The sequence below is a fragment of the Diadema antillarum genome, unplaced genomic scaffold (assembly GCF_040938485.1).
Source record: "Diadema antillarum isolate AM-2024a unplaced genomic scaffold, OU_Dant_1.0 seq00001849_RagTag, whole genome shotgun sequence".
NCBI classification, from domain to species: Eukaryota; Metazoa; Echinodermata; class Echinoidea; order Diadematoida; family Diadematidae; genus Diadema; species Diadema antillarum.
In genome coordinates this window covers 1839-133301 of record NW_027272521.1, presented here as the reverse complement: position 1 = coordinate 133301, position 131463 = coordinate 1839, and the positions used below count along the sequence as shown (strand labels likewise).

Here is a 131463-nt window from a genome sequence, read left to right as displayed (position 1 = left end):
GACTTACAATCTTATGTATGAACCACTCACAATTTGACATAATGAGCATCTCCCCACCCCCCCCCCCCCTTGTATATGGAACATAACATGCCCATGCACAATGTCTCTCATCTTATGACATTCCTCGGAGCTGTGCAAGGCCCATTAATCACTGTTTCCCTCAGCCCCCCCCCCCAAATGGTGTGACGAGCATCAGTGTTCAAATATGACTGGTCCAACCCAGCGGCTATGTGAACTTTGTCCCGCGAGAAATCACGTCACATACTCATTGAAATTTGAGCGTTGTGCCGGGGCCCTGAATACATCGTGCAATTAGAGTGGCTTGCGCTTTACGAGTTCTGTGCCACTTTACGAATTTACACTTGTATGAGTTCTGCCATCGTCGTCATCGTCAGAGGCCGCTGGATACTGGTAGTTGCCATGCATCTACACCTGCCTTGTCAAGGCATATCTTATTTGATGAAGAAGATGCGTAAGAATGAATAGAAAACCAGCTCCCAGTTGTAGCATGCCATTGATTTGCAAATATATTGCTCACAGTGATATTAATTTTCTTTCTTTCTTTTTGTTTGTATGTTTTGTTTTTGTTTTGATTTTAAGTGTACTGGTGAGATGTAAGTTTGTCAGCTCATATACTGTGGTCAGTAAATTGAAAAGTGTGTAGATGAAGCCAGTAGAGTATAACCATGAAGCTACATTCACCATGGTATAACCAGCTTCAACTTAACACACTGCATCCAGATTTCTTTCTTTCTCATTTTCATTTTGCCTTAAATTACTGACAGGTGCTAATTGATTTCCAAAGTGTAGAAGACAAGGGAAATCTTGTGTGATTTTTGTTATTTTTGTTCCTACAACAACTGCTTAGCATGATGGTGTATAATTTTATAGGGGGATGTCTCATGTTTTGACTTCTGTGTGTCATCATGACACTCTTACATACAAGTGAAAACTTTTGAACGAGGCCAATTTCAGTGAACTCAGCTTGTCTTTAATATCACTGATGAGAGCATTTCTAAGCACATTACAGTGCCTCAGTGAAAAAAAAGGTATTCACATAGTACATAGTTATTTTTGTGCTTGCACAGTAGAGCTCAAAGTTTACGGACATCTCCACACTGCAAAATATTAGACATTATACAGTAGCTTTCCATCCAAATCATGCCATGATTGATAGTCCGAAGCAAATTTCTGGTTGACGTCATAAAACTCAACCCAAGTTTGCAAGGATAGAGTGAGAATTTGATGCTATTTGATGGCGGGGTCTGTATGTGCAGACTAATTTGTCATGATATGAAGGTTGAAACAAACAATAATAATAACAATGCACTGAATTGATACTGATGATTATTGGTAATGAATAGGCACAAAGAATATCAAGACTATCAATTAACATGACATGGATATGAATGAAGTAATGATTTGTGATATCAGTAGATACCTCTTTCAAGAAATCTTGAATAAATTGTGGGCATTTTGGCAGTACATTCGGTTCCATTCAGTTAAAATATGCAGCTTGAATTATATGAAGGTTTCATGTAATGAAATGTTACATGTCTTGAATATTGGCTGGATTTTTTTTTTTCAAAATGTGATTGTCATTGGTAGTTTTCACATTTGCCTTTTTTTTTTGTGTGTGTGTGTGGAAGAGAGCATGAGGCATTCCACCAAAAGTGTCAATTACTGACTGTAATAAAGGTGTATGTCTGTTTTCTGTGTTTGTCATTTTGCCGCTGATTTAGATTCTGCTAGGATTGGAAGCTCAGGCCACATTTTACTTCAATCACTGATTTCACGTTATTGTCCTAGTAAACTGCAATAACAGAAATTGTGCCAATTTTGCCTCTTTTTTTTTTTGGGGGGGGGGTGCAATCCTTGATCTCAATATCTGCTCCTTTTTCCACCCCTTTCCCCTTTAAGCATCAATGTTTTCTCATCCACACAGAGGTAGAAATATACTGCTACCAAAAAAAAGACCTGCTCCTTGTGTTGTCTGAATAAATATTATGTGACATTTTACCCAGCATTCTTCCCATTATGTGTTGAAAGTATTCCCCACCAGTTTCTCCTACTATTTTGTTGTTCTATGCACACTCTGCACTGACCAAATGAGATTCCCATTCTATGGTAAGTGAAGCAGAAATTGGAAACTCTCAGTCACCATGGCAACAGGGCAAGGGAGGAAATGGGATACCGCTGTTGATATGTGACAAAAATGAGGAATAAATCTGTGCATATGACCACATCAGAACACTGCTGGATATCTGTTTATTGGATTTGTAAATTGATGTTCCCATTACATTGATAGAAAGAAGGGACTCCCTAAACAAGCCTGTTCTCATACCAACACCAATTTGGTGGCACAGCTCTCTTCTTAGGGTATAGGACATGGAAGCAATCTTCGTGTTGATTAAAGAGAGCGTAGACATCTTGTAAATGTTTTGCATTTCTTTGTGAAACATTTAACCTTTTTTTTTTAATGACATTTATAGTAGAAGCAGAAATTATTTTGTATGTGGATTTATCAACGAGCATATGATAAGGAATTGATGCACTTCTGCTAGATGCTAGTGATTGTTTTATCAAGAAAATACTGATTCTTCTCATGTAAGAGAAACAAATATATAATGTAGAACATGATGATTATGAAATAATGTCGTGATAAGAAACATCATTGTACATAAGATGGATATATATATGAGCCAATAAAAAGTTATCAACTCAAACACTGAACCTGTCATTGAGTGATTGAATGTGATTTATTCAGTTGCAGCTTGCTTAATGTTATGAAATGAAAATGTGATATGCCACTTTTAAAAATCTGGACACAGTAAAAGCATGATACTTACCAGAAACAAATTTCTAATATTACTGTAATGCTGGTCTCGAGGGAAAGACTTCTTTGGACATTTGCATAACATCAAAATTTATTATGGTTTATACTTAAATATTGTGATGAATGATTAATTGCAAAACAAGAATTTTTTTTTGCTTCATTAATGTGACAGAACATACCTCTAAAATTATGTATGAATCACTCATACATGTGTGAGAGTTGCATACATAATACACACATAAATATAAAATGAATATACATTATTATGTATATGTATATTCATATATTTGCCTATCACCAGGTATATGTAAGTATGTATGTATGTGTGTGTATTTATGTGTGTGTGTGTGTGTGTGTGCATGCAATATGTAAGTCACATTCTTCATACATCTTTTTTGTGCAAGACATATTGTACAGTATGGAAATACTCTACAGTGCACTGGAAATGTAATTTGCACAAAATATTGAAACATAAGTACTTCAGGGCAAATCACTGACAATAGAAAAAAAAATGTTATGTCGAATCAACAGAGTATTGGTGACAGAGACTCCAACTCTCCTGTTTTCGACGGGAGATCTCCCGCCGAAAGCCCATATTTGCAAAATCTCCCGTTCTCCCATTTGAGATTTGATTTCTCCCGCCCTGGCTCTGTGTCTCCCGGTGGAAAGGATTTCTTACTTATTGCTATCGTATGTTGAAAAAATAAGCCTTAGATAGCACCAGAGAACATCTAGAACCCTAGGAACTTCGCGCTTTGCACACATCAACTTGGAATCTTGCGTTTGCTAGGGGTTTCGGGCGGGAGAATCTCCAGATCAGAAGGTGCTTGGGGTTGGAGTCTCTGTGGTGATGTGACATCATCTCATCAGATTTACAAGCAAATGATTATGATTGTAACTTACATTTCTCCTTGCACAAACATGCAGACACACATCTACACACAGACACACACACACACACACACACACACACACACACACACACACACACACACAGCACACACACAGAAGCAAACAAGTAGGCAAAAATTCAGAATTCCATTACTTCTATTTATTGTGTTGAAATCATACAATCTTATCATATTTTCTTTTTTATTATCATTATTGTAGAACTACTTTTTCAAAGAAACTCAAAGTAAACATGGGGTGTTGTTTGACCCCCTCAAAAATGGCCATTTACGATTATAAGGCATGTCTTATTTGCCTATTACAATATACTTGACCCTGTAGGAGGCCATAAAACAGAAAGCAAGCAACCTCTGATTAGAAGTAACCTGGTATCCCTGTACATTCACTGTTCCCTGTAGGGAGCTTTACAGTATACAAAATGATTTAATGGGAGCCATACATCTGTATCGAGCATAGACTGTGTTGTAAAGCATCTTACAGCATGAAGAAATAAACATGGAGTGTGATCTTGTCGTGACATGAACTAACAGGAACAGCTTCAAATGTATCGGGGCAATAAAGAAAGATGGGTAGATGAAATATATTTATGTTTCTGTATACTGTATATGAGCAGGTTGTTTGCCAAGTCAGAAATGGTATGCCAGGTCATTGATCATTGACCAGAGCAGAAATCTATGATGGTGGATTTTACTTGAGCACAAAGTTCAAGTGAATGGCAATTGCACTCGCATCCCAGTTGATGAACAATTGCAGTCAAATATTCTTTCATATACTTTTTTATCATAGTTCATCAAATGCATGTGTACACTTTAAAAAAAAAAAAAAAAAAAAAAAAAAAAACATTTCCCAGACTTCCATCCCCTCAAGGGCCCCTGTGTAAATTTAATGTCACGGGGACATTATTTTGTCCTCGCAAAATTATGAACTTTACATTCACTGATCTGTCTTACAGCTTGCGACATGGTAAACCAGCCATATACATCAGAGATACAAACAACATACGAACTACAGACACCTGCTGTATACAGTTCTAAAGAACAGAGAAGCCTTTCACATATGAGAATCATGAAAATGCAAATCATGAGAGAGATTCTATATGATTAATGCATATACCAATATATACATTACCACCAGATCTAACTTGTTGTTACATTACAGTTATACATTAAAACCATTTTTTTTTCTGTAAAACCGGGTCAAATGAAAAAGTAAGAAAGCAGCATTTTCGGATACTTTCCAAAATTAGGCCCATGACACACATGTTTCAAACCCATACCTAAACCTTATCCAGACTCATAACCCAAATCCTCTTTCCTGATTTTCACCCAAACTTTCTAGACCACTAGGCAGTTGAGAATCTTCACAGAACCGACTTGTATATCACAGTGATAACAGTGGTAATACCCAAAAAATGACAAGGATGATGAGAATTATCATGGGATTAAATTAACATTAATCTGTTTCAACGTTTATTTTGTAAAGCATTGTGTAAGGTAAAGCAAAACTAACAGATATCGCTTCTTATATCGACAGAAAAAATAGATAACAAAAGAGGTCTGAAAGTATCTGGACTCAACTTTCTCGCGCTGGTAACGCAATAGCAAGTGGTAACCATCATACCGGCCTTTCTCTGCTGAGGGTGGGTGGTTTATGGGAGGCATCAGACATTGTTAGCAATAAAGGCATATTGCTTCTTTCGAGGACGTCATTTAGCGGCTGAAACAATAAAAAATCATAAATCGTCATGCCATGCGGGCATGGCAGATTGGCACATCTGGCTCAGCGAAACAGTCGAGGTAATATCACATATTAATCATCTCCTTTCCGATTATTAAATTCTCCCTCTATCACTAATGCGATTCCAATAGAGTAGCAATGTGGCTGGCACTGGGGGAGTTAATCAGCCCCAGAAACCATTAGAAAATGTCACGATATATACAGCTGTATTTGTACAATATTGGAGGATGGTGTGTGAGGGAGGAGAAAAGCCGTCATAACAACAGTCTGATCCAACTGAACATTGGTGATCAGCGAACAAAAAGTCACATTTTCTGGACCCGCAAAGTAGCATTGTTGTTATAGGACAAATTTCCTGCTCAAATCTGTCAAAATTGCATCCAATTTAACGACGCGATCATTCGATTTCAAGGGAATTTGAATGATCACCGAGACCAACAGCCAAAGAGCTAACTAGTTCATTCAAACTTATCATGATGCGATTTGATGATTTTCTGACAAACGTATAATTAGCGCGTTCAAATAGAAAATAAATGTAAAATGCATTTAAATTAGCACCAGCACTGCTTCGATAAATGTTAAGGAATTCAAATTGATGAATACGTGAGCAGTGTGCTTCGTTCCTACTTCTGTGTAATTGGTACTCTTCATCTCTTTGAATAAATTATGTAAACTTTATGTAGCTTGAAATGGGACCGTTGTCTGATATTGAGACTTCTCATTCCTGTGCCAAACAGCCATCAAGCAACAGCTCATACAACGCCACTGTCGCCAATGAAGTTGCAATGAAAACATCTCGACAGAATAATTTCATTAATTTAAAAGATTATGGTTAAAATAAACTTTGACCAAAGAAACTTTGACAATAGAATTGCACGATTTAAATTAGTGAAAAAGGTGAATGCGGTGACTTGAGATATGCAGTAGGAATTGCATAGAACTATAACAAATTTTTTAATGATAATTTAACTCAAGCGTTCACAGTTCGAAAACATGTGTCTGTAAATTAATCTGAAATTGGTACTTGGGATGAAATTGAACGTCTCTCCGGCTGGCGCAAAATTATAATTTCCCATCATTGTACTTTAACTGAGTTTCTCTCTCCATATTGAATGAAATAGGATTTAAAAAGAGTGATGTGAAATAAAATTGAATGCGCAAAGAATGAAAATTAATCATGAGAGCAAAGAGCTGACGAAAATCATTCGAACTTTAACTCCTATTCATGAATTTGAAGGCGACTTTGATGAAATTGGGCTGGAAAACCCATATCGGCATCTTATTATCATCATCAGTATCAATGTGTTATCATGGTTATTGCGCTCATTATTGATCCAAACCGGCAAGAGATGGAAAATATGTATACAGGAATAAACAGACTCGATGAGCAAAAGATTAGACATCATAATTTCATGCATTGTAAGCATACAAGCTCTTGTCTCACTACAAAGGTATAAGGGATGAATTAAGCATACATGAGTACAAAGATATTAGTATAGATACATAGAGAGACAGACAGACAGACAGACAAATAGATACATACATACATACATACATACACTTACATACGTAAAGACGGAGGGGGAGTTTCTCTCTTGGAAGTTCAATGTACACACTCTTAGGGTGTTTGATAGGCCGTCTGTTTTTCATCCTATCTATATTCGTCTTGTTTTGTCTGGCTATGCATTGTGTATGTTTCAAAGGCGTTGACCTATAAAATGGACGCTATGAACAATGGGCGTTAAGACGTAGACCATCCCTCCCACTGCTTGACAATGAAGAATGAACTCCACGTGACAAAGGAAAATCGATAAAGAGGGTCATTTGCTCTTTTGACCGTATAATCTGCCTTTCCTATACATCTCACTTATCCAGCATCGATCGTTGACCACATGCAGGAAGCGGATCATTATAGTCGCTCAGATTTGGAATAGTCTGGACAACAATTGGTTAACAGAAGTAGAAGCTCGAGAAGTAAGAAAAAGGTCTGCTTATTATAAATTGAGGTAATTATTCCATTAAGTTTGTAAAGGAATCAAACTTACCCGATCTTTCACATTGCAGCAGCAGGGAGGTGTGAGATGGATCTCCTATATCTCCCTGCTATAGCACGAAAAATATGTCGAAAACTTGCTATTAATTCTTGCTTCTTTTGTTCGTTGTCTCTTAGACAATGATTGTTTGAGCCCATGCTCGTGTAATGGTGGACATGACCAAATAAAACGATCTGATACGAATCATCACTCATTTATTTGTATATTCCATACCTCGTTTTGTTATCGCACCTCTGGCATCGCTACAGGAATTCACAGATCCACACAAAAAATAATTGTGACTCCGGTTTCTGTTCGGAAATTGAGTTCGAAGAAAAATTGGGGAAATCAAGGTTTTGTACCCTATTGAGAAAAAAAACACAACAAACTAAAGTCCATACATCCTCAGAATTCTCGATGGACATTTGGAGAGGACAGTTGTGGGACGTGATTATTATAATCTTTGATAGTTAGTAAAGATCATACCCCCCTACACTTTTTTCAGTAGTATCTATTCACTTCCATTCGAACAATATGAAAAAAAGAACAGTCAATTTGGTATTACTTTACTTCATAAACGAAGAGAAAAAAAAGTTTCTTTAGTATGTAGCATTTCCGCACGTGGAAATTAAAAAAAAGTAATGACTGAAAACACACATTTCAATTTTTGATTGAAAAAAAAAATGAAAATAGAACAGCGAAATTACCAACATAAAAATGGAAGTAGGCCTATTTATATATAAAACTACCACACCCATCACCCAAACAATTCCCTCGCAACCTTTCCTTACAATTTCTACTTTTTACAACTAGCCTACAGCAAAACATTTCATACTTACATCTCCCCTCACACACGCACACGTACACACACGCACACATGATACACACGCATGTGAACCACAAAACACAAGCATTTGGTCTACCGGATCAAGAGTTCTGTTATTTTGACAGTGCCTCCACATTGTGAATGACCCCACTTGGCATTTTATCTCGGAGAGGTAACATTCGACGGAAATGTTTTTTTTTATGTAATCATCGTAAAAAAATGATAACATACAAATATCATATCGCGTAACAACTACATTCGTATAACCCCCTCCCCTTCCCTCCCCCCCCCCCCCAAGTATAACAGTATGAAGTATCTGCGGAATCGAGGGAGGAATTACCTGCCATCGGGACTGATTTGGTGAAATAGGTGGAGATGAAATTGGATCCACTGGGTTGTCCTACATCACGGCAAAGCTCTGAACCCACCCAGATTTGTTCGTCGTGCATTCCCACGTCACTACTCCTTCTGCGTCGCCAGTTTGGCATCTCATCTCTTTTTCTCTCTCTCCTACTCTCTCTCCCTCTCTCTCCCTCTCTCTCCTCTGATCCTCTCGAGAAACAAGGCCCTCTTGTATCCATGGCAACCAGAGTTTACAAACATTTCGCAGGAGCGTAGGTTTGACCTGCTCGGGTCATACTGTCGCTTCGTATGGGCGATCAGAATGTCACGTGATCAAAGGAAGGCGTTTCGAGTTTCTCCCATGCAGCCAATGATGACAATTTGGATCTGTATATAGGGAGTTTGTTTGTTTGTTTGCTTCATTTCCATCTGAGAAGATGTCTGGATAGCCCATATTCAGCTGCAATATAGCTGGTCTTCCATGGGGTCCAGTTAGATGTTAGAGGCGGGACCACTTCACCGGGTTAAAAACCCTGCTCTTTGCGATGAATAAAGAGAAGCGGAATCTTTTACGTGCAATGAGTTGTGACTCTCACACACGGGACCTCCATCTTATGTCCTTTCCGAGGAACATATCGAGTGTTTTGTCTCGTACTAGAGTTGGTATAAACAGGGAGGTGAGAAAAAAAAAAAAGGTTTAGTCTCGCCTCCTTGGTATAAAGAAACAAAGATTGTATTTGAAATGGAAAAAGAAAGAAAGAAAGAATGCTGACTCAAATCTAAAAAATGAAAACTGAAAAACTGAAATCGGGGGGTTACGGTCAAATGGATTGCGTACTGTATTTTTAAAACGAAGGTCTATACGGTTCAAATCCTGTCGCGACATTCGTATTCTTTGGCAAGATATTTTGTCTATTAAGTATGATTGATTATACGGTATAGATGTGCATCTGGGAGGGAACTCGACATTAGCGTAACGTAAAATGGCAACAATGCAGGTTGGAGTGTTACCCCATCCCGGGGAGATGGAGTGTTTCCCCAGGAAGAGGGACTGCCGGTTTCATTCTAGTGACTGGGGACTGTGAATAATACTGTGGAAAAGCATTACATGTATATACCCATGAAAATGAATTTCCATTGCTAATGATACTCAGTACAAAGATTCGTAACGTTGCATGATGCACCATAGTGTACACAACTATTCTTATCCCACACATTGTTTGATGCCAGGCACGTCTTTAGTATAGTAGGTTGGCTCAGTCAAAACTGTACTTTAAAGAAGCTATATAGTGTAATCTAAATTATCACTCTGCTCAACCATCACAAAATAGTTGTTTCCTGCATTTAAGCGTCCACCATAACAGCCCTGGTATAGCGAATGAAGACTTTGAAATAGCGGGGACAGTTCTAAAAGGAAACGCGTAATTGTTGTGACGTCGAGAACTCAGCGTCCCCCTGCTTGCCGGGTCCAATGGAACAAGCTCGACTTTTTTTTTTTTTCGTTTCATCAAAATACGTCTATAGTACGAATTATTACGATATGCCATGTTATAGGTCCTACTTTGATGACAAGTTAGTCCTTCTAATTGACATCTAGTCAGTTTTATTCGTTGTTATCAAGATATTCAACACAGTAAATAATCTTATAATAATGTTGGCGTTACTACCACAATTGCTACCCCCGGAGGAAAAAAAAAACACTGCAGTTTGCACGAAGGACATCTACAAGAAAACGCCTCTTACATGAAACCTTCGTTACATTATGACATGCAAACAGGACAAAGAACACTGCCCTTTTTTCCCTCCACTTTTTCAAACTAAAAACGAAAGGAAATTGGTGAGTGCGCGCATTGTCCACCAATATCCTTTGCTTTGAATGCCGCCGGATGTCGGTTTAACGAGCCTATACAGTGTGCGCATGCGCGCGTCCGCCACTCTTGGCCTCTGGATGCTCCAATACTTTTTTCTACTTGTTCAAAAACGCTCTTTCAAATCCCTCGCTCATCCCGGCTGGTAACACGGCGTTATCCACCGCGAAGGGCGTCAGATGATATAGATGCTTATCGCGCTGGCAAACGAGGAACTTGGAAATGTGAAATCCAGGCGAATGAAATAGATACCTACTTGTGTGGTTATCGGCGAATTAATGGCAACATCGAGGGCGATAATGTCGTGCCTTTTGCGGAGATGTAACAGTTCTGGAATCTAGAGTTTCTATGTTTCTTTTCCTCTCTCCTTCGTCTGCGTTGGAGAAGCTTCGTTTCTGCTTGGAGGGTTATGAGAGAGAGAGAATTAATTCGGAATATCAGTCGTCTGCGGTCTTTATCATCCACTGGTAAGCTGGTTTGTTATTATCGTTGTTCTTCAGCTTTTCTTTGAGGTGTTGTTGTGGTGGTTGTTGTAATATTGTTCTTTTAAGTTTCCGTGCGTTTTTTCGGCTCTGTAATGGGAATTAGGAGTGATTCGTTATATCGGGACATCAACGAGGCATAATTATGATCCCATCTCCTATACTTGCTCTCCACAAAGCGTGACTACACGAAAGACTTGACAACGTAATCATGAGATGTACTGTAGTCACAGTGCGTTCTAATTATTTAACCACCCCCTCCCCTCAGGAAAAATGGATTAAAAGATAAAGACTTATTTACTTTTCGATTGATAGTAACACATTTACAAATTATGGAGTATAGTATATTCAATTCAAATAAGAGACATTATCAGTTTGGGGAACGTTTGACGGGCCACTCATCTGCTGCATTGGATGGTGTATACTTGTGGCGGCCTCATGCATGTATTTATAAGCTGGTTTGAACTGATGAACAAACAGGCACGGGACATGATCACTATTGTCTTCGGAGCTACTTTTTCCTGTTCCGTTGTGTACACACTCAAGTCCAATAAGATAAATGTGACACTGGAATACGGAATGTGTTATTTCTTATTTCCATGGTGAAAACAAGTTAAACGGTGATTCTCCTCTGTGTATACGTGTGTGATGTGTTTTATGTGGTGTGTGTAAATGTGTGAACGTACACTTTTAAACTGAGATGTGTCCTTTTATAGCTGGCTTGGGCTGTTCACAAAGTTGCACATTGATTATTTTTGTTCTGTTCTGTCATCAATCCAATTGCATCAAAATGCCTCATAACATAATAATACAGAATCACACCGATGTAATACTGGTATAATATCATACTACATAATTAACCCTAAACCCATCGAGTTTGCTCTACATGAGTCTAATGTGTGAGTAATTTGCTCTATGTACCTTTTTTATCCGTTCTCCATAACTCATTTTCCTCGTTCCTCTTCTCTTTCTCTTTCATCTTCTTCGTTTTCTTTTTTTTATTCTATCATAATAGTATTGTCATTCTTCTTTTTTCTTTGTTCCTTTTTCCTTTTCTTCCATCATATAAATTCCTCCTCCGCTCACTCTTCTTGTCCCCACGTCTTCTTCCAATCCCCATATGTGATTCCTGCCCGTATCTTCACCGTAACATTCTCCCCATACTCCCATCCTGACAACTCGCCATGGCATGTTGCTCAGAGAGCCTCATACCGTTCTCCTAACACATGTCCATGTCATCATCCGTTAATGTCGTAACCAGATAACACGTTCATGCACGCATTACATTGTGTGACGCCATGAGTATAGTTTGTCAAGCCGCACGACCGAGGGCGTACAGTAGATCTGCGAGAAAACTAACTTCCACATCACAGAGAAGCATTTTGCTTTCGGTTGCCCACCACGCAATCAAAATGGCGCCATGTTCCATCTAACAATGTCTAAAATGCACCCAAGAACTAAGGACCAGTTACTTGAGAGGACACGATAAATGCATGTTTATTGTCCTTTGTATATAATACGCGGAGCCACGTACAGACCGTCGTATGTTTTCATTATATGCGTATAATAAGTGTGTGTGTGTGTGTGTGTGTGTGTGTGTGTGCGTGTGCGTGTGCGTGTGCGTGTGCGTACGTGTGTGTGTGTGTCAAATATCAGGTTTTAATTTTTGTTACTAATAGATGTCATAATATTTGTATGTAACATTACCCGAAACATATTATGTCGAAAAAAAAACAATGGAATGTTCTATTTTCCATGTTTAAATGAAGAAGAATAAAGATTAGGGGGTGTATGTTAGTGTGTGTGTGTGTGTGTGAGTGTGTGTGTGTGTGTGTGTGATGCAAATTATAATATTACCCTTTTCGTTGTATTGTGGCCACTGTAAGTTAAATGAGAAATGAGCTTACATAAAGTTTCTCAATTTTCTGAAATATCCTGCATCTTAAATATACCTATCTTTCCCGTCCCCATTGGTGCCAATTTTGCTTGAGTGCAACATAATACTTGTCTGATCCAATTAATTTGTACCGACTGCTTATAATCTGTAGGCCTATATACTCAAAATAGCTAATCACTGATTACTAAAGATTATGAAAAGTATTTTGTCATCAGTAAAAGTTAATGCCTTGCTTCTCAACATCTTATTTTTATCCAAGACCCACTATGGCTTCTACAAATATTTTTGAGGCCCAGCTATAATAGATCGAGTACAAATCTTTTTTTATCTTGATAATTTTTGGTCGTCGATTGAGAGTATTATAACATCATGGTGTGTAGTGATGATGTGTTATGGCTATATTATTATTTAACCATGTTCATCCAGACAATCTGTTGGTAATTAGTGCGCTTTTGTGGTTCTTATTTCAGTGTAATATTGTATGTTTGTCTGCTTGTTTACAGTCGGTAGAGTCAAGAGCATGATACGAGAAAATACCATTAGGCAGGCGTAGAAAACTCGCTTTGGTTGATTACTGGTGTCTCTGCATATTGTGCAGCGATGAGGACGTGTCTGATACAGTCAAGCTATGCGTTCACCCCATTTTGCTTACCATAGCTCATTTCGGACTGATACCGATAAATGAACCTGCACTCAGCCTTCTGCACTGGATTAGCACTAATCATCATTGCTGACGGCGTGTAGGACTGAATAACATGTCGATGATATTTGCAAGTTATTGGACCTGCGAGGTTTAAGTGGCCTCAACGTGCCCGTGTGAGACCAATTCCTCTCGCGCGATTGTTGATTGCTATAGATGCTAATGTTTACTGCAGAAATGACAGATCAGGCGCCAACATCATTCTTGTACGGTGTTTACTGTCGGAAGTGATACAATGTCAATGAATGCTGCATCAGTAGTGTCAGTATAATGGTGTGTGAAAAAGGTGTGCGTGTCCTCCTTTGTGGGTCCCCTACATTTCAAGCAAATCCCCGAAGCTCCCCCACCCCATTTTTTTAAAACCCCGGAAGTGGCACCCGAAATGTCCGTTTTGCCTTTGTTTCTGCTTGTTCGGTTTTTGCTTGTCAGCTGAGTAAACCCGGAAATGGCACCTGATAAACCCCCCCCCCCCACTTTTAAAAACGCAGCGCGGGCCCTGGTATGCAATAGTCAAACCTGCCTTAGCGGGCACCTTTCTAGAGCCCCCCCCCCCCCCCCCCCTTCGAGAAAACGAATGTTAAAGACCCCCTCTACTAGAGTGGTCACCTGTCTCTAACGATCACTTCTGTTTTTGCTCCCTTGGGTAGTATATATCATACACATTTGACTGTAGTTCACAATCATTGAGATTGTGACGGTTGGCCTTGCGCCTTGTATATACAATAGATTGCGTTTTAATGCATTAAAATAATGTTGAGTTGTGTCTACCACGATCTATTGTTAAGCAGCAGTCTGAAACCCATAACAAGTCTATATTCTCTTGGATGTGCCATATAATGGACCGTAATGATAACTTCAAAATAATGTGTATTTACGTTATGTTTAGTTCCTTTAAAGAAGAAATCCACCCCAAAATAGATAAACTTCAAAAGAAAGAGAAAAATATTCCCTACAGAATGATACAAAATGACAAAAATCAGTTAAGAAATAAGGAAGATATGATATTTTGAAATTTCACTTTTTTTCGGAAAACATTTCTTGGCCATTCCTTATGAACATTCAAATGAAAATTGAATGAAAATTCGAAAAAAAAAAACACGAATTTTTAGCTAATACAAGCAAACACATGCTCTCGTAACAAAATATATAAAAGTCAAAATTTTGTTCTTTTTATTTTGAGTGGTTTTAAGACAAGTTTTATATTTATACAGCTGAAATATGAGATTTTTGTCATTTCTGTATTATATATGAAATGAATAAGAAATTGTGAGAGCGTGACATCATCAACTTGCTGATTTAGATATTTATACGGCCTGGATGAGAATTGCTTTCCGAAAAAAAAAAAGAAATTTCAAAATTTCATATCTTTCTTATTTCTTATCCGATCTTCATTTTTCTATCGTTATGTATAGGGAATATTTTTCTCTTTTTTGATTTTTTTTTTAAATTTCCTCTTTAAATAACTATAGAAGACAATATGACGATAGAATATGTATTCAAACGTGAAAAGAAAAAAATAGAAAAGTAGCAGATCACTTCCATTTTTTCACTCATAAATCGCCTTCACCGTTCTTATTTCATTCAAAGAATAGTTCAGAATATGTATTTTATAAATAAATAAATATATATATATATATATATATATATATATTCTTCTTTTTTTTTCTTTTTTCTTTTTGCAGGAGGGGGGAATATAAACATCAAAAGTGAAATTTCAGGATTTACATGGGAGAGATCGAGGGAGTATATCTACTGCGACAAAGCTTAAGATTTTCTCTTATTTGTTACCGCTTGATGGCAAACATCCTCGCTTTTTATTAGATAGTTTATCTTTGTGCCGTTGACACAACTTTATCGCGTTACGCAATGCATTACACAAAAGGTATAGATTCTGAGATTTATATGCGTTCATTCTCAAGAGTATTCTCGTGTTGAATCTCGACGTTCCTTCCCCTGTGTTTTTTTTTTTCCATTGCTCCAACTAAAGCAAGCTCCACGTGCCTGTCCAACTGGCTCACTTGCAGTCGATGACATCACCAGTCGATGATATCATATCATGACCCTGTTTTATGAAGAGTTATAATTGATTATGATATAGTTGATTTCTGTCATAAATCTATGGCAGCCTGTGTGGTGAGGAAATTCAAAATCGATTATAAAATCTATTGATAAAACGGGGCCATTAATATGTCATATTGTACGATCTCGTATATAAATAGGTGAAAAAGGTTATATGAGAAGGAGGAGGGAAAAAAGAGAAGAAAAAGATAAAGGGGAGAAGAAGGTGAAGAAGACAGAAATAAGGATAGAAAGAAAGACAGAAAAGATAAGATAGAACGACAGTGATGTTAAACGTAGAAGTAATATAGACCTACAGTATAATAGAAAGTAGGAGTAAAGATTTCCCGCCCATTTTTGTTAACTCTTTCAATTTCATTAATTTGTAACTTTTCTTGCTCCTGAGAAGCTTACCTCGTTCAAATCCTAGCTGTTAATTCGCAAAATTATCATTCATAATTATTCGTCCTTTTATATTTCAATCGAATTTAAGAATTAAGCATTAAATTCCGTCAACTGTCAGTGAAATTCGTCTCTGCCGTTGTAAAGATATTATGAGGATCAAAGTCGTCGAATTTTAAACAAATCTATCATTATGTTAATTGATATGCCTCTATATGGAGGGTAAACCAGCGAGTAAATAAATGATCGCATCTTATATGCTATGAGTAGACCTATATAGCACTGTGAGTATATATACCTGGTAGTCCATCATTTTACGTATATTGTCTACTTTATTCGAGTTTTTTTTTTTTTTAACTGACTGTCAGTTTATCATGATACTACAACTATTACGATGTCTTCTTACACAGAACTTTTATTACTGCCGTTTTAATACCTCAACTATACTGGTTCATCATAGCTTCAGTTGTGGTGCTGCTACATCAGTGCTAACTATAATATTTTATCATTGATCACTGCTTATGCTATAAAGTAGTTTTTTCCCTGTCAATTAATGTTTATCGAATAACATCAAGCAAAAACAATGACAGGAATCATAACAAAGAGCTATAACATTGTGCCCTAAAACTGCAAATATTAAAGTATTTAAAGTTCAAGTTAACTTTTCCCCATCTCAACATGATAGTGAATGATAAGTGAATGTTCTAACCTTGACTTACAGAATAGTGTACATGCCTAAAATTCAATGAATCAGAATTACGGGAGCTGTATTACATTGCTGATTATTGATAGATTTTCACTTATCTTAACAAAACTGTGGTGTTTAGCAATTACTATGTAAATGAGAAGAAGCAATGACATCATCTTTTCAAGTCCCCCATCCGGTTGCACGCACACACACAATTTCGTATTTTGATAAAGAATGAAAAAAAAAAAGTGAAATCACTTTCCAAACTCTCTCTCTGTCACTCTTCACCTTTCTTTTTCTTCAACTTTATCCAATGTCTATACATTTTTAAAGATATTCATCAGATTACCTATCTCTTGTTTATCTGCTTTTTTTCGATACCCAATTCGACTTGAACATGCAGTGGCCTTTATAAAAGACAGTTTTGAAAGGAAAATATGACTAAAAACTCTGGACGATCCATCACATTCTTCCATAAACAGCAAAAATGGGCGTGGCGACAGGGGTTCAAAACCGGACTTCCAATGTTACAGGAAGCAACTGGAAGAGTCTAATGGTAATAATGGACTTGGGTCGTCACAATAAAATTGAGTGGTCCCCTTGGGCACAACTTTCTTGATTTCTTTGTGACTAGAAGGTTTAGAATTTAAATGCCTTCTTGTTAACCATGTTTCAACAAGCAAACTAGTGTCTTAATACACTTCTTCCAAATATCGAGGGCACTCGGGACTTCCCGAAATAATGTACAAATTTGTTGATATATGGGGGGAAAAAGAAGAGAAAAAAATCCATCTGTTGTATTAGTAAGTCGAAAGTGGTGTGATATGGCAATCGCTTGAGAGTACATTATCTTTTGTGTAGTGCGTAAGAAATATAGTTCCGTGCAAGCGCCTGTGTATTCATATCAACACAACCTTAGATTCTTGCTCTTGAAATAAGTGCGCGCTGTGTGTGTGAAATTCGGCTGGCCCGACTGAGGATCTACCCTGTGCTGTGTAGTAGGAAAACGCCTTGGAAATATATCATAGGATTCGTAACTGTGTTGGCTTTTTGGAAATTTAGTTGCAGGAATACACTGCAAAACTATTTTAGACCAAGGTAAGTTCATAAGATTGCTTGCATTTGGTTTAGGATGCTTTGGTATTTGAGTTACACTCTTCGGGTGTGTGCATTCTGCTGTTGTACAGACCTCCATCGGAGCAAAGGTGTTCAACGGCCAAGTAAGTCGCCGAACCTAGCGGCAGACATAACGGTATGGCTTCGCGTGTGTCACACTGCACGGTTTACTCTGTGTGACTGCAGTTTACTCCAGTCACAGCTTGCAGCTCGGGCTGCAGCGGCGAAGCTAAATTCAAGCCTTTATCAAGGCTAACATTTCGTTTTAATATTAGACGCCGCTTCAACACGGGAGGACGAAGACACTGTTCATCATAATCAGCATTCGCCCGAGCCAAATAACCATTTTCGGTTGAGCCAAATCGTAGCTCGGTTGACATCATTCGATGATACAGATGGAGAATCACAATTGAACGTTGCGTTAGAATCAATTTCAGTGTTCGCCCATTTCATGCCATCATGCCCATCCCCCATCACAGAATCGACTGTACCCCTTAGTCGTAGACTTAGTAAAGTAACTTGTATTAGTTTTAGTTGTACTGTTTGTAGCTGTAGATATTCTAGATGACGATGACCCAGGGTCTGGGTTTATACTCTTGCAGATGTGTATTAAACGTTTCATACAATGATGATGATGATGTGATTTCATAACCCTACCTACACAGTCTATCGTATCAAAGTTTGTTAACCCTTAATTTTGCCGTTTATTTTTAAGTAGGGCCCATGCTAAATACTAAAATAGTATACAGGAATATGTTTTGATCCCTTTAATTGCCGAAAGAGAACATAACGATTTGTGTATATAAATTTGTGGAATATATTTGAATGTGAAGAATGCAAAAACTGGTTGTTTTAAGAAGAATCTTTTTTAGATCATCTCTAGAATAAGATGTTGGACCTAGAAATTGTGTAAAATTGATTATTTAATTAATGAATAGATCATCTATTCGTGATTGAACTCCTGACCTCTCTACTACTAGTGTAGGATATTGATCTGTTGACATATCTGGTCTAATAAATGTTGATGCAATTCCTTCAGCTCATTATTTTGATTTTTACTGTTGTGATACTGCTACAAAAGTGACATTTTCCAATGCCCTTTGAGATGCGTGACTTGACAGTGCGTCTTGAATGGGGATGATGGGACCCCCTCCCCTCGCTGCCCCACCAAAGGAGTAGACAGAGCTCCACATACCCACAATGCACTCCTAATGTGTAGCTAAAAAGTCCTATCCCATCTCACCCAGTGCTCACATGCAAAATTCTGTATCAGGAAGATTAAGAAAACGAAAAATGAAATTCAGCTCTGCAATCTTTGTAGGAATTGTCATAATGGGTCACAGTCTTCTATCTATTGTGAAAAATAATTGTTGAAGTGTGTGCTACATTGTTTGTAATTTTTGAAGGACATTGTGGAAAGTACACTTCTATATTTAAGCAAGCCTGAGCAAGGTATTGCAGTACATACTCATAGAGTGGGAATGATATTAAAGTTTTAAAACACCGACAGAGCTTACAAGTTCTGTAGTTCCACTTTTTAACATTAATTTGTGGATTCACACAATTATACACCTGTCTATGGAGTGAAAGACCAATTATATGTACATTTATGTGTACCACTATCATGCATGGTGGGGGTGATAGGGAGCTGTGTAATAAGCAACATAACGCTTCATGCTGGGTATTTGACAAGTCAAGCCAGCCGTGGTATTGCCATGACAAGACATTGAGGAGGAGTGAACGTGATTGCTCGAAGGAGATTAGGCATTGTTAGGAGCAGCAGGGGTAGTTCAAATGTATTATTACAGAAATTGCCATATGCCTGTAGTTTACAATCATCTTCTACGAAAAAGCAGATGCTGCTCAAGTGCCAAAAGTGCAGACAGGCTTTAACATAAAGAAAGAAACAGCTACAGTAGTATACAGCTGATGATGTGTTCTCTACTTTTGGTTCAAAGGTATAAAATGTACAGAATAGTACATTGTAGGTTTAGCAGTCATTGGCATGTATTATCAAAAACAATAGATTAGGATTTTTTTCTTTGTAGTTTAATTTGCTTCTGTGATCTTGTTTGTAGACAGTGAACTGCTGATCATCGAGTTAAAACCTGAATGCCTTCAGTCATTTTTTTCAGTATTTCATATTTTTCACATATTACAAATTTATATCATTATTGTCATATTGCCAGTAAAAATTGTAGGTCAAGATTTGTAGTACAGTCATATTTGAGGGGATCAATTATCAGTTATATTTTTAAAGTTCATTATACAGGGAGTGATTTTTACTGGTCATGGACCGTCAGACCAGTGCCAGTGTGCAGCGTTGCATTATACATGAATGATAGCACATTGGGCCAAAAGTACAGTGTATTTTGTTGGGTTGTAAAATGTGCACATACACAAAATAAAGTATGATGTCTCTCAGTCTCTGAAGTGAGCCTGTGAGCGAAGTATTTAGCCTCTCATGCACAAATTAAATTCAGTGTTTCAGTCAAAATGCAGCACTGATCTAAAAGATTTGTTGCCATTTAACAAGCGCAATGGCCTATAGATATGAATGATTCAATGGAGCTTGTTTACTCTGTAAACACAAACGCTTCAGAAGTTAGATATGTAGACCATGGTCTACCATTGTAGTCCCATTTTCAGTATGATTTCAGAGAAGTTGTAATCAGATATGCATGATACACAGTCCAAACTAAACTTGTTCGGTGCCAAATGCATAGTAATGCAAAGCACCCTATGTAAACCTTGTACTTGAGAAGTTCATTGAAATATAGACCTACATGTACAAATGTGTCCTTGTCAATTAGTGTCCCTAATTGGCCTTAAAATCATCAGGTAAATTGGTCCAAAGTCTCATGCTGTCTTGTGGAATGGCTGATGCTCAGCAGTGCTTATGCTGTTCTGGTTCTAAAGTGTGTCATTTTCATTGTTTGTTTTGGAGATACAGTGTACCATACCATACAAGCCATCTGGACTTATCACACCAGAGAGCACACAGTAAATGAACCTTTGCCTTCATGATACACTGTATAGCGCAATGGCGGAGAAAGCCTTGGTGTAACTCTAGTCTCAAGTTATGTGTGTACACACTTCTGACTAACTTGGAGGTATTTTCTCTCTGACTGGCCCATTATCATGATAGCATCCACACAGCAAACAAATCAGAGGAAATGCAGGATAAGTCATACCAGTCTTGTTGATACAGCCGTCTTGGGTTGAAAGGAAAAAAAATATCTTCAAGAAGAAAAGAGATAGAAAATGAAAGACTCTTGACAGTGATAGAGTGGAGGGAGTTTGAGTCATGGCTTTGCAAAGTTGATAATGTCTCTCTTCATTTGCTGTTACCCTCCTTTGATAAACTGTTCACTAAGTACATTGTACAATGTGTCAACCCTACAGACATTAATAACAACTCAGAATTTTAGAGAACACCTGAATATCAAGTGGTCATGAGTTCTATACACCTGTAGACTGTGTGTACAAGTGTACTTAAGTCATGGGTTTTTAATAGCTTTGTCTCACTATTTTTCATGGTTCTTTGAAATATTTTCTCAAAATTATGAAAGGGATTGATCAGAGATTTTTTTTTCATGTATCACTTTACTAGCCCAATATTACTACATCAAACCTTCTTCATGGTTCATCTACAGAATTGTACCTCATACATGCACATGTACACATTGTGCACTTGAACATTGTTCAAGATACAATGTACTCAAAAAAGAAATATAATGCAAATTGATAAAAGCATAGCTGCCTCATTCTCCTAACTCTGGTGAAGGGACTCATGTGGTCTTATACTAATGTACACAATACAGATTGTATGCACAGTGAGGGAGTGAGTGAGATGGTCTTTGGAGAAATACCTCCTCATTGTGTATTGCAAATGTAGTCGCCAGACCATCGCTTCTCTTCTTAACAGTGTAGGAAATTGTCATTAAGCCTGGAGGCATTTGCAGAGAATTACAATTATTGTTCGCACAGATACAGATTGTGCAGCGGGTAGAGGAAATCAGTCATTTAGGGAGGGGGGCTTCGGCAGTCCAGGTAGTGCAAATGATTGGGCCCAGTGGTTTGTGAATGTTTCTCGTTAGGAAGTCGGGTTGTTTGCTTTCACTAATGCGCTGAAAAAAAAATGATATCAAGATATCTTTGCTGTATATTTTCGCTGAACACCATTCACTTTGATTAGTAACAAGTTTATCCACTTGTATAGTGTACATTGTATACTAGCACGCACTTGTACAGTGTACATACACACAATTTGTAAACATGTATTGTATCTGTACACATACATATGTCATTTGATATTTGTACATTTTGTGTAGGTAGGTTTTTTTTTTGGAGGGGGGGGGGGAAGGGGTGGGGTGTGAATGTATGCAAGCACATGTTACCATGTACTGTGTGAAGAAGAAACATCTGCTACTGTACACTTACTGTACCTAACACTTACCGGTATTCACAGAGACTGCACTATTGTCGTGTCCATACCAGTTTAGAGACTGTGGATTACAATTAATGTGAAATTGCATGCAGACTTGGTTGATACATTGTATTGTTAACATTGCTTCAAGTGGAAGAGTGCATAGTGTGAGTTTTTAAAGAAATTATAAATGTGATTTCAAGGTGCAGTTGGCGGTAGTTGGCTGGAACTATGTGTATTTTAAAATTTAAAATTCTAAATTCTAATGTTTTGTGTACAAATATTTGATAAAGAACATGTATGAGAAATGGAATTTGTTTCATGTTCACAAATGTCAGAGAATTAACTACTTCCTTTTATAATTGTATTGAATGGTATTTTCATTCTTGGCAGGTTTTTGACACATAGAGTTTCTCTACTTTGCTGTTCATTACATTGCAGGAGCCAGTAGACATAGGCCGTGAGCCATGTCCGTGGAAATGGAAAACAACGGTGTGAAGTGGGACACCAACAATGAAGAGAGCAGCTTGGATGATGGAGGAGCCAAGCTGTTCGAACGCTCCCGAATCAAAGCTCTAGCAGGTGAGATAGGACAGAAACTCTTTTCCCCCTTACCGTCTTCACATGAATCTTCAGAAGAAAAAGTTGTGCCAAAGCTGTAAAGGATGTACAGTGGCTGTGCTGTAAAAGTGTAAATTTTCATGGTGTGGAAATTTTCACTTGTTTCACATGATGGGAAAGTAATGAAAGTAGTGCAAAAATAAAACCACACAAATTTTATTGCTTGTTATTCAGTATGCAGTACTACAAGTTTATATTATTGTGATCCTGTGGAATCAAACAAAAATGAAATTTATCTTACCTTGCCAAGTGCGGAAATTAATCATAAAAAAAAAAACACCCCAAAACCCAACTTTTTAACTAAGTATTGCATCTTCCTGTCTGATGCATTATCTATTGTAATTGTTTAATATTTTACAGACCAAGACCATTCTAGAACAATGATTAAGCAGTTGGATTAATGACATTGTAGCAATACAGATTCATTTCATGAAGAAGCAAGCTTAAAATTTCAAATGTGGGTACTTTCAATTAGGAGAGTGTGTTTTAGAGATAGCTTGTCGTAGAATTCAAGAAATGGTGTGGTTTTGATAGCTTCTCAGAGACAAATAATTGTAAAGCAATGGCATTAAAGCACTTTGTTACAATATCAAGACACATTTCTGTGATGAGAGTGTGATTTGTAGTCATTCACAATAAGCATGAAAGATTGCAAAGCTTTGATACAATGTAGCAAGTTTCTTTAATGCAATTACAAGTTGTACTTCTTCCTTATCACTCCAGATGAACGTGAAATGGTGCAGAAGAAAACATTCACAAAATGGGTGAATTCACATTTACAAAGAGTCGGATGTCGAATCGTGGATCTATATACGGATTTATACGATGGACGTATGCTCATCAAGCTGCTAGAAGTTTTGTCGGGAGAGAAACTGGTGAGTACTTGAAAGCCATCGCAAAATGGTCTGCGATGTCAGCCAAAATATTTAAATTGTTAAATTGCAAAGTTTGGTTTTTTTTTTTTTTTTATTATTCCACTGATGCTTTTCCATCCCATAGAGGCAGACTTTTAGTGACAGTCCGGAGGATATCAGCAGAATAACAGCAAAAATCATTGCTCATGGATTCACTTGTCTTTTTTTTCAATTCATTTTGTAAATTATTTGGTGTCTGGTAACAATGTATATTGTATTAATTAAGACACCGATGTCCTCAAACGTCTGACTTGATTAGATCTGATGCATTCCAGGGTTATGATAGTTAAATACAATTGGAGACATTGAAGGGGAGAAAGAGAGAGAGAAATAGAATGAAAAGGATTATGATGTCATCCTGCTGGAATGAATTTTTGTTAACCTTTAGGAATTACGATTTGTAGGACCCTAATTATAAACATCAAATGCTTCAGATATCTAAATTGTATTTTTGACAGTTGACATACTTTCTACATGTGTATCAAGATTATCGTAAACCTGTTGCTTGGGTTTAGTGAAAAGCACTGAGGAAATTTAAGCTTTCTTCATCTTCAAAAGAGTAGGCTAATTTTTCATAAGGGATGCTGCTAGCCTGTGCAAAAAGCTGTACAGTATGGGTAATACCCACAGTACACTACACGTTAAAATCTGTGATCATATAGTGGCACAGCAGATGGACCTATTATTACACACACAGTGATTGCTGTGGTGGTGTGTATTGCTCAATGCTCTCCCTCTCCCATTCTCCCTCGCAAAAGGGTGTGTCATCCAGGTTGTATTCTGTGTGGCATGATGCTCGTTTGTGCATACTCAGTACACAGGCAGACTGGTGTGCTCCCTGCTGGATGCTGGCTGTTTATGTATGCCCATACACTACTCTATACACACACACACACTGCTGGGGAATGTGTGACCTCGTCCTCTCCCCATCACTTTGTGTATTTATGGTACACTTGTGAGGCAGTGACATCATTGCTAGACAGTGTGCTGTACAACTCGAAAAATGTATTCATATCATATCTCTGGGTGCACTTGTAGGTTTCCATCACACATGAAATATAATGTAGGTCATCATTTTGTGTCAAATGTACAGTGTATGCTTACACAATAGATTGAGGGAATGTGGGATGATATACCAGGGTATATGATAAACATAATTTGAAGACGTGGATGTACAGGGTTTTAGGTAAAACATTGCTTACTTGGTACTCTGTACAGTACATGACTTTTACAATGTAAATCATTGCATAACACGTGTATACATGTATGTAAGGTATTTGTGTGCAATTTATGTTTTGCAGTGCAAACGCATTCTAAAGATTTTCAAGTTCAGCAATTTTAGCTTAGAACATAAAATACTAGGATTAGGCCTACACATACACATGAGATGTGTTTGATGTCACTCAAATATTTATTGCCCGTGTCAAATTTTGTCAATTTGAGAAATTCCAGGGATTTATAAGATATTTCATTATTGTGCTATCGTGTTTTGTGTAATCTCAGAAATATAGAGGTTTTTGTAAGGTGTCTATTACAGTGATTGTATTTGCATAGATCTATTTCAAACACACCAAGCATTCAAGTGTTTGGATATTGTTTTCTGGGGGTGTAGGAAGGCAACACAAAATATAGATTGTAACAAGGGAACAATAAAGCTCATAGGCCTTAAATTACAATTCACATTGTTCGTGAATTGTAGATTGCATTAAAGGTCCTGTATGCATGGTGGGGATGTTCTGGTGATATAAAGCAGGGCCCATACCAATGTAATGTAATGGTTTAGTATCAGGACTATCAATGCATTCTGTGGAAAAGTTTAGGAGGTATGGTCTGTGTAGGCCTACAAGTGTATATGGTAGTACACATTGTATGACAAATCAATGTACATGTACAACTTTATAGTAAATTACGAGAAACCTACTTTACCAATGCAGACATGCCTACATGTACGTTGTAGCTCAATGGCATTTAACACAGATCTTTGTATATTTACAATGTATTTAAAAAGCCCACAGTACCCAGCATTGGGCCACCAATATGCGAGTTTCATCACATATTATTAAATGGGTTAGTCAAATACCGGTTAGTGATTGGCTAAACACAGTCACGTGATGGAGGCACATTGGTTATGTTCGCCCATGGGCAGAACATTTTTGTAATGTTCTCCCATGGGAAAACATTTTCACGTAACAAATGACAAACGATACCAAACGATTAAACAATCATATTTTTCACACAATCGATAGGATAAATTTGCCTATTCCATACAATGTGAAAAAGCAGATTTGACTAACCCATATAATATAACAGATGATGACTTTTGTTGTCGGGAACATGTACCAAACATTCCACCCTCAGGGTTTGAAATGCTATTTCGGGAGGCTATAAGTCCCTCGACTTCGTCTCAGGACTTATAACCTCCCTCAATAGCATTTCAAACCCTTTGGGTGGAACATTCAGTATGTTCCCTCCCCCGCCAGTCATCATCTATATATTGTTGACTGCAGACATTGTGTACCATATGGGGGCTTTATTATCCTCCCAAGTGGAGTCCATGTACAGTACTGTGTTTCCCGCCAAGAAATCACAATGGAGATTGATCATAGTGTTTGTGTTCAAAGTCTGAGTCAAGTGTGCTGCTGCAGTTAATAAAAGTTGCATTTATATTGTACATTGCTCATGCACATTTGTTACCCTGTAAGTGGTTCAGTACACTGATAATGCACTTCGTACTCTATACAGTTGTAGGCCTCTGGGGTGTATGTATTACTAGTATTATGACAGATGTACATTATTACAGGGCTTCTTCTTTACAAGTGCATTATGTACATTGTATGTATAAAGCTTGAATGCAAAAACAACATTTTCTATGCTTTTTTGTGGCTTTTTTTTTTAGAAAAGTGATCTCATAGAGAATTTTTTTTCACCGATACTACACTCGTTACATAACAAGAAATATTTTGAAGATCTATACAATGTAAGTTATATATATTGTGAAGATATTAGAATTGATATATATTTTGGTTATTTTCTTTGTTTTTCAGCAACCGTAATTTCAAATATCTCAAGTTGATAAGAATGGATATTATCTTAATCGGTTTTGACATTAAAATTTTCATGAATTTGTTGGTTTGTCAAACTTCTGCTATTCAATTTATTGTGTCTTTAAAGATGACAATCATTCTGCACATACAGCAGTCTTGCCAACTGTTTCTACTTCATTTGAGTATTCATTTTTTCCGAGGAAAGAAAAAGCTTTATCAATATGTACATTTGTATTACTCTTTAATGACCATCTGTTGGTAGAATAGTGGTGGAGATTGATGAAATTCCTATCTTTGCAAATGTTAATCCTATTTCCCCCTATTTTTAGAAGCTGTAGAGATGGGAGGTACAAATTTGTATACACATGTCAACAGTAAACTCCTGTAAAGCATCAATATTCAGTGACTCGTGTAATCAAACAGATAATAGGCAGTGATTATTGAGAGTCACAAGCGAGAATACTAAATGTTGAAATTCAAAGTCGGTCGACTGAATACACATAAAGCCTATTGTATATTTGTACATGTTAACCTGCTGAGGACGGACTGATTTTGCTAAAACACGCGTTTCCTACAGATACAAATTGTACCTACCCGAGTATACTCGGGACTCGTCCTCAACTCAACGGGTTGACATTGTATGTTTGAAGGTTGTAGAAATATGTTCCAGCCACGCCTGCTCTGTTATGTACAAACAATGTACATGTACAGTGTACAGTACATGGATTTAAATTCATCAGGGCTCAACAGTAACTTTGTCTCTGGTAGCCTGTTCAGGCCACTAAAATCATTGAATTTGAAATGTTAATGGCCCAAAACAGAAGTACTAAGGTGCTACATGTAAATAAAAGAAAATGTGTAGCAATCTACACGTATTGTACATTGTATTTTGAATCTTGGTTATGCGATCGGTCCATCAAAAGATATGCTTTTTGAAAATTTTGAGGCCAGATATCAATTTTTAAGTTGGTCTTGGGCCACTATCAATATTGAGCCCTGTCACGTAGCACAGTGTCTTTGAAACAATGTCATACATGTACCACTCCTTAAAATTAGAAGAGCTACACTGTACAATGTACGGTACTGTATGTACATTTTAATACCAAAGGGGCACTATAACAGGGAAATTGCTTCTTGCATTCAAAGCGAAGGCAACTTTTAATACTATGAAGACTCATTTAATACTAGGTAGACTCATTCCAGATGACATTTTCATTCACAAGTGAACCTTCAAGGGCCAGACAAGAGAATTGATCCCATCCGCATATGTACAGCAGAGATTACCAAACACAGCCCGCCCACACAGTTCCACTTGGTTTCGTTGAGCCAAGAAAAGAACCCAGTCGAGATGTGCACCTCTTGTATTTGCTCACTGCGGAGTGAGTCATCCCAGGCAGGCTCACTGAAACGTGGCGAGAACACAGCATGTGGATGGGCAGTGTGGGAGTGGAGGAGTTGTGTCACATACATTGTACTGTACGACCCACCGACTGACAGTGGAAAGATAGCGCACAGTTGTACATATATGTACATTGTATGAAGCAGTCGAGAGAATGAAAGCAATTTTCCCACTCATATGTCCGGTGGCTTCACACCGCTGTAAGTGAAGAGAAAGGGCAAAGATAGTCCGAGACCCAGGCAAAAAAAAAAGTGATGGGGGGGGGGGGGGAACAAAAGTAGGGAGGTAGAAAAAGAGATATCTCTGATTGTCTGGTCTCCGCTTCCCATTTTATCAACCCTGGGAGGAAGGCTTCCTTTCAATTTGCAACCAGTCCTGCCACAATGAAAGCCTGACCCTGGAGCAATGTGCTTATTATTAATTCAATGCGTTCTTCGAACCACTGTTGGGGAAAAAAAAAAACATGTCAGGGATATTGGTCCCTTGATACTCTGTTATCTTCTAGTCTCCCCCATACATGTACTGTACAATGTACAAGTGTATAATTGTAGTTCTGGTGATGAAGAGGAGTTATGATATTGTAGGCCTACAGTGTACATTGTATAAAGATGAAAGTGTTCAAGGCAACTTTTTTTGTTTGTTTGTTTGTTTGTTTGGTTTTTTTTTTTAGGTAGAAAAACTGATAATTTTTCGCGAGTTGCCTCTGACATTCAATGCATATAGTGTAGACAAACTTTCTTGTGCATGCGAACATTCCTCGTTTTACAGTATCATGTTGCAGAGAAGCTTGAAGGGTTTAAATGGCGTACATTTAATTTCTTACATGTACTGTATTTTCCAATAATGCACATTGTATTGACATTAAGTCTTTGCGGGAAGACATCTGAAACATTGTAAATCTATCAGTGTAAAGCTTTGTCAGTGATCAGTCATTGTTTTGTGTTTAAATGCTATGTTCATTATATCTTTGCAAATATTATATACAACAAATGTAGGCCCTACATATTCTGCAAAGAAGAGGAAATAACAAATCAGTAGGATTTGAGCAAAATGAGCCAGAATTTGGACAGTTATGATTATAACAAAGTATTTGAATGTTCATAAATATAGGCCTATACATACATTGTATACACTACATACACGTCTTCCTGAAAACATCGTGTTCTATTTGCATTTTGAGAGTCTTCTTGGTTATGACATGCTTTGCTTGCATGATAAACAGTTATGTGCATTTTTACATAAAGTGTCAGTAATGTAATTTTCTGCAACTCTTAATATGCCTCAGTTAAAGATGTATAGGCCCACACTTCATATAAGTACCAAGAATATTTTTGATGCCATGGTTCTTTTGAGTTGCTTCATAAGATACTGTAATGTGTTAGATTACTGTGAATATTCAAAGTGATAGGATGATAATTAGCCAGATTTTGCTCAAGCTCTTGTCTTTAATGATTGCTGTATTCTTCAAAACTATGTATTTCTTCATCAAGATAGTTTTCCTGTTTAGCACCCAGTAGAGTCAGTCACACATTGCATCTTACACTGTACAGAATTTAGAATTGCATTTACATTGTAAATCAAGCAGATAGGGTAAAAAATTGCACATTATGACAGTGCGTCAGATGATTCAAACATCCCCCATCATGTGGAGAGGATTGTTAGGATAATGACAGTTTGATGGTGGTATTTCCTTTCAATCAATAATCCATCCAACATGTGTGCTTCCATTTCATCTTTACAGTACTTGCACATTTGCAATAAAACTTTGTGTACTCTGTGAGACTTGCATTCTGTTTGGCTACATGTAGACATTCGGGGAAAAACTAGTCGGCTTTCTGCCATTACGTGTACACGTCCAGCTGTATCTGCAATCGTCAGACTAAAAGGCAAAATATATTCTACCTTTTTTTTAAACTACATTGTATGATATACAATGTATGCAGTATATTTGTATTGTACGTGTTTTAATGACATATTAGTAATACGACAGTAACTGTATGCTTGTTTACAAATATGCTTTGTACAATTCACACAAGACTGCCTACAAGCCTCCAACTGAAATTCACAAAAAAGGAAAAAAGAGGGAAGGCTATATCTGTATGTGTACATGTACAATAATGTACACTTTGTAATACAGTACCTTCACATGTACATTGTACGTATAATAAAATTGCACATACAAATGTACATTGTATTGTAGGATGGACATAAATGTACAGTATTTGTGTAACAATGCACAGTACTGTATTGAAAATTATATACAATGTATAGTGATTTTTAAAAAGTTGATGAGTTTTAGACAATGCTGTAAACATCTCTTATTTACAGATTTACATACTATGTACATTGTATCATTGAACAAGTGTATGTATCCAATCTACGTTGTACACTTTGTCGATGTGTACTTAATCCGAAACTTACACACTGGTTTTTATCTGGCGTTTTCATTTGCATTGCTATTGTTGCACGTGTAACATGTTTCCCAGTCAATAGTTCTCTCTTTTTCTGACTGTCATTGGATTAAATAAGATACTACACTGTATGTGTACATGTACGTGTACTTGTTTTGGAATAACTGTCTTAAGATACAGTTGTACTCTATGAAGGTACTCGTGTACAATGTACAGCTATGCATGTATTATGACACTGTATCCTTAGCACATGAAATTTTTAGGTAAGTATGATGTGATTTAATAGTTGTTGAATGTGGCTGTATTTAAAAAAAGCAAACTATGGCAAAATTAGAATTTTTATTTTTTTTAATGTGACACATTCAAATTTGGACACTTCATCATCACATTGATAAACCCAGATGCTTATTCATCACATTCACATTTATCTTTGACTACATTGTATGTATGTGACGTCTCTACAGTATCATGAATGATGTTTTTGGTCGTTTTTGTCTTTCTGCCGTTTCTCAGCCCAAACCCACCAAAGGCAAAATGCGGATTCACTGTCTAGAGAATGTGGACAAGGCGCTGCAATTTCTCAAGGAGAAGCGAGTACATTTAGAAAACATGGGATCACATGACATCGTAGATAGCAATCACAGATTGACCCTCGGTCTCATCTGGACCATCATCCTTAGATTCCAGGTAAGTTCCCTTCAAAATTATCTTTATTTATTAAATTTAGTATTTGTGGGGTTTTTTTTATATTTCTATTCAATCTCATGTTGGGTGCTTAAAATGATGTAAATTATGGATTAGACAGGGATTGATTTCCCTTCTTGAAACTGAATGGCAATTTTAGTCAATGGAAAAATATTTTGAACAAAATGGCATCAATTCTTGTGAATGTAATGAAATTGCTACTATACACACAAATAACATTTTATATAGCAGTCATATCCAAAATGTATAGCAAACTACTATGCAATACCAGGAAAATTATTCCCTGTTTGAATATAAGGCAATACATCCTGATTTTTTATGCCTCCGCCACGTAGTGGTGCCGGAGGCATTATGTTTTCGGGTTGTCCGTCCATCCGTCCGTACATCCGTACGTACATCTGTACGTACGTCCGTACGTACATCCGTACGTACATTTGTACGTACGTCCGTACGTACGTCCGTCCGTACGTACGTCCGTCCGCTTTCGTTTACACGATAACTTGAGTAATATTTACTGGAATTTTACCAAACTTGGTCCAAGTATGAAGTATGATGGGGCAATGATTGGATTAGATTTTAGGTGAAATCGGCTAAAGGTCAAAGGTCAAGGTCAAATCATGAAATTTATCCGTTTATGCGATAACTCAAGACTGTATGGAGCAAATTTCCCCAAACTTTGTTGGAGGATGATGTTTGATGGGGCAATTACTTGATTAGTTTTTCAGTGAAATCGGACAGAGGTCAAAGGTCAAAGATCAAGGTCAAATCCTAAAATTTATCTGTTTACGTGATAACTCAAAACTGGATGAAGCAGCTTTCACCAAACTTGGTCCAAGGATGATGTATGATGGGACAATTAGTTGAGTAGATTTTAGTGACATTGACAAGAGGTCAATTCCCCAAATATGTGTACCTGCACTCTTTAATAGACAATTATAGCAAACCCAGTTCGTGGAAAGTGAACATTCAAGATATTTCTGATAAACCTGTTATTTCGATATTTTGCCAGTTATGTTAAACTGTCATCACACATTGTGAAGACATTGTACTACACATGTATACACCTATTGGGAGAATCATGCATTATGGCGGAGGCATCAGTCGCCGTAGCGACATTTCTAGTTAATGATATGATGTCATCTGGCTGTTCTGGTTCAGTTTCCATTTCTCAGTGCAATTTCAGAGATGGTTTTGAATATAGGTTTGATCCCAACAGACATTAAACTCTCCTCACATATCTGAATGGGCAGCCTTTAGGACTAGGCCTCCATACTTGTGATATGCAAACTACTTTACATAACTTCTGTGCAATGTACACGTATACTCACATTTACATGGCATGCCAAAAATAAACAGCTGAGGTACCAATGTCTCCCTTAATTTTGCAGGAGTCACTCTAAAAAATGAAATCTCTCTTTACTTTAGATTGGACAAATGAATATCAATGCCTTCCTGATTAGGGAATTATTGAAAAAGTGGAATTCTTTGCACGAGTAATTTTTTCATGCTCGGTCGGGTAATATTAATCCATTGTCACAAAATCATAGCAAATAGTAATGTTGATATTAGGTATATTGTTGCATGGGGGGGGGGGGGGGAGGAGGAGGGGAGGGGGTAATGCTGTTTCATTATTGATCATGATGTGTTGCCAGAGGCATTATTTATGACATGTAATAGAGTCAGCACTTTTGTGATTGTCTGTATAGAGGAAAGAATATATCACGTAACATCAGCCATACCTGTCTGGCGATGGTTACAGCTGCTGAACATGACCTTTTCTGCAGACGGTTCCAATGGGAGCCACATTCACGGCAAGGAATGCTCATCCTGCATTGCCACACAGAGGGGGAAAGGAGGTGGCTCCCACATGACGATCTTCCCCGTGTGCCCATGGATCGGGCGGGCATATCGCATCATTCATGTCCCGCTGAATGAAATAGTGGCCCTAGCGTGACGCACTGGATTGCATTTACAGATTCCGTCACTGTCTGCCCCCTTGTGATACTTTAGGCTAATCAGGATGTTGGCAGGTATTTGGGGCTGGAACTGCTCCAAACCGTGTTACCTGATATAGAACAGGGTGTGTATAGTGTGCTCAAAAAAGTGTGCAAAAAATTGCTCTAAATTTTGTACTGCAGAATTCCTCCCCCCCCCCCACAACAATTTTCCTCTATGATAATATTGACTAGAGACTTGATATGATGTGGCAAAAAAAGAAAAGAAAATGGTATCAGCTCTAGGGAAGAAAATTCACTAATGTTGACTCTATCAGTCAGACCTGAGTCAGAATAATTTAAGTAGTTTTAGTAGGTATTTGTTGAAAACCATGGACATGAAAGGGTTGCCTTCTCATGGTCTTCTGCAAATGAAGTTGCATGCATTCTGTAGGCAGGATGTACATTGTACAGTACTCCTGGTCAGAATGCAATTTTAACTGAACTCCACATTAGTTAGGGCGCATCACAAAGTGGCTGCAAGCCAAGGGCGACTACTGTCGCTGAAGCCTGTCATTGACTCGCACCTAATTAGAATCACACATTTGGAGCACGCTCATCCTCACTGCGTACAGCTCCTCTGCCACCGCCGCAAGAAGATGCTCTGTCAACCAAGCTTGGGCAGATACGGCACAATGACGCCACAGACGGAACTCTTTCCGTGCTGCGGAGAGGACGTGTGTGTGTCCCCCAATCAACCCAGCCACTCCTGGGTTGGGCATCAGAGCCATCAGCCATATTATTCAGGCTGATGTGCACTGGAGAGACTTGCCAACTGATGTAGGACGAAGGCCACCAGCCATGTTCTTTGCCTAAGCTCAGACATGGCTTGCATGCAAAATTGATAATGGAGTTATTCTAAACCCCATCCCCCTCCACACTAATAGCATCATACACACACACACACACACACAGCATCATATTTCCCATAGAGCTCACAATGTGTATGCACTCAAGTTTTGCAAAGGTAGAAACACACCCAGAGGTATTAAATCAGTATGATGATAAAAGGGTAGGGCACATATCATTATGATAAAAAGGACACTTTCTTTTTTTATAGGGGAGGGGTAACAAAGGTCTCCCACTAAGTTTTGGACAGATAATGTGAGCTATATTCACACTGTATATCGTGTGTATGTGTAACTACTGATGCAAATTTCATGGTAGCTGTTAGAAGATGTACAATACATTGTATATTATGAGGAATAAAACAATTTCAAAACTACAAAGTCTGCTTGTTGGCCAAGCAGCTATTCTACTCATATTGCAAATGATTGTGTAATGTACCCTGAAGATTAACTTACTGTATTTACTACAGTTGTACAAACATCATGTCCTTGTCCATGCCCTTGTCCTGTACTACATGTAGAAGCAGGAAATAATGTGTAATAATTTTTGGAGTACAATTACACTTAGCTCTTTTCTGTAGGCCGCCCCTTTTAGAGTGAGTGGAATTGGATAGAATCCCTTGCATGTGGGTTGAAATCCCTGCCTCCACATTTCAGGACAGGCAGTGGAAGAATGCAATGAGAGGGTGCAGTGCCCGGCTCTTGTCACCGTACACATCCCCACCCTTCCCAGGTATGAGCCCTTGCTTTCATTTCTGAATGCCTGGATCGATGGCACATTTTTTCTTATACCAAATCACCACTCGACAGCACAATCTGCCAGCCCCCCAATTGAAAGTGCGTTCACACGCTGAGGGACCATTCGGCACACGGGTCCATTAACGGGTTGGTTACTGACTGCGAAGAGCGAAGAGAAGTGTGGGCGTAGAGAAGTGGGAGGAAGAGAATGATGAGGTAATATGGGACAAGGTGGGGGTTGGTAGTTGCCCAAGAACGTGCTGTTGCCAGAGGGTTCGCCTCACAGTCCCCAGGCCCAGAGGAAATGCGCATTACTGCTTGGGCAAACACCACAAAACTTGATTGCAGTCTCTCTCGAATGTACATGTATATCTTGAAGCAGGCCAGTCTGCAGACTTGTTTATCCCTTGATTAAGATTTCCTGCCATTCAGCATCCTATTTGTATGGAGCAGTATATGCAGAGCAAGAGACAAAAGGACACCCTTCCCCCTCAACAACAGCACCAACAACAAAAATGTCACAGCTATTGTAAATATTGCCATGAATTTATGACTGCTGATGGACGTGTTATTTCTAAACATACGCGGCACAAATTTGCTACCGGGAGAATAATGTTCCCAGCAGGTTTTCACTACAGGTCTGTAGATGTAGATCAAGGAAGACAAATTGTTTTGACTGAGATTTGTTATTGCTCTGTATTTTAGACGATAAGATCAAAATTTGAACATTTACTATTCATGTAGTAGAATGAAATTTTTTTTCTTTATTTCGTCAGAGATTGGACATCGATGTACATCTGTAAGTAGATGTACTAAAAGAGCCCATCAGCAGCTATTTGTTTGCAAATTATTGTACTAGTCAATATTTTGTTTCTTATCTAATAGCAAAAGAAAATGAAAAGTTACTGATCATATCTAATTAACATTTAGCTGATATTATGCTGTTCTGATGCCTCTGGCATTCATTGCATTATGATAGATTCTCTTTAAAAGATGAATGTTACAGGAAAAAACATAAGCAGAGCATGAGTATTACCTGTGAAGGTAACTTCATCTCTAGTTTTTGCGGGCAGGCGATCTTGTTGGCTCTTTTACTAATTGTACAGGTTACATATTCTCAAGGCACTTTGTCTTAGTCAAACAGAAGTTCACATATTCCACTGTAACAGCTTACGCCATGATGTTAGACTTTTTTATTTGAAACCATGAAATTTGAGTTAATCCCTGGTATCATCCATGAGTGCTGTAATACCAAAACAACAGAGTGTGTAAAATATCATTGACCAGGGGGTCCAACATCATAATTGAGATTAATTGCTTTTTGGGAAGACGCAGGTGTACCCATTTGCCAATCATTAAAGCCTGCCAACACCCTCACACAATGCTGCGCGTCCCAGTGTCAAACTAGCAAAGTTCCCAGGTCTTTTTTTAGCAACCTCCTCTATGAGAAAGTTGTTGGTTGAAGCAGGCAAAACCCTTCGTAGACGTGTACTGCCCATTTCTGCCCATTTCTTTTGACTGAGAGATGTGGTTCAGGCCGGGCCTGTTAGCATGATTATGCCACCCTACCGCAATAATACCAATGGAATGGTTCACTTCATCCGCCTCGTGAGTATTAACATTTCCAAGCTTTAAAAGACTAGCAAATTTATGTCCATCAGTGGTAAAGAAAGTTGCATAGAATCCAGAAGTTTCCTTTAGTGTCCAAAATCTTGTATACACAAATGAAGTTCTCGTATTTGATGCAAATCAAGTGTTTTTCCCATTCTGGAGGTATGGCAGTTGATAAGGATATTGTTGCCTGTGGAAGCATTAAATGCATCCATCAACAACAACAACAAAGTGTTGTTTGTGTGCAAGAGATACAGTAGGATGGAGGGTTGCATTGTTTTTTCATTGGTCAATGTTGGTCATTACTGGTGTATGCTCATTGGTGGTCGCACTTTGTTGCAGTTTGTACATTGGTACCAACACAGTGCTACAATTGTATTTGTTGTGATTGATATTTGCCACTGTTATACCTCAATCGTTAACAATCACACAGATTCAAGACATCAGTTTTGAGGATGAAGACAACCAAGAGACGCGATCGGCTAAGGATGCCCTCCTCCTCTGGTGCCAGATGAAGACGGCCGGCTATTCCAACGTCAACATTCGCAACTTCACCACCAGCTGGCGCGACGGACTGGCCTTCAACGCGCTGATCCACAAGCACCGGCCGGACCTCATCGACTACAACAAACTGACCAAAGTCCAACCAGTGCAGAACCTCAACAATGCCTTCAACGTCGCTGAGCAGAAGCTGGGGCTGGCCAAGCTGCTGGACCCCGAAGGTGAGTGATACGATTTGAAAAAAGGAAAAAATGAGTGATGCTTGCATTTGAGGAGTTATTTCCCTTTCCCCACTCCTTTTACTAATCCCTTGCAAATATTGCTGGAAAATAGTCTTTCTCTATAGGTGTACATTACCTCATACAGCATAGATGAATCTGACTTCAGAGCACTGTAGCTTATACAAAGGTAGTTGCCATAACTGGGGGGGGGGGGGGGGGGGGGGGGGGGAGGCTTCCAAAGAAGAACAAAAGCACTTTCAATGGGTTATGCATTGAGCCAGATGTGTTGCTATGTCAGTGCATAGATTATCTTTTGTTAAGCTTACTTGAAGCCCCCAGTTAGAAATTACCATAAAAAGCAGTACCCAAACAAATTGGTCTATTTCTCATACAGCCCATTTTACATTTTTTTTTTTAATTTTCATCTTGTTGGGGAGAAAATGAGATTACCATTTCTGAGGTTCTGTGAAATGCACATATGAATAGCCCAGAAGTGATTTGTGTAATCATCTGTGAATTACACTTGAAGAGCTCGGTTGATCATGCATTCTCTTTGCCATCTTTGTGTGCACAGCAATGGTATTTTAGTGCATCATTGAAACAAATTCACATTCAAAAACACCAGATAAACAGTGGACATATATATCTTTTCATGGGGGGGGGGGGGGGTGTGAGAGGTACAAGAGAAAGCTTAAATTCTTGTTGAATGGTACATTTTCTAAATTGAAACAGAATTTGAATAAAAAATAATGATGGAACCAAAATGTAAGAGCTTTCACTCAGAACATGAAAATGTCTTGACAGTCACACTACAGAGAACATCTACAGTTGTTGAAACCACTGCCGATTTAATGCACTGGTTTTCAATATATCATTGGGGCTGATATCATGTACAACATGCAAGAGTTTTGTATCATTCTTTGTGTCACATATTAGATGTGGTTCTGCATCAGCATAGTATTTGTTGTTTGGGTTTGATTAAATTCGCAAGCTCCAGCTCAAGTTCATTGGCAAAACTCTGTAGCATCGTCACAAAAAATTAATCAGCACATCACTTTCCAACTTTTAGACATGTGTCATATATACTATGATAGCACCAACACATTGTGTGTGGAGAGCGAAGAATAAAATTGAATGATATGCAAACGAGTTGCTGTTGCAATCTTGGTGTAATATTTGGTTGCCCAGAAGGATTTAACTCTTGATTGATTGACGGAAATATTTTCTTGCAAATGTATGATGACAATAGCAAAACCGGAAAAATATCACTCTCAAAGTAGGGAAGTGCTTCTTGAAACATAATTTGTTCAAAAATTCCAGGATGTCTCAATTTTGGTTACGCTTCAAAATATCTATACTTTTTTTCTCATTGTTTCTTTTTCCCCCTACTCAGTTTGGTCGGCAATTCCGTAAACCTCTTTTTCCATTTCGTAAATCTCATCTCCTGATGAATATGTTGTGTCCCGCATTCCGGCACCCTTTCCACCGACAGACGCAAACATTGCATCTTGGTGAGAGAGAGCCCCCAAAATCTACCGTGACAGGGCAATTCCTTTCCCGCGTTCTAATTTGTTCGCATCTGCAGAGCAGACCCACGCTATTTGCTGCGCCTTGAAATTAAAGGGCCAACCTTTTATGAGACACTACTGAACGATTCGTTAAGAGGAGGAACATTCATGGGAAGAAATGAATCAATAATTATTAAAAAAATAACATGACTTCTTTGCTTTAGCAAATTCAGTTTGATGAAGGTCTATTTTTTTTTTCAAAATTGCTCTTGCTCATTTCAGTTGCATCTTCATGTCATATAAACATGAAAGTGTACAATTGTGTCACCATGATCTTAAGTGCTTGCATCTTATCCTTTCATATGGCAGTATTCGAATTGATAGTTCAAAAAGTCCAGTTGTATGGGTCCTGTCATTTCAATTTTTTTAAAGGATCATATGTTGACGTAAAGAGCAGCAGCTGCCTTTAAAAGTATCATTATGTGTCAGCATGCATGGAAGCTGTGAAAATCTCCCCTCTCCTGCATCCGTCCTGACGTCACAGCATGCGCTGCATCAGGCTCAATATAGGACTTTCCTATCAAAAGTGGGGGAGGCGGATGGGGGTACGGCACGCTTGTGACCTATTCCTGGCCTGCACTTTCCTGTGTGGCAGTGCTTCAATCGGCCGATCCTTGGGGGTAGCATCCTCGCGCATTGTTCGCACATGCTTGTTTGGAAATGAGAATGCTGCTTTTCATATCAACAACGTTCGCCCAAGAGAAACCCGTCTTGAGATTTCAATGCAAATAACGATCACGTTACAGTGGTGAAGTAAAATGTTTTTGACAAGAACAAGCATCACATGAAGCAGAAACATTAAAAGAAAAAAAAAAGATGCAAGGAGAGGGAGAACAACCAAAGTCTTTCATGAAGTATCAATAAAGGGTGAGATGCTTTGAGGGTTCCAACTTGACACTACATCATGTGGTATAGACAGAGCATGGGTATTTGCAAGTGATTTTGCAGAGCAAGAAAGAGCTGGCCAGAAAGGTCAAAGGTAATAAATCTAGGTGTTAGTGAATTTTTGCAAATTTCATTTTATGTGTTGACTCTCCTACCTTAAATTCAGTCCCAGTATTACAAAGAAACACACAAGGCAAGATGTTTCTTGGTTTGTGTAGGTTTTCATTCACAAGAAGCTCTTGTCACATGTACAATGCAATTTAGAAGTCGGGCATGAATCAGTGCAATTTTGCTAATTGTACCCCTTCTCCAAAATTTCTGAGCATATGCACTTATGCACAGGGTCCATGATACCCCTTATGATAGAGGTACCTTGAAAAGAAATATGAATCTTTCTGTTAAAAGTGCTGGGGGCTGATGGACTAATTGCATGTAAGGGAGTTGTGCAGCACATAATATAACGCGTGCATGCATGCCACGTTGGTTGCTGTCATATAGTGTACATGCAGGGCGTGTTTGTGCAGTCGGGGGAAGGTGTTTGCATAACAAATGAGGGATGGTATTTACATGATCCAGATGCATGGATCACTCCTCAACAGACCAAAGAGAAGAGTTTAGGGAGGGGCTCCCTGTGTTTGTCTGCTACAAGATATCCTTGCATTTTAAGAGGTAGCGACCACAAAACCCTGTTTATACTATGCGTACAATAAGGATTGTGAGATTATATACATTGTATGCATAGTCAAAGTTCAAAAGCACATACCAGGTATTTATCATGCTGTACATTCAAAGTTGTGTGATTATACTTTGATATCATTTACCTGATGAGCAAATACCATTAGCAAATACCGGAAGCAAACACAGGTTAATTTTCATTTTTATGAAGGCTACAAGTATGTTATGATACAGCCATGCTTGCTCAGTGTTTAATCTGAATGTTGATATTAGTCTGAAAAGATTACAGTGATACTGTGCCAGTACAGATATTGATGAGAAACTTTGGTCAAGCATATTTCGAAAGACCAGGTAAAATGTAACTGGTAAAACATACATGTTAACATAGTCAGATTAAAGTACAGATACACTTTATTTTGGCTGTGTTATTGTCTTATTATCCAAGTAGTATGCAGCTTTTGAGTGCATTCAGTGCCTTTGAGGAGCAAATTTACATAATAAGAATTGCATTCATTTGAAAGAGATATGCAAAATCTGACACCATGCCAATGAGCATTGAAATCTATTTTAAAAATACACCTCAACCCTCTCACCCCCATATGACAAGGTTAGGATTCTATCAAATCTCTTGCCTAGCTGATTAGGAGTAGTCTTACTTCTGGGCAGCTCATATCTTTGTCACTAATTGGTCCCCTGCCAGGCGAGATTGAAAGGCATGTGGGATGTAAAGTCTTTCTGAAAACAAAACTTGACCTGGTCAGTCTCGCGGGACTTCCACACCACCACATACACTTCCCCTTGACTGCGTCCACCTGCCAAGCTGCAGTATCACTCACAAATTTTGACATAGTACAGTTAGCTGCCAGTAATAGATTTCGATCCGACAGAACCAAGATACCTCTTCGTAATCTTGTTGATAGCAAGATGTATCTACAGCCATCTAACTATGGGCAAAAGAGCTGTACTTCAGCCAGTTCCTACAACAATTAGGCAAATGACTATGTCCAGTGGGGTAAAGAAGGAACAAGAAAAGACCAAAAAAAAAAAGAAAGAAAGAAAGAAGAATGCTGCTCAGTCATCACAAAATCTTGGTCTTCCTGGTTAAATGTAAAAACAATTCAAAATTAGTAAGTTTTGTATAAACTTTACCAATGAACTGTACAAAAAGTGATATTGTACTTGAACATTCAGCTGTTTATATGTAGAACTTGTGACTTCTATAAACCAATCATATGTGTACAATTGTTTTCATTCATGGTGATCACTTTCATGAAACAACATTAGGTAGTTAGAGGTATTGTATACCCACCCACACTGCTTAAAAGCTAGCTTCCTTTTTTTTCTCTCTTTTTTTTTTCGGTCATCCATAACCTCTAGTTATACTAGAGCAAAAATCCCATGTGATTATGTAGTATTTAAATGTTGTACAGTGGATATAGCTGCCTGGGGAGCATCAATATTTCGTACACTATATACTATAATGTGTACACATGGAATTTCTGCCAAAACAATAGTTGCAGTTCCGTATTTTTCAATTTAAAAAAAAAAAAGTATTAAGGCCTATCTTTTAAAGAGATCTTCAACATTTACACCATCAACTGTGTAGGGCCTAATTACTATCGTGGTGATAAATTCTTTGTTCTGTTTCATAGATGTTACCGTGGACCATCCCGATGAGAAGTCCATCATCACCTATGTGGTCACCTACTACCACTACTTCTCAAAGATGAAGGCCGAGACAGTGTCGGGCAAGCGCATCGGCAAGGTCATCAGCGGCGCCATCGACAACGACAAGCTCATCACCGAGTACGACAAGGTCACGTCCGACCTCCTGCGCTGGATCAAGCAGACCATCGAGATCCTGAATGACCGGGAGTTCGCCAACTCGCTGCAAGGCGTGCAGCAGCAGCTGCTGGCCTTCAACACCTACAGAACGGTGGAGAAACCTCCCAAGTGAGTTCTAGAACACCCTCTGCTTGTAACTCCACATCCATCCCTTTCAATGTTATATTATCAAGTTGGGTTAACCTCTTGTGAGCTTTGAGTGCAGATTGGCACAGAAAACCCAACAGGGTTGTACACACCATCGTAGTCCGTGGCACAGAAACGGTTAACTAAAATGTGAAATGGCAGCATGTTCCCTTAAATGCTTGAGCAGTGTCCACTGTGTGACAAGATACATGCCTTCCTTTTGTGGTACTCTGCCTTTGTCTATCTGTAGCATGCAGTGATATCCAACCAAGTGCAGTGGATCACAAGATGATGGAACTGAAAAGAGAAACATATGTTCTTTTAAATGTAGATGAGCACGTAAGCTCTGTCAAACTCTTTGAGGTGGATGCACCAAAGACATTTTTCCAGAAGAGGATGAAGTTTTTGCCTGCCAAAACACGTTTAAAGTAGAACAGTTCATGAGTTTTGAGAAATTGGTATGCCATTTAGGAGACATGAAAGTATTGTCTGAACAGAAGAGAAATTTTTTTGTGTCACAGATTGCAGTAAGTAATAATAAGATAAAAGGGTACTTTCTGAGCAAAACCAAGTTGGTGATATGACGTTGCTGTTTTATTTTGTCAAATTATATTACGTCAGTTAAGATCCCCTTTTCCTTTGGCATTGACAAAAGCTCCTTGTTGCGAGCTGAAAACTTGGCCAGGAGGATGAGTGTGTGCAACATGATTATGTCATTTGATATGAATGACTCCCAGGCGATGACAGAATGGCATTACAGTCACCTTTAATAGCCCACGGATGGCACACTGTCAAAGAAACAGGCTTCTTCTCCCTCAAGTCTCAAGTGAATGAAGGGGGTCCCTTCCCACCATGTTCTATTCCTCAAAGACCATGTCATCAGGCCTTTTGTAACACAGGATGTAACCTTTAAAATAAAAGATCACTCCAGCAAAGAAGAGGTAGAAGCAGAAGAAGAATGACCTTCTCTTCACCTCATGTGCTTTTTATAGCAGCACCACCGCCACCGTTGCCCCCGATTACGTGGCCACGTGCCCAAGCTGATTCAGACTCACTGTCTGCATCGCTCCGTCATTTCCGAGCATATGTGCTCTCTTGTGGCAGCTTTGGGACGAATGCAGATGCCGGGGGTCTGGCAGAGTTTCAAAGTCAATTCCCTGGGTCCAGCACCATCTTTTTCCTAGAAAGCCTAGTTTTGTAGGCTTAAAATGAGGGAAAGAAAGTCTGCAGAAGCAAGAGATGCTAAATATGTTTTTTCTCCTGTTTTTCACAAATTAAATGAGATGAGTGGCATAAAAGTACATTCTGCACCTCAAAGGGAAACTTAAAGCTTCAGAATCCCTTTACTTAATTCGTAAAGATTGATCAAAATGGCTGAAGTGTTACCAGTAAGTGCCCAGTAGAATCAGTTACTTTTGTTTATGAAATACTAAGTTTGCTTTTGTGGCCAGAATTGACATTGATAAATTGTATGCCAGAGAAATGTTACCTACTATAACTCTTTTTTTTTTAGTTCTTATTAATGTTATTTTTATTGCTGAGATGATTAATTGCTAATATCAACCTGACTATAGCCAAGTATGTATCTGTTTTTAACCTAATATTTTATTGCCCATCCAAATATGTAGTTATGGCAACAATTTCAGAGCACATTTGTTATCAATTTTTTTTTTTGTATGTTTGTTTCAATTGGAGCAATTTCATTGACCGTCTCTAGAAAACTGAGATGAAGCAATTCGAAATATTTTGATAGTCTCATTGATCACCTTGTCTCATAATGTGTGTGTATATCGTTGCCATGATGTAAATAGCCCGGTATCCAGGCAATGTCTCCTCATCCCAGAGCGATGAGGAGATTCCATGGGCATTACTGAGCCTGTGTGACAGGCACAGGTGGGACATGATGTATGTGTTATGAGTAGGATGAGAGGTGGGTGGGGAGGAGATGGAGGTAGGGATGGGGCAGATTGGGAGTGTTGGGGGGGGGGGGGTAAGATGGAGCAGCAGCATCCAGAAATGAGAGAGACTCCCCTTAACACCAGAACCAGTTTATGATGGATGCGGATATGCCACCCCCCATGATCTCTCAGCCGTAACCCAATATGGATGGCTGCCGCCACAAATTGAATAAGATCAGCGCCGCGTATCGCGCTGGCAGTGCTGGACTGGATGACTCTCCTCATGTTTTATCTACGTTTCTTTTTGCATTTGTTGAAATACTTTGGTCATTATGAGATATTTCTCTTCCCTTTCTTTCAATTAGCCCTGCTCATTTATTGGATACACGCTCGAGATTTCCTTCAGACATAGATTTATCTTGATTAAAAACAACAAATGAATATACATCAAATTAGGCTGAACTATAGCAATGACATGGTAAAAACTGTTTTGGTAGAGACTTGCTTTTTTGCTTGGCAGAGAAGCAAATGGGGGGGGGGGGATAGATTTGATTAATACACTGCATCAGATACAAGTATTAAGAGTAAAGCAGGTTGAAGGGAGAGAAGAACAGACAGATCAGTTATCCTGTGTCACCCGGAATTCGGAAATTTCCATAAACTATATACAGGACCCACCAAGATCCCGTCAGTAATGAGTTATTGTAGATGGCATGATAAAAAAAGATAATAATAAATAGCTTGTCAACATAGTGTATTTTCAGACAGAGATTTACTCAATTTACCTGGAACAGTGTCAGTAGGCTTGCAAGTGCATGTCGCATGACTACAACAATTGGAAGACTTATTTCTGTCAGCTAGAATGATAAATGGCATTTAGATATATGCAATTCTACTGCTAGTTTGCTTTTGGTTCCATGTTGTACTTTGGATCCCGATGCGCAAGATGACATAAACTGAAAGCAGTGGATATATGTAAATCACAAACTGAACAAAGAAAATGGGTGCGCATCATTTGATTTGATTTTCTTTTCCCCTCCCTGGACTTTGAACAGTCACAAAATTGTCTCAAATGCGAGAGACTTGTAATTACAATGGCGGGAGACTATAATCTTCTCGACATAAAGCAACCAATAGAATGGCATGCTCCAGTATGTTGCACAATGCAGAACATGCAACGGCTGCCGGCCATGCCTTGAAATGCCACAAACCGAGCAGGGTACATTACAAAAAAAGAAGAAGAAGAAGAAGAAGAGATTGAAAAAACAGAAAAAAGACAAGAGTAATCATCCCAGCCAGCATGTTTGTCCCCAGCCTAGACAGAAAACACAGTGCCTCATGAGTGAGGCATGCTCTGCACATCTTGACCAATGTGGTCTGTATTGATTGAGTGATAAAGTAAACCCTTAAGTTGTCTTTTTTTTTCCGCGTTGTTAATATTTGCTTTCTCTCAATCTCTCTCCCTCTCTCTCACTTTCTGTCTATCTCTTTTCTGTTGTCTTGGATCTCCTCATCCTTTAACTTAACCTTTTGTCTCTCCACGTCTCCAACTGTGTCTGTCTGGTGCTGTCTCTGGTTGTAATCCAATATCTTCCACCCACCTCATGTCTCAAATATCTCTCCTCCTCTCTTGTTTGCCACCGACTCCAATTTTATATTTGTCTATCTCAATTTCTCGTCTGCTTTTTTTTCCTCTCTTTTTTTTTTTCGCTCTCTCTCTCTCTCTCTCTCTCTGTATGTAACTTTGTCCTTTGTATGTTTCGTTTAATCTCCCAACTTTGCTGTTTATCTATGTATCTTTTGTGTGACTGTCCTTGCTGTGTTCTTATGTCCTTTTGCTAATGTCCCTCGCTCAATATCCCTGTGCTCACTCATTTATTGTTTGCCTAAAATCCTTTTTACCTTTTGAATGTTCTTGTTCTTTTTTTCCTCATGTGTTTTGGGCAAACTGTATTATTTCTTTATCCTCTCTCTCTCTCTCTCTCCTTCTCTTTCTCTGTCTGTCTGTGTGTTTGTCTGTCTGTCTGTCTGTCCTTCTCTTTCTCATTCTCCCCTCCCTCTGTCGTTGTTGTTGTTGTTGTTGTTGTTGTTGTAATGTTGTCCTTGCTGTCTGTGTAATTGCCCCTCTATGTGTCTCATCCCAGGTTTATTGAGAAGGGCAACCTTGAGGTGCTCTTGTTCACCATCCAGAGCAAGATGAGAGCTAACAACCAGAAGCCCTACCTTCCCAAGGAAGGCAAGCTGGTCCATGATATCAACAAGGTCAGTGGATGGACCCAGTCCCCCAAAACATACCCAAGTAACAGTATGATGTACCATAGCAGGCCTATCTTAGTTGAAGTGTGCCCCCGAAGATGTGTAATCATGGAGAAATGACACTTGTAATCCCTGATGAGCTGTAATAAATAGAATTGATTATTAGTGAACAAGTGGGGGTGCTGTACTTACCATGTTTGTGTAATAATCTGCTTCAGTAAAGTGTTAAATCTGTAGAAGATTGTAAAGATGGATACATGTACATTGTTGAAATACACACGTATATATTTATGTAGTTGATTGATATGCAGGCTGTTGACACTGCAGTTTGAAGAGCATCCTCCACAAATCAAACGTGTGGGAATTGATAAAGTGTTAAATCTGTAGAAGATTGTAAAGATGGATGTACATTGTTGAAATACACATATATTTATGTTGTTGATTGATATGCAGGCTGTCGATGCTGCAGTTTGAAGAGCATCCTCCACAAATCAAATGTTTGGGAATTGATAAAGTGTTAAATCTGTAGAAGATTGTGAAGATGGATGTACATCGGTGAAATACACATATATTTATGTAGTTGATTGATATGCAGGCTGTTGACGCTGCAGTTTGAAGAACATCCCCCACAAATCAAACGTTTGGGAAGTAATCCGCCATTGAGCACACTCAATAGATGAGGGAGGGGCACACAGCCAACAGGCACCGAGAGGAAGTTGTATAGAAGCATTTGAGAGAATCAGAATCCTTTCTAGAGTGCATTGAGGGAATGAATATAGGTTGACATATGGTTGCCCACTCCTCCGCTTCTAGCACGCTTGTAATTGGCATATGCTGAGTGACACATCACATACACACAGATCCCTCCCTTTTGCATTCTCTGTTCAACACACAAACACACACATGCTCCCACTACACACACATGCACATAGACACACACCGATACAAAGCCATGTAGTCTATTTCTGTGCTCTATAAGTGTAGTGCAGGTAACAGATGAGATTTCTGAATGCAATGTAGCCTCCGAGATGATGGAAATAAATGTTGTCCTCAATATTATGCAACAGTGGCAGATTGAGATTCAGTGGGACAATATATGCAGTGATATAATCTGTGACCATGTATTAAAATCATTCACACAAATGGGTGTATTAAGCTGAGAAAAAGAAATCCCCAGCTGTAGAACCAGTATGAACTCTAGAGTCCATATATTTCCATCTGGACAATTTCTGAAAAATAAAAAAGAGCAACTTAGCTTTCCGGTGTATGCCATGTAAGAGGTTATGTAAGTGTGGAAAAGAAAGCTTGCTAATGTATGCACAGTTTTGTACAAATCTGTCATTTTGAGAAATTTTGCCCATTTGTATAAGAAAGATAAGTCTCACAATTTGCTTATCAGTTGAAAATGTATTATGTTCCAGATGATAAAACTTCAAAACTTGAATCACCTTTGGTGAATAGACAGGTTTACTAACATAAACATTTATGGATGTTTCTTGTGTCTTGACGGAGAAATGAGTTATTATATAAACTCGTAACTCAGAAACATTTTTCAGTACTTGGAATCCAGTTTGTATACATTAGTTGTTGCTATGTTTGGCAAACCTTGGTCAAGCTTTCACGTTGTCAAGAAGAACCATTGTCAGAAAGGCATGCATAAAATTTGAATATATTGGTAAACTGGTCTATTGAGAGCACCACTGGTCAGACATTCATGATTGATAGAATATTGACTGCGAGTAAACAATTATCGTGGTCTGCATGCAAGTAATATTGATACTATTGTTAGTCGAGAGGAGAAGCCGAATGCATCTCCGTCACTGAGGGTCATCTTGTCTTCATTCCTCCAGGCGTGGGAGAACTTGGAGCACGCCGAGCACGGCCGAGAGCTGGCGCTGCGCCAGGAGCTGATCCGGCAGGAGAAGTTGGAGCAGCTGGCGGCCCGCTTCGACCGCAAGGCGGCCATGCGGGAGACCTGGCTGAGCGAGAACCAGCGGCTGGTGGCCCAGGACAACTTCGGCTTCGACCTGCCCGCCGTGGAGGCCGCGGCTAAGAAGCACGAGGCCATCGAGACGGACATCAAGGCGTACCAGGAGCGCGTCTTCGCCGTCGTCGCCGTGGCCCAGGAACTGGAGGAGGAGCGCTACCATGACATCGAGAGGATCAACGCAAGGTATTTTGTGCAGTTGGTTTGACGTGCAGCTGCTTCTTCCTTTTCCGAGACCGATTTCAATTGGTTGTATCATTTCTGACAATGTGCAGTGTCAACACTATAATGAGTATGTGAAAGCACATTCATTTTTTTTAACTTCTATACTTTGTACCATAAGAACTGAAATACATGTAGATCACCTACGCCAACTCAGTGACGATTTGGACTTGCTTAGTGGATGCTGTATAATTTATATTGAAAAAAAAAATTCTCCACTTTAGTACACATTGTCAAATATGGAAGAGATTTTGTAATCACTGTACATATGAGATGAATACTCACGGTCACCATAATCACCATAAAACAGTTTGGAGGGTAAGAATCACTGTAGTCACCCAGATGTACTCCCCCTGTCTTCCCTTCTTGAAGGAAAAACAACATCCTGCGTCTCTGGGACTACCTGATCGAGCTCCTCAAGGCCCGCCGCTCCCGCCTCCAGCTCTCCCTGGACATCCAGAAACGCTTCCAGGAGATGGAGCTGCTCCTCGACTCCATGGAGGAGACCAAGGTAGGCAAAATCCTCCTCTCGTTTCTTCGCCAACCTATTCTCATGGTCAGACATCTGGGCATTTTGCGGCAGCTGGAGTGAAAACAAAGCCGTGATGGGCATATTTTTGAAACGGAATTATCCACTTTTCTTCCGGGATTGGATTTGAAGTTTATGAAAACGTCAGATATGGTCTGTCTTAAAATTTTTGATAGCTGCAAGAAATGTTATTGACAAATGACAGAAAAGAATGGTAGGATTCTGAATGGTATCACCACATAGATTGGTACACTGCTGTGGACGGCATTCACACCGATTCACACTCCAGCTCTGCATATGTAATGTACTGTAGGTGAGCTGTTTATTTTCATTCCAGCTATACCGGAAATGAAGTATGCCCGACCATGAGAATGAGATGACTTGCGGCTGCAGTTCAAGATGGATTCTTCCAGCATTTGTAATGAAAGTAGCAATGTTACTGTGTGTGCTGTTTATGATGTTTGTGTGGACATGCGTACACTTTAAATAGCCTTTAAATGAAAACAATTCCCAGAAAATGCACCCATTAGCCATTTTCAAGACTCGGATGCACTGAAAATGACTTCCTTGGTGACAGAACGGGTGTTTCAGGCTGTGGGTGGAGTGAAATGCAATTCATTTGGGTCCCTGTGGTGTCCATGTGGTGGTATGAGGTCTAACTGCACAAAAGATGGTGCAAGGTTTTGGAGCCTGTTGAACTGTTGAGCCTATGGGTTCCCTGTGTTTTGTTTAGTCTGAGGGGCTTTGGAGAGATATTTTGTGTGTGTGCTTGTCTGTAAACAACGGTCTTTTACCTTGGAACACAAAAGATACACTTCAGAGAAGGTATCAATTTTAGGTTAAAGTGAAAGAAAACGGGTTAGATACCATTCTGTCACACTTGTGGCATTGGTGAAGACACTTGAAGACACATGTAGTCAAATGTATCTGTACTGGCCTGTCAAAGTTTAACTAGGGAGAGTAGCCTGAGTAGACAGAAGTAATGTTTACAACACAAGCTTTCCCTGTAAGAGGATTTTAGGAGTTTCAGCTGTCATAAGCAGGGTGCTTATTTTGAAAAGTAGCTGCCCTCAAAGTTTTCACCATCATGTCATAGGCTAGGTCTGCCAGAATTAATCCTGAGATGGTTTATTCTGCATAGATTTTTGTTTCCTTCACAAAGACTGTATATAATGTTTGTACTGTTTGTATGAGCTAAAAACTCTTCCTTGTCATCTCAGTATTTATAGGTCATGAAGGCGATAATTATCAAAGGTATTATCATGGGAATTGTAATGTTACAGAGATGTAAAGATCTGCCAAATCTAGTTTTATTAGGAAGGAAAAATAATGAAGTCGGGGGGGGGGGGGGGGGGAAATGGGCAGTGGCAATACTCGTCAGGAACACTGGTGTTGAGACAGAAATTACTTATCTCTGCAGAGGGTATTGCGTGGGAGTGGGTGGGAGGAAGCAGGTAGGTAGTGATGCTAATTTGCAGTCATGGCTGGAAGGTGTTTGAGCGTGATATCTGGCATGCTCGTGGTGCCACGCTGGGCGTGAAGAGTGATGCTGGGAGGAAATATTGGTGGCGTGGCACTGCAATGCTGCTGAGGCCCTCCTTGCAATTTATATCATGGTATCGGGTTTGTCTAGGCCAGAGACAAGAGCCATGGTGTTCTGTGTACACATTTGAAGGTCTCGGGCAGTTTCATAATAATGATAATGAAGTCACATGAATAGATAAACACCTCTTGTCTTTTCTCAGTGAACCCATCTTAGTTGTCACCTGTCTCTAGTGGTCACCTTCTATGTGTGGCCAGTGTATGATCCTTGGGAGAAAAATTATGTGTTAAAGATCTTATGAGCAGTGACCCTCAGCCTGATGTGGCCAGTTGCTTTGTAATTTGTCTCTGGTGGACATTATTTCATGCCCATAGATTTCACAGTGAACTGTGTCTGTCAGCATACTCATCATATACTTTCTGCCAGAGTTTTTGAGTCTATTTAGTACCATCTTTATGGAGGTGACCCATATGGTGAACTAAAAGTAAAAGAAGCTGAAAAGCATGCTTGGGTCACACAAATTCATTGTGATAAGTCGATAAATTGAAAAGCATATGCACACAAACGCAAAAAAAAAAAATGCCATTGCCCTGTAACCAAAGGGGAGTGAAGGAAATATGAAATGGAAAAAAATGGAATTTGTATTCAAGCGTGTTGGCAGTCGGAAGAAAAATGCAATGGAAGGGAAATTGAACGCATTTACCGTTGCAATTTCATTTTAAATGAAACAGGCCCAATCCAGTCATAAATCTGAGTATACAATCCATCTCATTTTGCTAGTGCGACTTGATGCAGTGACAAGGTGTATGCTTGCGCCGTAACCACAAATGAAGGTGTACCCATCCAATATATTCTTGATCTGTGCAATCTTGACATATTTGAATCCCGGAGAGTGAGGTTGTGACGTCAAACATTTTTTTCTTCCTCCGTCCAGCAGGATTCAATATTGTAGTTTTATTGCAATGATTGAAACGATGACAAGCGTATATGGTGAGGATATCATACGTATTGAGGTTTCCCCATAACACATATTTTAGCAGAGGGTTTCACGTTGTCAGTTACCATTGTGTTGAGGGTTAGCGGTACACACATTCAGAGAAATCAGTTGGTGGACATAATCACTGTGATCGTCCTAATCACCTCGTTTACTGTTAGAGTGATGAACTATCATACGATGGAGTGTCTGCCTTGTATGTGTGCTGCAACCTGATTTGCCAATCCGGTGTGATGAGTATTGGATGATAATGCTTAGTAGATGACCAAGCTTGTTTACATGAAGTGATTGTTGAGATGGTAGCAATACTTATTTCAGTTTGTACTCCGCATCAAACACCTGGTGGGATAAATCTAACTTTGAAGGTAGGTTTAATAGCCATGTCTAAAATGATTTATAGATATAAATACTTGAGTGTTTTCTGTCATGCAAGACAGTTCATGCCAATCTTTACTGTCCCTGTATGGGATCTAAGAAAATTAGATAGAGAAAATTGGTTCAATAATCGATTTGGGATCTATCAGTAGGAAGTCGTTTGACTGTGAGGATTGTTCGTCCTCCACAAACAGTGTAGAGTTCATACTTTTCTGCATGCCGCCAGCTGACGAAAATAATGATAGCACCGCTAATATGGCACTCTTATCTGGCAGGTGCTACTTCTGTCGGAGGACTACGGGAAGCATCTGATGGGTGTGGAGGACCTGCTGCAGAAGCACAGCATGCTGGAGTCCGACATCGTCGTCTACGGCGAACAGGTCGCCAACATCAACAGCAACGCCTCCAAGTACATGGACCCCAATGGCCCCGACGGGTCAGGTGAGTTACTTGAACCCCTCATGCTGTTGATTTCGAGCTGCAAGGGTGGCAATACACACATCCATGTCATCTCTATGTACACTTGCTTCAAGCATTTGACCTCTGTGTGTGTGTACGCATGTCACCACCCCATTGAAGTTTTCATACTTGTGTTGGGTACATCCACACAGTGAGTGATCAGCATAGCGCTCCTGTTTGCTACCCCCTTCCATCACTCGTACCTTTCAGGTTGAATGTCAAAACTATGATCGAAACTTATTATAAGACTATGGCATCTAATCATAGTATGAGTTGAAACTGGAAATGTATCAAAGTTTCCTTGGATTGAGGTTTACCAATTACCACCAACAAACTGATTTCCCCATGATTGCTTAATTCTTTCTATTGTACTAGTTGTGCAATTATTAGATATGATAACTGCAAAAAGGCATTGTGGCCCATGATGCCATGAGATTAAATTCAACTACCTTTCCGCATGTGTGTGTTTGTTTGTCTTTTGTGAGAAAAATGGTACTTGCGGCTCAAAATTTTAGTTCGTAGAATCAGTTTTGAAGTTGGTCTTTGCACTAGTGAACATAAATATCGTGCTTTATCCTTCTTGGTATACATGAACATTTATTCCCCCCCCCCCCCCTCCATTGCATCTAGACTTGTTTAACATGTAACTGAGGAAAATGAAAAGTGCAAAAGTGTGTAACTCCTAAAATAGAAAGACATTTCTGGCATGTATTTACATACTATCCCTTTTCTTTATCTGACGTGCATCAAGTCACAAGTTGCATCATGGGCTTTGCTATTTTCAATAGAGTACATCGTATGTGCATTGGGTTTTTAATAGCCTGAGTAGACCAGCGTAATGCAAAACAAGCGTACAGTAAACAGTAGGCCGTAAATAAGCTCTCCTGAAATCTGTCCAATTATCCCTCTGCAAGGCTAAGCCAAGCATTAGTTTGAGAAACTAAGAAAAGAATCGTCTGCACAGGCAATCCGTGATTAGTTTGTGAGGTTCACTGCTTTAGCTTTAAATCCAGCAAACGTGGGCACATACTCAATGAACCTTCATTGCATAGGAGTGCAGTTAGTCTTTCTGTTTTTTTTGGTAGAGGAATGTGAATTTTTACCTTCTGTGCATGGATTCTCAGGACGTTCCGAGAGTCAGCAAATATAGGTATAGCTTGCCAAAGTTAATCATTGTGAATTATAGTTGAGAAGTTATGATATGCAAGTCCATTCCGAAGATGTTCAAGGTAGAGTTTAGTGTGTGTTCTCAGTATCAATTAACCATCTTATTTGCACTGGAATGACTACACTCTAGGAACAGTGCCAGAACCCCATTGTCTGTGATTGCTCATGCATTCAAGGATACTATTTATTAATAACACAGTGTATGCAAATAACATTGCTAGAAATACACTTAAAAAATGTTTGCTGAGAGCATATAATGGCAAACCATGCTTTTCACATGACATGAAAGCATGTTGTTTGTTGTACTCACAGTGCATGTGGGAGTGATTTTGTGTCCAAGGCTATCCATAAGCAAGTTTATTTGGAGAGGAAGTTATTATAACGGAGACTGTGGGCTGACGTCAATCTCCTTAATTACAGCTGTCTGCCTGACAGACACGTCCTTCACTTTGCTTCTTATGATTTTTGTGGTGATGTAACAAACTAGGTGATCCCTATTTAGACTAATGATTCATTGTGAAGTAAGAACATTCCCTTTAATGCCACAGTTAATTTTGACCATCTTTGCATTGAATGTTGGGTGCCTTTGATCCCAAAGCCACCCTCCATAAGTGCATCTTTTTGATTATGCTTAAACAGGTATGAATGTGAAGACACAAGTTTAAGAATCTATTTTCGGTTTAGAATTTTCTCAATATATTAGGATCAAACTTTACGTTTTTTTGTTGTCGTTGTTTTTGCTCATTTGGCTTGTTTTCACAAGTAAGTGAACTGAAGAAAACATGCACCTCATTACATCACGAGGATCACTTTGAGTCTCTGTAGTTACCAGTAAGAGTAACTAAACTGAGAAACATGCCCAGCCATTAATGCAGTCATGCATTCTTCACACTGAAAATTCCATTAAACTGCTTATCAACATCAGATACAAATGGACGTAATCACGAAAGTGTGATATGCAAATTTCAAAATAAAAACTATAGACGAGTGTAAATGATCATAGAGTGATGTTTTTCTTTTACCTGTGACTAAATAGAGGTGTTTTCTGCCAGCGATGCACAAAGGAGATGTGTGATAGTGAAGCTACGGTCACAAAGGTTGGGACAAACGATGCGTTGGTACGAATGTCTCTGTTCGTAAGAATTCTTGAATTCATACGGCTGCCTTACGAAGAGAGGGTTTCGTACGAAGTTACAAAAATCTTGGACAAAACCATGGACCAGGCTACGAACTTACGAAAGGTCTACCAACGGTCTATGAACGCTGGTTTCGTGTGGCCTTCGTAAGAAGATCTTATGAAATTGTCTAAAAATCGTTCGTACGGCGTTCGTAGCAGTTCTTAATGGTATTTGTGACCGTGCCATTAAGTTAATGCCCATCTCACGCACGATGCAAAGTCATTGTACGCTCTGCGACTGTGAGTGAATGACAAATGAGCTCTTATCATCTTCTTCTCCTCGCTCCTCTCCATTGCATCTCCCCAGGGTACCTGCCGGTTGACCCCGAGATCGTCGAGAGCCGCATCACCCACCTGGAGGAGCGCTACCAAGAGCTCCAGGAGCTGGCCCGCCTCCGCCGCAACCGGCTGGACGAGTCGCTGCGCCTCTGGCAGTTCTTCTGGGACCTGGCGGACGACGAGAACTCCATCAAGGAGAAGCAGCAGATCGTGTCCTCCACCGACATCGGACACGACCTCACCACCGTCAAACTACTACTCAACAAGCACAAGGTACATGACTAGATCATGCCACTGGAGAAGATGAACATGATGTGGAGTAGATGTACTCCCTTGTTAAGATGTTGTTCAGTCAGTTGTGTAGAGTCATTGACATTGGCAAAGTTGGGGGAATCGTAGTAATGTAGTATTATTGTTGTCATGTAGTAATGTAGTGATGGTTTATTAAAACTTCAGTTGCATCCAGAAAGCTGAATTGCAGAATTTTTGTACATTTTCATCGGGTAATAACATAAATAAATTAATGTGATCATTTTACTGGTTTGTATTAGATTGTCTTACTAGAGAAATGACTTGTGAGTGAAAGTACATGTTTGTTACAATCATGTATTTAGCGTAAGATGACAGTGGAGTTAGTTTGCATTTGAACGCCATGGCAGTTACGGAAAAGAGACCACAAGATTACTTCAAATTCAAAATATGGGAACATCATATGTTGGGGTAATCTATGGCTATTTGTAGAAGAGATTTAGCACAGTAATTTATCAAGTAATATGTCTTCATAGAAAGCACTCATTTCTACCCAGTAGTAGCACATTCTACAGGAAACTTCATCTGCACTATGAACAGATGTCCTTGTGGTCTTGTGGTCTATAGTCATCACTACATCATCTATAAGAGGTGAACCTTGTTACTTGCAGGAAGCAATAAATGTGTTTGTTTGTCTCCAAATTTCTTCCATGACAGGCTTTGGAGGATGAGATATCGGGTCGTCATGCGCAACTGGAGAGCAACATCCGGGTGGGCGAGGACCTGATCGCGGAGGAGCACTTTGGAGCCCCCAAGATCCAGGCTCGCATCACCGAGGTCAAGGAGATGTGGCAGCGGCTGCAGGAGCTTGCTGCCCAGAGGAAGGCTCGTCTTCTGGAGGCCGTTGACCTCTACCAGGTAAGCCCCCACCCCCCTTTTTTGTCTCAGTCAAAAGTCAGGCAGATGTGGGTCATGCCATGCAATGTCCAAGTTACGGTCATGCTTTGTTCTAGAGCAGATACGAAATGATCATTCATACTGGTGCCTACTTTCCTGTATTCAGGTTGTTGAAAGACTGTTGCATCACTGAAATTCGTTTCATGACTATTTTTGAATGCATAGATGATATGAGGTATGTAGAAGAAGCAAAAATTATGTTGCCAAGAAACACATTCTATTTTTGGGATGTTTTGCTGAAGGAGCATGGGATTTTCTGACTCCAAAGTGTGATTGTACGCGCCCATTTTTCGCTGTCTTTATGCAATCGCAAATGCATACGTTTTGTCCAGCTTTGCAAGCCATTGGGCGAGGATGTAATTAGCCAACATTAGATGGAACAAAGAAATTGTACCAGCATGGAGAGATGGATTCAGACTACATCAGAGAGGCCATGCTGAGTAGAATTTGATTCTTCTTGATCTATGATTCGTGATATTGTGTAGTCCAGAATAGATATTTATATCTCTGAAAAAAAAAATTCAGCCACACAAAAAGCTGCCACATTGCGATGCCAGGAGCTGAAAATCAATGGGTAATTGATACTTGCAGAGGTGACCTTTCGTGAATATATTGGCCTACTCCCTGTTGTGTTCCTGGATTGTAGCGGCAGTCAGAAATCCATTCCATTGAAAGTCCTTTGCTCTGAATGTCTGAGGGAGATTTTGAGGTAGATAAGCAGCTGCTTAGCCTTATTGACCGCATTCTCTTCCTCGCCTGGAATGAGTCAAGCAAACATTTGTTGAGATCAACTATAGATGCCTCTGTGGGGAAGAAGTTGCAGTGGTCATTCTCTGCGATGTCAGTGGATGGCTAAAGGTGTTTCGGGTCACTGTCCTGTTGTATGGAATGGGAAATCACATCGCAGACGCTACATGTAATTAATTGTATCCCCGGCTGGCCGTTCGGGGCTTTAGCTGCAGCTGATCAGTTAGCCATCGGTGCCAGAAAAGAAATTAGTTTCTGCCTGTATGTGTTTCCACTAGACATCCCAGAAGGCTGGCCATAGCAATTGTTCTGATGAGTCACATATGTCATTCTGATAGAGTCTTGTCCAGTGGCTCGAGAATGAGAGTGTGTCAGTGGCATAAAAAATTGTGTTTCTTCCATTTTCATTTAAAATCCTCTCGTGTCAACAATAATTTTTATTGTAAAAACCATAAATAAGTATGGCATGGTTAAAATATTTCTCAGAGTATTATGGTTCGTAAGGGCAGGAGTGTATTACGGCAAATTTGTCCATTGCTAAGTGAGACCTATTACGTTTCAAGACCAGAGATTCAAAATGCAAACAGTTCTGTGAGTTTGAAAGCACACCGAGTGGCAGAGAACTGAATGTCAAAATACAGAAAATGTGTTACGTGAAGTATAGTTCTGGCATCTTCTATTCTGCCTTCCTATACTACTTTTAACATTGCAAACTAAATGTCCTATTACACACATCAGGTCATTTGCTCTGGTAGACTTTTTGATTTATTCTGTGCTTCATATTGATTTTCAGTCCTTCGTGGAATCGAGTGGTAGTTTTATTTAAGGCATTACATGCACCTTGAGATAAAAAGGACTTCTTACTGGGATCAATTTTCATGCAATCTTGTCACTCTTCCCTACCCCCTGACAGTTCTTTGCCGATGCCGACGACGTCGACACATGGATGTTGGACACTCTCCGTTTGGTATCCAGCGAAGACGTTGGGCGTGACGAAGCTAGCGCTGAATCCCTGCTCAAGAAACACAAGGTAGAGATTTACGCTTCGTGGCTTTTGCTCTTCACAATCTCTTTCCTCTGTATTCCCATATTCTCTATTCACCTCATTCTTCCTTTTCTTTCACTTTTTGTTTTATCCTCTCGCTTCTTTCTGTTCCCTTCTTTTTCTCGCTGTCTCTCTATCTATCCATCTTCCCTATCTATCGATCTACCCTATCTATCCACCTGTCTATCAATTTATCTCTCATTGTTTTTGAATGAATCCAATTCAATCTATTTATATTTCTTTCATCCTTCTTCTCATGCTTCCTGCAACTTCCACAATCTTGTTTCTGTAGTCATTCCTAACTCTGTAGCAGTTGCTTGTTCAAATGTATCTGAATGAAATTTTGCAGTCATGGTTGAGAATCTTGAATGCAATGTCAAATAACATCTCATTAAAGTAAATTGGTGGCTGCTTGCCCAAGACCCCTGTTCATGTTTCTGTTTTCATGGAGGAACATTTATGAAGAATGTTAACAGAAAAAAAAAATGCCCAAGATTACAACCAGCAAATAGATAGATGTAAATACTGAACTAGATAACACTAATCCTGATCAGTTTAAAACTTACACAGTTGTCTTGTCTCAGATGTGAGATCTTTTAGCAGAAATGTCTGCAATGGAGATGGGGAACATTCTATCTGGACCATCGCACTTTTTTTTTTTAACAAGTTGCATGACCTTACAGTCCTTGTTTTATGAACTTTTTACATGAGAGTGTTACACCAGCATTGTTTTTGTTCAGATTAACATATCTGTTGATTGCTATCTGTTTTTGTTTTGTTTGTTGTTTTTTAAACTTTGGGTATGGTTGGAACTGGAACTGTTTTATGAAGAGTATTGGCATGGAATGTAGAGTCACACTACTTTGAACTCCATGCCTGCTGATGTGTGATGTCACAGTGTGAAAATGTCTTTTCCTCACCCAACTTCTTTCATTTCAACCTGTCACGATTATTTTGTAGAATATTGGCGGAAAGAATGTGAGTTTCAGTTCTGTGTCATTTTTGCATAATCAGAATTAACTTTTGAAGTAACTCTGTATCAAGTTGGTGTGCATGGATTGGCTAGCATTTAACATAATTTGTATCATCTTGGGAAATCCATAGAGATATTGATGAATGGGTTTGGTAGAATCTATAGACTCGTATAGGATGACATCAAATCAAGAATAAAAGTTGCAGAAGCTTTGAAATGTGTGACCAACAGGCATGATGGATTTTTAAAAAGAATCACATGTAGTAATCATGGAATGCTTTGATGTTTGTGCTTTTGTTACTTTAGATTAACAGCTTACTTTTGCTGTGATTTTATGAATGATCAGTTTGGTCACATGTTGTAGTTGTTCAGCACGAACTATGAACCTAAACAACACACTGGACTAGTCAGGATATTAACAATCAGTACTTGGATAATGATTTGACATCGGCCAAAGTAATCATAAATGTAATGGATGGCACTGCTAGCCTGGTGCTGCAGTGGCCTGAATGCAGTCATGGGAATCAAGAGCAAATCTGCGCGCATACATTAACATGAGTCAGACTGATGATTTGCTGGCCACCGATTGCTCCGTGATCTGGACTGGGGAACGAGAGCGAGATGTCAATAGGGGCTCATTAATCCCAGCTCCTGCCAGCTATATTTGTGAGGATCACGTGCTGCCCCCCCCCCCCCCCCCCCCCCTTCAAGAGCACCTCTGACTCATCAGTCATGGCTGGTCGAGTCGGGTTCTGCTTGAGCTCCTTCCTCTCAGAAGCATGTCTGCTTCTTTTCCCCAGTTATTACATCTTGCTCGCCAGTGTAACACTGTCGATTGTCATTATCACTTCCTCCTTGAATAATTATCTTCCCCATAACATTACCGTAAAGAGACAAGCCCTTCATAGGCTGTTGAGAGTAATGTCTAAATTTAATTTGTTTCATTAGGGAGCTTGTTCTACAATTGTAGTTTGTGCCATTTAGTGACAGTTGGCAGACATGTGTAAGTGATTAAAGTTTTCCCTGCTAAGTAAGAAAAATTTATTTAGCTTTAACAAAAAAAGGCAGTTGCTGTGAAATCTTGCAGTGAAATGGCTTTTGCAGTCTTGACTTCAACAAGTTGTAGGAAGACCACTTCAATAGCTTTGTGTGTGCCCGAGTGCAGCATGCAAAGTGAAAATAGGAGTGGACAGGCCTATGCTTGGTCAGAGAAAGTGATGCTCAATCACAAGTTGTTGTCAACAGTAGTATTAAGTTCTCTTTCTTGTATAGTCAGGCCACTTATAACGGTAGTATCTGTCTGTAATTTTCACAAGCACAGCACACTCACCATGGGTTTAACTCTTGCAAATTTGTGTTACCTCTTAAACCTATTTTTACACACGCAGACACATATGACACACCACCTGAGGTTTTGGCGGGCTGTGATAATATCATCACAAAGTATTTGTTTTGCACATGCACGTTTTACCTGGGCACAGGGATGGGATTACTACACATTTGGTCTTTCCTTATTACAACACTTTTAACAGGTATATTTATTTCCCCCAGGTTTCGGTATGTATTTGATTAGTCAGTAACAAATGGGTATAGTTTAGGAACAGTTTCATTTCAAAGAAAATATAACTGCTTGTATTCCATTCATTACAAGAGTTGCCATCTAACTCATGGCAAACGAAAATAGTGGGGGAAAAGATCTCAATTGTTTGCTGAAGACCCTGTAAAATGAAAAGCACCAGTAACGATAGTGTATGTGAGACTAGTCCAATCAGTGTTAAATTCTCATTTAGAACAGTACTTTTGTCGAAAATGATGGGTCTAGGGCAATTACCCCCTGGGCAATTACCCCGGGCCCTTCCCCTTCCCCTAACCCTAATCCTAATCCTGAACCGAATCCTAACCCTATTCCAAACTCTATACCCTAAACCAAACCCTAACCCTAATCTTTAGTCTAACCTTATCACTAACCAGTATCTAACCGGGGGGAGGGGGGAGGGTGTAATTGCCCTGATACAAAAATAGTAAGGGTTTGTCATTTAAAATGTATAAATTATGTGTAGTTTCTCAAAAAAAAAAATGGTCTCCAAGTAAGTGTATACCTGTTATGTATCTGTTAATGCTTCAGTTCACTACAATGTCCTATAAAACATATCATGTAATGGAAATGTTTCTGTTGAATTTGCAGACCCCACGTTCATTGTAAGCTAGTTGACCGATATGTAGTGACACAAGTCATACTAAGTACATAATGCACATAATGTGAGCCAGTCTACTGCATGACTGCAATGTATATACTCAGTGTAATGTGCGAACAAAGTGACAGCAGCTGTACTCGTGTGGAGAGTTTTCCATATATGGGGAGTGTTTCCGGCTTCTGAAAGTATTGCAGTGTTAGTAGCAGCAGGGGATGCTCTCATGCCATAGCAGCTGCATGTTGCATCACTGTAGATTATATGAGAGACATCATGGATGATGTCTGGAATTCAAAGATGGCCTCTGGTAATCTCCCTCCTTATAACATCTACCTTTCCTCCTGTCTCGCCCCTTCGCAGGACGTCACGGAAGAGCTGCAAAACTATGCCAATATCATCGAGGGCCTGCACAAACAGGCTTCCGAACTCGGAGAGCAGGTGAGAGCATTGGAAAGGAGCTTGATGTACAACATGCTTCTTGAGACATTCTATGACAAGTGTTCTTAAAGGGACTTTGTAGGTGTAGACACATGATTGGTAACTGTAGTTTGACAACCATGGTTCAACTCTCTGATTCTGACATTAGGTGGGGGGAAAAAAAAAAGCAGCAAGTATACTTGTGCTTGTGAATGATAGTGATGGACTCTTCTATGAGCATATGTCTTCGGCACAAGGCATCTCTTTTGAGCAAATACATCAAGAAGATCCATTATGTGGGACCATTCTTTCACTAAATTGGTCACCATTAGAATATGGCAGATGCCTTTACAACGTATATAGAAAAAACTTGTTGAAGCATTATTATGTCCTGTTTCTAGGGGGAGGATAAAAAAAAATCATAAGGACACTTGGAGGGGACCACTAATACTGCCAAAGAGATTTTATGTGCTCATATGGGGTATATCTTGCTCCTTTCAGGACCGGGACTCGAACGAGGTCCAGGCACGGCTGGGGACCATCGACCGACGCTACAAGGAGCTGCTGGAGCTGGCCAAGCTTCGCAAGCAGCGCCTGCTTGATGCCCTCTCCCTCTACAAACTCTTCAACGAGGCTGACGCCGTGGAGGCCTGGATCGACGAGAAGGTGAGGCTTTCAAGGTCGTATATATCCCTTTTGCAAACATCACGAAATTTTGCATATTTAAGATCGTCCTGTAATACACTTCAGAGCTGTAAAAAAAGAAAGAAAGAAAAAACTAACCCCATGTCATTCAAAAATATGCTCCCCTTTTATACCGAGAATAACAGTTGTAATTTTTTTGGATCCTACCTAATAAATCAACTAGAAATCTATGGTATTTGTTCCCCTTCTATAAAGAAGTTTCAAGTTTTGTTATTCTTAGGAGAGTTCTGAATTCCCTCCCTCTACAATATACCAGATTATTATCAGGGGAGGAAGCAAGGAATTTTGCATGCTTTTATTTTTACGCCAGTTGTATGAAACATGTGAAAATTTCCACTTTCACAGTATTTTAGCTGTAGCATCACTGTTCTCTGACAGACATTCTTTCATATCAAATCTTGACCGATTTGTCTGTCCATTTGCAGGAGCACACACTCAATGCCCTCATTCCAGCCGAAGACCTGGAGTCCAACGAGGTCATCCTGGCCCGCTTTGACCGCCTGGAGAAGGAAGTGGAGGTCAACGCCTCCAAGGTGGCAGTGGTCAACCAGCTGGCCAGGCAGCTCCTGGCCGTGGAGCACCCCAACTCGACAGAGATTACCACCAAGCAGAATCACCTCAACTCCAGGTGAGATTTTGGAGAGAGACACACTTAGTCATGCTATCATTATTTTGAGAGAAATGCAGTGATTAAGGATGTTTCGCATATCATATATTTGGGAAAAGCAATTCAGCGTGGATAGAAACCAAACTGTAGTGTTAATGAAGCTGACCTCTTGTAGAGTTATTCATGTGCAGCTACCCGGTTATATTATCATTGCCATTTACCGTTTATAGATGCTGACGACACATGAGTTGTGAGAGACGCTCTTGAACTTTTCTGTCTTGTCTTATACATTGCCCTTTGTTTTTACTTCTATGTGCTATATTGAGCAGCGTGAGATACTTGGTAGAAAGAAAAAAAGGGGGGGAATTGTTTCTATCCTTTCAACCATTAGTAGATAGCTGTACCCATATTTCTGTATGCCATATTCTGTCTGTTTGTATATGATTCTTTGAGGAGGCAAGCAGTAAACTCTTTGTATTACAAACCATAATTGTTGACTTCTTGTTATGTTTCTGCTAAGAAAATGTTTTCAATTTTTATGTTTTGTTCGTGTAAAGGCTTCAATCTCTTTCTTGGTAGCATGATATATTCGCATACATGACAGTGTAAGTTAACTCCATTCCATCATGCATTCCTCTCAATCCCGCCAGATGGGCCGACCTACGCGCTCTGCTGGAGGAGAAGCGGGACGCCGTCATGGCGGTCACCGAGGTGCAGACCTACCACATCGAGTGCCAGGAGACCACCCAGTGGATCCGGGACAAGGCGCGGCTGGTGCAAGCCACCGAGGAGCTGGGCAACGACCTGGGTGGCATCATGGTGCTGCAGCGCCGACTCAAGGGCATGGAGAGCGACCTCGCCGCCATCGAGGCCAAGGTACATCATCTAAAAAGAGGCAGCCATGCATACTGTAAAACCAGCAACATTTGCAGCATGAAACTTGGGCATGTTGGAGCCAGTGGTTTTTTCATGGCATGAAAACTTTTGTGAATCGCCACTGGCATTCAGTGCAGTGGGTAGACAAACACTTACGTGCATTTCACTTTTGTAAATGTTAGCTCCTCGTAAAATTCATGAAAGTTTTGAAAAATTCTTGTGTAAAGTAACGTATGTTAGGTTGTGAGATATAACTGAGGTTGTTCTGGAAGTCTTGTGGGAGTATTTTGGGTATAGGGTAATGAAGAATCAGCTGTTGGGCTTAGAAAGGGATCAATATTCATGACTGTACATGCTCAGACACTGCACCCGTATGTTAATTCATTCTTTTTCCCTGTGAATTTGATATCCATGTGAGGTTGCATACATTACTCCTTTACATGGCTCCTCTCCTCACTCTGTACCATGAGCAGCAAAATGCTTTGTTCAATATTTATTTTGTTTTAATGTACTTCAGTAGTTATATGCGCAATACAAGTCTTCATGCCTACTTCCGCTTTGTGTATTTGTCTTGTAGCTTGAGGCCCTTGACAAGGAGGCTGAGAAGCTCTCCCAGGAACATCCGGAGGATGCAGAAGTCATCAAGAAGCGCTACCAGGAGATCATGGAAGTCTGGCTGGAGCTCAAGGAGCTGGTAAGATAAACATGGCATCCCCTCTCCTCAAAGAATTATTTTTTCATCACATTGAATGTTGTAAACATTGTCTGTATTATGTAGGATGCATTATAATGATAAGGTGATGTAAATCACAGCAGAATGCTGACTAGATATAAAGAGAGAATGAAAAATTATAACTGCATGGCAAAGTCTAAATTCATCCTGTAAAAATGACCGTCATATTTAGTAAAAGGGAGATGATGTATGCCACTCACTGAAGAGGTCTGTCATTTTTAAAGGAAAATAGCATACTCTTTTCTTATATAATTGTTTGATATATATTTGATGCGAGGATAGTTTGTTTACCTTTATGCCTCATTCAAGTCATCACAATTGTAATGGTAGAGTATTTTTAGAAATTGCTTAATCACAGAAAGTAGATTTGTCATGCAAAACCCTATAGTGATTATGTTATGAAGAGTTTGATTGAAATCAAATGTTAAAGATTTAATTCCTGCACGGAAATAATAATTGCTGTCCATCTGTTACGCCACTCTCCAGCTCAAGTCCCGCGAGGCTGCCCTGAGCGAGGCCGGCGACCTCCACCAGTTCCTGCGCGACCTGGACGACTTCCAGGCTTGGCTGTCGAAGACGATGACCACCGTGGCCTCGGAGGAGACCCCCGAGTCCCTGGCAGAGGCCGAAAAGTTCCTGAACCGACACGCCGCCATCAAGGATGAGATCGACGGCTACGAGGAGAAGTACGCCAAGATGAAGGAGAACGGCGAGCGCATCACTGAGGGACAGACCGACACCCAGTACATGTTTCTCAAACAAGTAAGATGCTCTCACTCTCTACTGGAATGTTACTCATTAAAATACAACAATGCCATGCCACTTGGAAGTTAAAGAAGATGGAGCAATTTTTTTTTTTTTTCATGGCATAACAAATTTGTTTGTTTGTTCGTTTGTTTTTGAAGCAGAGTTAATTTTTTCCTTCAGTATTTACTGATGTTCATATTCTTTCTTTTATTGATTTAATTATAATAATGTGGTACTGATGTTCTATTTATAATTTATTGACAGTCAAGAAATCCTGTATGTACAGTGTAGTAATAAGCTGACACTGGTATGGTGATTGCTATACTCGACATGTCTGAGACAACTTCCAAGAATGAATCAAATTTTGGATGTGTGAAACAAATCATAAACCACATGTACATAACATGTCTACTACCACAACTCGAAAATGCAAACCTGAAAAGTATCTAATTATATGGGATCCAAGCTGTACAAGTACGAGTGCTGCAGTTTCAAGGTAGTTTGAAAGGAGGAAGCCAAAGTAACTGATAATGTTCAGAGGTACGTTAGGGATGGCAGTTGTATCACAGAGCATGCAGGCATGCCATGTTGGCCATCTATCAGCCAGTCTGTGGCTTATTCAGACCAACCTCAATGATTTCTGACCAATTTTTTTTTTTTTTTTTTCACCCCCAGCGCCTGCAGGCACTCAACGATGGCTGGCTGGAGCTGCACCAGATGTGGGACAACCGCCAGCTGCTCCTCTCCCAGGCACTCAACTACCAGATGTTCCAGCGGGATGCCCGCCAGGCTGACAGCATCCTCAACCAGCAGGAGAACTTCCTCGCCAAAGTGGAGCAACCGGTGAGTGTTGAGCCCAACCTCCATCACATTTCGTCGTCGAGGGGGGCGGGGAGGGGGAGGGGAGGGGAAGGGGAGAGGAAGGGGATCCCAGCCCATCTCAGAAAATTGTTTTTGCAAATCAGATTTGAAGTTGCAGCGATTTGCAGCAACCAGGAGAGCACCTCATGAACACGCAATGGATTGGTTAAAGCATCATAGCTATTGCTATGGTAACTGCAATGATTGCAAACTGCGGGATTATTGTAAAATGCTTTGGTGGAACATGTCAGAAATTTTTACTTCAGGCGCTTCAAAGGAAATAAAAGCAATGTCTGTCGGCCAATATCTGTCCAGCAACAGACCATAGGCGTGTTATATCTTGCCAGTCGTACGTTGACAGTTGTGGTTTAAGATCATTAAGGGTATACCCCTTCTGGCACAGCACTGGCCTCAATAAACAGTTAGATTTTTTCAGTATCATGCAATTATATCTCTTTGACACTGGGGCACTACGCACGAATGCAATATTGAGTGCATGGGTAAAGCTGTTGTGATCATTCTTTATTTGTCAGGGGTTGTAATGTGAAAGCACCATGAACATTTCTCATGTAAGGAATCACTTTGGACCAAGAAAAGAATACTAACTCATGAAAAAGTGATGTCTGCACACTTTGATTTTAATTTGACCTTAGAGCAAAAAAAAAAAGAAAAAAGAGAGAGAGAGAAAATGGTCGAAAATTGTTGTGTAAATTGTATGGGCTATATATTCTTCAGTTCTTCCTCTAATAGTGGAAACTTATCGAGCCCTCTTTGTTTTGTTTTGCCTGCCTTTTCCATAGAACTCCCTTGAGGCCTGTGATGAAGCCATCAAGAAGTATGAGCACTTCATTGAACAGATGGCAACCAACGACGACAAGATCAACACCGTTCTGTCCTTCGCTAACCGTCTGTGTGACGAAAACCACTACGCTGCGGACAAGATCAGCAAGAAGGCAGAGAACATTGACGAGAGGTGAGTTCAGATCACCACGCTTCCATCTGACCGGCCCTCAGTCCAGCTGATTGTTAATGCACACATCATAGGTCCTCAGATGTCAGTCATGTCTAATAGGCAAGCGGCTGAAGTAGCTATTACCTGTTTCGAGATCAGGGTACCAGGGCGTGAAGTATTATCAACGATATGGCACCTACGTTAACATGTTATCAACTAGCAAGAGAAAAAAAGTGGCCCACTTCAGGGTATCTCTCACAAAAGAAGTCATACTCTTTTTTGTCATCGGTATTACATTCTTGGTACCAAGGCATGAATGTTGGGTGTTACCGCACCATCTTGCCGTATTCACATCTTCAAGCAATAAGTTTGGCAGTGACGAATGGTAGGTTAGAATTCTGGACTTGTTTTTAGCAAATTGAGGCATGAAAGTGTCAGCACTAAACAGGACTTACAGAGACTACAGTTTTGCGTAAGAGGATGACAAGAATGAAGATTTCTGTATTTCAAACTGAAGTTGGGGGGGGGGGTGGGGTGGTAAATTGATCTGGCAGGAATCACAAATTCATCCCAAATTTGTCACAAACTGCCTATCAAATTTAGATGGATAGTCAAATATCATTTACCCTTTAATCATCATAAAAGATGCCTATTGGGTTTCAGACACCATCCGTCACCATCTTTCTCTCTCATCTGCTCCCCTTCATCCTTCCTTCCCCTCTACCCTGCCCCCTCTTGGCGGCTTGCTCTATCAGTATCCTCTGTGATAAGATCGTGTTTTTTCATGTATGTGTATTTTACTCTTTCTTTGATATCAAAACTTGTTTTTTTTTTAATGATGTAATTCTTTGTGCAATTCAGTCTTATGACTGTGAGATATGAATATCTCAATAAAATGCCATCTTTCTCTCCAAAACCCTCTCCTCTCAGGCGAAAGGCCAACCGGCAAGCAGCGGAAGCCATGCTTGAGAAGCTGAGGGACAACCGGCTCCTGCAGTCCTACCTGCAGGAGGCCGAGGAGCTCGGTCTCTGGGTGGTGGAGAAGATGGTGGTGGCCCAGGAGGAGACCTACGACGGTGCCCGCAGTCTCCACTCCAAGTGGCAGAAGCACCAGGCCTTCGAGGCCGAGCTGGCTGCCAACAAGGAGCGTCTGGACAAACTCAAAGAGGTGGGTGCCCAATGTCTCTTCTCCTTTCCCTGCGAAGGAGATCGATCATAACCTTAGTTTAGATCAAATTTGCTCCGGCTTTTACTGAGCTGCTACTCTAATTTTTCTGCTTCTGTTCAAACAAACAACATTTTAGGGTGGACTTCACATTAAGGGTCTTATTGCTGTAGGAAAGCCATGAATAATATATTTTGTTTGTTTGTTTACCCCGTTTAATTTGACAAATGCAGCATGGAGATGAACTCATCAAGGAGAAGCCGGAGACGGAGGAGGAGGTGAAGGCCAAGATCGTCGACCTGGAGCAGCAGTGGAACGAGCTGGAGAACACGACCAAGGAGAAGGGCAAGACCCTGTTTGAGGCCAACAGCCAGGCGCTATTCTCACAGGCCTGCGACGACATGGAGCAGAAGATCATCGACCTCGAGACGGAGTTGTGCCATGCGGACGCCGCCGGCGACCTTGTCACAGTCAACAACCTACTCAAGAAGCAACAGGTGCGCAGAAGTTCCCCGATGACTTCCCCCATTTTTGAATTTTTAGTCAAATTCCTCTTTGGCTTCACAAGATGATTAATTAACAAGCAAGCTGACACTCGTTAAACAAGCAGCGTTAATTGCAGAAATTGCTCCGGCCTTCTATAGGGGTATGCTATACTTTTGTTACCATACTTGACGTATAAAGATGTGGAGGATGTCATTGATGCTAGATGTTTTTGTCCAAGAAGCACTAATTTTGTTTTGTGTTTTCATCCATCAGATGTGAATTCATGCATCAAGCCTTAACGATGTGTGCAAATACCATCAATGAATTTGCTTGTGTCAGGAAAAGTTGTAAAACAAAAGGAACCATAAAATCTGTAAATGTTTGTCTTTGATGGTGGAGATACATTGTAGATGGTAATCTGTATCTTAACCCATGGAAGATTAGTCCGGAGTATACTCCAGCAGGTGTCTATGGGAAGTGTGTGTTACAGCAAAATCAGCTTGTCCTCAGCGGGTTAATCACCAAATGATGTATTATTGTATTGTTGGGAAATATTTAGAGCGATAGAGGGGGACATATTTGACACTCTTGATTCTCCGCCCCCACCCTGCCCTTCTCCCCCGATTCCCATCTCCAGGTGTACGAGCAGTTCCTGGTCATCAAGCAGGAGGAGGTGGAGCAGCTACAGTGCCAGGTGGCCACCCTGGAGAATGCCGAGCACATCGAGAAGGTCACCGCCAAGAAAGAGAACATCGCCGCGCGCTTCTCCAACCTCTCCGACCCACTCAAGAAGAGGCGTGAAGAGCTCGAGGCGCAACAGCAGGGCTACCAGGTCTTGCGCGATCTCGACGACGAGAAGGTGAGTCGCGCTGGGATGTTTGTTGCCCTCGTGTGGTGATATTTATGGGGGGTGTGAGGGAGAGATGATACTAGAAACTGATGAAGTGGTGATTTTAAGACTGTAGGACAAATTTTTCTCCAGAGATGAACAAATGAAAATTTGTGGATTAATTGGGATTTATATGAGTGAAGCCAGGGTCTTAAGAATAAAGGATTTTTTTTTTTTAAGTCAACAGTCTGTTTGATGTGATGACTGTACAGTGTGTCAGAACTTTTCCATCACAACAAGGTACAATGGCCTCATTTCTGCATAAATATCCCCCTCCCCCACCATGTTCTCCTGTAGAAACTAAGAGAACAAGACCAGTCTTTGTTCGTCATCCACTTGTGTTTCCCCTCTACAAGCTCACTGACATTCCCCCTCTTCTCCCTTTTCCCGCCAGATCTGGGTGCAAGAGAAACTGCCGCTCGCCACTTCCCAGGATGTTGGCAACAGCTTGCAGGTGGTGCAGACTCTGCAGAAGAAGACCAACTCGCTCAACGCCGAGGTGGACGGCCACGTCCCGCGCCTCGAGGAGGTCATCGAGCGCGGCAAGGCGATGATCGAGCAGGGCCACCCCCAGTCAGAGTACATCCAGGTCAGCATCACGGAGCTGGAGGAGCACTTGACCATCCTCAAGTCAGCCATCACCGAGCGCAAGGAGAAGCTGGTCGACTCCACCAAGGCACAACAGGTGTGGAATCACCGCTAGCTTCCTTCTTTGTTTATTGGTTTCTTTTTTATCAGCAAACAAGTGCTAATGATTTGTGTTCGTACACTAGTTAATAAACAATAAATACAATCCAAATCATTGTTATTGTGTGTGTGTGAGTGATTGTGCCAATATTTATTGATATGCTGTCGTGGGTTTGTAAAAAGAAGTAAAAAAATATACTTGGGTGAAGTTTGGATGATAACGTGTGTGTGAATACCCATGGTTTTGATAATTCAATTCTTCCCGCAAATTCATTGTTGCGAGCAAGGGGTAAAAAATTTTTCCTCATTATGAATTGTACATTGTTTGTCGAATTATTCCTTGTAGTCTCAGGCTGTGACCATCTTCCGCAAAGTTTTTTTTTTTTCATTACTTACCAGCACATGTATCCCTTTCATGTATCCAAGATATGTGGAGACTTAGGTAGACTACCCAATGACTGCTTCAAAATGCTGTCAGACAGTTTTATTTTATCGTCATTCTGTCATTCAAACTCTTGTGGGGCTTTATGATTTGTGACCCTCATCACCACTTTGTCCCCCTCCAACCTTCCCTCCGCCCTCCACCCTCCCTTCCCCCCGACAGTACTACTTCAATGCTGCCGAGGCCGAGGCGTGGATGAGCGAGCAGGAGCTGTACATGATGGGAGAGGAGCGGGCCAAGGACGAGGCCAGCGCCCAGACCATGCTCAAGAAGCACGCCATCCTGGAGAGCGCCGTGGAGGACTACGCCGAGACCATCAACGAGCTGTCCCACGAGGCCAAGCAGCTCATCGACGAACAGCACCCGCAGAGGTATCGTCACTTCAAAATACTTGCACACCTCTTTGTGTGCTACACTACATGCCTTACGGCTTGCCAACTTCGCATTCTGTGATTGTTTTTTAAGGAAAAATGAAAAAAAAAAAGAATGGGGCTGTATTGAAACATAATTTGCAACCAGGCAATACTGAGATCAAAATCAAATGATATAATTGGCAGATCAAACTGGGCACATTTTGCTCAAATATACTGCCGCCCAAAAACCAGTCAATAAATCGCAATATTCTTTTGAACATTTGAACATTTGAAAGTGTCATCCATGAGTTCATTCCTCATGCATATAGCGTGATGACTGAAGAACGATGTTCCATTGGGATTTTTCAGTAAATTCAGCTTTTTTGAATGCCTCCCAGACCTATTAGACAGGGTAGTTACAATGTGGAAGAAGTCTGTTTGGGGATTATGTTATGAATACTGGCCACTTGCAAGAAAAATAGCGGCAGATTTACCATAAAATTCACACTACATTAAAGCTTGCAATTTTCTGTACAACTTTGCTGTACTGCATTTCTAGCATAAATGCTTTAATTAAAAAGAGAATGATTTCCAAAGCGCTCATGCATTGTAGTCTCAAAATAATGTCACCTACAAGAGGTTTACACCATTGCACACGTTGAGCTGACTATCATGTTGTAGCATTTTGTTATTTTCATTGGCTCCAAAGTTCTAGAAGAGAACATATAAACTCACCTCTCTCCAGCTGAAAAAGAAAAAAATCTTGCCTGACTTTGAGGAGTTTGTGGGGAATGGGCCCTCTCATGGACCTCTTTCACACATTTCACTTTTAGTTGAAATTTTCACCCTGTCTTCAGGATATTTATGCACTTTAGTTGCTGCAATATCCTTCTTAGGAACTATGTAAGGAATTAAGTACAACTACTTTGATTATGCATTGCCAATCACACATGATTTTCATGATACATCTACTAATTGATTTGAAATGTCTGCATTATGCTGGCATTTGTCAGTAGAAGAAGGTAGTTGACATTGTGTATCATACACATTGTGTATCATACACATTTCATGATAGGTCATTAAGTATTTTCATCCCATAGAAGTTGTACTTGATTAATACTAGATAATACATATAGGAATTCTTACAAACACTGTCAAGAGTTTGCATAGGATGGATGTGCCATGTTTTAGGTGTAGAAAGGCAGTATTTCTACTGTATGAATTCTACAAAAGATTAATATCCATACATTTTGTGTGACAGATGACAGAAATGTGTTTTTCTATCAAAGTGCTCGTTGCATCATTCAAAAGTTTGGTTGAGATCACTAAAATGAATCTAAATACTATCCATCAATCGCAGCGACCAAATCGCAATCCGTCAGTCGCAGATCGACAAGCTGTACGCCGGCCTGAAAGACCTGGCTGAGGAGAGGAGAGCCCGTCTGACAGAGACCACAAAACTCTTCGAGCTCAACCAAGAGGTAGACGACATCGAGCAGTGGATAGCCGAGAGGGAGGTCGTGGCCGGCTCCCACGAACTCGGCCAAGACCTGGAGCATGTCACAGTAAGATCCTTAAAATTTGTACCGTCAGACTTGACTTTGCTGTCATTTTAGACATCATCTTTTCAGCATTAGAGTCCAAGAGTTTTGCATTTGGTGCACGTAGTAAATCTGGTGTGTAGTGATACAAAGCTGATGATATTGATTATGCTGGTGAAACCTAGTGAAATCAGCTCCTGTGTCCTTTTCAATTATATCTTGTCTGAAGCTCTTGGGAGTATATATACAGGAAATCCTTGGTCTAGACATGTAGAAATAAAGGCACACTTGTTTGGCTCTGTTTGTTAGTTTCTTTGCTCTTGTTAGGAGCATGCAGTTCCTTTATTTTCAATTCAGACCATATAAAACAATTTGTTGAATATCATTACAGATGCTGCAGCAACGATTTGCCGAGTTTGCCCGCGACACACACAACATCGGAACAGAGAAGGTGGCTCACACCAACAGGACATGCGACAAACTCATCGAGGACGGCCACGCAGATGCGGCGACCATCGCCGAATGGCGCGACCAAATCAACGAGGCATGGGCCGACCTGCGAGAACTCATCGAGACCAGGACGCAGGTTGGTTTGCATTTGAGACCCTCTCACAATCTGTCCATAATCTTTCCTGACATTGTAGCTCAAGAGCATACAGCAGAGTTTACTGTGCTCCCATGCATACTTACATCTCTACACCGTCAATATTGTAAATTTAAACCATGGTCCTATTCTACTCCGCCAAGTCCTCATTGCTGAAGCCATGTATGTAATTATCATATGTGAGAAAAATGCACCTTCAAAAGACAGATACTCTACAAGCTGCAAGATACAGTGGATTCTCAGAATATATCTCTTCAATTAGATGCATTAAGAGAAAAAAAAAAGAAACTGAGGTTCTTGCATTCTCTTCAGCTATGTTGCCACAGTTGCTGATTTTTACTGCACTGCAAGTTTGAATTTGTTTAGTAGGCTTAGATGAAAGCCTTGTGAGCCCTACAGTAATTTTCACACCATAGTTTTACAACATTCCGCTCTCAAGAGCAATGGAATGATTTTATGTAAACAGAAAAGGTCAGAAAAAATGTGTCATGGTAAAAAAAATCATAATTTGCATTTGAATATTTTTTATGCCTGATTACTGATTTTTATTTTTCTTTTGCCTTCCCACCTTGTTTTCTCCAGATGTTGGCTGCCTCATACGAGCTGCACAAGTTCTTCTCTGATGCAAAGGACGTCCTAGAACACATCCAGGTATGGTGGTTTTTACTTTGTGTCAAGTTATTCATTTAATCAACTGTGGCGAATTGACCAACTTCCTTTGCAAAGATGTTTGAATCCTGGAAAGTATTCAGGTGCTAGACTGTAGATAGCCATCAGAGAACACTGCATTGCAGAGTAACATGAGAGTGAAGTCTTTTAAACTTTTTTATTGCAAGCTCTCTTCCTATCTCTTCCTCTACTTGGAGTGAGAAGGCCGTAATGACTAAACAAGAACGTAGGTCCTTTCTGTCATCTTTTTGCTTGATTGACACCATTCTACGACAACTATCAAGCAGAGAGGGATACAAAAAAAGATGGCATTTCACAGAGGCACTGCCAATTGCCCTCAAAGCTGCAGCAGTTCTTGATTAGAGGAGCACGGGCAGTGACGTCTCTGTCAGTCCTTCCTATCAAACAATGTTTCTCTGACTACCCAAAAGATCCCAACTGTCCGTATGATATCAGATAACAATGTTTGTAATGCCTCGTAAATGACTGTATGCATAACAAGTTTTGTTTTGTTGTTTGTCTTTTGTTTGTTTGTATGTCTGTTTGTGTCATTGCATCATCATCTCATGGCCGTTTGCCACGCCCCCTTCTTTGTCTGCGTCGATTCAACAGGAGAAGCAGCAAGAGATGTCCGAAGAGCTGGGCAAGGACCAACAGTCGGTGGCCATCCTGCAACGCAAGCACGTCTCCTTCCAGAGCGACCTCAGCGCACTTGGAAGTCAGGTGAGACAGATTGGACGGACTTCCCTTAGAAGTTCCCATCTGCCCGGAACGTCATTCCTTCCAATCCTCTCCACAGCACATCGGGCAGGGGAGATGGGATATTTTGAATCATGAAAACATGAATTTTGAGTTGTCATCTTGAATCTGTCATGAATCATTGCAGTTTCTTTCTGTCACTGGCTTATAACTGGCTTATAGCAGATGACAACTGCAGCTGCCATGGCAACTGCTTATGCAACAGATACTCAGCTCTGAGCATCCTTGATGTTGTTGCTGTGGTAGCAAGAATCATTTCAAGATAGTGCTGTATTCTTTTGCAGGAGAAATTAGTTCGTTGGTCAGGAGTGATACGGACATTGTATTTGCACTGATTGCAGTCTCTGAATCTTTTTATTATGTCACTCTCCATGTTTAAAGAAAAAACAGAGTATATGCCAAAACGTTAAGACTATGCTTGCATTGTCATCCCTCTGTAATAAAGACAAGATTTGAATTGATTTGAATTGATACTTGTACAGTCAAGGAGTTCTGTGACTCTTTGGTCACTCACAAGAGGGTAGACAGATATTGTGAAACACTTAATCTCTTCTCCACCCCAGGTCAAAGATGTGCAGGATGAAGCGGGTCGCCTGCGAGCCGCCTACGCCGGAGACAAGGCACGCGACATCGACAACCGCGAGAAGGAGGTCGTCGACGCGTGGAACGCCCTCAACGGCTCCATCCAGTTCCGCACGGTGCGACTGGACCAGACCGACGAGCTGTTCCGGTTCCTCAACATGGTACGGGCGCTCATGATGTGGATGGACGACATCACGCTGCAGATCACCACCCAGGAGAAGGCCAGGTAAAAACAAAACAAAACACATGTATAGGGGGAACTTTATTTTCAACATTTTGTGATATAGCAATCTAGCCGTATAAACTCCCAACCAATTTTGGATATTGTTTTATCATCACACTTCCTTGGTCAAGAAATACCTTATAATTGATCAACCCAGTGTTATACCGGTATGCAGGTGATTTCAGCTGGGTTCATTTGTTTTCATGTCCATCTTGAATGTGGCAGGAATCGCAGCATTATTTCCAGTAGGTTTCAACAAAGTGTGTACACTGTACTTGTGAGGCTTTTAACCCATTCCATGTATCAATACATAAGTAGCTTGCAATCTATAGTATTGTTTCACTGTTCTGTTAAAGAACCATGAGATTGGCTTTACCGTCAAAGCCAAATAATCTCTACATATTTGTATATTTGTGGGATTTGATACAGAATGGCTTCTACCTCACACGAAGAGCTGCCAAATTTACCTGATTCTACAGGAGGCTCCCTGAAACTTGTACAGGCTCTTGATTTTCTGACAATAGAATTATAAAAGTCTTCCTAACTTGGGAGTTATTTTTGCCTGGTGGGATGAATCTAAAGTACAAGTATCTCCCTGATTGCCATTTAGAACCTCCTTTTTTTCACCAGGCATGTGTACAGAAGAAGAAACCAGAGAAGCATATGACGGCAATCATATTCTTCCAAGGTGACAAGAACTGTCCATTATATGCATATTTTCTGTTTCCCCTCTTCACACCCCCAGGGATGTGTCCGGTGTCGAGCTCCTGATGAACGGCCACCAGAACCTCAAGGCCGAGATCGACACCCGGGATGACAGCTTCACCAACGTCTTCACCATGGGCAAAGACATGCTGGCCAGAGATCACTACGCATCCAAGGAGGTAAGTGTTCCCCGTGTAAGGAATCATTCCCTTACGGTGTTCTTGTGTTGTGTGGCGTGTTGTAGTGTAGTGTGGTGTGGTGTGGTGCAGTCATTACCCATGACTTACATTTCTCTTGACCCCATGATGGCCGAAGCAAGGCTTTGTCACATGCTAATGTCAGTTTGTTTTTCAGCTAGTTCTCATTCTCCACTTGTACAAATAAAATTATTACGATAAATCAACACTGTTCTTATCAAACTATGAATAAGAGTACCTAAAGAGTACTTGGAAGGAAGTAGATATAATTATATGTATGCAGGAAAATACATCATGTCATACCGTAAGGTTCAGGTGGAAGAGACCATCATCATTAAGCAATGTGCTTCACTGGGATGATGGCCTCTGGGCGAATGGTATTTTGTAATCGTCTCTTCTCAATGCCAGTGGAATTTAGAGAAGGTAGTTCAGTGAGAGTAGATCAGCATCTCTCTCTCCTGTAACTTGACAGTAGTTTTTTGAATGCCATTCTTGAAATCCTTAGCTGTGAAAGATAAACAAAAATGGAATTTTAGATTAGAATATAAAATCAGTTCATGCCCTTCGCCATTTTTATCTTTATGTGTTTGTGTGTGTGCGTGTATCTTGATGTGGAAGCATACTTTCTTATAAACACAAACTTGTAATCTGATGCTAGTTTCTAGAATTTTCACACATCCATCAACATTTGTAGATATCTCATTGAACCTCCTGAATTTGATTTTGGAAAGAAGTTATCTGGAATGATTGAATAATGAATGATGAACAACCACAAACTCCTATAGGTCCATTCTCCTTTGAAATGGGATCTGACCATTTCTTTACCCCTCCCCCTTACATTCTTGTCACAGATCCATGCCAAGCTGGTGCAGGTTGGTACCAAGAGGCAAGAGATGATTGGTGAATGGGAACACAGATGGGAGTACCTCCAACTCAGTGAGTACCCTTCACCTCGTCTTCATCATCTCCTTCGAACAGTTCTTTACTTTAACTATCGATGTCACATTTCGTAATGTCACTGTTGTGTTTCATGCCCAAAATATTGTGCTGTGCAATATAGTGCACATATATATTTTTTGTGTGTTTAAATTTCCACAATGTTGTGTACATTTACTCGATATTTGTATTTCATCCAAAAATAATTTTGAATCATCACACTGGACGGAAAACATTGATAAATTGGCATACAAAAATATCCCAAGATCCTGTAGATAAGTGTACCTATGTTGGAATAATCCGATTCCATGTCCATTTCCATTTATTTCATTTTCAACAAAGAGTGACAGTGTACAAAACAAAGCCAAGAAAAGAACAAACAATATAAGAATACAGATTGACATTGGTATTTACAGACCATAAGCACATAACCCCACCTGGATGTGACAGAACCCCTAAACAAGTGTACCATCAATTTAGTTATGCCCATTATGTTAGTGTCAGGAATGTACAGACTAAATGACACCTTTTCATGTTTTGTGTGCTCGGATGTGAACTGACCCAACCTGAAGCATACAAGTGACGTTAAATATATGCTGTAACCTAACCCAGTGAGCTTGTACCATCAAAAGTTCTGTGAAACTCACTGTTTTGCCTTCTTTTTTTTTCTCATTAGTTCTGGAGGTCTACCAGTTCGCTCGAGATGCTCACGTGGCTGAAGCGTGGCTGATCAGCCAGGAGCCATACCTCAGGAGCGATGACTATGGAGTAAGTATTCACGATTGAATTTTCCATGTCTCATTGTCTTAGACTACCTGAGTATTTTGTAGATCATTCAGCTGGAGTTATGATCAGTAATGCAGCATACATGTGGATTATATAGTCTTAGAATAGGATGTGAGTTCTGTGTGTGTGTAGTAATGACAAGACATTTTTTTTTTCTTTGGTAGGGGGAGAAGGTTGTAGATACATGCCAAAACTATTCCTTGGATGCATGGAATTATTCATTTTCTAATAGCAAACTGTGTTATCAAGGCATTTGTGTCAAACAAGTCTTTTGAACGCCAACTGCAGTTCTGGCAGTTCTGGTGATACATATTTTAGAACTTGAATCATCTCTCACATTCACAGTGTTTTTTTAAGTTTTTTATGATACCAACGAAGAACAAAAATGGGGAATATGATAATCAATCCTTTGACACAGGAAGACAAGACACAGTTATTATTAGTAACATGTGCATGAATGCTCATTGTCAGAATGCTCAGCATTGTAAGAAGGAATGTTGTAGTCTCCATGAATGTGATACTTTGAAATATTAATGGTGACCATACTCTCTCTCTCTCTCTCTCTCGTCCCTTTCCTTTCTCTCCCAGAACTCACTTGATGAAGTGGAAAAGCTGATCAAGAGGCACGAGGCCTTTGAGAAGGCACTCTACTGCCAAGAAGAGAGATTCACCGCACTGGAGAAACTCACCACGGTAAGTCTAGTCACTCAAGTCTGTCCTGAGAGTAGTAGGTACTAGAGAGCTTACTCGTAATACATCCTGTGCAATTGCTCTGTGAGTGCACAGATGGAGGCACCAGGCTTGCCCCTTGTGGTAGATGGAGTTCCTTGCCAACATACTAGCAACCAAGGAGCAGTCAAGGAGTGCGGACACGCAGTATGCCCTATACAATTGTATTTTGAGTGTGCAGAGCAAAGTTCACCATTACTAAGAAGGGCACTTCTACATCTGCTTGTGATCACGTCAATTTTACATACTCCGCCCTCTTTAGGCAGTGAGAATATAACCTCTTTGAGTCTGTCTTGGTTTGAAGGGTGAGGTTAGCTTTTGTCGGAGACCCTCCCCCTGTCTAGATTTCACAAGGAACAAGCAGAGGTTTGTAGTGGTAGACTAGTCAAGCCAAAAGCAAGAGCCAAGACCCAGGGAGAGGCTCTTGTGGAATTCTGTCCGACGTTCTCAACTTACGCCTTTGAATAACTGAATTTTTTACCAGTGTTTGGTAGCAAAAGTCACAACCATTTAAGAGTGCCATCAGAAGAAGTTCATGGGCATACGTGTTGTGCACCTATAGCCGATAGGCAAATCGAGCAATTGCATTGGTCAAAGTGACTAAATTGTTCAGTAGGAGTGGTGTGTAGGTTAGACTTTCTCACGGTCACAAATATTAATCACAATTGTAAATCTCAAAAGGTCCTCGAACAGATGTGCTTGGCTTTGTCTTCTCTATAGCTCTTTGCTCATTACTCTCTGTGCTAAAAAAAATTGTGAGGACCTTTGGAAAATGCGAAAGGTAAGATTTGCTTGGATTTGAAGGGTTAAACAAGGTATATCATATCTCTGCAGTCAGATTGGCCACTCATCTGACATTTGATTCCACGTTGAAATTGCTCCTATCAATAACATATTTGTCAGTCACTCATGTTTTTGCTCTCTGGATCTCTCCCTTTTCACACACTCAGTTCGAGCTGAGAGAGCTGAGGAAACGGCAGGACGAGGCGCGCCGGGCCGCTGGCGAGGACACTCCGCCCATGAAGGAGTCGCCGTCCCTCAAGCACAAGATTGTGGACCAATTCATGGAGGAGGAGAAGGAGAAGGAACAGAGGGCGAAGGAGGAGGCAGAGCAAGAGCAGCAGAGGGCCGAGCAGGAGGAGATCCGGTGAGTAGAGGGTGCCTACCCATGGCCGCCTTCCCTTTTCCACCAAGCTGTTTCTTTTGGTCTAGTTGCAACCATCGTATTGGCAGGAGTTGCCTATTTTTTTTTTCCCACAAAATACTACAGTGACATCCCAGCCCCCCCCCCCCCCATATTACACCCCTCCACCCCAAGTGTTATTATTTATTGAGCTTTTTTTTTAACTTATCAAGCAAAAGCAAACTCCTGATACAAAATAAACAAAAACTGAAGAAAAGTCCTATTTTAATATTGTAAATGTTATTCACCTTGTTGCTGCTGTGCTAATTGTTAAAGACCTTTGTGTCTTCTTCAGAGTGAAATTGCACCATTCTGCTGCATCGTAATTTCTTGCAATAGAATCATATTTTTCATATACTCTAACATGAAGTGGAATTATCTTGAATTATATTGTATTACATTGTATTGTTCCCGTTTCAGACAATCAGCAATGAAGATGGTGGAGGAGGTGCAGGATATTGTGAGCCAGGAGGCGGCCGGTGACGTCCGGCCCACCACCACCGTGGACGGCGCTCAGGACCGCCCGTCACCCGCAGCACCTGCCCCCGCCGCCGCTGCTGCCGCAACCGACGACGAGGGCATGAACGGGGAGGGAGAGCCTGCCCCAGGCACCGTGCCGGCCGGCGCCTATGGCACCAGCAGCAGTGACGTAGAGGGCTTCCTCATGCGCAAACACCAGACCGAGCTGGGCAAGAGGGCGTCCAACAGGTGAATGCCACTTTATAACTAGGGAATGGAGATGACTGTGAACTCATTGTTTTACACAATTTCAAAGTCTGGGAAACTTATGTCTTGTCACATTTTTCCTTCATGGCATAGCATTGCACAGGATTCCAGTACTTGTTGGTTTTGCCCCTGAATTTCATGTCATGCAGTCATCACTACATAGCATTGTGCTTGAGTTACTTGTTACAAACAAAAGTGAAGGAGCATGAATATGTTTATGAAATTTATACTACTAAGTGATAGCCATATGATGTACAGCAGCTGTATAGCATGGCAGTTTGCTTTGACCAATTCCCCTCCCCTCCAACAAAAATGAATAATTAAAAAAACAACAACAATTGTTACAGAGTTTTGCATCTGATACGAGTAATCATGTTTATATTCTTTTGAGAGTGTGCACATGGCTTGTTCCTTTCCACTGAAAGAGACTCCCAGTTAAGGAATCAGGAGCGAGAGTTTGTAGGCTTCTTGAATGGAACGAGCATTTTGTGTTAACATTTCAGTTAGCGTGCAAAGCTATTAGTGGTATAGCACCAGTGTACATGGAGGAATTTGTAGAGCTAAAGTCTTCGTCTCAAATTTTTAACCATCTCTGAAGTTCTCAAGATGATACTTTGTTGAAGTATTTTTCAGTAAAAGCAAAACTACCCTTGGAGACAGGGGTATTCATGTATGCTTCTCCCAAATCGTTGATAAAATCTCTATCTGTTTATAAGGCAAGCAGCTGCAGTTAATGCATTTAAGACCAAGTTAAAAACAAACTTATTCAATATGATACTTATACTCAGTTATTACTCAGTTATGTTTTTCATAGCTCTTATTTTGCCATGTGCAGTAGAGTATATTTGTTAGAATGTCCTTTATCATTATTATCATCATTACCTGCCCCCGTTCCAACAGATCATGGAACCAAGTGTTTGTGGTGCTGCACACCCAGTCGATGTCCTTCTACAAGGACGGCAAGAACAAGCTGAAGGAGATCACCTTCAACAACGAGCACCCGCTCAACCTCAGCGGGGCCAACGTCGAGATGGCTGCCGACTACACGAAGAAGAAGCACGTCTTCAGACTCAAGTGAGTGGACAAACCTCTCTTGTGCCTCTCGTGTGGTGACAGTCGTAGTTTCCCTGTGTTTTTCATTGTTGAATCAATGTGATAAAACAGTGCCCCTTTTATGTTCTTGTTTGTTTATTATGTCATTTTGTTGATGTTGTTATTGTTTGTTGTAGTTACCTTAAATGTCGCAGGATTCAGCATGACAGTCAGTGTCATTTCTTTGTTCAAATTTTGGAATGATTTCCAAAATGAAATGTCATATAAATTTTTTGTCGTCACCAGACTTGGGCCCTGTTGCTAGAAACTGTTATGTGATTATCAAATTTGTTTAATAAAGGTATCATAATTCTCATGATAGAAATTCATCAAAATGTAAACAACAAGCTGTGATAAGTGTGATTGTAAATCTCCCTGCAAGAACTCACCATCGCGTTAGATGATGCCCTAGTCTCACTGATTGATTATAATGTTACATTGCAGAATCTATTTTCATTGACTGACAATGATTCCGTTCTTTAAAGTGAATGAAAATCAAACACAATTTTCAATCAGACCCGGATCTCTTTCAGTGAAGGAACACCAGGATCAAACGCAATGTGCGGGTGATACTGGCATTTGATGTGAAGTTGCATGTAATCGCAAGTCAAGTTTCTAGCAACAGGTAACTCGATGTACAAAATGCAATCAGATGTACTAAGACAGTGCTTTCTACTCTGTAACTCCCATCCTACGTTCCAGACTGGCTGACGGCTCGGAGTACCTCTTCCAGGCCAAGGACGAGGAGGACTTCAGCTACTGGATGGACAACCTCTCACAGGCCATCGACGGCGCCGGCAAGGAACTGAAGAAGGCCCACACCCTGCCCGCAGACTCAACCTCTCCCGGGGGCAAGAAGGCCAAGAGACAGGGCCTCTTTACCCTCAAACGGAAGTGAGAGCCTCAACCAGATCACCCCCAGGGGGAAAAAAACAAAGGGGAATGCATGTGAAGAGCAACCCCTCTCCCATCTCCCCATTGTACAGTCCCCCGTGAATCATGACATAATGTTGAAGTACTATTACTCGATATCAGAAATGATATAAATTTGCATTCGTCGTCTTTTTTCTTTTTCCTTTTCTAAATTCGTATTTGGAAACTTTTGCAAAAAGTGGAGAAAAAAAATCAGGACATGAAGAAAAAAACAGAAACTAGAGGAAAAAGGCATCAAGCGACAAAGAGTTCGGAATCTGTAAAACTTCTTGCGCTTACCTGCATTTCATTTGCACTTGTGCTTGAGAAAAAAAGAAATTGTGAGTTAGTGGCATTGTGGTGTATAACATGTATAAAGTGTAGTAGTTGTGCCATAGGGGGAGTGAGTCACACACGCACAGGGAAAAGGGTTTGTGTGAAAATGCAATGAGACTGTACATTAAAGAGATTTGTTTTCGCTTGTAGTGCGTAGAGGGTTTGTGTACAATAGGCATGTTTGGCCCGTGACTCGGTGGCTTTCTATTGAGTATTAGTGTAGGGACTGGGAGAAGTGAGGGTAAAGTGAACACCAGTCCTTTTTATCCAAGGGTGTTTTGAAATATGCATGCGGCATTCCACATTGTAAACTTCGTATGCATAGAGTTTATCTAGTGAAGGGGTTGGGAGGGGTACGCCTACAATACCTAGGGAGGTAGAAGTTGACGTGTGAAATTTGTGCGACGAAAGGCAGAAAGGCGATTCAATATATCATTGGACAGTAGATGTTCGGCCAATTAGAATCATGGCAAGCTAGTATTCTCTCATAGTTAAAGTCTGTTGTATGTTGACTAGTCAACACGCAGATTTTCTTTTTCCATCATTTTGTATGGCATGTGTTTTAGACGAAGAAGAAGAAAAAAAAAAGTAGAAAACAACCTGAGATTTACATCAGCCTGCTATTGAATTACCATCGCAGTAGGAGAGAGATGGGGAAAAAAAAAAGAACTTAACTCTGTTGGATGGTAAATTGGAGTCAGTACTGCCTGTATGTTTGTTATTGTCCAGTACCCTACGACGCATACCTTGTACCTCCAAGAGGAGTACTATCATGTCAATATACAAGACCTGATCTGTGTGTTTCTGCATTGTGTATTTAAATAGTCCCTACTCTTCAGTGTTTGTAGCGTCCTCTCAGTGTAGCTAGGAAGAGGTGCGGAGGTAAATATTGATGTTAAGGGGGATTAATGAGAAAAAAAAAGAGAAGATCTGCTAAGTGCGTACATTGGTGTCGTAGTGGTAGAAGTGTTGAAATCTTTGATGAAATGGAGAATGTGTGTATAAATACTGTGTAATTATCTCTGGCAGTTGTTATTGATTAATAATGCTATTGTATCTTGATAGTTGTATATCTACAATTTGGCATGCATTACAAGCACTTTACAGTGATGAACTGTATTTGTAGTTCTACTTACCTTACACAATAAGAGGAGGGGGAAAAACATGTATGGATCTCAGATATTGTGGTGTGTCGTGATAAAAAGCATTTAAGGCAAAAAAGTAACTTAAATTAGCTTGGTCAGTAAAAGATTTGAGACTTCTTTTATTTGATTTGTTTACTGTTATTGGTGGACTTAATCAGCAAAGCTTTGTAAAGAACTACAGCCATAGCTTACGAAAAATTAGCATAAGTGTACATTTACAGACAACACTTTATCAGTGTTATATTGTCTTTTTTTTTCTTCAAGCAGTATTTAGAAAAGCTTGCATTAAAAAAAAATGTATGTACATGTCTCTTTAGTGGTGTGACTTAACTGATATAAAAAATTGACTTTTCTATCATACCCTGTACTTATAGATAGTCGGCAGACACATACCCATGCCTTGTCATTGGTTAGTACCCAAGGGAAAAAGAAATAACTATACTTCAGAACTGCTACTTAAAAATTTGATCTGGCTTGACAGGTTTTGTCAAACAAACACAGATCAACCATTTTACAAGAAATAGCTGAAAAGAAATGGGAAATAGGCTATACTACTTCTACTACTCTTGTCATACTTAAACCAAAAAACAGACGTAAGAAAACTCCTGAAATAGCTGTTATTAGTATGTGTATAGTTATCTCATTCAAATTTAATGATGTATTGTATTAATTAATCTATACTGCCCTGCCTATCTGTGACAAACTTCACATTCTTTTTTCATTTTTTGTCTTTGTAAGCTGTGTATTCTCTGTATTTCAAGAAAAAAAAGATGTTATTTTGTAGAGATCATCTATTTGCAAGTTCCATCATAGTGCTTCTTCTTTGCTATTAAGTATGTCACTTTCCTCAAAGTTGTATTCAGTCTGTAATTATGTCAATTTCATCATGCCATGCATGTCCAGTAAATTGATGGGGGAAGTGGGTGAGATGGTGTTGGAAGTACTTCACAATACTTCTTTCCGTGTCAACAGCTCACTTGTTCACACCATTCACAGCAGATGCGAGACGCTGGCATGTCGTCACGGCCAAGCGTTGCGCAGTGACGTTACGTTACAATTCACAAGTGTGTTATCGCCTGCGTCGGGTTTAGCACCGAGGTGTGTGCCGCTAGTAACTGTATATCTTGGCATTGAAGTTTCCACGCTAATTTGTGTAAATCGAATCGCCGGCTTTTCTGCGGGCCATCTCCTCGCTGTTGTATCTGTCACTTTGTGTGGTATGATTTTAGGAGGGGGGTATTCTGCCGCCCTCCCTGTGGACTGTAGATTTATGTTTGTTAATTTTCTCTCGCCTATTTTTTTTTTTCCCTCTTCAAAATGCATTCAAAATGCAGCTTACTCATTGGTGTTATAGTCATGATTGATTTTCTAGTCAACTCACTTTATTCTCCCAGGGAGCTTTGGCACAAGGCAAAAATAAAAAAGATTTTTTCAATTATTCTCTTTCACCTTGCATCAGGGGTAGACGCCATATTCAAAACAGAATCGTATTCCGCGTGTCTTAGGAGACACAATGATTCAAATTTTGTCGAAGACGTAGGATTCCTTCAGATGTTGTGCAGTTAGATTACGTCTTGCTGTGTGTATTCGATATATGGTATTCAGAGTTGCGTATTCCATTTCTCCTCGTTCGTATTTTTGCCCGGCGTTTAAGTTATTCACAGTTTCTGCCACGACAATTCGCATTTGCTCGGTGTATTCTCTCTCTCGCCAAGTCATAAACAGGCTAGCCGTAACAAATACTGTATAGATCGATAGTGCCGTACCTGGGTGATGACGTAACCCAGATCACCACCTTTCTTTATCCTCTTTGAATTCTAGCCCTTAATTTTGTATGTGTCACGTATTGCCAATAAATCCAAGTGAGAAAAAAAAAAGAAGTACACATGGGCCCATGTCAGTGCAGTCATTTTTAAAGCAGTGTGTCGAACAGTGATGTTGCTTTTATCTCACCTAGTCCACCTTTTTCTCTTCACTTTTATTTGTATTAAAGACACGGTCACTATTTATTTTCATATATTAATTATGCAAAGATGACTTCCTCTCTCCCTTTCTATATCTTTCTCTCTGCATATAGAGCTAAACTAACCGCTATGACTGTGTTCCACTTCAGTGTGTGTGAAAGAGCGAGGGTGTTTCATTTGGAGTTTACATAAGCGTCTGAAATGTGAAATTGATCCAAGAAAAAAGACTGACACAGAATTGGATATGTCTGTAAATCTCAACTTAAGATTCTCTCGCATACTTAAAATACGGCTATTGCAAAGTGTTGCACACCTTTGACTTTGTCCAGCACAATCATTCTGACATGCCTACATCATTCCTGTAGGAAAGGTGTAACAGTTTTCTCTTGTCTCACATTTCTCTTACACGGCTGGTTCTCTTCCCATCTTGACAAGCAACATGCTATTTGTGACTTTACATCACCAAACCAACAAAAAGTGGCCAGACATGGATTTTTAGTTAAAGGGATGGTACAGTATTGGTTGAGATGAGGATTCCGCTTTCCACTTTTTTGCGAGATACTGAGAAACCATATATGAAATGTTAAAGAGCATACAATTCTAAGAGGAATTCAAAATTTACTTGATGAAAATTGGTTTTGAAATGGCCGAGATATCAAAAAGCAAAGGTGGGTCCCACTTTTTATTAGGACCATTTTGTTCTGGATATCTCAGCCATTTCAAAACCAATTTTCATCAACTTAACTTTCAATTCCTCGTAGGATTATATGCTGTTTTGATATTTTTTGAAGAGGTTTCTCGTCTCACAAAACAGTTGGAAAACTGAAGCCCAATCTCAACCAAAACTAGACCATCCCTTTAAGAACAGTTTCTGAAAGAGCAGACTTACAAAGCTTTGAAATGCTATATAATTCAGTTCAAATGGACTCTCCTAACATTTCTAAATATTGGAAAAAAGCACACACTCTATAAAAGTGTGTACTGAGAGAAGAGGCTCTGAAGTACAGTATGCTGTGCTCTGTGCAAATGAATGGGACAAAAAAAAAAAAAAAAACAGAATACAAACACAATTTCCAGTTCGTCTTATGATCCCAAACTTTAGAATAATGTAGAAAAAGAATTGCTCTTTCAGGAAATATGAAAAACTCAAGACTGACTAGGTTGACCCGTTTCACCTGATTTTTAGTCCTCACACAAAATTTGTGCGTGCGACACTTTTTGTTGGTTTTGTGATGCACGGCACATTTACTCTTTGAAGGTTTCTATGGTGGTGGACTGTTTAGTGGTATATAGCTTCATTGATCCACCATGTGTGTTTTTTCTTAGATGTGAATGTGGCCCTGAAAAGGACCTTACTTTCACCCACAGATGGTAAGAACACGTTTTTACCAAAACATCATGATTGCGTCGGTCCTTATAGGGACTGCTCTTGCATCAAAGAAAGGATACATGGAGTACAGTGAAACCACCCACCACTAAACAGCACACTACTGTTTACACAGGGAGTCCCATCATCTCTGACACTTATGATACATTTGTAACAGGTGGAATACTGGTATCTGTAGTTGACATTGTGTGGTGTGGCTGGAATTTTTGTGATGATTCGGTGGCAGTTATCACTGGAATACTTTCATCGTTGAAATGCATTGTCGTTCCTACCACACACAGTCGACCTGATAGAGCCATACAACTTCATTCAACTGATCACAGATAACACCAGCCTTGACAAACGAGTGCCACACTGACACACACTTACACGGAATAAGATACATCCAGATTTCAGATACACAATTCAATAACAATAGTGATTTAATTACAAAAACTTGAGAACAAAATGAAACTCAACAACTTCTAACCCTACATCATCTCTGTAGAAAAGAAAAAGAACAAATCCTCACAGCCACTGCTGTGAGATACTTCTGAGAGAAAACAGTTCCGTGGAGGAACTGTGCAAATCATATCACATATAATTACGCAAAACTACTACTTGCAAAACGTACATCTTTCGAATGTGCAAGGTGTTCTATGTGAAGTTGAACTGAGAAAGAGTACGCTGTACTCACGAGATCCAGTGGGATTGTGTTAGGAGTGAATTGGTTTGATGTGTGCTTGCCGAGCGCCCTCTATGGCCATGGTTAGTCAGCTAGGATACATAACTCCTACTGATCTCTCTAGGAAGTACCTAGATACATGTATCTCATTGGTCCATTCATACTGTACAAACAGTTGAAGCCGCCGCGCTGCCATGTTAACATGCACACTCTATGTGGACTTGCACACATTTTCCTGCAGAGATTGTCACCAAGATCATGCGATGTCGTGAGCTCTGTACAAACTGTATGGCGATGTGCATGGCAAGATGGCTGCCAGGTGGCTTCAGAGCGATTGGCCAGTGAGGTGTCCAGATACTTCCTCTAGAGATCAGTGGTAACTCTGTTCAGATGCCATGGCATTAAAGTTCCCTCTTGAGCACCAATAATCTCAAGATGTGACGGAATGTGCATTACCGTACATAAATTTCCACTTTCCTTAACCTCTACCACTAATAATGGGTTATGTTACCTTTTATAGAGTCAAGAAGTTGAATCAAATTCAAAAGCCCACCCGTATGTTTGCCCTCAACACCTCGTGACATAATTACAAGGACAATATGCATGCTACCCAAATTCTCATTTACTCACAGTCACACTTGATGGTCTGTCGAGATTAAAAACATGCGAAATTCATTTCACTCGGCTAAACGTGTGAAATTATGGGCACAAAAATTTGCTATTTTTACAGTAATCTGTGGTCCCATCGGGATGCTTACATGACAAGCAAAAAAGGCAAATTCAAATATATCTTTTGTTTTTCGGAGGGCAGCCATGGTTTGAAAAGAGATCAAGCTTTGAGAGGATGCAACATCTGTTCACACAATGGGATTTGACAGGCGCTTGATCACAGATATGAAGGCGTTCTTGTGATGGCCACACGTCTTCGCAGACAGAATAACTCTTACAGTAATCAAGAAGGATCGGTCAAGAAGTGACGCTGGATTCTGCACAGGAACTCAATGAGAAGACACTTGTCCAGTGATCACAAACTCTTTCTGCTGCTATAACTATCTACTTTAATAATAAATTACTACAGTTCACTGATCTACAGTTTTACATAGACATTTGTCAGAACACATTTTCCTTCTGTGAGACAGCGACCGTGTCTCGGCGTAATTTTTATCTCACGGCACCGCGCATCTCCGTGTCATGCTCACCTGAATAAATAGTACGAGGATGATTCAAAAGAGAAGTAGGAACATCCTACAAGATGAATATTAAGGAGAAGAGATAAACAAGATGATAAATGAAAATAACAATGCTGACATTCCTTTGTCTTTTCCTTCTTTTTTCATGGCAATAACTGGCAAAGTCCTCCAATGCAGGTCACTTCGTAAAGAGATTACAAAATGACGATGTTGATTTTCAAAATGTGCAGAGCACGTGGAAAACAGATGAAGATGATCATTTCTCCACAGCAAGCAAAACCCATTGGTAACATGAACCTCTGTAACAAGGCAGCTCCAGCAACAAGTAGGTAGTACTATAAACCAACAGCTACAATGTATATACCGGTGAAACAACATATGCCAGTTAGGTACCTGCATAACCAACATGAAGCAAAAAAATAATAGTGATAAATTCATGCACTCCATCTTATCACAACACATATTGTGAAAATTTGCTGGTACACATAGAACTCTTGAAAAATACTTAGAAAGCTATACAAACAAGTTGCTCTTCAGCTACATGTGGCACACATGCATGTAGTCTCGAAAGACATCGTTTATTTGCTCTTTTCCTTTTAACTGAGATATATTCCTTCTTTCTCATATTTAACTCTTCAAAGAATAATATGTGAATATGTGTGTTGCATCATCATTTCTCGTAGTGCAGTGACCTGCCCATTCGCCATATTTCAAGCATTTCCAAGATCTTTCAGACTGGCATTACATGTTGCACCGAGGTTTACCCACACATAAATTTGAATGTATGGAACTCAGTGAATTATGTCCTGCCCCGATACACTGACAGTAAATGACATGTGAGTAAATCATTTAACATAGGAACATATCCCCAGCATGATAAGCTCAACTGTGAAATAGCACGATGAATGTCAGAACTTATTGTTCCACAAATCCCACACAAAAGATATAAAATATCCTATGTACAAAACCTACATAGATTTAAAGTAGCAAAGTATAACTATGTACAAATAAGGACACTGATGTAAAAGGAAAACAACAGAAACAAGAAACAAGATGGTACAGCCAAATGACTGGAAAAGAAAAGAAAAATATGAAACTATGATTTTCGTTCAAAACACACATATTTACACCTGCTCAAATCTTTGCCTATAAACTGCATCTCCTTTGCAAGCAACTCAAACCAGTCGCTGGAACATAAACCAAGAACAACCTTTTCTCAGCATATCACAGTGTAATCAAACAAAGAAAAAAAATCCCCTGACAATGTTTGATGTGTTTAGCCAAGGTTCTTGCTAGTACACAGTCTTAATGTTAATCATCTGCACTGGGTAAGAATCAAACGAGAGTAGATTTGTTTCTATCTAATACAAAGTGCACATTGCGGGTAGAAATCACTCCTACATGGTGACGATATAGTTTGCCCACAGCATAGGACGAGAACACTGGGGGAGACTGCTTTTGATATTGCTCAGTCTTGAAGTTGTGGGTTCAAAACCTGGCTGGTTTCACAAGATACAGTTTCAATTCAACACTCAAGCCGCTGAAGACCACTTCAGCGTGCATCTCCCGCAGATCCAAGTGCAACTAAATGCCAAACCACCAGACTCTGTCGATACAGGATGTCACTGTCCAAATTGGAGCAATTGGGGACCTGGAGTGCCTAATTTTGTCACAGCCCAAATAACGGCCCAGCAAGCGTGGAGATGGTGCACATAAACTGTGCAGAAAAGAAGCAACTGTGCATCCATTCATGTCAGGAGGTGGCAATGACAATCACAAAGTATTCTATAGTAAGACACAGTGATTCGATTTGATTGAAAAAAAACTCCTAGTATTTCTCCTGTATTTGTGATGTTATATGCTTAGCCCATTGAAGACTAGTCCCGAGTATGCTCGGGCAGGAACTGTATCTTGGGAAATGTATGTTATAGCAAAGATCAGCTCATCTGCAACGGATTATTAAGACTGCAACTACCTTCATAAAAAAAAGGGGGGGAAAAAAAAGAAAATGTATTTCACAACGTTTAGACAGACTGCATTACTCATCTCATCTGCACAGTTTAATACTTTAAAGGACACTTTGTTCTTTCAACTGTTTCTATCATATCAGGGACTTGCCAGGAAGGGGGGGGGGGGGGGGATTATTACCAGAGTGAATGCAGGTTTCTTCTGGAAAAGTGTTGAATGAAACAGATGTCTCCAAATTCTGTAGATGTGCACATCAACATCTATTCTGGGTAGAATCAAATATCCTCATAAAACAGACCCCTCCTCCCCACCCCCCCCAAAAAAAAAAAAATCAAAAATCAGCAGAACTCAGACTTAGTTGACAAAAGAGAGTGAAAAAGGCGATACCATGGACTAAAGATAACTATAGTAACTTGTTTGGACAAGTACAGTCAGCTCTGAACACATAAATAAAGTTTCAAAGTTACATGTGGTCTATCAACTTAATATAGACTGTAGGCAAACCTTTATTTTGCTTTTTCTGCACACACAACTACATTGGTAGTACCTTACATCTATGAATGATCTCCACAAAATACTCATATCTCATATAAGCATGTAAAAACATATTTAAGTGTATCAAGAAAGGGCCTAAAATTGGCCTTTGAAGCTGGTTTCTCTACACAGATCTTAGATATTTCCAGTACATAAAAATCATTGCATCTCCTGATTGTTTGACATCTATTTTCTTTTTCTGCCTTGTGCATGCTTGTGCCTCATCCTTTGATGGCTAATTACCCAATGCCAGTGCTGTGTATAGAGAGAGTCTGGCCAACCTGGTTTTCAGCCGAGCTGTGATTGGTCAATCGCTGGTCCCGTGATCACGAGGTGCCATGTTGTTACCCAACGCCACGCGCACCCCGCAGTGGCTATTATTAACAAACGAAAACACTGCGCATTTACGTGTGAACGCACATGCGTGAGCACACTCTTGCTTGGTAATGACCTCTGTGCTTATCAACAACATGGCGCCCATTGTTGCAGTTGACTCTCTCTCTATACAGGACTGCCCAATGCCTTAGGAAATTGTGCCAGGGATAAATGGATGCATGGGTTGTTGTTTTTCCTCTCATACAAAGTTTGAGAAAAATTAGGTACAAATATTCCAGGTTTTTTTGCCTTATCAATATTACTAATGCAGCATAGGAAATATTAGAATTGCAAATATTTGGTTCTTGACGAAACCAACCTTTCAACAGTGAACCTTTACTTGGGCAAACTCCGAAATCATCTGATCGTTCTTGTCTGAGTATCTAGATTGCAGATATAATATGATCATGAATACTCTTTTGTCTAGATGTATGTATATAAATATGGAAAAGGATAATACAAGTAATCTATTTTTCTTGCTAAAATAGGGTCAAGGGTACTGCAGCCAGGCAGAAACTCTGTGGTTACTGGGGCGACGGCTCACGCTGGTTACCTCCAACCAGCTGGGGCGGGTGGCCCGACAGTGGGCCCATGATGGCGGGACGTGAGCGGGCCAGGGGTCCCGAGGCAGTGGGCACGTTGGGCCTGATGAGGGGCGGCGGTTGGTGGAGAGCACTGCGTGGATGCAGAAACCTGAAGAAGATGGGGGAAGGGTACCAGAACTGATTATATTATTACCTAATGCTGATTTCAGGACCAAAAGAAGATATCGTAATGTGTTTTGATTGTCAAGGGGTTTAACTTATGAGCTGCCAAGATGACAGCTAATATGGTACTGTATATGCTTCATTAATTCCAACTTTAAGTATATTAGTTCAAGCACACAGTAAATGGGATTCAAATACTCTTGTAAGAAGCATTCATGTCCTGTGGTGACATTGGAAGGCTCTTGTCACAGGGGGAGGGGAAGGGGCCAAATGGTGAGAGTACAAATATTGCACATCAGTGAGGGTATTAGTAAGACTTAGCCATACAGGTATCTTTGGACCAGTCTAACACACATGAAGTAATGGCCAAGGGTGTTTGAAGTGTTTCAAAGGTACTGGGTGTGCGTAATGATACTAATGCCCAAACTAAGGGATGTGTATTATCTATTTGCTTTATAAAATGATGAAGCTGATCTTTGTTGTTTCATAAATTCCGCTGCATGCCAGATATTTTCACGAGGAAACAAAAACAATGTCATTGTGCCCGTTTATATAGGCCTATCATGCATCGCGACATGAAAGTGCCGGTCATTATACTTTGCTACCAACCGGTTATAAGCAAAATTATGTGTTAGGCAAAATACAGAGCTGATCACGTGTAATGCGTGCAGACTACAGCAGACAATATTAAGTAGGTCAGTCACTTTTGCTCATTTACAGTAGTAACAAAGGCCCTCTGTCGCATGTAAAAGCACTCACGCAAGCCAATCATTGAAGCATCCAAATAACCTTATGCCGTGGATTGAACACTGGAGTTATTCTGTGTCCACAAATTTAACATCATGCACACGCTTCAAACCGATCATTTAATTAGGATCTGCTCCATCATTTTATAACAGCTATTGTTGGCCAACTCTGTGAGAATCACAGGCTTCTGCTTCTGACTTTACCTGGGCTGCTGAGTCTGCAGAGGTGGAGGTTTCTGGGAGGCCGGAGTCTGTGTGGGTGCGGGCGCCGGGGCAGCAGTAGGCCTCAGCAGAGGGGGTGGGGCACTTGAGATGACGGGGACAGCCAGTGGGGTAGACACGGCCGGTGAGGTGGCAGAACTGCTGCTTGTTGTCTGTGGAGTGGGACACAAATTTGAGTCAGATTGGAAGATGCGGATGGGCAGGGGGGAAAGATGTATGGCCAGCTGAGAAAATGTTGATGTCGACTTGTCGGTATATGCCATCATTTGAGAGAAGACAAAGGGCAGTATGATATAATATCTGTCGTTTTAGACCTTGCTGCTAACTCTCACATTTTTTTAACACAGCATTATATAATTTATGTGTATGATTAATGGCTGAGGCGGCAGATGTGTTGTAAAAAACAAATAGTGTACCCTATTCACTCGTGCAATCGAACAAGATTGCGCATTCAAGCCTCTTTGAATATGAATAGCACCTCATCCTTACCTCATGCGAAATCTTAATCCATTGTACTTGTGATAATTCCCTATTTGTATCATGATAAACGACATAAGCCCATCCTCACTCGCTGCCCCTCCCCCATCCCCTTTCCTTACCTCCATGGGCTCCCCTCTGGCCTTCCTCTCGGCCTCGTACTCCTCCAGCACCTGGTCCAGGTTGAAACGCCGCCGGAACGTCACCAGGAAGGTGCGGCACTGTGCTGCATTCTTGTTGCCAATCACATCAGCTACCGCCTGGAAGTCCTGCCCGTACTTGCGAAAGGCTGCATGAGACAAGGGGAGGGTGAACGTGAGAAAAGTACAATCGAGTGAAGGTGTCCATGAAAAAGGCAGTTTGGGTTGTTGTTGTTTTAAGTATGGGTGAGGTGGGTGAGGTTACACATGTCCCTAGGATGACAAAATCTCTCATCTGAATTGGCTTACATTAAAAAACTTCCTCACTCAATTTTGAATATCAAAAATACTGCTTTGAGTTTTAGAATATTACAATTACTTATTATGTAATCCTGCCCGATGTCTCTACATTATTTGACTTTGCCATTGATGTTATTATGGCAAAATATTGCAAAAGATTTTTTTTTGCTCTCCTGAAGGTTCTGAAATTCTGATATTTTTGAAGCATGAGGTCTTGTCACCCCAGGGACGACATGCAACAATGGACTCAAAATCACTAAATTTAGAGCAAAACGACAGACTGCATTTACCAAGCATCACTTCCAGCATCACTGTAGGAGAATGCAAATGCTTCAATCCTTTGGGGGTTTTAAAGAGAAACATAGAAACAAAACAAGCAAGCTGAAGACGTGGCACAGAGTAAGAACGAGGAAAGACGCAGATATATATATATATGATTCATTGTCGGTGCATTTTGTCCACGAGTATACCACAATCCCAGTCGAGTGCTGCAATTGACACGTTCATTACTTCATTGATCACTGCTCGACAAGAATTGTTCAGGCACATAACTGTTCAACCCAGCCTGCTCCACGCAAAAAGGGCATCGGCTTTGGCATTTGCTGCTTCATACCTTGCACTGCCAGCAGCTGCTCATCGTTGGTCCAGCTGGACTTGTTACGCTGGGCCGGATCCTGAGGCCTCAGGGTGTCAATGTCCAGGAGCTTCTCTTTCTGCTGGCTCAACATCTGCTTGTTGCCTTGAAGCTGCCAAAAAAAAAATGGGAAGACCATAAATGAAAGGAAGATTATTATTTTTTTTTCTTTTTTTTTCCCTCACTGGGATATTTATTATTCTCTTTCATCTATACACATATTACAACATATTTCAAATAACATCATGCTTTTTTTTCGAATTCAATACAATATACATCAAGAAAAAAGGTGTCTAAAAAGACACCATTTTTTCTGAAACACTTGCAACTTATGATTATGAAAGGAAGATTATTACCTCTGCCAAGGAAGGAGGTTATGTTTTCATCAGCATTTGTTTGTTGGTTTGTTTGTTTGTTTGTTTGTCTGTTTGTTTGATTGCTTGTTTGTCTGTATGCAAAATAAGTTGTGAACGGCTTTGAATGAAACTTTCAGGAAAAGTTGATAACGACACAAGGAACAGATGATTACATTTTGGTAGTGATTCAGGAATTTTTATGGATTTTTGGAGGATTTATATCTTTTGGCAGATAGGGTCAATGAACTTGGGAGTTCAAGCAGTGTGTATTTGAGGTTTGCATATGCGTTCTAAAATGTGTGCTCTGCTCGGGTGAGGCGTTACATAACTGGAAGCTCATGACCTAAACAAAAGGCTTCTACTCGTATATTGGGAAATTGGGCAATTTGCAGTATGTACATATGGATGGAAATAAGCTGCTCGGCGGAGGTCTTCGCTCTCCGAGTGCTTTTCTAGTTCACAATTGTGACCATTGCTGATGCTATTTCTTTCATGATTTTTCTGCTTCAATGTTAAAACACGTCCAGACAGATTCTGCTAAGTTGCTTTTGCATAATTTTCGCAGAGCCACAATTGCATATGGTAAGCTATATTTAATTTAAAGTCATGTAAGCCTTGACGACGCATATGTGCACATGAACATTTTGGTCATCAGAGATTGTCTATTGCTCATTTTTCTTTTTCATTAAGGAAAGAGACAATTAGCTGTTTTGTCAAGAGGTGAAATGCAAAGGTGTTTGTAATACTTCTATCATTACCAGGTAAGTCAGAAATGCAAATTGGTTCAAACATTGCATTTACATTACCATGAAGTCGAAATTATATACACCTATGTATAATAATAGAGGCACTCTTAATAAATTGGCTTAAAATGCTTCTAATTGCTAATTTTAAGTAAAGAGTAACTGGTTCTGTTTTTCAAACAAAATCTCTACATTTGTGAGTTTGCAAAAAATCTCCTCACTTGTCGCTTCAAGTTGACTATGTCCGTGTCCAGGGCCTTGAAGATGGCGTCTGCCTGGGCCGTTGCCATGGCGAGCAGGTCCTCCTTGTCCACGTACATCCCCTTGGGAGGCTTCTTCTTCATCCTCATGGGGTGGTGACGGTGGTGCGTCTGAATCTCATTCCTAACCGGACCAACGTGTGTGCGCATCACACCCGTTCGCCTGCCGTGAAAAATACACATAATCCGGATATGTTTCAATATGCCACTGGTGGTCATACACATACACTGTGGCTTGTATGATTATGTATAACTGAGGACCCACACAGCAGAAATTTTAGTGGGCAATTTGGTACCATTATCATTTCAAACTTGGTAGTATATATTGGCAAAACTGGTATCACAAATTCAACGCATCTTCTAATGCCCAGATGAGCATTGATCATTTCCCAACTAATTTTAGCATGAGTAGCTATCAAACAAACCAATGCAAGAAAATTTTGAATGCACACACATACCAGTCCACATCTGAGTTTTCTCTCATTTTTCATCATTCACTTGAGCAACGAAAAAGTGCTTCATCGGAGAGGCTGCGTATTCCCTTCCATATGATCAATAAGCAGTTTGATGGTGAGAATGGCAGCAGAAGGAAGCACACACTGTCAAATTCAGACATACTGACGGAATGCAATGAAATTTGTAGCATTATTCATATGATGTCATCTCTGGAGAAGTGACTAGATGTCAGACAATCTGAAGAGTTCCTTTGTTTCTCCTGATGGGCTGACTTTTTCTTTCCACTAATTTATCTTACTGTTCACAATGAGGCAACATGATATTTAATTTCTTCTTACCCACTGCTGGTTTAGGGAAGACTTTAATAGATGCCATCAAAATACAGGGTGTACGTCACGAGACCGACACCCACGAGTCATACAGCCCACTAGTCATACAGCTCACAAGTCATACAGCCCACGAGTCATACAGCTCACAAGTCATACAGCCCACCAGTTATACATGGTTCAAGATCTTTAATTGTGTTTGCGTATGTGAGTGTTTGTGAAAAAAATAAACAAAATTCAGTAAAAGTGCATGAGATGTGTCAACATTACTTCGAAAACGGCAAAACACCCTCGTTTCCCTATCTGCAAAGCCCATACCGGTATACCTACTTAGAAAAAAAAATGATAAAATGATGTGGACATTCAGATCAACCAACTAGAAAAATACCCAGGTATGAAATGAAGTTCACTACAAGAAAATTATTCACAAAATGGTCAATGTTGTAGTGCACACCTACTTTACATGATATGGCGAGGGGGGGGGGGGGGGGGGTAGTCATCTGCAAAGGTGTTGAAATAATAAAAAAATCACAGAAAATAATGTAATCGTCAATTAAGGCAGCGTTAAGAATTCAGAAAAAGAAGACGCATCAATGAATGTAACTTTTCTATTTCATGAAAATACTGTTTTGAAAAGAATAATGTTACAAACACAAGCTACTGAAATCAAGGTGAATCACTGCGATTAAAAAAAAAAAGGTTTTCATCCGTTGCATTTCATACATTAAAGTTAAAGAGAAAATTGAAAATTAAACTCTAAGCAGGCGGGTAAAAGCAGACAGAAAGGATATCTAATAAGATCTACTTAACTTGTGAAGCTAGAAAGAAAAGGGCGAAAAAAAATTTAGATATACTGTCCACTTTCTAAGTAGCAAGCAGGAAAGCCTATTAAATATAGCATAATGAAATCTAAAAGTAAACCATTCATTGTTCTTGTCCTCTATCACTTTTTCATTCCATTTTTTTTTTTTTTTGGGGGGGGGGTTCCTGTGAAGAGGACAATTCTATTAAAAAAAAAGAAAAAAATTTTAACAATGTTGCTCCCCGTAGCGTGACAGAACTGCCCCCTAAAAACCACGCGTGTAGAAATACATAATACTTAATGTCGTTGATATGTAGATGGTGCTGTTATTAGTTAGTAACAATCTCTCGCTCCACAACGTAGCGAAATTGCACCCGCCAGTATGTAATTTTCCCCTTAATGGAACACCCTGTACAGGTACATATTTGTAATTGACATGAAGATGGCACTGTTCATCCTGTCGGTCTCGTGAGCCTTCTTTGCCTAGTGTCAGTCTCGTGGGCTTTCTTTGCATAGTGTCGGTCTCGTGAACCTCTTTTGCCTAGTGTCGGTCTCGTGAGCCTTCTAAGTGTAGTGTCGGTCTCGTGGGCTTTCTTTGCTTAGTGTCGGTCTCGTGAGCCTTTTGTGCCTAGTGTCGAACTCATGGGCTGTGTGACTCGTAAGCCGTGTAACTCATGGGCTGTATGACTCATGGACCTATTGTTTATGTCGGTCTCGTGGACCGTATGACTCGTGGGTGTCGGTCTCGTGGGATGACCCCAAAATACATACCTCCAGTAGCTGTAGCACGCGTTGCACAATTGTCCTTTTGGGGTGGTATGCAGCTGGGTAACTGAACTTGCACAATTCCCGCAGACATTTTTTCCCAATGTTCCATCCTTTATGTTAGAGTGTAAAAGGTAAAAAGAAGAGGCACGATAGTCACAATAATGCACTAAGAGCACCACCAATGCATGTACCAAACGCAGTCCCTGATGTCTTGAAGGGATGGTATAGTAATGGTGGTGATGAGGATTGGGCTTTTAACTTTTAGCGAGATACCAAGAACGCACTTATGAAATAGTACAGGGCATACCATTCTAACATCAATTCAAAATCTATTTGATGAAAATCCGTTTTGGAATGTCTGAGACATCCAAAAACAAAGTAAAACAACGCGATCGTAATAAAAGGTGGGTCCCACCTTTTATTAGGATTGCTCTGTTTTGGGTATCTCGGCCATTTCAAAACCAATTTTCATCTAATAAACATTGAACTCCTCTTGGAATTACATGCTCCTTCATATTTCATAAGAGGTTTCTCATTATCTCACCCCAAAATGTTAGAAACCTGAAATTAGTTCTCAACCAAAACTATACGTTCCCTTTAAGCCTCGTTTGGCTAAAATTAAGTAGAATCCGTTCTCGGAAATGGGCATGTTTCCACAAAATTTGTCCTCTTTTATAGGTGCTTGGAGAGCAGAACATGTAAAACCTCTGATCAACGTCACAACATCTCCAAATCCTGAACGTAGAAAGTCACGCTTGCACAAAGTTTTAATACTCATAAAAATCACCAACAAAGATAATTGCCTCATTCCACACAAATGTAAAGCTTGTCCCTAAATCTGTCACCTGCTTTAGTGGTGACAAATATATTGGCAGCTTCTCCAAGAGGACCAGTGCATCAACACAGAGAGTGGGTCGCAGGTGTGTGTACCATCCCTCATATCCTAAGCCAATGTATAAATGCAAGGCTTGGATTGTAATATTGCATGTATGATGGATATTGCAAAGTACATTTCTCATAACAAAATGAGTGTTCAGTGACAAAATGAAGGGAGGGTGTAGGTTGTGCAGGTACGACATGCTTGCGTGTAAAGTATTCAAGTCAACAGAGAAAACAAGTGGTCGGGGGAAAGCTATCTGGACATAGGCCAGCATTTGCAATGCTAGAAAAAGGACACAGTTGCCTGATTGTGTCTTGTCCATGTAGGACAAATGAGATGTTTGTCACAAGGAAACTTTCCAGGAAAACTTTAACATGTGACCTAAGATGACCCCTAACCTTTCCCTGCGACCTCAGAAAGCACCATAACATGAAGAATCCCAAAGTGTCTATCAATCAGACCAAGGTTAGGGTCACAACTTCAGGAATTGTTAAAAGGTTGCTCATTCAAACAGATTCTGGTAGACAGACTTTAACATTTGAGATGAACAACAGACAGCGAATGACAAATGAGTGCCATATGTATCTTTAAGTCACGCCTCCACTTTCAGGGGGGCGAGACCATTCAAAAAAAAAAAAAGACAGAAAAAAAATGGACAAGGAGATAAATGGGTAACCAAAAACACTGTGGATTTCCAGTACGGGAAGAAAGAAAGCACAAACACAAAGGCAGCCATGGAGTTGCTGGAGGAAGCTAACGATAGCTGAAACTCACATAACAGGAGACAGACAGTAGTCTTGGCACAATGCTTTTTAAAGGAGAAAGAACTAAATCATGATTAAATCGGTTTTAAAGGGATGGTACAGTTTGGGTTGAGATGGGGATTCAGGTATTAACTTTTTTTGTGAGGCGACTATAAATCGCTTAAAGGAAATATTGAAGAGCATAAAATTCTAAGAATAATTAAAGTTTATTTGATGAAAATCGGTTTTGAAATGGCTGAAAAATCCTAAATCAATGAGGTCCTAATTAAAGGTGGGAGCTCCCTTTTAATAGAACCACCTCGTTTTGCATTGTTTGGGGATATCTCAGCCATTTCGAAAACCGATTTTCATCAAATAAACTTTGAATTTCTTTTAGAATGAAATGCTCTTTAATATCTCATATAATTGGTTTCTGATTATCTCACAAAAAGTTAAAACCCAAATTTCCATCTCAACCAAAACTATACCATCCCTTTAATGACTGCTTAGTGCTCTAACTGCTGGTCTTACCTTTGTTCCCTCTGCCTTGTCAGTGTCCATATTCTCAGTTTGCTCCTCTTCCTGTGGCTCTTCTTCACCACTATGGGGGGGGGGGGGGGGGGGGGGGTAAGGAGGGAGGAAGAAGGGGAAGGGAGGGAGAGGGGGAGGGGAAGGGGGAGGGGGTGTTAAGGAAGAAGAGGAAAGTTCACTCGGTATCAGTACTCATCTGACAATGAACACAATAGCAGTAAAATCTACCCATAAATGATACATACTTGATTATTTGGGTTTCCTTTATTGGCTTACACTGGGATCTGTTTTTCAAAACTCACTCTCTCATAGGATCTCCTACAATGACTTATGGAGGTCCATCATGTTGCACACGATTCTGAAGTCACAAAAAATGAATATTCTACAATGGCGAAGTATGGTTTGTTATGATGGATTAATGAATATTCACAGCTAGGTGCTCGAAAATGACATACCACTTTGGCATCAACTTCAATTCTCAAGAGAATTAAGTGACAGATTCCATGTTATTCGCTTGGCAAGTAGCCACGGTTGGCGAGTAGGTCACAATAGAGCTTGTGTTTTGACTTAACCTCATCCTTGCAGTAAACATTTAAAGGGGAAATCCAGTGAAATTAAAAGTTAGTCTGACAAGGAAGGAGTAAAATTTTCTTTGCACAACAATGAAACTCTGATCAAAATCAGATGAAAAATACAGAAGTTAAATTGAATTTTTCAGTCTCGTTAATTTTCTTATGAGACAGTTCTTGAATAGTCAATATGAATATGCTAATAGTGAAGTGATGATGTCATCCCCTCACAACTTGCCATATAGTTTACATAAGATTTTTGAAATTTTCAGTTTTTCATTCAAATGCAATTGTGCCCCAGTCTCAAATCCTGATATACATGACTGATCATTATTTTGAAGTTATTCAACAACAAATAACATTATGGTTTACACTTTAATGGCAGAAAAATTGAATTTTCATCATTATTTTGTACATGATAAATGAACAATTGTCAGGTGATGTCATTAGCACACTCATTTGCATACATTTACATCAACTGTATGAGAATTGCTTTGCACAAATTAGCAAAACTTCACAATTTCATAATTTACCTAACTTATATCCAATTTGTTGATCAAGTTTTCACTATTTTACTTACAAGATTTCACTCTTCTTTTATGACATAAGCTTATAACTGGCCTGGAATTCCCCTTTAAGTCCTTTGAAAGTGACTTTGGACATGGTAAAGGAATATTCATGGAGCACAACCAACCTGCCATCTTTTTTCACAGTCTCACTGGTGGTAGACGACTTGCCAATCTTTTTGTCCATGAGACTCGTGCGTGTTCTCGTCTTCTTCCACTGGTAGTAGTACTTCACGAGGCTGCTGATGGATTTGTCAGGTAGCTGCAGGAGTACAGTATTAAGATTATAACACATTCTGCTATACCCAGGGAATCGACTATGACATCAAATAAGCACAGCTTTCATACGCTTATTGTTTCTCTCCACTGTGATTTGAACCATCTGGGCAGGTACCGTCTAAATATTCTTACAGATGTGCTAAATATCTTCACATATGCCTTTATTTGATCTGTGTCCATTACAAGGGTCACACAACACATAGGCCCCTACCCATAAATCATGAAGCCTTCGTAAGTTTGACGGATCATCTTCACAGATACATCTCTCGAACTGTTTTCTGAGATCATACCGTAATAAACCAGGTTTCACACATGACCTGGTAAGCACAGTAACATTGAAATACAACAAACTCAAACATATGCCATGCAAATGTATTGCCCTTCATTTACATTTTGATGAAGAATTCTTAATCTTTACCACTGACCACAAAACAACTTTTAATCCTTTCTGCACAAAGGAAATATTTTCCAATATTACCTAAAATACAACTATCATTGGACTATCTCACAGAATGGAATGCATGGCAAGTTAGGTCTGCTAATAACTGGTGGCATTTGACCTTGACCTTAGAACTTTCATCCCAGTCATTTTCAGCAACTAGCATTTCTAAAATTTCTCATCTCCTTATATGAATCTGATAATATTACCATTTTACATTCCTAGATTTCAGCAAGAAAATTATATTTTGAACCAAAGTATTGTGACCTTCGACCCTCGACCTACTACAACCTCAATCTATTTCTAACCTGTTATTCCTATCCTTCATACCAACTTACACTACTACTGGGCATTCTTTGACGAAGTTATGGCTAAAAATGACCATTTTTGGCCAAATTTGAGATTTCAAATTTGAGATAATTTGGCCAAAATCTACTGAGCCGATCTACACCTCATGTTGCATACCTGAGCCAGACTCCACAGAAATCCACTGCACTGCTTTCTTAAATCACAATAACAAAATCTAGGTTTTATGGACAGACTGACTATTTGTAAAACACATAGCCTCTGGCCCCCCCCCCCCCCAATAAAATCATGCACACATTCAACACAACAAACAATAGTACAAGCTGTGTGAAAGTTTGTTTTTTTTCACAATCAGCCTAACATTTAGCTTTCATGCATAAACTGATGTCAAAGTGAGTGATGTAGATGTTAAGTCAAACTAAAAATGTTGACATTTTCACTCCATCAATGTAGGCTTCACAAGCATGATAGTTTACAGAGATTTTTTTTCTTCATTTTCTCGAATCGTAGTTAGTATTTTGCAATGCGCATCAGCCTCCTCCAAGAATTACACTCACCATCTGGCGGATGCGGTGGAAACTCTTGCCATGGAAGCTGAATGCCTGCTCAAACAGGACCCGGTCCTCCACCGTCCACTCGTCAGGGAATGGCGTGAAGTTGGGCAGGTCGGCCAGGGATTTCTCCACGCTGTGCTTGTGCCAGAACAGCATGCCCAGGGCCTGCTCGGTGTTGTAGCCAAACTTCTCTTTCGCCACATTGATGTACTCGTCCACTGGTGCGGTATATAATGTCGATACATTTATCAATTTCTTTCTTTCTTTTTTTTCAGAGCTCTGTCAATGCAACATCAAGGTTTTTTGTTTTGTTGTTGTTGTTTTTATAATCTGATTACTTTATATACCAGTACAATTGTACTACATAATTCACATACATAACACTTCACAAATCAGGTCTTGTCGAAAGAACAATTCTGAGAGTGGTTAAATCAAAGATCAAGAAACACAAAAATGGATTTAGAATTTAAAATGTTGCCTTTTAAAAGAAAATTCAGAATTTCCCACATGATGAGCTTTGCTTATAATATCACATGGTCTTACTTTATACTGCTCAGTGATTGATCATAATGCAATAGCGTGATTAATGCAGAGAGGATCAAAATCTTTATATTGTCTGCAGTGACATCACATCAAGAATACAAGTGTATTGTATAATTCCAGAAATTGACCGGCTACTGATGGGGCTAGAATGAAATGATGTGTACAATGTATGTAGACCATGTAAATCAACAGATACTGTAAAAGTGGATATTTTCGCGTGACTAGTTTTTCGCGCTTAGCCGGGTTAGAAGAGTTTCGCGTGTTTTTAATTCCGCGGAATCAAGACATCACGCACAGGAACATATGGCAAGCAAAAATATTCGCTTGCTTTTATTTTTGCGCTAGTTTCGGGTTGCGCGAAAAGCGTGAAAATTTTACCACCGCGAAAATTTCCACTTTTACAGTATTGCCTTTGACAGTCCCTTGCGAGTTTTATGTCCCTCTCAAGACAATATTTTCCTTCATTGCTGTGCACTTTGGGAGAATATAATCCTGCTGGGGAAAATACAACTCTGGCAGGATTGTCACATGCTGTATGATACATCTAAAGAAGCAGTGTACATGTATGATAAGTACAATGTCATATAGTTACCATACATGTGACCATCAGTTGACTCACAAAAATTACTGGTTACAATGCAAAAATACAAGTAGCATGTGCAGTATTTGCAATAAAACTACTGACTTTTAATTTATTTTTGTGGGGGGGGGGGGAAGGGGGTGTAAAGGATTCATATGACAGATGATAATGGTGAAAGATTCATACACATGTAGAAATGTACATGATTGAATTCACACCATTCTTGTTTAATTGGAGACATGGAGACATGTGGTTTTGCAAACCATTAACATTTTCTTTTTTGAAGTATAATACAGTGCATCCAATAAATCACATAGATGTAAAACACCTGTGAGGGTGAAGAATTGTAGAAACTTGATAGACAAAATTTACATATTAGTTACAATTAACAAAATGCAATATCAGCACCGGCACTCATTCACTCAAATTTGCATTAGAAGCTGTAGCACATATACACACATTTATACAGGTTTGTAGTTTCGTACAGTGTTAGTTCGAGGGAAAAAAAATCCTCTCACTAAATATCAATCCATCACTGCAAATTTCACTCAAACACTTTCACATCAAGAATTAAAGACAGTCAACTGTTGTGCCACAATTATTGTGGTGTAAATAGTGTGTTACATCTGATGGGCTCATCACAGCAATATACTGTATGTGCACCTGCCAGACAACACACATTATCATGTACAACACCCTTTGTCAACGGTCCTATCCTTCATTAAAGTTGTGATGTATGTTTGGCAATTCTCATAAATCCATATTTTTTAACTTTATTTTTATATGACACACACACACACACACACACACACACACAAAAAAAAAAAACTTGACTTGACTCATACATGTATTTTGATGAAGTTTAAGGTTGCCAATTTCAACTGAGTTTTTGCTTGTGTGACAGAAAATGATCATTGTATTTTCTAATGAGTGACATCCTTGTCTTTAACAAGATTTTGTAGTTTCTAACGAGTTTAAAACCTCAATTACATCAAGAATATACACATACAGGAATGCAGGGGGGAAAAGAATGATTTCTTTAAAAGTAATATCTTATTACTTAACACTAACTAGGCCTTGAATGGATGTACAATATACACAATGTTGTGTAATATATTTACAAATGATTTTTTTTTTACTTTCAAAGTAAATATAGGACGCTATCCTTAGCAACTATTATAATATCATCCCATTAAAAATCATGTAACATTTTATAGTATTTTACAATGTACAAGGAATATGACTGCAAACATGGGACAACTTTCTTTCTGAGCAAAACAAGAGTTAATCTGAACAATTTCACTCTTTTGGCCATGACTTCACTTCTTGCGTTTGATCTAATTGATATAATCGTCACACATTATCAATGAAATTTTGCACAGTTCCTTGCAGCACAATTGCTATACCAGTGACATTTTGCAAACTGAAGTAGTGTGTCAAAGGCAATTAGCATTGCTATGTGGTGCCAGGAAAGTTACTGGCAATTCAGTTGTAATACCCGTATCGTGATCTGGACCATAACAATTCTATAATGTGCAGACATAACCATGTGTTCAGGCAGAACCTGTGTGAACGCATGAGTACTTCATCCAAACACGTGCGAGCAGTTACAGTGTACATAAAGAAAAAAAAATGTGAGAGTAAAAGAGGTGAATCAGAATGCATGGTGTAATAAAGTCTGTGCCCTATTTGAGCATGAGACAAACTCCAGGAATAGCACAACGACACTCACGTTTCGGGTCTGGAATATCTCCGTTTGGTGTCCATACTAGGAGAGCCTCTGGTCTGCTATCCCCACGTCTTCCCACAGGAACATCTAAAAGACAGAAGGGGTACAAAAAAAGACGTGGACTTGTTTTATGTCAGAGGGTCAAATCATTTATGCAATGGCTGCAGGTCCTTCATGATGTTTTTAAGTTCATAGCAATACATGATATATACACATTTGAATTAACTTGCACATTTAAGCAACATATAGATATTTACATCAATGTCAAAACATGACACATACATAAAGTGTGTATGAATACTGTTATGCATATTACCAATAGTTATTTTATGTTGGTAGTTATTAACATATTTCAGTGCATGACGATACACTGGCATATGGTATTTCACAGAAATTACAACAATGCCTGGAATTGTAAATTTTGTTCCATAGAGATCTAGCAAAGGGGTGGTGTAGAAAATTTGAATTGACAAACCTAATTTTCATCTTTCATTTGTAACTGCCACGCCGGGGTGGGGGATATTAGTTACAAAATGGTTTGGAATCATTGTCATGGTTTATAACTAATCCTCTTCGAAGCAGAAAATCTGAAGAATTTACTGAAAACCATCGCTTGAGACAAACAATGATTTCATGATGACTAACAGTTCATTTAGTAAGTATAAACTTGCAAGAGTTGCAAATTTGGGGTGATGCATAGCTCTGATTGCATCTCTGGGGTTATTTTTATCCCTTTGTGTCATCATATTGTGGGGCTTTCAATAACACATTTTGGAACTTGATCTCTCGACAATTGTACTGATCACAAGTGAATACCTTAATGTAAGAACGGCTGAAGTCCAAATTTGGCTATCATCTTTGTAGACCCCATTGCAAAGTAATGCAGATATGAATAATCATCATTACGACAACTGTTTTACATTTCATTTTTTATATATTATAATACTCCCACAACTGAACAATTAAAGTATTTTACGGATGTAATTTGTTGGGATATGTCAGGCAGAGGTATCCATTTTCAAGAGAAAAGATAAGCCATTTCTCACATTGCATACAAAATAAACAACGCATAATTAACATACATGTATGAGATGCAATATTGTCATGTGTTTTCAATTTTGCGAATATTGGTCAACTAGCAAAATTCATGAGCTGAATGATACAGTAGCAGTCCTATGCATGCAACAGAAAATCTCTGCCACTGTTGTAAACACATCTCTGCAGAGTATGTTTAGTTTGCATAAATGTAGCTGTAATCAATTTGGACATGTAGTCCTTCATGAGCACTACAATAACTGACCCCCTCATCATCTTTCGCTTCAGGAATACAGTGTTGTAAAAAAAAAAAAAGTAGATAATTTCACTTGTTGCATGATTTCATGTACAGTTTGTGAATTGCATAATAGCCCATTAATTGTTCAGTATTGTAATTTTTACATAAAACCTGAATGTATTTCAGCCTCAGTAAACCACATCAACTCAATTCAAAGCAATGCTACATCAGTGCATCAATTTTTATGTGATAGCTTCACCATTGCATGCACCATGAAGTTTAGATCTCCTTGACCTACACTGTATGTCTCACAACCTGCAGTGGATGTGTAGCCTTAAAGGCCGTGTCACACCAGCCTTGCGTGCGACTTGCAAAGAACAATTTTGACCACCCGGAGGTCCCCGTAGATGATCCGCACATGACAGTACCTAGCATGTATCTCAAAAGTAGTCGCCCGGAGGTGCGCACCTCCGGGCAACTACGCGCTAGATACTGTCAGGTGCGGACCAACTGCGGAGAGCTCCGGGGAGTAAATTTGTGTCCCCGCAAGTCAAGCCGCAGAAGTTCCCCCGTACGGTATGACAAGGCATGAATGAAAATTGCAAACATTCTTGTTCGCCCGCTGAAAATCTTCTACGTGCTGGAAACTACCTCCTCGCCACAAGCCCGCGTAGCTTGCCCGGAATGGTGTGACACGGCCTTAACAATTGTTGCATTTTCTAAATATTACTTCCCCAGTATTCTTGAACAGTTTACACACAAAATGGAGAGAAAGGATTAAAATTGAAGCAATGTCATGGTTGTGTGACCACGACGATTATTCCAAGGGGTTGACTGAAAGCCTTGCACGATAACAATTCGAAAGACAGAATGATAATACTTTTCATATTGATCAGTGTCCTCGTACATTCCAGCTTTGCTCATCTGATCCTTAAAAACTACTGATTTTAATCACATTACAGAGCTCTCTCTCCTTGTGGCAATATAACTACAGTCAAACCTGTCTTAGCGGCCACCTGCTTATAGCGACCACTGAAAACTACCCCATATGAAATTGCTGTATTATAGACCCTTTCTATAGCGGTCACCTGCCTAACACAGCCAGCGGGCACTCATTTTGTATCCCGTGGTGAATATCTAAATGTGTAAAGCAGCCACAATAAAAAAATATAAAAAAAAACTAGCTGCCAAAACTGTTACATCAGTCATGAATACATTGGCTTTTACGTTCATGGCATGAATTCTACCGAGTCCTAGCTCAGTCACAATCACACAGACATGATTGACAAACGCAGAGCCCTCTTTGCCATGAAAAGCAATCTTACCACTAACTTGACTAGATCTAGGCCTCAGTAATGCCACCCTGAACATGCTACAAAGGCAAAGCCAGCTCCGAATATAACACCTTAGAATTTTACCAAAATGCCAACTAAATAGTGACTAAAATCCCTTTTAATAAGGACAATGGGATATTGTCTGGGTATTGTTTGTTGTTTACATCAGCTTCCCACATTATCCATCTCCTCAAACTCACTCATGAACCCCATTCATGCAAAACTGGTACAGTTGTATGAACCAGTTCCTTAGGTTTGAAATATTATTTTGAAGACTTACAAAAATTCAAGAAAAAAAGACATTATTAATTTAACAATATTTTATACCTAAATATATTTCATCAATTTAGTAACACCTTTATTCTAATTTAAAAGATCTAGATTTAGAGATCTATCATACCAAATTTTTCATTTAAGTGATCGAAACTGTCGCGCCCTGAGACGAACAATGTCAGTGTTCGCATTTTCAGCCAATCTTTACACACCAGCTATTGTCTTCCAATACTATACAAGTGTTGAAATTCAAAAGGGCCACCGACCTGTCTACAGTGGCCATCTGTCTACAGTGGCCACTTTTGTCATTTCCCATGGGTGGCCACTTTAGACAGGTTTGACAGTATTCATCCCTTCAAATATTCAACCCATTTCAGTCATGTCAGTTGTGCAAAGCCAAAGATGGCTACTGAGGTACTCCTATAACAAAACTGATTTCTGTGACTTGTACTGTGACAGTTTGCAGAAGAGTTAAAAAAAAAAAGTAACATCTGCACAAAGTAGCCATCTATACCACTGTAGGTTGTAGCTGCACAGAGGTACCTTGCATCTAACTATAGGTCATAGCTATGGTAATCAACAATGGGGACAAGAGGTAGAGATATACATCCATTCACCTGCACAAGCCTACCTATTAAAGTAAAAGTCACTGTTGCATATTCAAGTTTTAAAACACAGTAACTTATGTTGGCCATAAGGGGCGGGGGTGCAAAATCTAAATCTCAAAATATGATTCAATATATTATGCAATGAATCAGGTGCACTGCTCTGTCAGTGCATAAATCAACTACTGTAAAACATGATATATTCGCGGCATGAATTTTTCGCGAATTGGAGCCGACGACCTGTTTAGCGGCATGAAATTTTCGCGAACTGGAACTGGTATTCAATGCATATAGTGTAGAAAAGAACTTTCGCGTGCATTTTAATTTCGCGAATCTTCGCGCTCGCGAAATTCGCGAAATTAAAATGCACGCGAACATTTCTCGTTTTACAGTATTGTTAGGCATACTGATGCCCCCCAGTTATGGCTGAATATATAAACATAAAACGCAGCACCCAAACTGAATCTAGGTCTATAGCACAAGGCCTACTAAGTTAAAAATCAATAGTCTTGCCTGTCTCTCCCTACACAACTACATGCCCTATATATAAATGTTTGCTTGTTTATGCTTTTGATACAATGTGTGATTAGAGGAAGAAAAAAGCTGCAAATAGTAACTACAAATATTGCGACATTGTTCATTTCACTTTGCTAAATATGCAAAGAGCAGATCACAACTCACAAAGATAGGTTGAATTTCATATTCAAGTAATTTGCTTCAATTTAAGCACAAGCTGAAATTTCATTTTGTTGAGTGTCAAAGAGTTGATATAAACTACATGTACTCACAAAAAGGTAGCAATTCTGTTTCAGATGATAGCAGAAATTCATTTTGCGCCATAATATTGTCATTTAGTACTTACTGTGCCACTCTGAGTGTCAGAGATTTTATGAGACTCGACACAAGGAAAGTCAAAAATTCTAAGTCAGATCATTAAAGCATTAATTCCTGTGGTGCCACACTGATTTGCTCAATATAACTTGTAATGGAGGGTGTGGCATATTTGTGTTTGTAAATTACTAGCATGGAGAATTCCAGGGGAGAATTGCCACGTTCACGTCGACTTGCCGTTATCATTGTCTATGCCTGTGGAGTTCACCAGATTGTACTGTATGCATGAATGCTTCCTCTGTGCAGGAAATTCCCCACACATCCCACTTTCTCTCATTTTGCCTATCTATAGATCATATTCAACCACTGTTGTTCATCTATTTAAATGTATTACGTGTCTGGTACAGTAACTGCAGGAATAACAATTTGGCAATGGCTGAACCAGAGCTACCAAGTCTCACACATTCTGCGTGAGACTCAAGCATTTAGGGTCTGTCTCATGATCTCACGCATGGCACCCATTTTTCTCACGCATCTGGTGAAGTCTGCAATTTGGGCCAAAAATAAGGAGCATAGCTCAAAGGATTAAAGTGATAGTTGCAATTGAATGTATATTTCCCTTTTGCCTTCAAAATTAGTAAAAAATAGTCACTTAAGTATGCACCAGATAGCATCATTAAGAGCTAATAATTAAAAAAAGCTCCCTACCATGGGAGGGGGACACCCTCCTCTTTCGCGGGCGCATGGTGAGCATGCGCGCGTGCACCGAGACGCCGAGTCATAAAAATCTCACTCATAAAAGTTTTTTGAACTTGGCATCTCTGCTGAAAAACACAATGGGCACAACAACAGCCAAGTTTATGAAATGTTTGGCTTACTGGTACAGCTTGTACATGTACTTCCTCTGTCATCATGTCTTTGTTTATAAAAAGAATTTTAAAAAAAATCTTCAGCAACAGCAGGTGTTTTCTTAACAAGGCCACAGTTTACAAAGAATGTGATATTTTAAACTTTAGAAACCAACATGAAAACAACAACAACAACAAACACCCATCCTAATCGGTTTTCATGCCTTTGATGTTTAAAAATACATGTAAGTTTGAAAAACCTATTGTATACAACATTCTGCTTGAACATTCATGTTTTTTTTTTTCATACTCATTTACAAGTTGTAGTGACTTACATTGTAAATTACACGCAATTCACATTTTTATTGCTTTTTAGTACACAAAGCCATAGAAACATACCCATACATGACTTTGACATTCGTGAGGGTAATATGGTTGCCTAAGGCTAGCTGGCATGTGGGTTTGTTAAATATGTATTGTTTATCATGGGACATATAAGAATTCAGGCAAACCTATGCAACCACGTAATGTTGACTAATCAGCTAAGGCACAGCAAAATGCATTACAGTTTAATTTGATGCTCACAATAAATTTGGTTTTCAAATCTTTTCTTTAAAGGCAGAATATAAAATGAATGAGAAATTTTGATAAAAAATCAAGGAGTATAAGCAGGAACAAAGATCTCTAGCTTTTGTATTTTGAAACACATTTGAAGGCAAATACATGAGAAGAAATCAAATCCTCTGTCAGTTTCTCATCTGCCTATGATGAGTGCAACTTAGAGAATAGAATTTTTGCCATCGCATAGAACCTCAAAGAAATAATAACAATAAAAAAAAATAAAGAATCTGATCCTTGCAAGTAAGGTTTGACAGAGAGCTGCATTGGTATTAATTCCATGCTTGCTTGCTTAAAACAGTTCAGCCAAAACTTACTTAATTGATCACTGGGCTTGTAAACTCTTCAAATACGGTACCTGCTTGTTTCTAACTTTGGACAAGTGTGCATGTGCCCATTTGTGTGATTTTTTTTTTTTTCAATGGCCATGTCTTTTGTAATTTTATTTTTTACTTTTGTAGTGACTGCTACTTGAAAGTGGAAATTTTTGTGCATTTCACACGTAAACAGAAACCAGTTTGAAAATAATAGCACTCAAATATTTTTGCTTATTTTTTGTTCAATATGTAACACTATTTAATCTTATAATTCTGCAGAATTAAAAACCACACAATATTCATCTTCCCGGCAGGACGCATAAATTTACTCTTGTGAAATTTTCAACTTTTACAGTTACCTAAAGGGGAAATCTAGTCCAAAATTAAGTTAGTATGATAAAAAAAAGAGTAAAATCTTACGAGTTTAACGGTAAAAATTTGACTGAAATCGGATGAAAAACTAATTTTACTAATTTCTGCAAAACAGTTCTTGTACAGTGGATATATGCAAATGAGTGAGCTGACCTTGTCATAACCTCACAATTTTCCATTGACCATGTACAGAAAAGGACGAAAATTCAATACTTCTGTCATTAAAATCTGAAGTATGATGTTATTCCTGGTTAAGTACCCTAACTTCAGAATAGTGAATTTTAGTTAGATGCCGGTATATCAGCATTTGAGCCTCGGACATACAATTGCATTTGAATGAAAATTTCAAAATTTCATGTACAATCTACATGGCAGGTTGTGAGGGGATGAGATGATCACTTTGCCATATTGACCGTTCAAAAACTATTTCCTCAAAAATTAGCGAGACTTCAAAATGCACTAACTTCCTTATTTTTCATCCGATTTTGATCAAAATTTTACCGTTGAACTTGTAATATTTTACTCTTTCTTATCAGACTAATTTATATTTGGACTGGATTTACCCTTTAATTTTGGTAATGTCCTCATTAGATGTTACAATATACATTCAGAATTTTTTTCTACACAAAAAAAAAAAAAAAAATCATATAAGATGAATAGGGACCTATGAAATGGGCCTGTATGCCTATGGCCTACCATTTATTTTTTTTTCTTATTAAATGGTTATTTAGAGCAACAATTCACAGCATTCTTTAAGAACTGATTCTCATAGGTGTTAGATTTTATTTCATAACTACAGGAACGATCACTAATTAATGCAAAAAAAATAATGTGAATCTGCTGAGTTGCTCTTCATGAATGACTAACGCTAGAATATGTTCGTCGATCACTCGGCCCAAACAAGTAGTTCATAAATGACAACTTTGCGTATGTGTGTGTGTGTTTACCTGTTATATGTGTGCACTATTTATATCACAAACAATAATATATGAAAAAAAAAATCAGGATTACTGCAATGAATTTTAACTCAGTTTGCTGGCCACGTTCATTTAGTCCAACTCACAAATTACCAGTACAGTATAGCAGTAGGCCCTAGGCCTAGGGAGTAGGGCCTATGTGGAAGGATGCTGCAGAGGCTAAACATTGCAATAAATCTGCATACAACAGATCACCTATGAGCAATTAAGAAATTAAATTCATGCCATGCACAGCACCAACATTAATACAATTTCTCTCCTCTGATCAAAACATGCCAGTGTTTCATTATGATGACAGTTATTTGACGTAGAATATTAATAAATGCACAATATCTACATTTTACTTTACGATAACAAATATATAGGAGTCCGTCCCCCAATACGCCGGGCAAGCTTTTACCATTCGCCTTGTATTTAATCTTCGCCGAGACACACACGGGGGGTTTGCAAATTAAACCATGTATAGAGCTATAAAATTCAGCATATTACGATTTCTCCAAAGTTGATAACACATGATTATTCATTCTCATCATATTGTTCATTACTGCACCGAAGACAATGACTGATAGTATCAACCACTCCAAGTAATATAAATGAAGAAATACGTAGTCGCATTCTCATAATTCATCCAACAATCGGTTTTGGTTGTGATCGATCAAAATATTCTGTCGAACTTACCCGGTTGAATGTCGGGAATGACCGCTTGATACTCGGCTCCAACACGCATTCCAGGTTCTGTGAAGAAAATTGGAGCGGAAATTAATATGAGTATCACAGCCTGATCACAAATTTACAAAAGTGGAGTTGTTGCAGATTTATCTTTATTTATCGAGCAGCTTACCATTTTCATCTTCCCCCGAGCTACTTGTCCCGCTCTCCTCAGATGGGTGTCCATTCGAGTTGGCTCCCCCGGAATTGGACCCATTGGAGCGATGATTATGTTCGGAATTGCTGTTTCTCTCTACCACCACCATTATGGGACAGGATTCCGTTGACTAAGTATTATGGCGCACAACTATGAGAAAAATTGTCGCTAAAATGATATATGTGGACAGAAATTCGATGATCGGGAACGGTAGATATCCAGTCCCGAACGGCTGCTGTCTTTGTCTACACACACATACGGCATAATACACACACCGTATACCGGTAGTTTTGTGCGTTTCACATGAATATGTGCGCGTGTGTAGTACTGATACGTGTGTAGACCATTGAAGCAGAACATAGAGAGTTGTGTGTGCGTGTGTGCACGTATCATAACCAAACCGAACGCGGTACCGTAGTGAACGTGTATTGATGATGAGAATAAGCAAGATAATTTTTGTGTGTTGTGTGTGTGTGGGTACGACGAAGGGCTGGCGTTCACAAACGCACTCGTGTACAGAACACTGCAAAGGCAGGGCTAGCTTACCCAACTAACACAGTCAAATATCACTCCGCTCTTTCAATTTCGAACATAAATCACATTTTATTGACACAAACATGAATTTTCCGTGCTATAAGTAGTCAAACTTATTCTTCGTTCAACCTCATGGTGGAAAATTACCACTGATATATCTTATGAATTTTACAAATTAACGTGGCGGACGAACATTAGGTGGTTAACAACATCGTGAAGTTGCCTTGTCAATGATAAAATAAATAGCGTGTGCCCATGTAAAATAATCAAATCAGTTTTGCAGTGGAACAAACATAAAAATGTATGCGTTTACAACACCAGCATGTAAAGGCTGAGCTAATTCACTCTCCGAATCCCAATTTGGTATTGTAATGATACAAAATTAGAAAAAAAGTTTCGTTTCGTTCTCTCACACCCGATAATTACAGAGTGTGGGCACCCCCGTATTCTATTCATTTGCGGTTTGTGGTGGACGATCGCAGATAACCAAAGCCTTTATGGTCAAGGAAACAATAATCTCGAACAACCAACGCAATGCAAGTGGAGGGGTCGCCTCAGCGTGGCCATTTCAATATACAATGTACATTGGGTGGCTTGCCTAGGATGAGAGGGTGGGACGGGAGTCATCCAAAGTTCATTGCAATGACCTACATTGCGATTACGTTCAAGACTAACAGCATCCCTGGGGTGGGGCCCCATGAAGAGAAAATATGAAATGAGAACAGACATTGGTGCGACACTTTTTGCAACGTCGTCGTGATCCGTGGCATGGGGAGGGGAGAGGGGCCGGGGGGGGGGGGGGGGGGGGGGACTCGTAAACCTGTTCGCGTGAGGGAGGGGAGGATGGAAGCTAGACTTACCACGTCAGTACAAAGGGTCTGCGACAAAAATATCGATCAAACATCATACGCCTATATAGTTGCCTATTATCTTTAGGTGGTCTGGTGGGTAGTCCATAGACTGGATAGTAGCACATTACCATCCCAGATACTAGTACGGTAGGCCTACATCTGTACTGGATAGTAGTAGGCCTACATTGACTGGCATAATAGTCCGTCCACGGCATACATATTTTGCCCGGCTTCAGGCAATCATGCTAGTGTTTTAATGTTGATCTCATTCTCTTCAATCATGACCAAATATTGTGGAAAAGGCCAATGATCGATTTTGTTGATCGTATAGGCCCTGGTAGTGGACACAACAAAATGTGTCGTATCGTACGAAGAATATAATGGATCATGTCTTAATTTGAAACATAACCCATGCAACATTGAAATGACTTTGAGGAACAGTGATCATGTTTATGTAAAACAAGAATCTAAATATCTTGACTTGTTTACGGAGCCAAGGATCGAATGCACTATAAATAGGGCCTACAACATCAGTGTTCACAAAATGATTTATTCATACATAGTTTTCAAAATAAAGATTTTAACCATTTAATCCCTTTTCAATTACGATCACCATTCATGCAGATCATTCGCGATGGGGGTCGGCAACTTAGTTTTGCCTTACTTTGAAACAATCAAACAAACACTTTCTGATTTTGTATCCAAACACAGACAATATAGGAGCATTTTCATTAACTTTGATACGTCGGACTCCTATGATAAACGGGAATGATCAATTACATTCTCTCGTGACCCCCGTAAGTTAGGTTTTTTTTTTTTTTGGCATCTTGTATGAATTCCGGAAAAGAGGAATGTTCACAAAAAAGTGAAGAGGACATTATTCAATTAGGAACCAGGGAGGTGGAAGCCACTTCCCTGAAGGAACCATCCGCGAGGGAGTAAGCCATGTAGAGAGAATTGAATTATTAAAATCTAGATCGGTTTTGCCAAGATGGACAAGAAGACTATTGTAGACACTTCCTGACCAAGCTGCGCTAAGGAAATTATGAATTTCTCTGATTGTGGTTTATATTTGCTTGCTTGCTTGTTTGTTTGTTTGTATATAAGTATGTATGTATGTATGTACACACTAAGAAAAAATGATTCATTCTTGCACCTTTTAAGGGTGCAAAGTGATGTCACACTGGTGGCTCCCTATGGGTGTTATCTTGCACCCTCGAGAAATGGGTGCAAAAGTGGTACCTTGCCCAAGGGTATAACCTTGCAACCTGTGGGTGCACCTTTGCACCGCCAAAGAAGGTGCAACATTGCACCCTTTATTGAGGGTGCGAAGTGGTTCCCTTCGGTGCATATTTCCACCCACAATAAGTGGTGCTAAGTTGCACCCTTTTCTTGAGGGTGCATCTTTCCACCCACACTAATTGGTGCTGAGATGCACCTTTCTTGAGGGTGCGATCTTTCTCCCTTTAATTTTCGGCGCAACTTTGCACCCTCTCTTGCCTCTACTTTTGGTGCAACTTTACACCTTTCGTGAGGGTGCAAAGAAGCACCCTAAGTTCCAAGATTGTAGCCTCTCTTGAGGGTGCGATTTTGTGCCATATATATAGGTATAATGTTGCACCTATGTGGTGCTTATTTGATCCATGACGGCAGCAAAATTGCTTCTTTAAAGGAGCCAGTCAGTGTCACTGTCTACGCCTTTAGAGGCGCAATGTTGCCTAGTATAACCTCAAGTGCACCTTGAGATTACTGGGCAATATTGCGTCCCTAGAGGAACAGGCAGTGACACTGATTGGCTCCTTTAAAGAAGCAATTTGCAGCAGTTATGGATGACATAAGCACCACATATTTGCAACATTATACCTATAAGGTAAATATACTTAGCATCACATAACAATGTACAATTTGGTTACTTAACTACTTTAAACCTTGAATAGTGCGAACTAATGCAAGCCTGCTTGCTCAGTATATCAAACTTATGCTGTTGTTGCACTCTGCAAAGTAAATAAGATTGGTGTAATTTGGATCCTGTGAATCATGAAATGTGTGTGTGGAATTTTGTGAGTTTTGAAATGTTAATGTAGAAGCTAACTTATAGTTGTTTTTGAATGACATACTAAAACCAAATATTTACTCAATTACCTTTCCAATGAGGTGAGCACTATCACTATCTATCAAACAAACCCTCCAGGCAAGAGCATACATCTGCATGAAGGAAGAGGTAAAAATATGATATACATTTGTCTGGATACGTTTTATTCAAAACGTACTTATTCACATAATCTATAAGAATAAGATATGCTTTTTACCAGTACACAAAGCCTCAAAAAACAAGAGCATGCTACGTACATTTCTAAAGTATGCACCATTACAGTGACGTCATCATGAATCATCAAAAAGATATGTTTCCAGCATAGACATGAATTTATCTAAAATTTAAAACATGTCTTACAATTAGGAGTTTGCTTTATAATGACGATGCCAATTGTCTTAAAGTCCTTATCACGACATGTCTTGGTGTTCACACTTATTCAAATCATGAGATTCTTGGCACTTAGATTACGACTACAATTTATTATGGTTTAGATACTTAACTGACATACGCATACCATATACAGGTATACGGGCATTTCGATGAAAACATCTAAATACAAGGTATAATTATAATATGAAAATCGAACTTGATACCAGCCCTTATGGGCTACCAATGGAGACTAGGCAGAATCGCAGTTATCATGGTTATGTATTCAGATTTTGTTTTGGGTGATACACGCATTCCGACTGATTTGGGATCAATTCGAGTCCCTCGAGCTGAGATTCCGGAACTGCAATGAGCAAATCATCATAATGACTAACAAAGTGACTGAGAATAATACATGCACCAGTTTCTGTTTCGTTCTTCTATACATAGAAAGTTGTTACGTTTTCCAATCCTCTGTAGGCACACAGGGATTTGCAGATCACCGTTGGCTATAACGCCATGGTCGCGTGCAAAATGATTGCAGCTTATAACTTGTAGTTTCCGAAAAGGGGACTACCGTGCTTATACATATTAATCGGATGATAGACCCCGTCAAAGAGTAAATTGCGGATATCGTATACCATTGTCATATCCACTTTTTGTTCTGTACACAGTTTCACTGGACTCTTATGAACCACTTAAGCATTACCAAATCATGGAGTATAAGAATAATCTTATGTTATTTCCTTGAAACGGCTGCATTTGTATGAGCGGGAACAGTTTGGCATCATACATGACCAAATGCATGCATTATACAAGGTTTCAGGACACTTTGAACCGTGTCCCCCCCCCCCCAAAGAAAAACCCACAAAACAAAACAAAACAAAACAACAACAACTAGTGAAATGTTGTATACCCTAGGCCCAATAGTGTATGATCTTTGACCTTTGAATACATTGCCCCTATTTTTCAACGAGTAGGCATCTGGATGCAACGTAGGTATATATAAAATGATTTTTTTTTAAAGGAAAATACATTTAACCACTTCAGAAATAACTATGGAACAAATAACATAATATTGACACGTTCCCTTATTCCTAAATGACGTGACAGAAAACTTTCCTCACCGAAATCATTCTGTCGTTATTCAAGTACGAAGACATTGATGATTATATACCTAGTTCGATTAAAAGTATACATGGAGCCATTGCAAAGGTATCTAATGAATAGCATGCTTCAGAACTACATCATTGTCATTTATTCTATGACGCTAATAATAGAGCAATTGTTCCGCCATACTGCCTGGCAGGTTGTAGTCCTCCTACGACGTTTGTTCAGCAAACAAGGCACAAAATAAAATTTTGCGAATTTTACACGCTGTTGCCAAAGTATCTAATCTTCTTTTCTCAGACATAAGGTATGCTGATGCTGTATGAATTAGAAACGGAAGCTTCACAAATATTCACCATCTAACAAGGTAAAAGCGAAGTGATGTCTTGCCCACATATCGAATTTGTGATTACACTGATTTTCAAATGTAAGCTCATTGACTTTTTGACTGTTGACGGAGTCGGACTTCACCAATATCAACACTTGACAGCCATCTTTAGATGATATGAGGAGTGAATTTGGTGGTCATATAGCTCAAAAGTGTGGAAAGTTATTAAAAGAACACCACAATACTATGTCGACAGTGCTAACAAGGTGAGATACAAAGAAAGAGCACGAAATGACATTGTAGAATTTGACAATGACCTACAATATTTGACCTTGAACGCTGGCACCCACAAGGTGGTAGAAGTAACTTCGTCCAATCGTACATACATATGCAAAGTTTCATTTGGATACCTCAAACAGTACTTAAAGGGGAATGAAACCCAAATGTACCCGTGGATTGGAGCAATATCATAAGAACACATAAGTGAACATGGAAAATCGTATGATCCAGTGGAAGTTATGCATTTTTTAAAGTTTCAGTGTCACTTTCATGTATGGAAACGTATATGAAGAAAATATCAAGGGAATTCCATAAAATCTGATTCTAAATGAAAAGTACAAATTGCCTCCACTTATTTGTCGTTGCCATAATGTTAAGGGTAATATTACCCCCCCCCCCCTTCTGGATGAAGGAAATCAAGTGCTCCTTTTGTAATGCTAGAAACGTGAAACTATGCCTATTTTCTTTACATTTCTTTATATAATTTTCCATGGTTGACGTCAAAGATGTAGCTTTCTCATCTCGTAATGGCGGCACTGAAACTCTAAATATATGTGTATATAGCTCTTCAACGGTTTTTCCGATATTCCTCAATTTGTGACGATGTGTTCAACTGCTAAAGTAATCTCCCTGCATTAACTTGTCCACTTGTACTTTTCGTTTCATTTCCCTTCGTGATACAACGTTGCCATAATCGATAACAGACTGATGTACGAACGGAGGGACAAGCTGAACAACATCATTTCTCTGGTGACAATTCCTTGTAAAAGTATACACCATGAAAACTTTAGGCTGGTAAACTATATCAAGACAATTATTGAACAATATTGTTAATGAAATGTCGTAGGTTTTTCTTCGTGATAGTTGCCTGTTCAGATCAAGGCTTGCAATGTACTGCTGAAGTATGCATCGGGTGTTTCTGCCTTGTCTGAGATACTGAAAGCCACAGAGCACAGAAGGCCGGAAACATTGTAGCGAAGGAAGACACGATTGTATACAGGAATTCGGGCAGATTTCACAACCATCCAGCCAAATAGTGATGTCACTAGTGCGCAGCATTCACAGTGAAGATTGTGGGATTGAGTCCTGTCAGGTTCTGAAAGAGATTTTGGCATGAATAGATAATGACTGAATAAAATTTCGAAGGAAATAGGTCGTTTACACTACGCAGTTGTGTTGCTTACATAAACTAACAGGTTACAACTATGACCATTGACCAGAAAATGGAAAATTAAATTGATTGCATAGATCTACTTCAGGTTTCTAACGTCTTTTGCTGAAATAATGAGAAATGGTTTTGAAATAGCTGCGATATCCAAAAACAGAGCAATAATAATATAATATAGGACTCACTTTTTATCACGATCGCTGCATTTTATTTTGTTTTTGGATGGCTCATCCATTTCAAAACCAATTTTCATCAAATAATCTTTAGAATTCCTCTTAGAATGGCATACTCTCTATTATTTCATAAGTAGGTTCTTGGTATATCACAAAAAGTTAAAAGCCCAAATCCTCACCTCCACCAATACTATACCATCCCTTTAAGCTTTGATATTGGTTTCTAAACAAATCCGGTCGGATAGATTTATTTCAGCTCTTTGTCATATAAGTAAAACATGATAATGTTGCAAAGAAATATTCCTCTTATATTTCTAGTCACAAAGCAGATGGAATTCCCGTCTCCCATAAAAAAATAAAAGTGCAGCACTTACTTTGTCACAGACATACAGCATGTCCTCTCCAGGCAGACGGGGAATTAGGAGACAGCATGCCGACATCATTAAGTTAGAGCTGAAAAAAAAAGAATAGATGTGGAATAGCCTGAGTAAAGTCATGTTGAAAAGAAAAATGTGGCGAATTTGGACTGAGATGAAAATACACACCTTTTATGTAGGCCTGCATACATTTATGACATAGGGCATATTCAAATATTCCCACATTTTCCTGACGAACTCAAAGTCTTCATAACATAAAATAACAAAGTAAGACAACATCAAATTACATGCCAATTCAACATCAGTTTGCTGTATATTTTACACAGTTAGGAAAGGAGTAAGACTTATAGACCTCAGCCATTCAGCCGTTGCTGAGCTTGCCACAGATGATGGTCCGGGTGCTGGCCATGGCAATGGGTGTAATGATGCCCATTATGGTTGACACCTCTAATCCTGCTACCACACACACAAAAAGTGAAAATATAGCCCCCTCTACTTATTCATAACATTGATTTGATTTACTTCGATAATACTGGTTACAGAAAAGAAGATTCCCCCCCCCCAAAAAAAAAATAATAATAATAAATAAATAAATAAATAAATAAATAAAATAGAATAAAATAAAATAAATAATAAATAAATCAACAAATCAATAAAAAAGAAAAAAAATGAAGATTCTTGCGGGGTAGAGATGCTGCCTGTATGAGTTACAATCCATCATGGAGTTTTCAGGAAAAAGTCCGAAAAAAAACTGAGAAGACGTAGAACGGAAAAGGCAATAATGAATGATCGCAGTGGTCCACTTGAGTAACATATCTCTCGATTATAGATGGTATCAAAAATTGCACTATAGTCTTATCAAATTTTCCGCAACCCACTAAACGGTGGCTACGTTATAGTAACTGATAGAACTGCGTTCATGTGTAATAATAAGCTTTAATATAATATACTTCACGGATATCACATGCTGAAAATCTAGATGAATCAATAACCTGAAAATACATATACATGTATTACGGATTAATCCATTAATGAAACTTACATATTCTGTTGAGGAATCACTCTGTCCTTCAGAATTGCATATAAGTTTACGTGATCAGGAGAATGCGCGCAACTTCATCATATTGTATCTTGCTTGAATACCTGAAAAGGAAAATCAAGTGTCATGAGTTCAAGGCCACTGTTCATGCGTGTGTAATAATTTTGCAGAAGAGCTAACTTATGTAAATGTGACTACATAACTCTCTCCATGGCAGCTTAATGTATAGTTAAATTCTTATGCACTGCCTTCTGCATACAGGGTGAACTTAAGTCCACCACTAACACTACCTGACTACAGAGAATTATCCCAGCATAAAGATAAGCGTGCAATGTTTGCCATTATGAGTTTAGTTAGTACACTGGTCTATTTATCCATAAGTTTATCAACAATTATTAATCAACTTCCGTTCCTTTTATTCGTTATTAATCAAATGTGGTATGGCACGACGCGATGTATTATCCTTGGGGATGTGTGTGTGTGTGGGGGGGGGGGAGGTGGCGTAAAGGTTATGTTAAGGATACACTTCCTTAGGAATATCCGATTCCACGTTTTCTTAACTATTTTGTTTTGTTGTTGATCGGTAAATATAAAGAATTACTTGAAATTTGTGATTATGTATGTGTTCACTGTATTGTGAGTATAAATTATGCTTGTATAATTGTGTATGTAGTGAAAATTGTATCATTTATAATGTGTACATGTACATGAATATATGTGAGTTTATGCATGTATGTAGATATTCCTATGTGCACGCCCATGTACCAACAAAAAGAATTTCCTATTAAAATGAACAATAAATGAATCTGAAATCGGAAATCGGAATGCCATGACGTCTTTAGCAAGACATTTTATCGCTAAAGCTGCTCTAATTCCACAGAATGGTTACGAAACAAAACAAAATAGAACAGAAAACAGCACGCATAAAACTAGCCAGTTTTAACAGAACTCTAAAATGAACATTTTAATATTACTGCCTGCAAGCTTATGACATGGCTATACAACCAAAAACATAACAGATACAAGAAATTTGATGAAGGGTAATATCGAGAGTAAGGCCTTGGTCGAGAACATTGTGGATATTTCAAATCATGCTTTACGATGATGTTTTAACTCACCATTTTCCACGTAGTAGGAATCTGCGGGGTCTTGATATTATGAAGTGGACAAAATAATTTTGAAGTCGGAGTTGCAGTAAGCCGCTACGAAAAGCCTCAGAAGAGCTGATCTGCTGTGGAAATGGAATTTGCGCTAGATACTCAGCTCAAACACGCATGAACGAGCTGTACAACGTACAATGAGCCATCTGGGAGTCAACGTATGTGCACATAAGTTTGCACGACTCAACAATTCATTGAATTCATAAATCATGTTCAAGAAAAGAATGAACATGCCCACACCAGGTGACCAAACTACTGGGTCCGTGAATTGACACTCTAGGAAACATCCATGTCATTATTTTGCATCGAATGTATTCTATGGATTAATAGGCGTTTAAAAAAAAATTCCACTTTTGATTCTTAATAATTCGGTAACTATATATCAGATAACACTATCGTTGATATGGGAGATAGTTGTATAGTGTACAATTTCGTTGGAGGTGGTTTAAAACACAAATCAGTTTCATGAAATCCATGATCAATTTCACAGTTAAGTTACAGAGTTTGCTCTATTTCCAACCCTCTGTACAAAATTTTCACTTGGCACAGGGGTCAATGGGTGTGTATGGGAGTATGTGGTTAACACCCTGGACAATGGTGTTGAACAATGGCCAGGGTTTGAATGCTTTATTATTTATTCATGAGAAATTCCACTATCACAGCTAGTCTTTATTCATTCTAAAATGTGGTGTTTGCAAGCACACGGAAACATGTGCTTACATTTTTCATGTGCATGCATTTTACCCTTAGGCTTTACCGTGCATGAATCCATGAAAAAAAGGGGAAAAAATCAACCCTTACAAATAAATCGTGTAGTTTGCACCCTTATATATCCGCGAGTTTGCTCTCTAAATGATTTTAGTTTATCATTTCCTTTACTTTCACTTAATGAAATATGCATACATAAAATGTGACAATGTTACGAATAAAATAACAATGTGACAAACAAACAAACAAAGCAAACAAACAGCAAAAGATATCAAGTGAAGGGGTGAGTGAGAAGGCAATTGGCCTTATTTAAAACTAATCCCGGAAAAATAAATACATTGTATATACAGAGAAAAACATTGGCACACACACACACACACACACACACACTCACACATACACACACATGCATACACAGACAAAAACATGGACCAGCGCATATTAGCAATACACAAGATGTCATTTTCACAAACACACCCTATCTTGCTAGTCTCTTATAAATTCGTAAAATGATATTGGTAACTTCCAGAAAACCTTTCAAGTTAAATACGTTTGAAAACTTTCTTAAAACTTTGTACCGTTTTCTTACATTTCACATCAGAGTGGATGGAATTCCAGATTTGAGGGCCTTGAAAAAATATTGACTTTTTTTTCTGTCCCGAGATCGAGTCGCAACGAAAATCCTTAGTAGTCCATGGGCCAAGACCCGAAAAATGGGTTGTTGGTACCATCTGAGGTGGCACAACTTTTTTGGTGTCAGTTTGTTTGTCGGGCATAGATATGCTTATCAAGCTATGATAGCATTTCCAAATGAGTAGCTTAGTCATAATAAATGAATTTTTAACCAATTTGGTCTCGTTTTTATATCCCTTTACTTCTGAACCGAAACTAAACCGCTATACAAAGAAGAGCACTGCCTTCTGTATGTCCACAGGTGTTCTGTTGTAAACGCGGTGCGCTTAGTCTTTATTCAAGGCAGCGAAGGGAATATCCAAAGGGTTATGATGTCCACAGCTGTCACGCGGTGCGCTTAGTCTTTATCTAGACCAATGTACCGTTATCATATCTAAAGTTCCTCTTAAAAGGGATTATCTATACTGTTTTTATACTACCCTATCAACAAATACATCAGTTTTAAACAAAAATCACTCTGTTCATTTACAATATCATTCATTATAATGTATCGTAGTGTACCGGTACATTGTTTTTGCATTATCTTATATTGTTGGAGGGAAAGAAAGCGACATTGGCGTGGTATCAGCGTTTTCACCGTAGCGTTTTCGCCGGAAAATGATAAATAATTGAAAGATACGGTAAAATTCACGAGAAATTGCTTTTGTTGTTGTTGTTGTTTTTAGATAAAAGGATATACACTGTATCATACGCTTTGGATATTCCCTTCGCAGTCTAGAATAAAGACTAAGCTCTGTGGACATCATAACCTTTGGATATTCCTTTCGCTGCCTTGAATAAAGACTAAGCGCACCGCGTTTACAACAGAACACCTGTGAACATACCATAGAGCTGCATTTTACAACTCTATGTAACATACAGAAGACAGTGCTCTTCTTTGTATAGCGGTTAGTTTCGATTCAGAAGTATAGGGATATAACAACGAGACCAAATTGGTTAAAAAATCATTTACTATGACTAAGCTACTCATTTGGAAATGCTATCATAGCTTGATAAGCATATCTATGCCCGACAAACAAAATGACACCAATAAGGTTTTGCCACCTCAGATGGTACCAATATCTGGCCTGGCCCATGGACTATAGCGTGTAGTAGGGTTTGATTCCATCATCGCACAGTAAGCATGCAGGGAATGCTGTGACATATTCCATTTCGATTGGTCAATACCAGACGAGCAGTCAAGTATTCTTCGTTAGCTTGTTCGCAGACCCTTTCATCAAAGACTCAACTTCATTTAAAAATGCTCCGATGAATGATTATGAAATTATAAGAGAACATCAAGTTTTATGATGTCTTTAAAAAAAAACCATGTACATAGTAGCACCACGACGGTATGCAATATTGTATTCAAGTGTCGATCAACACCATATGGGTCTTTCTTTGAGACTTGCTATGGGCTCAATATTGCACCTTAGCAAGAATGAACCACAAACAGGAAGATATGTCTTTGTAATGGTAATTACGTTTCGACATCCCAACCAATAAGAGATAGGTTAGGTGAATGTTAAAGACACGGGGATACACGAATAGAAATTGCTCCCAAAAAAATGAAATAAAACGAACATTATTCTAGCAGGCATGCCTGGGCAGTAATCTGATGTTTCTATTGATAAAGAATTCTATTTGAAGATTCATATCAGTTTGCTTTGTCAGAATCATGAGGAAAAGTGATAAAATAAACCGGCTATCCAGGGTACAGTTTAAACACTTTCACATGAAACAGCTCTGATTAACACTTTTGCACAATAATATTTCTGTTCAGAATTGACTTTTGTTTTATATGTTTTTATCTTAAAGTATAGGATTTCATTTGAAGCAAAATATAGCCAAAATTATGTAAACGTCCAAAATGAATCTTCAGATTGCTCAGCGAGACGGCGGCATCGAATCCCGATCAGCGAAGGTACAAATGCACCTGTGGAATTGTTTTGTACAGCAATAGAAATCTGACGACTATTTGAATAATTACATCCAGTTGGAACTTCATCTGTTAAACCTCCTAGGTTATGTGTACAATGTGATTGGTCAATACCAGACAAGCAATCAGGTATTCTACGTTTGTTTTTTTAGTAGACCCCTTTCATCATGAACTCAACTTAATTTGAAAATATACTCTCGATGAATGATTATAGAATATGAAAGAAACTTAATTTTCCTGATATCAAAAAATATATGTTCATAATATCAGCACAAGGATATGTAATATTGCATTTTAGTGCCGAGCAACACCATAGGATGGCCTTTGTTTTGAGACTAGTTTGGGGCGTAATATTGCACCGTCAATGACCGTGGCAAGATCGAACCCAAAATGAACCATATAAGAAGCAAAGTTCCACCATTTTCTCAAATCGTGTAGTTTGCACCCATTTTCGCGACTTCGAACCCTTCTAGCTCCCTTATTGAACCTTTTTTTCTTAGTGTGTATGTTAATAGATTAAAAGAAGTAGGGAAAGGGAGAAATAGATTAAAAGAAGAAGCGATACATGAATCACAACAGAAGTGATTTAAATTATAATCCCCTTTGTATAGACAAGGTAAATGATGTTCGCCTGTCTAAAGGATTAATACATGTTAGACTAAATCAGATTTCATGTAAATCAGAAATCTCATTTTACCCTCACTTTTCTTTCTTTCAATTGTAATGCATTCAATTCATGCCTTTTGCTCCACCATGAAACTATAAATATTGAGGGTATAATGCTACAAACGCTTTGCATTCACGACTTTTTTTCTTTCTCTTTCTTTTGCTTTTTATTCCTTTCCCTCTTAATATACTCTTTCTTCGTGATGAATTAGAATCACTGGTGTGTGTGTGTGTGTGTGTGTGTGTTTTTTACATCCGTCTTTAGTTTCCCAGTCACAACTGAGTTGTATATGCGTTGCGTGAGTGCAGGCAAGTTTGTTGTCTTCTTTTTTTTCCCCGTTTTTCTTTTTTGCCCTTCTTTTTATTTCTTCCTCTCTGAATATCCCCGCCCCTCTCTATCTCATACTCTCCTTCATTTCGGGGAAATTATTTGATACGAATATCATCGCGCGAGCTCGTATACAGAGTTTCGGCATAACTATTGAGGTATTAATAGTGCAACAATGCGTTTAAACTATAAATATGTTCTTATAACTGAAATTGATTTCTTTTATGTTCATACAATTAAAAATCATAACAGTCGCATACAATATACCATTCTAATTACGTGTGAAGGATATCTTAACCGATGAGATAGCATTGGCGTAATTATGGGATGTTCTCAAGCTAATAATTACTTGAAAATGATGTGCTTCAATTTATTTATTGTGTTATATCACCGAAAAATGATGACCAGTTTACAGGTTGATTGCAATTGTTGTAAAAGTAAAAAACAAAAAGCAATAATAACAACAACAACAACAGTAGAATATGAGCAAGAAAATTTAAAGACTGAATGAAAACATGAATATTGTGTAATGGCGTTCTGTCTTAGAAAAAATGCGTCAGTAACATCAAGTAACGAAAATTCATTATTGAATAAGAGAAATAATTAATGAATGAACAACAAATAAATCAAGATAAATGAAAATTTGCTACAATGATGTGGATCTCTCCAATATTGGTTCGTATACACAAGAGCATAAAAAACACGTTTTCAGTCGATGAATTATATAGCGACTCCATGCAACTGCTTCTCCTCCAATCACGTTTAGATGTAAGATTACAATAATATAACAATGATTTTATGTAAGCCTATAGAGTTTAGTAATTCCTTGATAAACTGAGTTTTCTCTTAAAATGACTATAAACGAAGGCGGATATTTTATATGATGTGGTGACATACTATGTGGCAATGACGTGATCGCCTTATAGACCTAACTTTGCATAAATCATTTTTTTTTTTCATAAATACATGCAAAGCTTTGGTCTCCTGTATAATTAGTAACGTGTTTCGTCCGATGAGAATACTATATATCAGTGTGACAAAGCTGACGCTTATAGCTTTGTCACTGACAGAGTTACTCAAACAATAACTATACCATCAAGCCACAATAGCACAGGAATGAAACAGCAAAACACAGTTCATGTTTACAGTTTCATCACTTTCCTGCAGGGTTTATTGTGAGAGTTGTTTCGTCGTACCTTCCACAATCATGTTGAGTTACTGTCCTCAGCTTCACATAAGTTTTCTCCTCGTCTTCCTCGTCTGAGGAGATTCACATTTCCTCCTTTTTCATGATAGTTTGGGACATTTCCCAGAGTGAATTGTCGAAACAAAGTTGCAGCAAAAAGTAATGTGCCGAATCAGTCGTGAGCAACTTCTTAGGTATGATATTCTTATATAAGGAAAGTTAGGGGGCAAGGACCATGGGCTCAGCAAATCAGTATTCCCAAAATAATACAATAACATAAAGGTTTATAAGAGAGAACCTACTTAAGGCCAATTGGGCTGCACGCCTGAGATAAGTTACATAACTTATTTTATGTTTTGTCTGTTGTTCAAGATTCAAGATTCAAGATTCAAATTTATTTTCACTTCCATCAAATAAACAAAGAGATTATATACATTGCGTATGTACAGGATATTTGTAATACTTGCAGAATAAGATTTGACAAAGTACATAATCGAAAATGAGAAGCAGATGAAAAAAAAATGCAATTATATCTTTGTTAATATATACATAAAGCGTACAAGTCAACTAAGGATGAGGATGGAAGCGGAGGGTCCCACTAAGAAGCAGAGCTTGTACGATATGGGACCCTCAGAAAATACACAAGACAGCAATATAAAACAAAATAAAACGAACCGATGGAGTCAACTGACATCAAGATAATTGGGAAGGGAAAAAAACAAAGGGGGACAAAAGGGTTCACTTTTGCCCAATCATGGTAGTGACCGGAATTACATAATTTGTATTTGACTATAGCTGGCTGTACATTCAATAAACTACAATAGGGATTTATACTTTTGGCCAATCAACATCCCATCTGGACTTCCTATTATAAACTATTGTTTTATGGAAATGAGCGCTGACCACCCGA

The 131463-nt window shown here is 39.4% G+C and overlaps 2 protein-coding genes across 2 annotated transcripts; one reads left to right on the top strand and one right to left on the bottom strand.

Annotated features, from left to right (window-relative positions):
* Positions 1-17717: 17717 nt before the first annotated feature.
* On the top strand, positions 17718-86403 carry LOC139712758 (spectrin beta chain, non-erythrocytic 1-like). Its single transcript, XM_071624552.1, has 39 exons — positions 17718-17876; positions 22765-22905; positions 23668-23819; positions 31226-31399; positions 37042-37330; positions 42111-42411; positions 46472-46589; positions 48434-48756; positions 49165-49303; positions 52509-52674; positions 55344-55588; positions 56282-56482; positions 58182-58298; positions 61839-61916; positions 62397-62561; positions 63026-63228; positions 63858-64083; positions 64661-64777; positions 65303-65578; positions 66239-66406; positions 67225-67397; positions 68307-68544; positions 68775-69038; positions 69665-69886; positions 70311-70601; positions 71208-71416; positions 72759-72963; positions 73331-73525; positions 74126-74194; positions 74825-74935; positions 75535-75779; positions 76522-76660; positions 77530-77614; positions 78291-78382; positions 78989-79093; positions 80080-80276; positions 80733-81020; positions 81939-82112; positions 82833-86403. The coding sequence occupies exons 2-39, from the start codon at positions 22791-22793 to the stop codon at positions 83026-83028; spliced, it is 7071 nt and encodes a 2356-aa protein (XP_071480653.1). The 5' UTR covers positions 17718-17876; positions 22765-22790; the 3' UTR covers positions 83029-86403.
* A 6331-nt stretch (positions 86404-92734) lies between these two features.
* Positions 92735-115812, bottom strand: LOC139712755 (REST corepressor 3-like). The gene is made up of 12 exons (XM_071624550.1): positions 115551-115812; positions 115388-115444; positions 107265-107348; positions 104413-104627; positions 102960-103093; positions 101697-101766; positions 99546-99652; positions 97152-97353; positions 95811-95943; positions 94880-95046; positions 94263-94432; positions 92735-93298 (listed from the first exon to the last, which is right to left on the bottom strand). The coding sequence occupies exons 1-12, from the start codon at positions 115681-115683 to the stop codon at positions 93130-93132; spliced, it is 1641 nt and encodes a 546-aa protein (XP_071480651.1). The 5' UTR covers positions 115684-115812; the 3' UTR covers positions 92735-93129.
* Positions 115813-131463: the final 15651 nt, after the last annotated feature.

What these genes read in the sequence shown, in the direction of transcription:
- LOC139712755 (XM_071624550.1), bottom strand. Translation starts at nt 115,683, where the DNA reads ATGGTGGTGGTAGAGAGAAACAGCAATTCCGAACATAATCATCGCTCC. An exon ending in CATTCCCGACATTCAACCGG is followed by an intron (nt 107,349 to 115,387) that starts GTAAGTTCGACA and finishes TCTGTCTTTTAG; the next exon opens with ATGTTCCTGTGGGAAGACGT. An exon ending in CCAGAGGGGAGCCCATGGAG is followed by an intron (nt 94,433 to 94,879) that starts GTAAGGAAAGGG and finishes CCCACTCCACAG; the next exon opens with ACAACAAGCAGCAGTTCTGC.
- LOC139712758 (XM_071624552.1), top strand. Translation starts at nt 22,791, where the DNA reads ATGTCCGTGGAAATGGAAAACAACGGTGTGAAGTGGGACACCAACAAT. An exon ending in TTTTGTCGGGAGAGAAACTG is followed by an intron (nt 23,820 to 31,225) that starts GTGAGTACTTGA and finishes GCCGTTTCTCAG; the next exon opens with CCCAAACCCACCAAAGGCAA. An exon ending in CAGAATCACCTCAACTCCAG is followed by an intron (nt 63,229 to 63,857) that starts GTGAGATTTTGG and finishes CAATCCCGCCAG; the next exon opens with ATGGGCCGACCTACGCGCTC.